Below are 144179 nucleotides of genomic sequence, written 5' to 3'. Positions count from 1 at the left end.
AAATTGAGCCGCCTAAAGCTGCTGTTGTGGAAAGTCACATCAGTGCTCCCGCCAACCTTGGAAAATACCTGGAATTGTGTTTTGGGCTTCATGTCCTCAGCAGTTTCCAAATTTTAAGTTCCAGGAAATCGTACCCAATATAGGAGAATGGAGGAGTTCTAATATTCATTTTATTTATAATTGAGTTTGTATTAGCAACACGACACAGCGGAAGCCAGTAGAGCTCATCATCGCCACACTTTCAACTGATCATTCCAGTGAATCAACAACTACCTAGCAGATTCGATACAGACGAACATAAATATCAAGATGGATGATTTATTGCTGGGGGTTTTATAGCCCCTCCTCTGGCACCTCAAATCAAGCGCTCCCTATTCACCGGTTACCAAACCAATCACAGCCATTTGTGGCTGCTTGCTCTTAATTTACTGTTTTGTAGCCATGCAGCTGCAAGCACAGATGTAGTTTCACTATGAATACAACTTGCAAGAGAAACTGATGTACATGTACAGAGAACGGGAGTTTGAGATCATGATGTGTTCATGTGTGATTTGGGGGATTTACTATAATTTTCTGTAACAAAAGAGTAGTTTATAGAAGTTTATAGAAAAATGAAAAAATAAAATAAAATTCAAGCAGAGGCCCACAACTGTAATGTCATCAGCAAACTTAAAGATGGAATCAGAGGTGTGCATGAATGTACAGTTATGGGTAGGCAGGGAGTATAGGAGGGGGTTGAGGACACAGCCCCGTGGTGTTCTTGTGTTTAGGACCAACTTGGAGAAGATGTGCCTGCCAATTCTCACCACCTGTGACTTGTTGGTCAGGATGTCAAATATCCAACTCCAGATGGAGTTGTCCAAACCCAGATTAGTGAGCTTCAAGACCAGCTTGGAGGGAATAATGTTGTTGAAGGCCAAGCTGCAGTCAATAAGTCAGTCAAGCCAGGGATTAAAACACACTTGATGTATTACGAAAACAAATGGGTTGCTTAAAATAAAGAATTTGAATTGGGTTTGCTAACGGAATAATGCTAGTATAAGTTCAAACTATTTTTAAAAGATTTACGATTCGTTTCAGTGTGCAATAATAGCAAGGAGAGTGTCAGATTTTCAAATGGGCTGACTTGTTTTCTAATGGTATCTTAATAAATAATTAACTGCAAAATATGGCTATTCTCAGGGATGTATAGGAAACCAGGGGTCTAGAAAAAAGGCAAGACCGTTCTAGTCCCATGTGATTCTTTTCATCAACAACATTTCCCACAAGATGATGATTGTGTTGGTGTGTGGTGCTAAGTGTGATGTCATGTGACAGGAGCACATTCTGACCTTTCTGGAGCCTGTGGCATGCTGATCAGCATCTCTTCCACTTAAGTAGTGTAACATTCTCGGTGGAAACTCCTCAAAAATCTGAAATAAATACAGACATATCAAGTGGAGGCCAACCATTTTGGGGCCCCAGATCAAGTACTTATGCTAGTAAATCGAGGATTTTGGCAGATTATATTCCCAGCCCATTTTCTAATGTAGTTGTAGCTGTGCCAAAGTCATCAGCAGTAAAATCATCAATACAAGCTTGCTTTCAAATACATGTTTAAAAGATTGTCTAAGTATGTTGGACAGAAGACAGACCCAACTCTGGAAAGACTTCTAAATAACTTCCAACAATTAATAAATATCGTGGTCATCTTTAGATTTAACTTATTTTAAACAGAATTCAAGTGATCCCGAAGGTCAAGAGGAGAAACTCCTATTTCCTCACTGGTCTGCCAGTGAACACTTGCTAATCCAGAAAAATGGTAAATAACTAAATTGCTAAATTGACTATTGGCTATTTTCCAAACTCACATGACACAATTTTTATTTGAACATCAACACAGCTCTGCACGTGCGCGCTCTGCCTGCCTTTTCTTCAGCAAATCTGAGGTTTTACTCATGTTTTCACTTGGTGGCCCATGAACTAGCAAAATAAGGATCTCTTTTGCCTCGATTGTTTTATCAGGACCCACACTGTCAGGCATTAAACAGCATGCCAAGAGATGAAACCGCTAATGTAGAGAATCCCTGTGAGCATTAGTCATGGGGAATTATGGGAAACGTTTACAATCAGACTGAGTTTTACCAAAACTGTCTATCCTCCTTTCTGCCGTAATCAATCCTTTCTCTTTCTTGTTTTTTTTTTTTTTTTTTTTTTTTGTTTCTTCAAATGGATTTTTTTCCAGACCACATTGTAGCACTGCCATGGCTATGTGTGCATGCATACCTGTTTTGCTGTGCATAAGAGTTATCAGAAAGGGGTTAGGTTTGGCTTTAAGAAACAATTGTAGCAATGTTTTTTAACAGAAATTACTACAACCCACTTAGAAACCATCAGTCAATCCACCACAAAATGCTGCTGTTTATTTCTCCTATTATCAGTCAAGTTCTCAAATTTAGCAAACCACAATCACACCCTCAGATTTGACATCAAATACCATCTTGGTTAATTTATTAAACCCATGATTGCAGATTCATTGTTAAAGTTCTCTGGATAGCCTCACTTCAATTTTCTTGTCACTGTAAAGTCTTAAAGGGATCGTGGTCCTACTTTTAAAAAAATGTAGTTTTTCTATGGTTAACTGGAACATAAATTACTAGATGGCGGTAGTAATGCACACAATGTGTGAATCAGTGACAGAAAAGGTTCCTAAATTGCTTTTGCATGGAAATGATTAAAGTTCTTACACTATTGTGGCAACTCAATTTGGACCTTATGCCTTAAGTAACACAGAGGTGTTAGAATTTATACTTCGGTGATGATCTTTCAATGACGTGCTGCAATTACACTGTTGAAATACCAGTTGGTTCTTAAATTCCTCTGTGATAGGGTTCCTTTCATGACTTGGAAAAAAAAAAACACCCAACAAATTATATATATGTATGATATTTTTTTTGGAAGTTACTTAAGCATAGGCAAGAGCTCATCAGGGATCAATATGGCTCTGCATACCTCCATCAAAGAAAAATAATATAGATTTGACGAAGAAGTGTAATTTTAAAGCACTAAAAAATGAGATGGAAAACCACAACAATTTTTAGACTAAATGGGAGAGGTTATTATTATTAGCGTAAGGGACTCGTGTTTGCATGGAAATATTACAGACTAGATCAGTTCCACTCCCTGACATCCATGCTTTTCATATAGACTCAAAAGGAGCATCAACACAAATCTTGCCTTTAATGGATTAAAAACAGTATATTTAAGAACTATCCATTTTTACTTGACTTAACATTGTTTTTTCTGCAGGACTAGTAACATGGCTGATGTGGTGCGAGGTCCGATGGTTGGCCGTCCATTGGTGTTCGCCAATGAGGAACGAAGGGCAGTTCATTCCTGGTCAAGGATCTCCTCTGCAGGTCACAATGTCCTCCTGGATGCTCTAAAGATCCTCAGCCCAATGTCCCACGACCTCTCGAGCACAGACGAGCTGGTAACCTTCCTACAGGAGCTGAGTGAGGAGGGTCACAAGCCCACCGTGTTGCGAAGCAAGGATGTGTATGGCTATCGCTCTTCCACAAATCAACCCCTGACAGAAGACATGTTGAAACAACCCAACAGGAATATCCGACCCACTGCAAAAAGGAGGAGAAGGGTAAGGGTTAAGAAGAGGGAGGTGCACCCATCTTGGAATACACCTGAAAGGAGCAACCCCAGGATACATGGTGTTCGGCCCCCCGAGCTGTTGGTGGACCACAGTGCACTTATCTGCAGCAGAACCCCTGGTCGGACTATGGAAATCACACAGGCGCAGCCGTACCTCAGACTGACAAACATCAAAGGTCTGTCAGGCTGCCACACTGCCAAACTTCAAATTCACACATCCTGGGAATCCTCCTGTGAGGCACCATCTTTTATCTCTCCGAAGCATTTCCCCCAGTCACTGTCAGGGATTCCTTTACAGCCTTCCCAGAATGGTGGTGGGGCACCCACCAAAGCTGTGGCCTTGTTCAGCCAGAAGAGCCTGTCATGCCCTGTCCGACTGGATGGTGCCCTCATTGGAGATTCCGCGCCGGTTTTCAATGCAAATGGCCGGGCTTTCCCACAGACTCACACAGAACTGACTAGCAACGGCTGGAGGAGTAATGGCCCCCACCAAGAAGGACGGAGCCCCAAAGAGCCGAGCAGCCCGAACAGGCAGAAAAACAGCTGGAAACACAAGAACGGTTTTAAATGGAAAGTAGTAAAAGTGGATGACTCGCGCTCAGTGGACGAAGCGCGCCGGAAAGCGCAGAAAATCCTACAAGTTAATCTTTCCCCAGTGATCCAGATCCAACCTCTCAACCATGTGCTGAGGGACTTCAGATACCAGAACAAGTGACTACTCTCCATCCCCACTCACCATTACACATACTGTCCTTTAGATATTAGTGCTCTACAATTGTTAGACTCAATCTGGATGCTGATGTTCAGATGACTCCTTCGCTCCAGCTTGGGTGTTGAGGCCAAGCAGGTTCTGTTGGCAAATTGTGACGGACACTTAGGATCGAATGGCATTAAAAGTTAGTATTTGCTTTTCCTAGCCGGCTGGGAAATAACTATCAGCCAAATGCTGGTACATTTTCACTGTCTTTCTTTCGGTTTATAATTAATGATCTGCCAACCAACCACCATTGCACTCCAAATTAAATGGCAGTAACCTTGGGTTGCCACGCAGCAACCCAAAATAGGTCAAAGGGTAAAATTAACCTTCCTCAACATCAGCCTGAAAATTGTAGCAAGCAGTGCTGGTATGCTGCCAATAGGAGGTCACTGGTTGTTACTAGCTGTTGGAAAAAAATAAAAACTGGGTTAAGTGCCATGTTTATTTTCCTTGCAGCAAGTTGTTTAGTTTTAAACAGCAGTGTGTGTTACAAATTGATCCAACTGTTTGTTTTCTTGTTGTCAGAGGAGCTAGTTAGGTGGTTGGTTGGTTCAAGCAAAACAAATATCCCAAACTAAGGGGAGACGTGTTTCGTTTGTCTTCCTGTTTTGTATTTTTGTTGTTTCCACTGGAAAATGAGGCTTTGAGAGTGAAAGAGTACCTGGCTGATGTGTTTTGACGCCCAGCCCTTCACAAAGTGTTCCTTTATTTTGGTCAATCCAAACATGGAGACAACAGGCTGACTTATTTAGTAATTCAAACTGCTGCTGATGTTTGTCTTACATTGAATTGAATGAGTTGGGTCAAGTAAAAATGGAAGAAACTTTGCTCAAACAGTGTGACTATTGAGATTAAAAATTAGTTTGAGAAATCAGTCTGAAATTTGTCTTAAATTGTGCTTTGTCTCAGATATCTGTTTAACTAGAGTTTATTCTCAGAAATCTGCCCCCCCTCCATCTTCTTCCTTTGCTGTTGGTCTACACCCAGTTCCAAAAACAGTGAGAATGTTCTGCACCTGTTCAGAAATGCTAAGATGTGCTCTTGGATCCGTGGGAAACAACCATCAGTTACTGTCCTAAATTCTCCTGTGTTCCAGTAAGGTTCTGTATTGAACGACCACCAGATGTTAGAGGACAGAATAGATTTGTGTGGTTGGTTTTTAGACATTTTCGGGGTTTTCAAACTTGGCTTCTACAGCCTACCCAAACTTGTAACAGATATTAAGAGTATGCGGACTATCTTTCAATCCTCCAACATTTCTCATCTGCTTGTTGACTCACAACTGGCACTATTTTTTTGCGTCCCAATCAGATCAATGATGTACAGTGGAACCTTGACTTACGAGTAGAAAGACCTTTATTGTCACATTAGCACATCAGTGAAATTCAACCACTGCAATTAACCAAACATGGATGAACCATGAGCAGAAGGCAGCCACTGAGCATTGCAAGCAGTTAGCAGGTTTAGTATCTTGCTCAACAACACTTTGACAGGCTAGGAGGAGCACAGGGAATTGAACCAGGCATGTCTGGTTCCAAGGACGACCTCTCTCAACCGGTGAGCCACACCACCCCCGTTATGTACATCAACTTAAGAATTTTCTGAGATGAGCCGCCACTCAGTTTTTTCGCTTTAGGATGTAAGCAAAGATCTGTGTTAAAAATGAGCGTTTGACTCTGATATGGTGGCGCTGTCCATGTAGTGGTGCTAAGAAACTGTTGGAAGTGCCCCCTGCTCCTTGGTAGCCCAGCGAAAATAATCAAAAAACATGGAGGAAGATGTACATGTTGAAGGCTTGTCCATGAAGAGGTGGAGAAGTTGTTGGTGAGATACTGTGACAAAGTATAATTTGCGAGAAGGCAGGACTCATTTGTAGGGATTCAGTGCAGCAGACGGCATGAGTATCAATGGAAGAGGACTCATTAGTACAGTAATTTCCGGACGATAAGCTGCAACTTTTTTCACGTAAACAACGATGCCGCTAATATATGGACTATTTTGGGTGGGGGACGCTAACGAGCTTCACGCCTCTAAAACGTTTATCCTCGTCACATCGGACCATTGACTTGACCGGGAAATTCTGAGTCCATTCAACTCTGACACCGAAGAAGACGACTTTGACGGTTTTAGCGCGCAGGAGGAAGCCCGAGATAGCGATCGGCAAGCCGGTGCGGCTTATATTGAGATGTGCTCAATAGTCCGGAAATTACGGTAAATTCAAGGCAGTCAGGGATGGTTAGATAGTTTCAAAAAGCGGGCTGGCATTCACTCGTTGCTAAATTAAGTTTAGTGATAAAGTGTGCTAGTTAATATTTGCAATACATTGTAGCATTTAGCATGTAGTGAATAAATTAAGTTATAGTGCACAAAATAAAATATCCTCTGGCATCTTCGGTTGATATTCAAGATAAATATACTTAACAAAAACCAGGTAGGCTATGCCTATTTGCACCTTCCAAACCATCTGGAAAGATCCAGCACCAGAACCAGTCTGGTTACTACCACCTGAACCACAGTCCATGTGATCTAAGACGGTTGTCCCTTGTTACTTTGAGAATTATGGCGACACCCTTTCAAATGAAGTTGTACCTTTGTTTCCACCCAATGACACCCCATTAACACAACAACCCCCTGAGACCCAGTTTCTCCCAACAACTCCCGTTTACATAGCAAGCCATTGCAACTTAGACCAGCCCTCAACTCTGGTGCGTACATTCGGAAACTCCCCATAGTTCATTCAAACTGAAGACTCCTTTCAGATTATTGGTGAAACTTCCTCCAAGTGAAGAAAATCGAGTCCAGTTGCCCCCAGAAGTAGATTGACAAGAATTAACCATGACCTGGAAGACTGAGAACCGCCATAGACAAGACCAGTTTTTTTTCTTTACATTCTGTTATTTATTTTTTAAACTGCACATTTCAATTTATTGTAATTGGGAAATTGAATTTGATACCAGCGTATTGAGTTATGAGTTTGTTCGCAGAACGTAAGTCAAGGTATTCCTGTGTTTAGAGACCTGATACAGGGATGGTGGTGAATTAGTTGAAAAGGATGAAATTGATAAGTATGACAGTCTCCAAAAATGTTCCCATTGGCTCTGAAAAAACTGAAATGGTGGTTTATAATTTGATTCCATTGGCTTCATAATTTCAGTTTCCTTGCTATGTTAAAAACCAGCAAGGCAAGGGGAAAATTGTTTTTCATTGAAACTAAATTTTATCCAGGCATTTTTTTTTACATCTGCATCTCAGCTTGTAAATTTTTGTGCATTTAAATAAAGGCACTAATTTCCTGTCAGCTTTTGGGGGACTGGAAGTGCTGCTACCACCTGCAGGCTGTTACAAGCACGCCTTGCTGCCTTGTGTCCTTTCCAAAGGTTTTTACTGTTGTGAAGACACCTGAATCAGTTTTCAAATAATTTTCCATCTACTTTATCCGTTTTAGCATTCTCGGTTTTTTTTTGTTGCTTGGAGCACAACCACAGTCAATGGAGGCACATGGGCAATCACATAAATTAATCCATGAGCATTTATGGGATGCTGCTTACTCGAAACTCAATGTATGGATAATATTTTTGTTTGTGCTAATTTCAATCTACATTTTTCCAAATGAAAACTTAAGCACATTTTATAATTTTATAGAGCAGAGATAGAAAACCACTGGATGTTTTAAATGCTAAATGAAGTTGGTCTTCTGTTTCAGAAAATGGATGAAAAACAGAACTGGATTTCTGCGTAAATCTCTAAAGGTTTTCAAAGTCAGACCATTATTCCGAAGTTAGATCTAAGTTTTACTTCCCTGCTCAGCCTGAGATCACATCCCTGGTCACTGTTCTGATCTTCAGATCTCAGTTTTAGTGAGTTCTCTGTTCAGGAAGAGTGTGTGTTCGTGCCCCTACCGTGTTCATGGCCACAGGCTCCTCCGTTTTCTATATCTTCTGTTAGTCTTGTTTGTGCAAAACTTGTATAATATATTTCCTACAGGTTCTTTGAGACTTTTTTTGTTCATTAAAATCGATCTGCAAACTACTTCAGTTTCAACTTCTTGACTTCACCATATTAGTAATATTTGAAAAATACACCTGCAATCACAAAAAGTTCCATTCGAAATTATTGGTTATTTACAAAATCACCTGTAAGTTCGGCATTTAATATTCAAGTTTTATAATTATTAAGAGGCTGATGGTTTAAAATGTCATGCCTGGGATCAGAAAAAAAATGGGGTGGATTTTCTAGGGGCAACTTCACAATGTTTTTTTTTCTTTAAATTTTGGAAGTAATTTTCCAAAATCATGCATATGGACAATTGGACAATTTGCCCAGACATATGAATGACAGAGTGAATGATTTTATATCTGTATAGCCCTGCAGTTGGCTGGTGACCTCTTGCTCAGTGAAAGCTGGGTTAGGCCCCAGCATCCCTGTGATCCCGAGTGTAGAGTAAGTAGTAAATAATGTACGGCAAAAACCCCATACATCCCCATCTATCAAGAAGACCTCAAATGAGAACAGAATTATCAATGAAATCAAGGCTGAATCGAGTTTTTAAACAGTTTGTTGGGATGCTACCCAGAGGATTGAGTGTAAGGTTGGGCAATTTAATTTTGCTATGGGGCCACATGAGAAATTCTTCATAAAACAATTTCTTTATAAATGGCAGTAAATCACATTCTTTTGATAATCTGAAATGCAAATGTTATCATTTAGCAATAACAAAGCGATTAACTCACAAATGCCATTTATTCAAACAAATTTCCAAGAATTTCTTTCCTTGAAGACTCATTACCGCTTATCTGAGAGGCTTCTTTAGTTTGAAAGAGGTCCCTCAAACAAACAAACAAAGCCTTTCAAATGAGGTGAAACATCTTCAAAGGAATAAATTTAAGTCCAGATGCCATGAAAAGATTTTGAAAATTATTCACCATGACCTGGATGATTGAGAACCTCCATGAACAAAATGTTAATGTTTTCACAATTCATAAGTTGGTCTGTCATTTTCAGATACAATGACCCCCCCCCTCCAAAAAAAAAAACCCGAAACACCACATTGATTTTCATTTATTGTTGGAAAGAGGAGATTCTCAACCATAAAGACATAAATATTGTCTTTGTTCTCCAAATTTTAATCAAGATAGATATCATTTTATGTTCATCACGTACTTTGAGATATGGCCTCCATAGGAAGTGTCCCAGTTGACTCCCAGTTGGTATCATAGATTTGCATGCCTACATTTTTTTGTCTAACCACCTTGTTTGCCGGTTTTTTTCCCTTGTGTGGTGAGAGAAATCTAGTCTATATTGGGCTTTAAACAAGTTTTCCAAATTGAGGTTGAATGACATCTGCGCTCTAGTCCAATGTCCAAATTTGCTACCATACTTTGCAGCTTCAGCTTTCCTGCGACATCAACACTCCATCCTTCTCGTTACAATAAGCCTGGATGGCAGAACATTCTCAGAGTTCTTTTTTGTCAGGGCCTATTCGTGTTGGAGAGTCCACCAAGCATGGTTTGATCAATGAGAAAGACTATGTTTTAGTGATTTTGCAGGTTATCGTAAAGCCAGTCTTGCTTGCCGCAGCCCTCGATGTGTAAATTTAATTGCCCTCGTTACTTTTACAGCATAGCTAACAGAGCTTACGAAGTACTTGCCAGTTTAGCACTAGTCAGATTTCTGTGTTCTTCTAAAGCTGATTCAAATTGTCATCCTCAAACATGCCAATCTGATCAAACAAAATACACAGCTTTACCTTGGAATTCAGTTAATAGATAATCAATAGTCCATGTTTTGTCGAATACTCTGCATTCAGCATTTTCCCTTTTATTTTAGCTTGGGTGGACATTTTTGATAGCAACAAGTTGATTGACATTGTATTATTACTCACATGAATTTGAAAAAAAAGAAAAATCAAAGCAAAGCTGTTTTAGTCCACACCGGAGGTCTTTTCCTTTCAGTGGTTCGCTTTCACCCAAGCGAACCAACCTCCTCCCTCTAACCCTATTTTCTGTATCCTCTTCTCTCACACCATCTAACTTCATGTCTTCTTTCACCCCATTTGTAAATTCTCTTTGTGGTTCTCCTTTGGACCTCCCGCCTAGCAATCCTAACCTCAGCATCCTTGCACCAAGCCATCTCAGACTGGCTTCTCTGACCATATCTCCAAAACATCAAACCTGCTTTCCCTCAGCTGATCTCATTTCTGATCTTATCCATCCTTGTCACTCCCAAAGAGAACTTCAACATCATCTCTGCTACCTATCTTTTCTTCAATGCCACGGTCTCGAAAGAATTGTCGGAATTGTACGCCTTTCCGTCCATTCTGGCTGGATACTCTTACCACACACTACCCCTGGCACTTTGCCTGACCCATTCCAACATGCTAGAACTTGTTTCTTCAACCATCTTCCACACAGTACATTGCTTTGGACTGTAAATCCAAAGTAGTAGTTTAAGTCCTGCACCTTCTTTATCACCACTCCCTGTAGTCTCACCATTGAACTTGGATCTCTTTCATTCATATTCTGTCTTTTCAAGGGCAACTTCCATCTCTCTAGATCTTCCTCCACCTGCTCCCACTACAGATCACAAGATCATCTGCAAACATGGTCCATTAAGATTCCTATCTTACCTCATCTGTCAGGCTGTCCATCTCCACTGCAAACAAGAAGGGGCTCAGAGCAGATCCCTGATGAAGACCCACCTCCACCTTGAGCTTCTCTGTTACACCTACAGCAAACCTCACCTCTGTCTCACTGCCCACATACAGGTTCTGCATCAGTCTAATATACTTCTCTGCCACTCGAGATTTTCCCAGACAATACCATAGTTCATCTCTTGGCACCTTGTTGTATTCTTTTTGTAGGTCTACAAAGGCACAATTGTACTTCTCTACCAGCTTTCTTAAAGCAAATACTACATCTATAGTGCTCTTTCTTGGCATTAACTGAGTGGTCAGGAACCTGTTTCTTGCAAGCCATATACGGCTCTTTTGATGAGGCATATGGCTCCCAGACAATTTTGAGTTGGAAAAAAATAGTTGGGAACTGATTTTAAAATATTGTGTCATTTTAAAGTAAACAGAAATTAGATTTGAAAATAAATTTCACGGGTCACCCGTTGGTTGGGTTGGGAACCTATGGCCTCCGAGCATATCCGGGTCATTGTAAAGGTGAAGAAATCAATTTTATCAGATAGCCAACTAGTTTATCCTTGTACCGGAAAAGATGGTGAAAAGAAAAAAAAAAAAAAGACAATGATTACTGTGCATTCCAGGCTGCGTGGACAAAGGAATTTGCATTTGGATATGTGGTATGTCTAATATGCAATGATAAAATTGCGTCGATGAAAAGGTCAAATATAAAGCGGCACTTCTAACAAATCCACGCAGAGGTCATATTAAAAGACATAGCTAATCTATTATACATTAAAAATACTATATGGCTCTCAATGAAATATATTTAGAAATATTTGGCTTTTGTGGCTCTCCCAGTCGAAAAGGTTCCTGACCCCCGGATTAACCTATACTGCTGCTGCTCTCAGTCTAATGTCCACTACATTTTCCCATAACTTCACGGTCTAGCTAATCAACATTATTCCTCTATAGTTACTGCAATTCTGCACATCTTACTTTTTCTTACGAATAGGCACCATCACACTTCTTTGCTATTCCTTCGGCATCTTCTCCCCCTCTAAGATCTTGAAGGTTTTCCTTTCTTTTAAATTTGGTTGAATAATCTAACAAAAAAAAAAATCCCCCGCCACCTATCCAAGACATTTCCATACCTCCACAGGTAGATCATCAGGACCAACTGCCTTTCCAGTCATCATCCCAAACACCCTCCTTATTTTACCTTTAGTAATCTCTGCCGCTTCATGGTCCACAACAATCAACTCTTCTACCTTTTGCTCGCTTTTCATTTTCCACCATTAGCTCTTCAAAGTACTCTTTCCATCTTCCTATCACTCGCCTGGCACCTGTCAAAACACTTCCCTTTCTGTCATTAATCACTCAAATTGCTGGAGGTCCTTCCAACCTCTATTGTTCTGTTTTTCCAGCCTTTGCCAATCACGCTCTCTCCTTACTGTTCAACCTAGCATCCAAGTCATCATGCAGCCTTTGTTTGGCCTATGCTACCTTTACCTTGTGCTGCATCTCCCTGTATTCCTCTTTGGTCTCTTCAATCCCCTCAGTGTCCCACTTCTTTGCACTTTGTAATTCCACTATCAAGTCTCCCTATATGCTTTCCTTCCAGACAACACCAAGTAGTCTCCCGCCTCCCTCGCATTAGCTGTAGTTGTCCAGTCATCTGGAAGTCCTCCCAGACCATCCAGAGCCTCTCTGAACTAATTCCTGAAAGCCTTACAACACTCTTCCCTTTCCTGCTTCCACCACTTCATCCTCTGCTCTGTCTTTGTCCTTTTCGACTCTCCTGTCTGATCTGGTATAAGGGTCATTGGTATATTTGGTTTTTGCACAAGTTTAATGCCCGATGCAACCCTCTTCATTTATCTAGGTTTGGGACTGGCTCAAAAAGAAACTGGCTTGTGCCCCCCTGAAGCTGCATTAGTACAGGCAGGAGGTAAAAATAGAAAATATTATTCCAAAGTTAAAAGCCTTACTGTTTGCCAAAGGGCCATGTGTGGCCTGGGGGGGTATAGAACGCACAGGTCTGATCTAATGTATACAATATGAAGAACATGTTAACTAAAGTTTCCAGAGGTGGTTGATTAATTGGTTTCAAAGCATAAAAACCCAGTGAAGAAAACCACTCTGTGCTGAAGCCAGGCAGAAGGTCTCGAGGAAGACCAAAGAGAAGATTTATGGACATAATGAGAGAAGATATGATGGTAGTTGGTGTGAGAGAGGAGGATACAGAGAATAAGGCTGGATTGAGAAAGCTGATTCGCTGTGGAGACTCCTGAAGGGAAGAGCCGAAGAAGACTGAAGATTTCAAGGGCGTTTTTTAGCCCAGAGGGACAAAATAAAACTCTCTCAATGAATTTCTCTGATTTAGAGTCACACCAGCTCCAAAGAAACCAAAGGAAAAATAATGAATCAGACAAAATATAAATTAATTTGATCAAAAGGGTAGTACCACCTTCCTCCAAATTCTTGATATTGTCTTGCTAGAACACAGGACTTGAATCAGCATTCCAGCGTGAATATTGTTGTTGTTTTTTTCTTTTTATCAACATGAATAGGGAAGAACAATATCTGGTTAGTGTACATAGAGAAAGTCCTATGAACACATGAAGAATTGTGCAAAGTACCATAATAGTGTTTTATCCCTACTTAAATTCCAGTTTTCAAGTTTAGAGTCTTGATTTTACACATGATGGAAAGCTGATCATTGAAACAAAAACTAAACATTGTGGGGTATTTTCCCTCTCAATAAATCTCTTGATTTCATCATGTCAACCACAGGGGTCCTTTGACAGCCTCAACCCACACAATGGATCTGTGTTGAGTGACAGGATGTGATTATCCACACTCTATTTTCTTTTCCAATTATAGTGCAAAACTGGCCTTTAATGAATTTGGCAGATCCATAAAAGGTGCTTCTTGTCTTCGTAAACTCAGGAGGTTGCTAAGAAGACCAGATGTCATTTCATGTATCAATTTAACTGGACTCTGATCCAAGATCTACATTGTACAATATAAAATCTGTAATGCAAGTTCATAGAAATGAAACGGGTGTTACGGTTTACCAGGAAAACATAGTCACAGCCAGAGGTAAAATTAGGAGTTGGGAAATGTGAGAGGATTTTCAAAATAAATAATAGAATTAAATTTGAAGGTCTCTTTGTAAAATACATCTTCACAAGTATTTATTTTCTACAAATAGCTTTTTAAAGACAGACCTAGGTGAAACCACCGATTTAGCAGACAATCTCATGAAGCCAGTCAAAAAGGCTGCAAAGCTAAAGTTATGATTGACCAAATAATGGGTGTGTAAACGTATAGAGGACCTGGAAGGCAAATAAAACAAAATTCATACCAGAGAAAAGAAGAGAAGGAAGAGTAGGACTGCCGAACAACTGGATTGGATCGTCTGGAGGACGAGGCACAAAACTTGCTGTTCATCGCACGGGTGTTGCTGCAGGGGCTTTTCCCTCGCTCGTGTTTACAATGAAAGCTGGATGAGAATTAACATGTGTGAAATATTGCAAGAGTGTTAGAGCGCTTCCTCACCTGCGGCTGCCCTGACAGCAGCCCAATCAGCCTCATCAGAAGGATCAGAAGCAGCTGGGCTGGATCACGGGTTTGTTAAACAGGGAAGCCCAGCAGCACCTTCGCGTAGTCATTTTCGAAACCTCCAACACATCATATTCGCTAATTCATACTCACTCGTTCTCTGCTACTTCTTTATCTCTTGTTTAAAAGTTGTGGTCAATTATCCTACAGTCTAGATCCAGATAAGTGTTGCTTTAGCTTTCAAATAATTTTCATCTTCAGTAAAAAAGTAAGAATTCATCAGATAGTTTCTAATGCTGTGAGAAAATTCCATTTTAATAAACAAAGTCACATGACCACTGGAAACACGATTTCTATATTTCTGACAGATAATCAGCTGCACTGCATATCCGCTCCAACGTATAACTGCCACCTTTATCCACGTGGTGCAATGATATCCAGTCCTGACAGGGTCCATCGTGGTCCAGTGTTCCCCGACACGAAACCTCATACCTACCCTTTACCTTAAATCCCTGACTTAGACAAATATTCAAAACAGGACTCTGGGAACATCACCTTTGACACAGAGCTTCAAGCTGTGTTTTTTCTTAAATTTGCTATGACTACGAAGGAACAACATCTGGTCTTTTGCCAAATCTACTAGAGGCAGAAACGCTGACTTTCAAATGGAAATCTTTGGACAAAACTGTTCCGCACTTCTCTTTGGCTGCATTTACCCATTACACTCATTCTGGACTTCCAGAGCATTTTTAATCCACTTATCCCAGGTTTTCCCTCTCAGCTTTGACTGTAGACGACAATGTCTGCAGAGGCAACAGTTTGTGGCATATGGATGTAGATCTTCATTCCTGAAGCACTGGTGGGTCTTTGCTATCCAGCTCGTGAACCCTCTTCTTCAAACCCCGAAATTTCTCCATCCCAACTGAGCACACCGCTCCGGGGTTTGACTATCCTTGAAAGTGTCGATGGTCATGCGCTGGAGTCCATTATGATATTCCTCTGCACACCGAAGGTTAGGCTCAAAAGATTTCAAAAGGAAGCACAGAAATTTTTAATATGAAATTACTTTAACGATTCGATTCTTTTCATCCTTCAACTACTGCTCTGCAAACAATAATCAAATTCTAAGGAAGCTGGCGCACCACACAAATCATTATCTTTTTTTTGTTTAGACCTGCCACTCTGTAAAGGATGTACTTTAATAATGCTTTTACCAATAATTCCCAATTTGTTTCTCACTGAAACAAGGTGCCTGGGATATAGTTTAACATCCCAGCTTGAAATAGGGAGATGACCTGAAAAACAACAGTATTTGTCTTAATGGCGCACAGGGCCAAGGCTTCGGGGTGTCAAGTTGCAAAATCAAATTAGCTTGTGCAAAATCGACCAGAATTAGGGCAAAAGTGTCAGTCATTCAGTGACGTCAGTTAGTAGCCATGGGAGCAAAGGATGGCTACTTGGATTGGCATGTGGCACAAGCCCCCTCCATGCCAGGAGACTTTAGCCTTCATGCAGTTAAGTGTTCTGTCATATCTTAATTGCCCCTTGGGGATAAGTAAAGGATAAATAAAGTGATGGAACTGAATGGAACTTTTCATGAGGTGAACCAAAGATATTGAATGAGTCAGTTGGAAAAATTTACTGATGACTTTTCTGTGCCAACAGCTGGGTAATTTACTCACCTGTCTGGGTATCATGACTCACTGTGTCCAATCTGGACTCACTCCCCTGGGTGTGGGAACATCTGACTGCATCAGGCCTCCGAGCTATCAGCAACATACATCGCTCATCAGGATGTTAAGCCTGGAGTTATTTGAAGACTGAAAGACTGAAGGACTCTTCCAAGGAGAGAAACATTGGACCTTGGCTAAAGAAAAGCGCAGAATACTTGGAAGTTGTTGATTAATTCTCTACAAATCTGTGGAGACCTTAAAATGACTCACTGGCACAAGTTTTATGGCAAAACAAGAGGATGATGGCCTTTACAAATTATCTCATACTGTAGATTCTAAACCATCAGACATGAGAGTCACAGTGAAGATAAGACAAAACTTTATCCATTAAAAATATGGTCTCACAAGGATCATCACATAAAGGAAACGGCATCTAATCAGGATACTGCGTTTAAAGTCGAACATTGAATACTTGCCAGGGTCCCTCATGAAAACCACTTCCTGTGAGAATCTATAACGTGACACAACTGAATACATTCACACAGGCCTTGCTGGGTTGTGTGTGTCTAGTTCTTCTTTGCAAAATAAAATGGAAAGAAAACAGAAGAAATTTGGTGCACAAAACCTGAACATTTTACTCCGAAGCGATTCCATTCTGTTTTCCTGTGAATCTTATCTTTAAATTCATCGCCTATCATTTTCTGGGTCCAGACAAACAAAATAAAACTTGGGAATAAATAGTTTCAGCTATAAGTTGGATTTCTGCCTGCAGCTTTGTAACAGTTGAACGCATTTGAGTCAAACACAACTCTTCAACGATAGAACAAAAGAAATAACCGTTTCTTTTTTTATATTTTAAACCTGTCAAAAAGGTTGTTAGCTGTGTATGTGAACCTGAACCTGAACCTGTCATTTTTGGTGGGCTTTATGCATGTACATTATTACAACAACAACAACACTGATTCTGAATAACCAGATTTCAATTGTACTTTTTGGGCTATTCAAAGGTGCTTTACAAAGTAATACTGATAAACAGTATAAAATTGAATGATACTTCTAATAATAAGACAATTGATGCGCTCACCCATAATCAGTCTCAATATTTTCAACCTTCCAAGTGGTAAACCACATGACTTAATGTTCTCAATCTATTCTCAAAATGTGATGAAAGCAATGTGGAGTTTTAGCAAATGTCATAAAAGCTTTTGCATTTCAAAGAGATCTAAAATATTTCAAAATCAGAAATTGTGCAGAGAACTCCCCAAGCTGTATGACCCCAAGCTATTCTTCTAATAAGTTCATATTCATTCTTAACATTGGCAGGAGAATCAGAATTGGTGATAATGTAAAAACTTTCTGATAATGCCATTGATGGAACGGAGCAGAAACTGCAACGATGACAGTTAAAGACAAATCACATCTCATTTTACTCATTTTACTCTATCTATTCTTAATTTGGATGAAATCTTAGCTTTATGTCTCTGCTCAGTTTTGCTTAGTTTGTTCTTAACCGATAGAAGTTACCCAATCAAAACAGGGTGCCGTGCTGATTCCTCCGCCATTAAAGGATAAATCTATGGTTGGCCTACTTGTCACAGTACTGTTGTTGCGATGGGTCTCTTCAGCTTCATCCTTTCCACAGTTCCAACGTCAATATGCTCCAAACCGTGGCCGGTCGCTAGGAAACTGGGAGTTAGACGTCTCAGTTGACTGGTCAACATGCCGCTCCAAGAGCAGGAATTTGTTGGAGGAAATACAATCCCAGCTGGATCTCTGTCCATCCATGTTTAATCTGTTACACCCTTGTGTGTAAAGTCAAACTTTTTGGGGAGAAAAACTTTCTTTCTTTCTTTCTTTCTTTCTTTCTTTCTTTTTTTCTTTTTTTCTTTCTTTCTTTCTTTCTTTCTTTCTTTCTTTCTTTCTTTCTTTCTTTCTTTCTTTCTTTCTTTCTTTCTTCTCATTGATACAAAAATGAGTTCAAAGCAAGATTTGTGAATGTTAATATCTATTTTAATAGGCTGGTTTGAAATTTAGGTGTGTTCAATTTAAGAAAATTCAGTGCACCAAAATCTTAAGTGAGGATAGAAAGAAGATGAACAAACATGGAAATGCAGATGTTCTTGATGAGGATGAAAGGTTGAAAGTCTTGTTACAATGAGGGAAAATGTGTGTGTGTGTGTGTGTGTGTGTGTGTGTTCGTGTGTGAAATATAATTTACTGTAAAGCAGGAAACACCATGCAAAATATTTTTGAGGTTTGTACAGTCCTATATCGGAATCCAATCACATCATTGTTGTTCTTGCTTTGACAGCCCATAACATATTGTCTTATGTACAAATTAGAGCAGTTAGCAGCGTTAGCTTTCTCATGGAAATAAATGACCACTTGCCAAATGGTTTCAACAGCTTGGTCCTAGGATGCCACATCACATGTAGTTTCACAGCTCACCTGTTTATTGCGTAACCCCAAAAAAATTCCCAATAACTACATATTGCAGACTTTTCTTTGTGTTGGACTTTAAAGGGTTTCTTCTGGGTCTGAACTGAACCACTCTACTTTTTCTCTCTCCAGAATGGATGTGGTTCATTTAACCCTGTAATTTGCTGTTGACTCGTCCTCTGGTGAGTTCAAAGTCTGCTTTACATTTGAGATGGAGGGAATGGGCGATGGTCGCTTCCCAGCTGACGTCATGAATGAAATGGGAACTTCCCTCACGTGCAATCTAGTGTTAACCCCCCATCCCCCAAACACACACGATAAGAGACCCAATCAGTATGTCAAAGTGTAGGGTGCACAACTAAGTTGTGTACTTACAAAAAAAAAAAAAAAAACGCGGCGAAGAAGAGTCAGACGATACCTGCAACATAGAGAGCAAAGCTGCCATAGCATTCATGCTCTGCATCGCAGGAATAACAACTATGAACTGCCAAATGGGTTTGTTTTAATTTTCCCCCTGCACTGCTTTGTGGTGTGGAAAACCCCACCATTCGCGAACTCTGTACTTTGAGCGAAAACATTTCTTGTTTTGCTAAAAGTCCTCAAAACCCCTCTGCAGGCCTGAACAGCTTTGACCTTTTTGTAGGTCAATTTCTCCCTAGTTCTATCAATTTTTTCATAAGTCGCAAGAAAGCAGCTCTCCAGTGACCGCATTGGTTTTTTTTTTTGTTAAATGGCTGGCCGCAAGTAGTACCTCATAATGAAAATGGTTTTTTGAGTTCACCAAGCTCCTACGTCACACAGGACCCATAAAAAGACCCTGCCACGGAGTAAGAAAACAAAATTGGAGATCCTAGTTCTTATGCTGTCTCAATGCAGAAAAAATAACCTAGTTCCTGTGAAGGTTCTGGTAATTTCGAAAAATTATAATGGTGCCAAAGCAGCGAACAAGAAGTACCTACAAATCACAACTCTACATTTCGGAGGACAACCAAACTATGGCAAGGAGCGGGGAGGAAGGAACAAGACAAACATGTACAGGAGAAAGGGAAACTATTCAGACATGAACACTTAATTGCATGCTGGTAAACACAACCAAGACCAGATTGGGGAGGAGGAATAAATGTGGACAATTCACAGCTTCATGATCTTGGCACTTCAATATTGGTGTAAAGTCTTTTTTATTCAAATGTTATTACTTATAATTACCAGCTTTGAGTGTTTTGAGCCACTATGAAGCTATTAGCCACCTATTGTGAGGTGTTAACGAACAGCTAGATCAAGGTGTTTCTTTCTTGTAAAGCCATTTCTTTGAAATCGCAGCTCTAAAAATCACAGTTTAAGGAGTGTGATACCTCTTTAAGCGCCTCGCTACCCTCAGCTCAGAGGCAGCGGTGCTGAAACTTTTCAGTGTTCATCCTGACAGCTTTATGGTCTGGTCGAAGAGGAGGTGCCGCCTGTGACAAAGACAATAAACCTCACTGGATTTCTCTTTTTAAGGCTATGTTTGTGTGTACTCTCACACTTAAGTTCAAAATCTAGAAAGAATCGAGGAATAAACACTAACAAAAAAATTAATTATCCACAATTCCTAGTTTAAATCCACCTCTAGTCAAATAAAATGTTGTTATTCTCACACCTACAATATATTTGAATGTTTTGAGCTTCACTATGTATCAGGATATGAATACACACACACACCCACACACACACACACACACACGCACACACACACAAACAGTATTTGGATCTTTCTTACTGTCAACTTCTTACCTGTCAACTTCTTTTGAACTTAGAATTTTATTCCCTTTTGTTAAATATATGAAGTGGTTTAATGGTCAATAGATTCACCTCAAACAAAATAGTGATGCAAACTCTATCTTTGACCTTAATAAACAAACCGAACATAAACATTGGCCAGGTTTTCTATTGTTTCTCACCATGTTACTGATCGTGCAGACCATTGTTTGGACTCCAGATACTGATTTGGTCTTTCAAAATTTTGTCAAATTATATATCACAACCTGTACACTAGAATATAGTCCCTGGTTGACTGTACTAGATTTCAGTCTGAATAACTTAACTGGTTAGTTTTACTGACAGATTGATGCTAGAGTAATGTGTGTAATTCTTACAGGAACTTATTTATTGAGTCATAGTGCATATATTTCAAGTGAAGGGAAACCTGTTGGTGTTTTTGAATAAAATAATTCAAATAACTTAATTTTTTAATTTTGGATCTTAGATCAACATCCATAACTATGAGAATGTGATTCATTAAAGTACACAGTTTAACACCTGCTTCCCTTCAGGGACACTTCAGGGGACTTTCTAGTGCAAAAACAACGAGCATCTGTCGTCATGTATATACCTTAAAGGGTATTAACACATGTCAAACATAATTTATTCAGCTGGCATTATTTGTGTAATGCAACTTGAAGTGCTTTGCATTTTAAACAGTGACCTGTATGGTGTAAACTGGTAACGCAAATGGACAAAGTTGGATAAAATTTCTCCCCCAAAACTATGAATAATTGTAACTAGTACAACGCACACAACTCATTTCTAGAGAAGGTTTTATCTGTTTTTGTTGTTCATCTCTTCAAGTTTTTTTTTTACTGTTTATACAATTTCCTACTATTATTTATTATTGTTATGTTTTACTTGAAACTCTGGCACCACAATTTCCTTCGGGATGAATAAAGTTGTTCTTATTCTTATTATTCTTATTCTTAAAGTACCAGGAAAGTTGCGCATTGATACTGAACTCAGGAGGTTTCCATAACAGCAATATCAGTCCATAACACAGTGTTAGGTATTTCTAATTGTCTGTTTGCCCTTGAATCAAACAAACAAACAAACAAGTTTGACACAGAACTGCTCTGTAAATTATTTGGAGTTAATGGGCAAGGAGGGAGGTCATTGGAAAAAAAAAAAAAAAAAGCGGCAAAAATAAAAAACAAAATACAAGAGACCCGAGAAACAAGAGGAAGCATGTCACACCAAAGCCAAGCAGTGTTTGTTACAAAATCATCATCTTCTAGATGTTTGTATTGTGGCTACGACTGCGTGAATTCAGTGAGATTCTTTTTTTCTTTGTTTATTTAATTTAGGTTGTAAGGTATCAGATACAGTCTCTATTGGGTTTTAGAAGGGTAATAGTGATGACGGAAGTTTTGCAAAATGAGAGCAGCCACAACTTTGTCTTCTATTTTCAAATCATGTTTGGCCAGGGATCTCTTGTAAAGTCTCATTTCCAAGAAGTGTGATTTGTAGTGTGCACTTTTCTAAACAGACCCCACTAATCCCATCAATAATCCTGCTTTTGGAGCATCAACCCAATGGCCAGCTCCTAAACGAAATGGATGTAGTCTTTGACTTTTGAGAAACAAGTAGAAACGTCATAATGGGCCCACCATTGGATATCACTCCATGCATGAAACAAATGAGATCATATGTGGTGGACAAGTTTGTTTCCAAGTACCAAATTGGGTTCAGGGAATGTCCTTGTTTCCTTACTGTGGGCAATCACAAGCACCAAGCAATTACTGATTCAAACTAATTAGCTAATGTAAAATCTAATTACCAGGTAACAAATGAGCAGCACGGCCATGTCCCTTTATTGTCATGGCAAGAAAAGGTGAGCGCGGTTAGATGGGGGCACCGGGCTTTCTTGTTTTTAAAAGCTGTTGTTGTCCAAGAGCTCCAAGTTGTGCATAAGCAGAGTTGTGAGTTTCCTGGCATCACTGTCCACTGTGGGAGGTGGAAGGAGGGGGGATGTGAAAAACAGACCAAAAGAATACCCTTTGGTCAAACCCAATAATACTTCTGGACCCAAGTTCAAGCTGCCATTTCGAAAATATTAGTACAAGATGTGGAGTTCAACTATTTCTCTCTGCCTGCTAAACCTTATCAAAGTGAGATTTTTGTGGAGTTTGGTATTCCTTTCCTGTTTTTTTGTATTCTACCTACCCCTGGTAGGTACTGGTTGTGATTGGCTTTCTTATCACCAGGGAAACAGGACAGAGTGGGAGGAGGCCTAATGGCCATGGAGAGTGAAATAACACTTCTGCTCAGCAAGTCTATAATTTTGAAGGTCCAAATATGGAGATTAACTTAGCTAAAGACCTTGGGCTACATTGTAGCAAAAAGGTTCATCTCAGTATTCTTGCTCCTCGTACGTTATACTAGATGTCACCAAAAATACAGAAAAAGAACAAGTTAGTAAACGGAAAAAGAATGTGCAGTAGAGTTGTAGAAGTTACAGAAATATTGACTCTGGGAGTTTTGTCTCCTTTAATTACTGTGGGTGGCACCGATATATACATACGGTGACTTGGGGCCCAGCTGAAACTGGTGTGAACGATAATAGATCACGTTTCACTTGTAAAACTTGAGTTTAGTAGTCAACTAAGTTTCACGGTATGATTGGTTTTCCTTCCGTTTAATGAAGAAAAACAAAAATTTGAAACTGCTTTTTCCCCACTATTATCCCACAGACTATTGTAGTAGTGTTTCCTTTTCTCCAAAAAAGGGTTTAGTGCCTTTTAGCAAGGCCAAAATATTCACTTTGTCCTGTTACTGCGACATTTTGTTCCCAGATTTTTTTCCCCTAAATCTTCAATTTTCATCACACGGTTTGGTTAATTTTAAAACAAATCTTAATAATAAGCCTCTTTCAGATGGTTTACATAGGCAAAGTGTCAGACATAAGCCTGGATGCAAACCAAAGTGATCAGTTTCAAATGAGGCTTGCAGGCACTGCAGACAGCTAGCCAATGCGATATAGTGGAGGTCAGGGTCTCTGGTCTTCACTTCCCCCTCTTTTCCCTCCGCAGCGTCGCTTCCTAGGCAAAACCATTTCCAAGCTGCTCTGCAGTCAACGCTGCAGCTCAGTTCTTTGTAAGATGGGGGAAGGGAACTCAGGCAGACAGGCGGCCAGAAGACGAGCTTCCTCTACAGCACGTTCACCATTTTGAAATGGCCACCTTGCTACGGACACCCCGATCTGAAAAAAATATCTCAAGACTTCATAAAGGCTGTTTCTCGTACCTTTGGGTTTGTTGTCTCCTCAGAACTGGCAGGCCAATAAACTGTCACAGCCAGACAGCAAAGGGAGGAGGTCAGGCTTGTTTTTTTTTTTTTTTTTTTTCCCATGTCTTGAATGTCAGCAGTGGAGAAGGAAAGCTATTTAAAGTGTAAGTCCACAGAGAGGAAGCATTTGGGGTTTTTCAGCGCAAGCCAGCAGTAGACGGCAGAATAACGACGACCTCTTCTTCTGCCCGGAAGGAGAGGAAGCAAACCGGCTCCATCATAAACAACATGGCTGCTTTCAAACAGAAAACCAGAGTGCAGAAAAAAAAAAAATCTTCAGGCTGTGTAAACAAAACACACTTCTTCTGTTTAGAAAGTCATGAGGAATAACAGACACGGCGGAAAAATCGAATGCAGGAGCCAATAAGAGACAAAGAAACATCAAACATGATCAGGCTACAGTCTGAGTCTTTTGTCTTTTAGGATTCTCGGTCATCCAGGTCATGGAATTTGCCGATAAATCTTGTCGTGTCAAAAAGATTTGCCAAATTTCTCCATTTCCTCAAACTGTTCTCCTACAGCCAAGAAAAGCTGTTGAGGGTAGTTTCACTTGTAAATAAGTCTATGAATAGATTTGGTCTCTGGACATTAAAAAAAAAAAAAAAAAAATCACAAGAGGTGTCTTTATGCATCACATTTGGTAACAGTATAAAAAAAGCACTTGTAAATTATGGAAGAAATATAACTTGTCATATTGGAGTTTATGTCAATAAAATATCTTCAAAATGTGTTTGCCTCTAAAAAAAAAAGCTGTTTAAAGCAATTTCACCAATGAGCAAGGCTGTGTTAATATTTTATGTTTCAGCCACATAAGAGCCCACATCAGCAAGACAACATGGCATGTAAGCTAACAAAAAGTACCACAATAGCATTTTATCAATGGACAATGAACACAGAAAATGTTTGACTGGCTGCTTATATCAACTTTCATACAATTAACTCAATGAATTCTATGCAGTGGAAACTTGGCGTACAAGTGCATCATCTTACAAGTTTTCCGAGATACGAACCGTCACTCAATTTTTTACGTAGACTTTGCAGCCCGGCCAAAATAATTGAAAAACATGTGCACGTTGCTGACTTGTCAATGAAAAAATTGAGAAGTTGGTGAGATACCATGACCGAGAGCATCATCGTTATTATGTATTATTATATTTATACATTATTTGTTGATATAAAGTACAACAGTAATAATCACACACACACACACACACACACACACACACACACACACACACACACACACACACACACACACACATATATATATATAAAATAGTAAATATATATATATACATACATATATATAACATATTATACATAATAATATTAAATACACAACAAAAACGTGGGCTCTAACAAATTAATAGCATTTAAATTCATTTTAAAGGGGAAATTTAATTTGATATATGGGTAAATTGAGTTACGAGCTCGGTACAGAATGAATTAAACTCAAGGTACAGTAAGTACTTGTCATGGTACTACTGTATTCAAGGTATTATTGTATTTTAATTCATTTCGTGTTAGCTCATGTGCTAATTATTATTGCTCATAATGTGTATGTTCTTTTAATTACCTCAGTTTATTTTCGGGGGAATCTTCAAATGAATGAATAGCAAAACCTCTTTGTGTTTGTTTGCACTTTGTGAGCAATACAGCAAAAAGACACGTTTATCGACACGGGTGAGCAGCACAAAGGATTTAGCAAGATCAATGAACCATTGGACAACTGCAGGCATAACTGCAGTATAGGGCTGCCAGTAGGGAAAAGATAAGCCCAAAAGGATGCACATTTTAAAACTTTTTGAGTTCATTCATGGATTGGCCAGAATTAACAACATGTTCATGCTTCAATGTTGCATCAAGTTAATATGAACAGCCAATGGCTAAAAGATGAATGATTCACTTTTTAGATAGATCATTGGAACTGCGGTTGTATGTCTCATGCAGTACACAGGTGAAAAGAGGGAGCAGAGCAAGAGGGATCTGCTGGCAGCGCAGTGTGCTGGGTAGACCCAAATGCAAAAGGTGAATTCAGGGGAACTGAGAATGGTAGGTGGAGGACAATGTCTTCAAATCGTGACTTCAGGCCCACCATTGTGGAACTGTTTTCCTGGAGCTGTGGATAAAAGGTCAACACTGCCTGTTGTGATGGCAGAGCTTGGTGGACAGTGGTTATGAAGAAGGCCATCAACCAGTAGAAAAAGGTCTTTTAAAGCACAGTTGGGTGACTAGTATTGGAGGGCTTAACAGCTTCAGTGGTCACAGAAATGTGTAAGGATATCCCATAGGCCATGAAAAACAATGTCTATTTGTTGCACAGTGGACCAAATCTTATTTCTTGGAGATATCCTTAAGCTTTTTTGGCAATACACTCTTCTTCCCAGGTCTTCATATGCTTTGTACAACTGGGGATTCTGTGGGGATGGGGTGGGGGTTGGTGGGCTGCCAGAGAAATGAGTAATGGGGTTATTGTGTAGAGCCATCAGGTGACTGTACGGACATTGTGAGAGCTGTGACCGCATTCTGACATAGGAACACACATTTCAGGTGGATTTTGGTCTCTACAATGGCTGATTCTGTTTGTGATCCTCCTGAACAGGATTACTAGTCATAGTCGTTGGGAGAGTGTTCAGTACAGGATTTTCCTATCTAATCACATGAAGGCACAGGGGCCAGTGAGTGTGATGCAATTGGGACGGGGTCAGAGTTCGAGACTATGATTCTGTCAAGGAAATTGGTGGCTTGTTCCTTACTGGTTGAGAAAAATACTGTCTCAAGTGTAAGTATCTTGGATTCTTGTTCACGATGAGAGTACAAGGGAGAGTGAACTTGACAAACTGATCAGTGTGGTGCCTGCAGTCATGGAGGCAGTGCATTGTTCAGTTGTGGTAAAGAAGGAGCTGAGATGTCTATTTGTATTCCAGTGGTCACAAACTTTGGGTATGACCAAAAGAACGAGGGCTCAGATACTCGTGGCTGAAATGAGCCTCCCCGACTGAGAAGCAGGGCTTGGGCGAGGAGACAGAGTCAGGAACACATACTTAGGAAATGCTCAGAGAAATTAGGGTTCTTTTTTGTTGGGACAAAAGAGCAACTTTTCTGGGATTGCCTGGATTGGAATGTGAAAAAGTTAAGCTAAACAAAGGAGTGAAACCTGTTGGATCAGATGAATTGAGGCTCATGTGGAAGTTACGGGTGGCTGGTTCTAGTGGTGAATCTTTCCTGGTTTTTTGGAGGGTGCAGATGGACTTGGTCTGTGTGTACAAATCTGTCTTGATATTGATCCCAGTAAGGTATTATACATTTGTGAAAAGTTGTATTTGAGGCCCCCTCCTCTGTTCAGAGATGGTTTTCTGTTTTGACAAAGATGGCTTCATCGACTCCTCTCTCGAACCATTCTCTGGCCAGACTATGGACATTTCTGTTCTGAAGATTGACCTTTGTCCTTCGGTTGTAGGTGGACCAGGGAGTCCTGTCCTAAATTGGTGGCTCTTTGGTGTTGGGCCATTTGTTTGTAAAGAGGTTGTTTGCTCTCTCCACTGTATCAATCATCAGAACACTTACGCCTGGGTGTTTTGTCCTTGGGGTTGACCAGTTTGTATCTCAGGGTGTTGTGGGTTTTAAAATTTACCGGTATATGGTGTTTGTTGAACACCCTTTGGCATTTCCCAGAAACACCAGCGACATATGGTATGATAACATTCTTCCGTTTGTTGTTGCCTTCCTCTTGTTCTATTTTTCCCAATATTTGGTGGTTTCTGATTTGGCGAAGGCCCAATTGAGGTAGCCACAGGATCTCAGGGCTTTCCTGATGTGCTGTGCCTTGTTCTTGCTGCCTGGCGGTTCATTGGATGTTCTTGGTGTGGGGGTGTAGAGTTCTGATTACCCCCAGTTTGTGCTCAAGGGGGGGGGGGGGGGTCAAAAAGTAAATACTGGTTGGTGTGTATTGGTTTCCTGTAAATCCTGATGTCACGTATAATGCCCTAGTATCCGCTATATGCCATACTGGGATCAATACCAAAATAGATTTGCACACACTGGTACCAGTCACCCATAACTTCAAGATGAGCCTCAGTTCATGTGATCCAACAGGTTTCACTCCTTGGTTTGGCTTTTCCTTTTCTCATTCCAATCCCGGCAATCCCTGAAAAGTTGCTCTTTTGTTCCAACAAACAAGATCAGCATTAGCTTAGCAACCACCTTGGACCGGGTTTCTGCTGATCAACCCCTACATTTACATAACAAGTAACCATAACCTAGACCCGCCCTAAACCCTGGCAGTTATATTCGGAAACTCCCCGGGTCATTAGAATGGAAGAAGTCAAGTCCAGTTGTCACAATGAGAAGATTTAGAGGAGATGTAAAGGCCATTACATGTTTTCATTGAACTGCAGAGAGGTGAGGTGATCAGTTTTGACTGTCACAGCAGTTACTCACAAAAATCTTATTAAACCCACAGTCTTTCTTTCAATTTGCCATTGGTGCGTCCTGTCACCAACATGTCAGAGCAGTTGACTTTTGACCTAATTTTTTTTTCTGAAAAAATGTAAACTTTTCATTAATTTTGTGAAAAACATTTGCACATGTTGGCAAACCCCCCCCCCCCCCCGCCCCCAACGGCAAAGATCTCAATTATGTTGAAAGCCAAAGTATGTTTCATAGAACTCTGTGATGCAAACACATCACACTGCTCTACCTATAATTTCAGTTTACAATGTAGAAAAAAGACCTACTAACACCAGGAGCTGTATGGAAATCACTCCATGCAGGAGAAGCAGAACCAACCCAAAGAACACCTGTGTAAATGGGAAGCTGTGCTCATACTTCTACCCATAAAGTGAATATTTATAGCCATTCTTAGATTATTCCATCAGGGTGTTTCGAGGCTCATAAAGCCGAGGAGGAAGCAAATTACAGTGTGATGTCAAGTGTCTACTGTGAAAAGTCCGTTCTAAGTGTTTTTGCACTCAATTAGGAAACAGCATTTGACAAACAGTTTTGAGGCAAACGGCATACACTTTATTTTATAGATTTTTTTTTTAAAAAAGAGGAGAAAAGTGGCCAGATAATTGATTTATTCAATTGTGGAAAATTAAGCATAGGATGCATTTTTATTGCACTTTTCTCATCAGCCAACTGCTCAAAGTGTTTTACAACATTCACAAACACAAAACACATCCCTTCACTGACAGCCTAGAGGATTAGTGAGGCATCTTGCTCAAGGACACTCGGATGTTTTGGCCCCTGAACAAGGTGGAGCCTTGGAACCAAGAACTAGGGCTGCGAGATATGGAAAAACTGATAACCATGGTATTAAGAAACCCTTCTTTGAAACTGATATGCATCATGATGATCTACTTTGTTATCTTTCCGATAATCTAATCTGTGTTCATTGTATTGGTCCTGCATGATGATGAGAAGAGGTTTGATGTCCCTTTTCCCTTGTATTTTTTCAGTGCAGCTCAGAAGAGTTGTGGCCAAATCTATTATCATTACACTAAGGATTCTAAGGGTTGTTTGTCTTTCTGTCAGATAATCACAAATGTCTTGGGTGAGCAGAATCCAAGATACAGCAACGGTGGCCTTGCAAAATAATACCACATGGTGAGACCAGTTGAAATTGCTCATAACAAGTCACCCAAAGATTTGAGGGTGCCTTGCGTACTGCCTATTCCAAATCTCTATTAAAACTTCTCATTCTCAGAATGTTATTTCTAGGTTTACAAATAGCCAGTTCTTTTTTTTTTTTTACACTGTGGTGGCACCTTTAAAACCAGGGGGAAATGGCCAATTTTGCCCTTTTGCAGGTTTCACAGAGAGTCCAGAGGAGAACGGTGCGTCGCAGATGTGCAAAATACCAACTTAAATGTGACTTTCCAGCTACAGCGATTCTATCACTTGATTTAACTCCCAAAGTAATTTTATAAAAGTGGTCTAGAAGGCATCTTTATCCAAAGACAATCATCATTCAATTGGCAATTCTTTCTTGGACTGAGTCATATGACTGTCCCAGCTCAAACAGAGAGGACTGACATTGATGACATGTCGGCAGTTGCCTCTCCATCCCGTGGCGCCTGGGTGGATGTGAAATGATACAAAAATTGTGTACTTATTTGATGCATTGGATGTGTGCAGTTTCGCGCAGGCCCTCGCTGTGCAGGTGTAAACCCGATGAACGAAAAAAGTCAAAAACGTGCCACAGAGACTATGAAAGTTGGTATCCGCACCATGGGATGCCAGAAACATCTTGGGAGTAAGATCGTGAGTTGGAGTTATAAGCTGGAGGCTGTTTTTTGATTTTCTGCCCCCATTTTAGAAAAAAATTGCCATGGTAAGTCAATGCTGCACCAAGACCTGCTCTAATGGGTCATCCTGTCGCCTGGAGACTAAACCAGACAATAGCAAACTTTTTATAGCAAAACAGCCAGAAGCTTATGGTTTAACATAGACAGATGCTTTGGGAGGTGCCCAAGATCAAAAAATCGGAGACGTACCATGATATTCTCTGTAAGAGATGCGTGCCCTGGAATACAAAGAAGGCGAGAATATTATAAATATGTGAAACACATACTGGTGGAGGTTTTAAGCCGAACAAGCTGGCAATAGAAAGATGCAGCAACCGCAGCGGTAGCTCACCAATGACCCTCACAGGCCCTCAGTCTTTCTTCCTCTCTTCTTCCCTCTGCAGCTGAAGCTGTCAGGGCAGTTTATCATGGCACGTCCCACAACACACGTCTCGTCTGTTAAACCATGACTAAATTCGGTGCAGCTGGGAGCAGTAATTTCCTGGGGTCTCCGCTGTTTCCCTGGCTCTGTGACAATGTTGGAGTCACGGGCTAGCCCCACTCCAAAAAAAAAAATTTAAATCCCTGAATTTTACAAAAGAATACTTTCCTCCCACAGCAGTTCATGTATGAGGCAAAAATAATGACATCACACTTCGAAAGGAGGAATGTTATTACTGAATGTTAAACCTTTCGAGAGTTTTTCCTCCCAGAATATACATAATTTACCCCTCTGTAATTCTTATCTCAAAAATTCTAACGTGGGCTTTGTGGAATTCATGGAACATATCATGTTAGTGCTTCATGTGATTCATAATGCCGATAATTTGCCAGTTTCTGTCCTTTGCTGTTTTACTCACCTCAGGTTCAAGGCACCTGAGGCGAGTTGTCGCACCACTTCCTTTTTATGTGACGTTCAATATATACAGCAACCCTTTTTTTTCCTTTATTAGAATTAAATAACCCAGATACTTTCCTACTGTGTATTTCACTATCAATGCAACATTGATTCAGAAATGAGTATAACACAACACCTCCTAAGAAAAAGGTCAGTGAACACCAATCAAAGGCAAAGATTCAACTTGAAAACCTGGAGAAAAAAAAAAAAATTATCACCTGCCTGACTGTAACTGAAAAATATAATGGGAGCATCCATGGAGGCTAAAGGGCAATTTAACATATATTCATTGATTCATTACCTATACTGCTTATCCTACACACATAGGGTCACTGGGGGATGGAGCCAATGCCACCTGTCTCTGGGCAAGAACATCCAGCTCCATACAGAAAGGCCCCTTGACCGAATTGAACCACTTCCTGTGGTGAAGGCAGAAGTGCCAACCACTGCACCACCCATGTAAAGTAGATCTGAATTTTATCAAATCTATCTAATGCTGCTACTATATATGGAAAATTTTTGCATAATTTTTCAGGACTTACGAACAATGATGTTACGATAGACAAATGACAAACAAATACACAAGAATCATTACTGCTAAGTACATATGAACGCCAATTATACATTGTTTTTTTTGTGACATCTTAAAAAATTGACGGAGGCAAGTGACCAGCGTGCATTTGGTGGTCTACCGTCAAGAAGAGGAAACGACTTTTACACGGTCTGGAACGAGAGGCCCATTCTTACAGTGACAGAAGGTGTGGCCGACTGTTGAATGGAAAGGCAAGAGCCCTTCATTTATAATTCAACCCATGTGCTCCCTTTTTCTTGTGCCAGATATCTTGACTCATTAGTCCAAAGTATCCTGGCTACTTAAGTAGTTTGACTTCATAGAACAGTTTAGAATTTCCTGACTTTCGGCTACTGAGTTTGACTAATTTCGACCAAATGTTTCTTTTGTAATTAGCTGTTTTAGCTGTTTCGGCTCGGTGTCCCAACCTTTGGCCTGCCATGCACCGATAAAACATGCAGGCAAGCCTGTTGCTCTATACGTTTTCACAGTGGCATGTGTGCAACAGTGTAGTTGCTTATCAAAGTGGACCGTTCTTGGTTGACATTGGTTCATTGCAGATTTTACCTCATGCCCCTTCAACAAACTTAAAAGAAATTTTGCTTGTCCTTTCTATCATTTGTCCCCCAAGAGAACGTCAGTTCAGGACACATCTGAGTCAACTCTGTTGCTAATGTCAATTAATCAATCTGCTTCCACAATGCGTGAAGGAGATTGAGGTTTTCTCCGTTTGTGTCAAATGCTGGACTATCACTTAGTGTTCCTGCAGAGACCACCAACAATGGATTCTGACACACACACACACACGTGTGTGTGAATTACATGATTTGGATGTCTTTCTGAAGTATGTTGCTTATGAATAAAAATGTTGGATTGTTTGAGGAAATGCGTCAGGTCCAAAATCCAATTAAATCGACTTTTTTCAAGGATGTTCCTCTTTCTTTTTTTCTCTCGAGTTATGCAGAAAATAAAATTCAGAATTTCAGAATATTATATAACTGATAAGAAGAAAGTTGCAGAAGCCCAGTGGGGCTGTATGCAACTATAGTGGTTATAGTGGTTTCTGGAAACAATAGTGTTTTTGTTTGGAAACAAACTATAGCAAGTGCCTAGTGGGGTATACTAAATGAACTTATTCATTTATCACGTTAAGATTCAGTCATGTTTTTTTTTTTTTTTTTGCATTGAGTGCTCCTCTGGAAACAATGGAGACAACAGGAGGCAGCACAGCCACACCAATAAAATAAAATAAAAGACCCACTAGGTCAAAGTAAGATCGGGGCATGGTAGGGAATATAGAAACCCTGTGGGAAGTTGCCATGTAGGTAAAAAGAGAAGAATTGCTGACTACATTACTTCCAAGATAATTTAAATGCACTTAGATGACATTTTTTAGTCTTTCAAAAACCATATTGCGAAAACCCCATTCCCAGTTTGCAAATAGAGGTCAATCACCACAGTTGGGGCCTCAGCGATGGTTGGCAGCTCAAATGGATTTATTTCAAAATTCGGGAGGATGGTGAGTTTCCGAACTTGCTTAATTTCCACTGCACAGTAGACTTATAAGAGTTATGTGCAAAAATGCTGAACAAGAAAGATGTAATGGATGCGGCAACAAAGATTGCCTGTTCTATTCGAGATCACTTCAGAAGTGAATGTAACATGCGCATCTGGAGAAGGATGATTGCAACCCCTCTGAGCTCTTGCTATGCACCAACGTGAGATGGCTTAATAGGGGGAAAATTCATGCAGACATTTTGAGTGTTCCATCCCCAGATAAGGCATTTTTGTTGCAAAACATGCTGAAAACAACTCTGCAAGATTTGTCATTTTTAAACGATTTGACCACATTGCTGAATGTGCTTAATTTGAAAGTGCAAGGAAAAAAAATAACCATGGACGATATGATTAGTTCAGTTGATTAACAACCTCTCCTCAAACCTGAAATGCCACGATTTGAGTAACTTCCGAAACATCTTTTCAGCACTGAAGGTGCTACAGAAGACTTATTTGCACCTTAACGTTGCATGTTGCACCAAGCAGATTGACAGTGGTTGGTTAGAGTTTGACAAACGCTTTCAAGACTTGCTCGACCACCTATCTAGGGAAGATATTGTGGTTGAGTCACTGGCATCAAAAATTACAACACTTGTTTTCCTGAATTCATCTGGAGTGGAGGATGAGATATTGGCACTACAGGCTGACATCCAGGGGTCATGGACAGTTTTGGAAGAAGTTCCCAAAGACAAGAAAAACTGCAACCTCTTAGACCGCATTATTTGGCTCTACTTATTCATGAGTCAGCCTTTTCCCCACATGAAGATTTTGAAGTCCAAACACTGTTCAACCATGACTGATGATCATTTGGAAGTCTGCTTGATACAGGCTACCAGCAGCTACTGTCTGGACTTTGCACCCAGAAGTGCATTGTCCGGATCAAAAAAGGTCAACCTGTGATTATCACCCCATGATTACTGTCCCTGCAAACCACTTTGTCTGCTGAAACTGTCAAGGTCGACACATGGAGTGATTGCGGTTTCTTTGAACATGAACCAACATGAACAGTGATTCATCCAAGAGTTATAAGCAGTGAAACAAGATTTCCAAAAAATAAAACAACTTTCCAAACCCATATACTTTGTCTCCAATGGTTTTCAATTCAAAGGCCTTTCCGGTTGTACATGTGTTCTTGGGCAGCTTCCCTGGATGAGTAGGCAAACTCATAACTCATGGTAAAGTAACAACTAAATGATCTTTAAATAAGTAAGTGAAATTTTGCCAACCATAGAAATTGAAAGAAACTGAACTCGAGGCAAAATAATTAAGCAACAACTTCTAAAGAAAAAGTGGAAAGGAAATGACAATAAGAATATTGATAGGAATCACATATCCAAATGTAAGAAAAAAAAAAACCCTGACTCTGGCAGTTAGATAGGAAGAAGATGAACGCAGACCATATATACATGCATGCTTAAATGGAAACAGGTGGACACGATCAAGAACTGGGGAAGGGGAACAGGTGTGGACAAGTCACAGGTTTTTTGGGCTTGACAACAGCTAGTTCTGGTTGTACTGTACTTTTATCAGACTATTTCAATGGTACTGAGAATCACCAACCATCTACTATGAGACACTGTGACAACACCTTAAGTACCCCCAAATAACAGCAGGCATTGCTCCTTTGCAGTAAATCAACAATCTCATGGTGCCCCATTTTAGGACAATGTATAGCTGACAAAATCTCTCTCTCAATGCACTTCAACACAGAAAGCCATGAGGCCAGCCTCTCCAACCTCCATCAGTTTCAATTGTGACGTTCTTAGGACATGTCATCACATGTTAAACAGATGCAGACTTTTCTTGGCACCTGCTCATGCCACAGAATGTTTGTTTCAAATTTCACAATCTTATAAGCACCATTCGATACTTCAGTCCACAGACACTCGAGTTGAATCTCGACACAGAAAGGGCCTTGTACTGAAAAAACACCAATGCTTGGACTCCTGCCCCTAAGTAGACCGTATACTTAGTCTTTGTGACTCTAATCCCTTATAGGACCATGGCGAGAGAATGGTGCCAGTGGACCACTTCTCCAAATAGTTTGACCAAGTCATTGGATGCTTGCCGGGAGTGCAATGCAGTAGAGGCTGCTGAAAAGTCTGTGACATCCTACAGAGATAGCGTTGGTGACAGTCTAGGCTTTCTAGTCAAGCATGAAGTCTCTTTGATTCTACGATAATCAGAATACATTTTATCTTTGTGGTATGCCGGCTTGGATAAGAATCTTTCTTGCCAAAGATGCTTAACGCAATGGTCAAATATTGCACCATCCTCCATTCTGACACACCTTTCCCTACGCAGGATGATGGCAAATACCACGATTGCATTACTGCCCTCGAGGAAATGCACACACTGAGACCTGATTTGCAAGAAACCCCTCTCATTAACCCCGACCTCATTCTCTTTGTAGACAGGTTTCTTTCCTGTTACTGGGTACGTTCAAATAGGATATGCTGTTGTCTTGTCTCGCTCTCTTTTGTGTTCCGCTCTACTTCCATCTCATTACTCAGCATATGTTGCTGAGCTCATTGCACAGGCCAGAATGTGCATACTGGCTAAAGGCTGAACCGTCACTATTTAAACTGACTCTTGATATGGCTTTGGCATGGTGTATGATTAACGGGCCCTTTGAGAACATGGAAAATCGCAAAAAAATATTATCACAAGCTTCTTGTCGAAATTATCTTGTCATGGCCACTGGACTGGAATTTCTTCACTTGAAGACATTTCACCCATCATTTGAGAGGTTCTTCAGATCTGAACTGAATTTCGACAAGAATTCATCATGACCTGGATGACTGAGAACCTCCACAGACTTATCACAAGCTTATTTTGCATCTTGGTATAGCTGCAGCTCTCATTGATGCCATCGTCTTCCCTCAATGTTAGTGCTAATTTCAACTTCACTCAAATAAAAGTGACTTTGACTGGGCAGATTAACCCATTTAAGCAGGCGAAACTCTAGAGTGCACAGACATACACAGGTTTCACATCCTGTTTCTCGGCCTGTTACACTACAGTCTTAATCTTTTCCTACACAGGAAAAGCAGTCACTTGGCAGTGTTCTGGTGTCCATCATGGCAGAGATTGGTGAGGTTCAAATAACATGTTCCTCAGAACACCACTGGATGGGTCCAGTCAACCATGAAAAAGATGGTGTTCACATGTGGGGCATTATCTGATAGCATCCACTTATACCACACCAATTCATGGTGCCTGATTAGAACTTCGTCACATGATTAAAAAACTGTTAGATTTGGTCCCTAATCCCTGCCTCCATCATTCCACTGTTTCTGTAAAACCGGTCGAAGAGAGACGACATTTGTCTGGTTCAGGTAAAGGCAAAGAGGCAAATTACATAATCTCACCAGAAATTTTAAATTATATGCAACAGTTCTACCTGGAATTCAATGAACAACCATATCAAAGACTGGTCAAAAAAAAGGAAAACAACTTCTTGGCGAATAGTTCTCTTGGTGAATATGCCTTGTTGATTGACACCAGAGGTTAGAGGAAAAAGGACAGAATGGTCTCGGATGACTGGAGGGCGAAACCAATAACCACTGATACACATATCATTCCTTGAAGCAGGGAGGCAACAACAGGAAACAACCGCATTGGGTGCCACACCTGTCAGCTCAAAATAGGAAACTGAGACTACAGTTCATTTGGACTCGAGAAAATTGTACAACTGAAGAATCGAAAACATTGCCTGGTCTTCAACCGTGAAGATGGTACCATGAATGGCTTCCTCGGTTTGTTGCTCCCTTGCACATTTTTGTTTTTGTGTATTTTTTCATCTCTGCCGGTCCCTCCCTCATCCAGCACACCCGAGATGGAAAGCAAGTCAGTGCGCTCACTGAGCTGCAGTAGCAGGGTCTCTGCACTGATGAATACTTCTGACAAGTGTTCGTTCTCTTCCCAATAGAATGGTCGAACCTTCTCCTCCTTAATAGAGGCAATGTGGACTCTAGCAGATATGCCGCCATTTGCTGAGCAGATTTCAACACAGACCTGATGGGGAGGAGAAAGGGCAGTTTGTTTAAAAGGGTGATCTGGGTGACGCACCACAAAGTGCAAAAAAGGATGGGATATTTAAAATCATATTGCTCTGCTGTTACAGCAGATCTGTACATTTCAGCTGCCTCCGAATGTCGAGTCAGCATGCAACGCTGCTCCATATTTCGGGCGACTTTCAGTCAGGTTGAAATCGCCCTCAGTTCTAATAAACTCATGTGAAATACTTTTCTTTTTTTCCCTACAAAAAACAGGCACTTCAAAGAGTTCCCTATGGGTCCCAGGAGGGCTTGCATATACGTGCCTTTGTCAATTCTGAAACCTGCTCAGGGTTACACGACATACATGCAATGGTCGACAGGCTTCTTTCTTCATATGCAGAGATATCTGAAAGTATATGAATGAGTGGTCAATCAACTATGGTCAATGTAGATAATTTCACTCGTGAAAAATCTTTGATGTACCTTCATGGTAGCTTATGTAGCTAGAGGGAATATCGTTGTGTTTATCTCACCACCTATTGTTACAAGTCGTAGTGCTATGTAATTTTGACAAGACAAACATAAAGTGCGACAATTGTTGAGTCACCGGTTAATGGGTCAGCTTAGTCCTCATTGCAAAAGTTTTCCCCCCTAATAATTTTGTCAGGAACTGTCGCTGAGGAGTTGGTATCTTTTTTTTTTTTCATGAACAAATGTTGGCAGACAGATGTCCCAGTGGGGAAGAAAGCAGTGGTCACTTTGAGTCCATATTCATTAACGGATAGATGTTTTACTCATTGCAGAAGTTCTCCTAGTTTATCCTGGTGTTTACATCCCACCTCGGTTGGTACTAGTGAGGCTTTACAACAGCCAGCTGACTCAATAACTCACATGGAGAGGACACATCCAGACTCCCTTCTTATTATCCTTGGGGACCTCAACAGAGCAAACCTCAGCCACAACTTCTCAAAAGCACAGAAAGCATGTTAAGTGTCCAACAAGGGACATGAACACCCTGGACCATTGCTGCACAATTTTAAAGGATGCCTTATGATCTGTCTCCCCGTGCAGCCTTGGGGCTCTCTGGTCACAGCATGGTTCATCTTCTAACTAACTAATTGGGAGAAATTAAAATCTGCTAAGCCTGTGGTGAAGACCATGACGGGAAGAACCACAGAAGCAAAGCAAGAAATAAAGACAGTTTTTTTCTGGACTGGCTGGAGTGTTTTCTTGAAGGTGCTGCTTCAGACTTGGACGTACACAACAATACTGTGACTTCTTACATCAGCTTTTTTGAGGCTATGTATGTGTGCAGACTAAGACCTTGTGCACATAAAACAATAACCCCTAGTTGACCTCTAAATTCCAACAGCTTTTCCAGAGCAAGAAGAAGGCACATAGAAGTGGGGTCAGAGTCCTGTAAAACCAGGCTATAAAGGAGATCAAAGTAGCAAAGAAGTGCGACACTGAAATGCTGAAAAACCCGTTCTTCAGTCAACGATCCTGCGTCAGCATGGAGAGGTCTGCAAGGTATCACCAGCAAAAGGATAAGTGTCCCCACTGCTCTTCCCCCACAAGCAAAACATTACCTGTTTTGGCTGAAGAGCTGAATTAATTCTGTTATTGTTTCGAGAACACATTTAAACCTGTCACCCACTCCATCTCTGACTGTCCAGCTTTAGACACCCACTCCTTCCCCACCCGCCACCCCACCATCATTCAGGATCTGTAAGGGGGATGTGTGCTAGATCTTATCAAGACAGAACACCAGGATGGCTCCAGGTCCAAATGGGTCGTCACCTTCCTGTCTGAAGGTCTGTAATGACCAGTTGGCCCTCTATCATTACATGGATTTAAAAAAAATCACTGTAACTGTGTGAAGTTCTCTCCTGCTTCGAAAGCTCTAAAATAAACCTGGTTTCGAAGAAATCGTCTATATCTGGACTAAATGACCATAGTCTCACCCTGTCAGTGGTTCACTAACTTCCTGACAAACAGGAGGCAGCAAGTGATGCTGGAGAAGTTCACATCAAACACCCCGACAATCAGCATCGTTTCCCCCCCAGGGTGTGCTCTCTCCACCACGCTTCATTCTTTACAACAGGGGTCAGGAATCTTTTTGACTGGGAGAGCCATAAAAGCCAAATATTTCCAAATATATTTCATTGAGAGCCATATAGTATTTTTAACGTATAATAAATTAAATATGTCTTACTTTTAATGTGACCTCTGGTGCTGCATGGATTTGTTGAAAGCACTGTTTTAGATTTGACTGTTTCACCGATGCAATTTTATCATCGCATATTAGTAGACATTCTCCTGATCCAAATGCAAATTCCTCTGTCCACGCAGCCTGGAATGCACGGTAATCACTGTCTTTTTTTTTCTTTTCGCCATCTTTTTCGTTACAAGAGTTGAAGCGGATAAACTAGTTGGCTATCTGATAAAACTGATTTCTTCACCTTTACAGTGATCCGGACGTGCTACGGAGCCATTGGTTCCCAACCCGACCAATGGGTGACCCGTAAAATTTATCTTCAAAACTAATTTCTGTTTACTTTAAAATGACACAGTGTTGTGAAGAAATATCACAAGCATTTTAAAATCAGTTCAAAACTGATTTTTTTTTTTTTCAACTCAAAATTGTCTCGCAAGCCACTGGTTCCTAACCGCTGTGTTACACCAATGAATTCACCTCAAGGGAAACATCTGTCAAACGCCTGAAGTTTACAAAGGACACAACAATCATCAGCTCATCTGAGACAGTGAAAAGTCTGTGAACACATGGCAGGTTGAAGATATGGTCCTCTGGTGCAGTAAGAACAACGCTGAGCTGAATCCACTCAAAACAGATGAAACAACAGTGGACTTGAGTAGAAACCCCTATCTTCATATTAAACAGCTCTGTGGTTACTGCAGAAATCTGCTGGTTTCAACGATTCATCATTTCCCTGGATCTTGAGTAAATCATCCAACATAGATGGTGTGATCAAAAAGCACACTTGAGGGATAAACTTTCTTTCAGCTCAGGAAGTTAGACTTACTTCAGAACCTGCTGATTAAGTTTTACCCCACACAGTCTTCTAGCCTGTACTATGCAGCCCCATGATCTTCTGGTGTGGTTCGTCCACCAAACAGGACAAGAAAGGATTTGAACTGACAACCAGGACAGCAGAAGAATCAAATGTGCACAAACCTTTCATGATCTATGCTCTTCCAGAGTTAGGAACATCATTGATGACCCATCACATCCTGGGCACAACCTATTCTAACTTCTCTCTGGAAGAACAGAACAGAACTGCCAGCAGTATCTGGCAGTAGAACACACCACTATTGTGCTAAATTCGTGAATCCCCATATCCTCTTGGTTACCATGTCATGCACAAAAACATTTTTACCAGATCATCACTTTATTTGAAAAATCAAATTCCCTCATCTTTTTACTGCCTCACTGAACACATAACTCTTATGGATAATTACCTTATTACTTAGACATTGCACTCTGCACTTTGTATTCCGTACAAGATTCTTTGTCCAGTCGTATTTACCTCCATGTCAGTCCAATATGTAATAGTCAACCGGAATCCAACGATTGTTTTTTGAAAATGCACATTTTTGAATGTTTGTTGTTGTGGTTGTGACTTGTGACGATGCTAAACCCCTGACGAGATCACTGAAATCAACTGAAATCTAGAGTCAATAATAAAATTGTTCTTCAATTGCTATTTTATGAACTCATTGACTGAATTTTTTTCCAGGAAGTTTGAAAAAAAAATCTTCAAGTATATGTAACCTCTGTAAACAGGAACACTCAGAGTTTACTGAATGATTGCTCAAGTTTTACTGCATATTTCAACATTCAGCTAATTGACAGCTGCTAAAAACAAAACAAAAAGTTACAGCACCTTTAATTTCAAACAGTTGGCAATTTCCTAGAGTTGTTTTTTTTTATCCCTCCTTGAGCTGTCACCTTATTGTGGTGGAGGGGTTTATGCATCCCAGTGATCCTAGGGGCTAAGTTGTCTGGGACTTCATGCCCTTGATAAGGTCACATTGGGCAAACAGGTACCAGGTGAGGGACCAGACAAAGCATGGCTCAGAAGACAAAGACGACAAATGGACCTAGTTTTCCCTTGCCTGAAGGTGGGTCACTGGGGTCCCTCCCTGGAACCAGGGCATGATAGCGAATGCCTGGTGGCCGGGCCTACACACATAGTGCGCCGCTCGAAAGGGCAACACGAGTCCCCCTTTCCTTGGGCTTGCCACCCGTTGGAGGGGCCAAGGGGGTTGAGTGCAATGTGAGCTGGTTGGTAGCTGAAGTAGGGGACCTTGGGGGTCTGAGCCACAGAACCTGGCTCTAGGAATACTCCCTCATGTGGGAAGGAGCCTGAGCTGGTGCACAAGGCACCCCCTCTGCACCCAACAGCAGTTCAGACAACCCATCCAGTTTGGAGTCCTTGAAGGGGCACTCCTGTTGGGCCTCCCTTATCTTACGGGGGGACTTCAGCGATCATGTGGGCAGCAACCACGATACTTGGAAAGGCCTGATTGGGAGGAACAGTAGCCCTGATCTGAATCGGAGTTGTGTTTTGTTTCTGGAATTCTGGGTTTACACAAAGGTGTACACATGTGCACCTCAGGCCACAGTTTGATGATCACCCTGGTGATCGTGTCAGATTTTCTGCATGTTCTGGACATTCGGGTGAAAAGACTGGCAGAGTTGTCAGCTGATCACCACATGATAGTGAGCTGGCTCCGATGCTGAGGGAGGATACCAGTCAGACCTGGCAGGCCCAACTACAGAGGCAGCTGACAGGCACAGGCAAGCCAAGTGGCACGTGGCTTGGTGACTGCCAAGGTAAAAAACCATGGAAGGAGTGGTGCAAGCCGATAAGCGGAAGAAGGGGGATGGATGGATAGATGGATTGAGTTTTTTCCAGTAAACAAAGCTGTAAAATAGTTAAGTTGGACACAGATGAACTAATTAAAAGATGAAACATGAGAATTTCATCAGTTTATTGCTGGTTTGAATGACATGGCTCCAGTTTTACTGGTTAGATCATTTGTATTACTCCTGGTCCCGAGTCTTTGGAGGGTCCTCTTGTTCTGCTAGCTCCGCTCCCTGACTGACATCCTGTAAAAAGTAGAGAGCAGTAGCTGTCAAGTCCATTTTAATTACAAGTTAGAAAAAAAATGGAAGTTTGTGACTGGGCTGCCAGATTGGATCCACCTCTACACAATGACCTGCGCTACGTCATCATAGCTACAATGGACATCATAACTACAATGGACAACTACAGCTGTCCATTGTATCCCACTCAATGTGTTCAAAAAGACATATCCAAGTCAATCAACTTAAAATAAGCCATCCTGTCTTTGCTGGCAAATCTTTAAAAGATAATAAATGAGGAATGTGGATTATCTGTATTTCTGTATGAATTGTAATTCGATGTGCCGATGTAGCACATCTTTACAAGTGCTGTAGACAAGTAATGACTATTGAGTACTAAGGAAATTGGTGCAATATAGTTTAGAAAGAAGTGATATTCATAAATTATTTGAAATACAGTTAACATAATATCCTGTTGGACCAGCCTCCTCCTCGAGCTTCATTTTTTTTAGCAGTTGTAAGAGCCAAGTTGGATGAATGAATGATTCTATTTGTACACATTTTCATTTAGAAAAGCCATCAAAAAAGTCAATGTAGAAACTGAGTGTTGGATCTTTGCTGGAACAATAGAGCGACAGAAGGGTTTCCATGGTTACCAAATAACAAAGACCAAGCGTGCTTTCTGCCAGTATATCCACAGATAACAGAGCAGGCTGCAAGTGACGCGCAAACAACCAATTGCAGTGCCTATAAACGTTTGACTGCGCTATCGGCATGTGACACAGAAACTGATCATATTGAGGAAATGAGACCCGACAGGGAGGAAATGGTTGACAGGACAGATCAGTTCACCAGAATGGCAGGATCATTCTTTTCCAAGTTTACAAATACACTGTTTTGGACAAACAAAATGGAAATGCATTGAAGAGGAATTGCAATGCAGCCTCAGGGCGGCATGGGCCAGTGACTCCCTGAGCCAGCCCTGGAGGGGCACCGACCAGTGTCTGCCTGAGCTGGTCCCAAGCCTGGATGAATGCAGAGGGTTGGGAATCAAATCTAATCATCTCATACCAAATCGGTCGAGGACCGGGTTAACAACAACAACAACCAGCGGTAACAATGGCCTACAGGTACCTCCCAATGGAAATTGGGTTACTGTGAGTCAAAGAAGGAGAGGAGGAAGATATGTTTGGAAGCAGAGAGAGGAGAAAAGGAAAGACTCTGGGAGTCAGAGTATGACCTTGAATATTGGGACAATGACTGGAAAAGGTAGAATTGGTCGACATGATGCAGAGAAGGAAGGTGGATATATTGTGTGTCCAGCAGATCAGGTGGAAAAGTAGTAAGGTTAGAAGTTTAAGAGCAGGCTTTAAGCTGTACTATCATGGTATTGACAGGAAGAGAAATGGAGTAGGAGTTATCTTGAAGGAGGATTTTGTTAAGAATGTTCAGGAGGTGAAAAGAATGTCAGATAGACTTATGAGTCTGAAACTGGAAATTGAAGGTGTGATGCTCAATGTTATTAGAAGGTATGCCCTGCAGGTGGGATGTGTGTTAGAGGAGAAGGGGAAGTTCTGGAATAAGTTAGATGAAGTGATGGAGAATCCCCAGCGATGAGAGAGTGGTAATTGGTCAAGACTTCAATGGGCATGCTGGGCAGGCAATAGAGGGGATTAAGAGGTGATGGGCATATTTGGTATACAGGATAGGAACACAGAGGGACAGATGGAGGTACGTTTTGCAAAAAGGATGGAAATGGCTGTCGTGAACACTTATTTCCATAAGACACAGGAACATAGGGTAACTTGTAAGACTGGCGGTAGGCGCACCCAGTTAGACTACATCTTGTTGGTGAGTGTGTTGCCAGACAGCATAGGACTCTGGTGACAAGGAAGATCAAGAGGACAAAAGCAGAACATAGGACAAAGTTGTGGAAGTTGAAAAGGAGGAGTGTTGTATGGTTTTCAGGCAGGAGTTGAGAAAGGCTCTGGGTGGTCTGGGAGAGCTTCCAGATGACTGGACAACTACAACTAATGTTATCAGTGAGACAGGCAGAAGAGTACTTGGTGTATCATCTGGGGGGAAAATAGATATGGAGACTTGATGTTGGAATGAGGAAGTGCAGGTGTATATACAAAGAAAGCGATTAGCAAAGAAGAAGTGGGACACTGAGGGGACTGAAGACAACAGACAGGAGTACAGGGAAATACTGGGTAAGGTAAAGATAGAGGTGGCAAAGGCAAAAAAAGGGTCTTTGATGACTTGTATGCTCAGTTGGGCAGAAAGGAGGGAGAGAAGGATCTATACAGGTTGGGGAAATAGAGAGAGATGGAAAGGGTGTGCAGCACGTCTGGATGATTAAAGATTGAGGGAAATGTATTGACAGATGCTTGAAGAGTGATGGGAAGATGGAAAGAGTACTTTGAAGAGCTGATGAATGAGGAAAATGAAAGCGAGGCAAGGGTAGAAGAGGAGACTATTGCTTTCAGTTCACTGGTCGATCTATGTTCCCACCCTCACCTATGGTCACGAGCTGTGGGTAGTGACCGAAAATGAGATTGGGGATACAGGCTACCGAAAAGAGTTTCCTCCGCAGGGTGGCTGGACTCTCCCTTAGAGATAGCATGAGAAGGTTTGACGTCTGGGGTGAGCCAAGAGTAGTGCCGCTGCTCCTTCGCATAGAGAAGAGCCAGATGAGGTGGCTGGGGCATCTGGTCAGGATGCCTCCTGGATGCCTCCCGTGGGAGGTAGTCTGGGCCTGTCCATCTGGGAAGGAGACCACGATGAAGACCCAGAACACGCTGGAGAGACTATGTCACCAGGCTGGCCTGGGAACACCTTTGTGTATCCCCAGAGGAGCTGGACCGTGTGGCGGGGGGGGAGGTCTGGACCTCATTGCTGCCCCCGTTACCCGACTCCAGATAAGCAGGGGAAGATAGATGGATGGATGGTGTTTTTGTGAATACTCCAAACTTCACCAAAAGCCATTCCAATTTTTTGCCTTTGGAGCAGTAATAAGATCCCCCAAAACTTGGTGGATCTTGTCTTCATGGTTTCTCAAAACTTCTACAAATAGTCATTCATTCTGGCCCCAGTAAAGACATGTCTTGATTTATACAATGCTGTGAAATATATACACTCATTTAAGGGATAGTCTGTCCAAATACAAATTAATAAAAAAATGTATCTACCTTTTTTGTTTTCAGTCCTGCGCCCACAAATATAAAACTAAGGCAGGGTTATATTTGCCTACTTTTACCTGCACCTAGAAGGTCCATAATAATTTTTTTTTTCCATGCATGGAAGCTGAAAACTGCTTGTGCCAAAACAAATTAATTTTTTTAAACCCAAACTCATCTGCAGTGAATGTTCTCTTTATGAATCTCAGTCCAGCTGCGCAAAACACCTCATGAATGTTGTATATAAACATGAGCCTGCTGATCAATGTGGGTCTTTATGGAGGAACCCAGAAACAACCAAAATAAAGAGTGAGAAGAAGAATCCTGCCAGCCGTTTTTCACACCACAAAACCAGTATGCTTACTCTGCAAACATAGCTATACTGTAGGTTGTAAATTCTATATCATTCAGACTGAGCCTTCATATGTAAATACCTCAAAATTATTGCAGCAATCTGCACGGCTCTTACATAACTTTAAACAAAAGTTAGAGGGGTGTCCAAGTATTGAAAAATACAGCAAAATGCATGCAAATTGGCAGAGGATCTCGTGATCAGCCCATTTTTTTAAAATGAACAAAAACTTGCAGGAGCCATTCTAAAAACATCAATGAAATCTTCTGCAGCTAAGCATGTACAGGAAATTACCAGAAGACATTTTGGGGGGGGAGTATTTGAAAATAAGATTGAAAGAAGGAAACCATGATATCGACTCTATTGACTCTCTGGCCCAATCAGAAGATGATATTCAAATCTGTGAGACACTCAAGTGCTTCTATAACATTGTATGATAATCTTCACAGTGTGAACAAAATGCAAAAATACTGTACCTGCTCCTTTCTGTGCCAGTTTATGCATATGTGTGTTTGTGTTGTTTGTGACTGTGTGAATGCTTCTTTCCCATCGAGTTTAAGCATCTATCCACAATAATGGACCAACTACGTGTCTTTTTGACCACTGGCCAACTAAATGTGAGAAATGCAATCTAGACACCTAGATATACTAAACTCATCTTTTCTAATAGACAATATACCATGGTCATTTAAGGAAGCTATAATCAAACCCCTCCTAGAAAAGCCTGCTAGTAATCAAGAGGTTTTAGGCATCAATAGAACTTTTTTGAAATGCCCATTTCTTCATAATTTTCCTCCGAGAGTGATTCAAGTATGTGATTTTCCTCATAGAATTGGGCTATTTGCAGCTTTTAAATCAGGCTTTAGGATGTATTATAGCAGAGACGGCATTGTTTGAAGTTACAAATGACCTTTCACATGCATCAGATAAAGGACTTATCTCTGTAGTTTTTTTTTCTAGATCTCAGGGTCACACTCGATACCATTGATCATCAAATCTCATTAAAAAGGCTGATGTATTTGATTGCCATTGAAGGACCTGCACTGGACTGGATCAACACCTATCTATCTGAGAGATCTCAATTTGTACTTGTGAACATGTCCTTTGCATGAACAAAACTAAGCTTTAATGTTCTGAAAGGCTCTCTGCTTGAGCCACTAATTTTCACCCTGTATATGATTGTTTTAGGTAATATTATCCATAAATATCCACCGATATGCCGATGACACCCAGTTGTATCTATTACTGAAGCCAGATGACACCAGTGGGTTTATTAAGATCAACACATCTTAAAAAGATGAATATCTGGAGGACTACCAATGTTTTGTTGCCTAATTTTGAGGAGTCCTCATTCTGGCGTCAAAACATCATGGGAACATCTTATCTTAAATATGGCTACTCTGGATGGTCTCCAACACCACTGCTAGAAACTTTGGAGTTATATTTGGCCAGAATTTGTCATTAAACTCCCACATAAAAACATATTAGGCACTGCCTTCTCTCACTTAATGCCTAATATTGTGAAAATCAGGCATTTTCTGCCTCAGACAGATACAGCAAAACTAATTCATGCTTTTTGTTGTTTGTTGTAATAAGCCGTTGAAAATGACAGCGGATTCAACATGCTGCTACACATGTAATAACAAAATCTAGTATAACTTATCATAAATCTCCAGTTTTGGGCCTCTAGCAGTCTTTACAATTCATAATATAATTTAATACCCTTCCTCTTACCTATGAATCCCTAAATGGCCAGGTGCCATCATACAGTTTCTCAAAGAGCTCACCCAGTCAGATCTTTATTCTCCTGGGACACCAGGCTATTTGGGGTCCCTAGAGTTTCTAAGAGCTGAATTGGAGCCAGAGAATTCAGTTAACAAGCTTCTCTTCTTTGGAATCACAGGGCGGACATCCTCTTTTTGTTTAAGAATAGGCTTAAAACCTTCCTTTTGTGGCAAGCTTATAGTTAGGGTACTTTACACCAAGTAATACTTCCATTGGCATCGTGTGCCCTGGGATTTCCCATGAGGTCCCCCCCCCCGTTCCTTCCAGACTTCCTGTACTGTCTACACTAGTGTCCTATCATCGATGCATGATAGTAACCTCATATCTTGTCCCGAGGCCTTGGGTTATTTGTTGCAATGGTCTCACAAGGTGTCCATCACTACTATTTCTTTTATGAATATAAAACTTATTGTTTTTAATTTTAGCTGTTACCATAGAACTCTCAGCACTATTGGTATTAGTAGTACTAGAACATTTGTTCATGTTTCTCAACCTTCATACTCTTATCATGTCCCCATTACACTCATGATTTCTGTATCTTGGTCCTTCTCTTTTGCTCTTTTTTTGTTTTACCATGAATGGTCAAGACAGAAGACTGCCCACATTGAGCTAAGAACTGTCCAAGGTTTCTGCCCAGTAAAATGCAGTTTGCCTTGCGACTGTCACCAAGTTCTTCCTCATAGGGAAATGATGTGTTATTACAAATAATTTTCGAGAGTATGTTCTTGACCCAACATGTAAAGGCAAAGCAACTGTAATGTGATTTGGTGCCATGTAAATAAATTTCAACTTGACTCTACTTAAATATTTGATCAGATACAGTATTGAGCAGACATTGCATACGAGTAACTTCAGTAGGGGGTTCAACTGTCTGACACTGGCATTTTGTATCTTGTGCTGCTTTCATGCCATATTGAAAATATAACATACAGAGACAAGCCATTTCAATTTCAACAGATCTGACAGGTTTCTAATGATTTATCACACCTAAAATTGTCATCATGACATTAAAAGTATTGAGTGAATATTGGGGACTCTACAATTAAATTAAAACATTAAGATGTGAAATATCGTAATTTTGTGCGTCACATCAAATACAGTTGGAGCATATGAACCCCACTGGTACTTAATTTATGATAATGTTTATTGATACTATTTCTGCATTGTCCAACAGCTGACTACTTGTGAGTAATGGACAGCAGATAATAGTAGCGGCCTAAAATTAAGGAAAAAAGGAACAGGAGGGGGATAGGAGAGCCATCTTCGAATAAGATTTGTAAAGATGGTCTCTACAGAAAAAAATAGAGGTTTCATCCTGGATAGCCTGTATATTAACACATTATCAGGTGAGGTCAAGTGGAAATCCCTAAATAAAAGGAGTGGCTCTGACAAAGCAGACTTCACTAGGGGATCAAAAGTTCCAAAGAAAAAATGTTTTAATTGAATCCAGATGGGTAATTTCACTGGGATTTTTTCGTTCTCCCCACAACCTGTGTGGATATTTTTTTTTGTTCTCCCCTCTGTCTTCCTTTACAGGGAATGTCACATGATAAACAGCTAACTAAATAGAACTAGGAGCCAGTAATGCTTCCAATCCACTTTCAAAGCTTTTTTGTTTTCTATGCAAGAAGACTATGGTCCATCATAAACTAAACATGATAATAACAGTGAAGTGTTATAAAATGTATCCAAGGGGAGCATTTGAATTTCGGCAAATCTCATAAAAAAACATACCCGATCAATAGATTGGAATATATCAAGAAGTGAAAAGATTGAAAAATATATTCTCATTGAACTTGGGCTTAAAACCATAAAAAAATCATCTGTATTAATTAGAGCATGTTTCATGAATCTTCCCGATATACCAAATAACATTGTCCGAGCAAAAGAAAATGTTGTTGGCATGGCTTAGCTTAACATCATCTATTTCCTCTTTCATATCAAACCTCCACCCACCAACACAATCCCCTGATCAGACTGAAACCTGACACATTCCAGGTGTTGCTGTCTCACAGATGCTGCAGAGACGGGAATGTGATCTGATAAAGCTCCTTCATTTGGTATTGGGTTGTCCTCTTGTTTTGATTTAAAACAAACCTACCCTCCTAACACCGAGTCGGTCATGACACAAAGGGGAAACAAGGTGATCGGGGAGGACAAATCCAAGAAGAGATTCTGCAAAGGAGGCATAAAGCATATAGATTGTCTTCCTCGTCAGAGACCCACCCTTTGTGAATTGACTGAATAAAGTCCAAAACAATGTTTTTGGGAAAAAAAAATGGAAATCAGTTGGTGAAGGTGCAGATTTTAACTCCTTGCCTCAGCCCTCTATTTTCACTTAATGAAATCTAAGTGATCCCCACCTACCTGGCGGCACTTCTTCAATATTTTCCTCATAATTGCTCCATTTTTCATGCACCATGACTTACAGTACATCTTACAACTTCTTGTGACAAGATTGTGTCTTTGAATGGTTCAGGTTTGGCATCCATTAGACTGTGACCTATGGTTGGCACTTTACAGGTAAGATAATCTGGAAGACTCATTGCCATCACGGACAATCTGTTTTGTCATATCCCGTGCTAAGAGTAACAGGTCATGATGTAACTTCGGTATATTTTTGTTAATGCAGTAACTTAAATTATGATTAAGGTGGATTGTCCTTGCTCTATTTAAAAGGTTGTGAAAAGTAACTGACCAACAACGACAGAATTTTTCCTAAAAAAAAAAAAGGTAGCAGTTTGCTGAAATCATATTTTGAAGGAAAAAATGTTGACAATTCTAAGGGGTATGAACATGTGAAAGCAGACACAAGGTCTATCTGTTACAACTGTTACAAGCAAGTAAATAGTAAAGAAACACAGATGCAAATAAACAGAACGGCATCCTACTCACTTAGTTTTTTGTTAGCCAAAGCAAAAGACACTAAGGGGCATCAGGGATCTGAATGTGAAAGACAAATATAATTTTCCCATCCCTCACTACAATTTCGCCCCTGAGGCACAATGTCCTGATAACACATCGGACAGAGGTGGCCCTCACTGGCTGGCTTCAGAGTTTGAACCAACTGTGTTACTGTCTGAATGTAAGATTTAGTTTTTCTCTCAATGAACTGGTTCAGAATAAATAAATACAAAATGTATACAGTATTGATGAAAAATAAAAACTTGTGTGGAAATTAATCAAAAACCCTTCCATGAACAGAAGGGATTCTGATAGAGATTCCAATAGAGAAGGTTTCATGAAGCCATGAAAGCCAGGTTTCATGAAATCAAGGCTCGGATGATACTTTTCAAATCAACTAAGAATCGATAATCTGAAAAATAGCACCCAGATTTCAATTAATTAGTCTGATAAGCAATGCAAGTATTCTGTTGACTTTCCACGTAAAGTAAAAATGGGAAATTAAAAACAATCTAAATTTTTGGTATGTAACCATTTTTTCTGTTTCTTTGAGGTGTCTTTCTTTTTATATTTGCTTGAAATAATCACTAGAATCATAAAGGTGTATCTGACACACTGAGGAGAGTGTCAGATACAGTGATGAGTCTGAAGCTAGAAATTGAAGGTGTGATGCTCAGTGTTGATAGTGCTTATTCCCCGCAGGTCGGATGTGAATAAGAAGAATAGGGGAATTTCTACAGATGAAATAATGCATATTATCCCCAGAGGTGACAGAGTGGTAATTAGTGGATATTTTGGAACAGGCACCAGAGGTGATGAGGAAATTATGGGCAAGACTGGTATCCGGGATAGGACTGCAGAGGGACAGATGGCCGTGGACTTTACGAAACAGATGGAAATGGCTGTAGTGAAAACTTTCTGCCAGAACTGGCAGAAATATATGGTGACTTATTAGAGTGAAGGTAGGAGCTTGCAGGGAGACTACATCTGTATAAAGGATATAATCTGAGGTAACTCAGTGACTGCAAAATAGGGGTGGTGGGAATTTAACCAGACAGTATAGGATGGTGGTGTGTAGCGGGACTGTGGTGTCAAGGAAGAAAAGAGGACAAAGTCAGAGCAGAGGACAAAGTTGTGGAAGATGATAAAGGAAGTTGCGTGGTTTTCAGGGAGGGGTTGGGAGAGGCTCTCTGTGGAGATGAGTTGCTTCAAGATGACTGGAGAGAATTGGGACATAGCGGGGACTGAAGAGAGTAGACAGGAGTAGGAAGGAAGGATAGAGGGGGAAATGTATTGACAGGTCCCGGAAGTGGGAAGAGAAGATGGAAAGAGCACTTTGAGCGGTTGATAAATGTGGAAAATTAGAGTAGAAGCGATGACTGTCATGGACCACAAAGTAGCGAAGATTAGTAAAGGTGAAGTGAAGAGGATATTGAAATGGATGAGGAGTGGAAAGACAGTAAATTCTTATTATATAGCTATGGAGGTATGGAAGTGTCTAGGAAAGGTAGCAGTAGAGTTTTTGAGTGATTGTTAAACTTGGATTTGCAAAAATCTCTAAAATTGAAGAGTGAGAGGATGTCTGATGATTTGAGGTGAGTTGGTGAACAAGGGAGACATATAGTGAGTTATGGGCATTTGTGTTATTTAGTGTGGTTTCATGCAAAGAAAGAGCACTTCAGATGCAGTATTTTCTTTGAAAATGTTGATAGAGAAGGACAGAGAGGGTCAGAGCATTTTGTCTGTAGATCTAGGGAAAACATACACCAGGGTGCTGAAAGGGGAATTATTGTACTGCATGAGGATGTCTGGAGCGCTGAAGAAGTGTTAGACTGATGAGGGACCAGTGTGCGAGCTGTGAGACAGCAGCAAGTTGTGCTGCAGCAAAAGTTCATGGGTGAGGTAGGACTAAAACTACGTCAATGTTCAGCTTTGTGTCCCTTCTTGTTTGCTTTAGTGATTGACAGGCAGGTAGGTGAGGCTAGATAGGAATCAACATGGACTATGATGTTTGCAGATGACATTGTGATCTGTAGTGAGAGCAGGGTGCAGGTGGGGAAAATCAGGGATTTCAGGGAAAATCAGGGAAAATCACTATTTCAGATACAGCCCTGGAAAAGAGAAGATTTGCTGCAGCATGACAGAACAGAGCCAAGTGGAACGGTGTGGCCACAGGGAATACAGAAAAAGAGTTGGAGGAGTTTTAAGTACTCTTGATTAACAATCCAGAGGAACAGAGAGTGATCAAGGTGAAGAGACACGTGCGAGTAAATTGGAACAGGTGGTGAAAAGTGTAATGTGTGATAAAAGAGTATCAGCAGGAATGAAAATAAAAAGGTAAACAAGACGGTCTATCATACATACAGGTGGCTAAGAGACAGGTGTGTTGAGGAAATGACAGGAAGCAGAGCAGGAGGTAGCACAAATGAAGATGTTGAAGTTCTCTTTGGGCGTGAAGAATATCAGGATGGGATCAGGAATGGAGGGACAGCACATGTTAGATGTTTGAAAATAATGTCAGAGAGGCCAGACTGAGATGGTTTGGACATATACAGAGGCGGGATAGTGAATATATTAACAGAAAGATGCTGAGGTTGGAACTGCCTGGCAGGAGGCCTAGAGGAAGACCAAAGAGGAGATGTATGGATGGCGTGACAGAAGACATCTAGTTAGTTAATGTGAGAAAAAAGGATGCCGAGAATAGGGTTAGATGGAGGCAGGTGATTCCCTTTTGCAACCCCTGAAGGGAACAGTTGAAAGCAGAAGAGGAAGAGGATTTCGAAGGTCTACAGTTTTTTTTTAAATGGAAACTCATTGATTCTATGAAAACACTTACATAAAATGCATAAATTACACATAAACAATAACCAGTGACCATGTAATTCCCTTTCTTTCATACTGAATGGTTCGAAGCAGAGATCAACATATATATATATATATATATATAAACATATATATGTGTGTGTGTGTCTATGGTTATATATTTATGTGTATATATATATATATATATATATGTATATACACACACACACACACACACATATAAATATACATATTAATCGATCTAATGTATAAATATTTTGATTTGATACAAAAAATTAAAATTCAATAAAAGGAAGATTAGGCAATGGAGGTAAGAGAGAAAATATTTTTCCTTTTTTTTTTTTTAATTTTCAGTTTCACTTACCAAGGGCAGCCCTATTTTGTTCCCAATGAGAAGAACCTGTTTTTACAACTACAAGGGAGGACAGAAATTCTCCCCCTGAAAATATGAGCCTCCACATTACATCGATGCAGACAGGAAACTGCCTCAGTGACTAATTATCCACTTCTTTGTATGAACAGACTGATTACCCTTTATCTTTCCGGGGACCCTCCCCATTAAATGGAGCGGAGGTGGAGAGGGTCACATCCATATAACAAGCCACGACAAATTGTCCCTAAACACCTTCCACCTGGTGGGGAAAGTTTCCAAATATGATTTCAGGGCAAGACGGGGGTGGTACGGTGGGCAGGGGGTGTGGGGTTAATAACAACAGAGCAGAATGGCTTGCTTTCAGAGGGGAATATGCAGATTGCAGCTCTATCTGTGGTTTAGTCGAGCGATAAAAACAACAGCTGCCATGCACAAATTGTACGAAACCCCCCCCATCACCACCACAGACATTACTGTTTACCCCAAAGAACACGGTGAATATAATACATTTCATAATTCTACTGCCTACAAAACACAAAACAGCTAAAATTCTAAGACAAATTGCTCTGCGGCAGATCCTGACTGTCTATAATAACATTTGTACTTTGTTATACATTAACTCTTAAACAACATTTGCCTCAATAATAAGCTACAACCTTGATACTCACAAAACAAAATAGCAAATTGGGACATTTACGCTATGAATCTGTTGTCCCATACGACTTCATGTACGATTTAAATTTTTTCGATTTTATTCTTTTTAAATCCTCCTGCTCTCAAATAAGTGAAAAATAAAAGGAATAACAGACCAAAGCCTTGGTGTAACAGAAGTTTTGCAAAATAAAAAAGCTGGTTTGATATTTTCTGTAGGAACTCATGGAACATTTGCACATGTTGAAAATTTAAAAATTGGATTTTAGTGTTTAGGTTAAATTATCACTTTCGGTAACCCTTCTTTTTGGTGTTTTGACTTAGAATTTCAACTTCCGGACAGATTTCTTGGACTGCCGTGTCCTCTGTTAACCTTGCGTTTTTTTACAGACACGCATTTAACAACCCTGCTACTCTTCTTATCTTTAAACCACCTCCCTCTTGTTTGTTCGTTTGATTCGCTTCTTACCTCCTTTCTGTTTTCCCTCCATTTGTGAGATCACAAGCCTTGTCTTTAAATATTTTTTCAGTCTTTCATTTCACCCCATCAGCTTCCATCTGTTTCATTATGTTGCGAGTTCCGCACAATTTCAGATACAGATATTTGGTTGTGCTTTGCTTTCATTATCAATAAAATCATCTAAACAGGCTAATTCCTGTGCTTGGTTCCACCTTTATCCTTATGATTTTACAGTATAAATACGTCCGAGATTAAATAGGGAAACATTTTTTTGGTGAGGAGGCAGAATGATTGAAATGTAAATGTATATATTCAAGCACAAGTCGGATCAACTCACCCCAAAAGGCTCATTGAAGGCCCTGGAGCCACTGTATAAAGGGTTTGGGATGGACACCAGTGTGGGTTTGTTCCTGCCTTCCGCTGAGCCGTCCTCATCCTCATTCTGTCACACAGGAAACAACCGGAAGGACGGAAAGCTCTTAGTGGGCTGAGAGTGAACAACGACCAGCTGAATCACTGACGGCTGACAGATTCTGAGAAAATCAAACAACTAAAACAATGAAATCTGCTCTACTTCTTCAGAAGTTATATTTGTGATTTGAACTGATTGCATTTTCTCAAGCAGCATATGAAACTGAAATGTTTTTTTTCAGTTAGGGAATTTCATTTTTTGTATCTCCATTCTGGTACTCAGTTTGATATATTGTCTGGAAACATTCTGCACAGTCAGCATTGGAAAGAAAAAAAATCATCTTTAAGAGAGGATATGAAGGTAGTTGGTGTGAGAGAGGGGGATACAGAGAATAGGGTTAGATAGAGATGGTTGATTTGATATGGCGACTCCTGAAGGGAAAAGCCGAAAGGAATAGAAGAAAGAAGATGCTTCTATATCACCATCAAACTCTTAAAAATATAATAATGGCGGCAATTTTACCAAGATTTCCTTATAATTTTTAGAGGCTTTTGTTGTTGTTTCTTTAAACATAGCTGGTTTCTTTTTTTCAATCTATTTTTGACAGTTTTCTCTAGTCTAAACTAATTTAACAAGTTTAAACTATTTTATAATCAGTTTGCCTGACTGTGCTACTTGACACTTAGTTGGGTAGTCTGACACTCTGAAATTTGTTTGAAAGTTTTGTATGAGCCATTGAATTTTATTTTAATAATTCTATGTTTATTCTTCTGCTGAGCAGTTATTCTTCTTTCGCCTTTTCCCTTCAGGGGTCGCCACAGTGAATCAACCTTCTCCATCTAACCCTATTCTCTGCATCCTCCTCTCACACACCAACTACCTTCATATCCTCTCTCACTATGTCCATATACAGTATCTTCTCCTTGGTCTTCCTGTAGATCTCCTGCCTGGCAGCTCCTATTCCAGCATCCGTCTACCAATATATTCACCATCTCTCCTCTGTACATGACCGAACCATCTCAGTCTGGCTTCTCTGACGTTGTCTCCCAAAACATCTAACATGTGTTGTTCCAATGATGGACTCATTCCTGATCCTATCCATCTTGGTCACTCCCAATGAGAACCTCTTCATCTCTGCAACCTCTAGCTCTGCCTCCTGTCTTTTCCTCATTGTAACTGTTTCTAGTCCATACAGCATCTCTGGTCTCACCACTGTCTTGTACACCTTTCCTTTCATTCTGGCTGATGGTCTTCTACCGCATAGTACCCCTGACACTTTTCTCCACCCATTCCAACCTGCTTGGACCCATCTCTTCACCTCTTTTCCACACTCTCCGTTGCTCTGGACTGTTGACCCCAAGTACCTGAAATCCTCCAACTTCTTGATCTCCACTCCCTGAAGCCTCACCGTTCCACCTGAGTTCCTTTCATTCACACACATATACTCTGACTTGCTGCAACAAAATTTCGTTCCTCTCCTTTCCAGCGCATACCTCCACCCCTCCAGACTTTCCTCAGCCTGTTAACTTTCCTCAGCCTCCCTACAGATCACAATGTCATCTGCAAACATCATAGTCCACAGAGTTTCCTGTCTAACCTCATCTGAGAGCCTGTCCATCACCATTGCGAACAAGAAGAAGCTCAGAGCTGATCCCTGATGGAGTCCCACCTCCACCTTGAACTTCTCTGTTACCCCTACAGCACACCACACAACTGCCTCACAGCTAGCATACATGTTCTGCACCAGTCTAACACCACTCCAGATTTCCACATACAATACCAGAGCTCCTCTCTTGGAACCCTGTCCTATGCTTTTTCTAAGTCTACAAAAACACAATTCAGCTCCCTCTGGCCTTCTCTGTGCTTCCCTATGAGCATTTTCAAAGCAAATTCTGCATCTGTAGTACTCTTTCTAGCCATGAAACCATACTGCTCTCTGTCTAGTTTCCACTACTCTTGCCCATAACTTCATTGTGTGGCTCATCAAATTTATCCCTCTATAGTTGCCGCAATTCTGCACATCCCCCTTATTCTTAAAAATGGCCACCATCACACTTGTCTCCATTCTTCAGGCATCTTCTCTCTCTCTCTAAGATCCTGTTGAATAATCTAGTTAGAAACTCTACCGCTACCTCTCCTAGACACTTCCACACCTCCACATTTATATCATCAGGACCCACTGCCTTTCCATTCTTCATCCTCATCAATGCCTTCCTCACTTACCAATCTTTGCTACTTTGTGGTCTATAATAGTCATCTCTTCCTTGCCTCTCTTTCATTTCCCAAATTAATCAGCTCTTCAAAGTACTCTTTCTATCATCCCATCACTCTTCTAGCATCTGTCGATACATTCCTTTTCTATCCTTAATCACCCAGATCTGTTGTACATCCATTTATACCCCTGCACTTACTCATTCCACCACCAAGTCTCCTCATCTAATTCCCTTCCAAATAACACACCAAGTACTCTCCTACCTGTCTCCCTGATAACACTAGCTGTTACCCTATGTTCCTGTCTTTATTGGAAAAAGGTGTTCACCACAGCCATTTCCATCCTTTTTGCAAAATCTACCCATCTGTCCCTCTGTGTTCCTATTCTGTGTACCAAATCTGCCCATCACTTTTCATCCCCTTGATTGTCTTCACCAACATGTCCATTGAAGTCTGCTCCAATTACTACTCTCTCATTTCTGGGGATATTCTGTATCAATTCGTCCAGCTCATTCCAGAACTTCTCCTTTTCCTCAGACTCACATCCCACCTGCAGGGCATTGCCACTAATAACATTGAGCGTAACAACTCAATTTCCAGTTTCAGACTCATAAGTCTATCTGGCATTCTTTTGACCTCCAGAACGCTCCAAACAAACTCCTCCTTCAAGATAACTGCTACTCCACTTCTCCTCCTGTCAGTACCGTGGTAGTACAACTTAAAGCCTGCTCGTAAGCTTCTAGCCTTACTACCTTTCCACCTGGTCTCCTGGTCACACAGTATATCCACTTTCCTTGTCTGCACCATGTCGACCAATTCTCTACCTTTTCCTGTCATAGTCCCAATATTCAAAGTCTCTACTCTCAGTCCCAGACTCTTGCCTTTCCTCTTTTCTCTCTGTTTCTGAGTACGCCTTCCTCTTCTCCTTCTTTGACCTACAGTAGCCCAGTTTCCATCGGATCCCTGTAGGTCATCGGTACCAATGGCAGTCATTGTTAACCCGGGCCTCGACCGAGCCGGTTCGATCTGGTTATTATGACTGATTCGCATGTTAGGTTTTGGTAAAAGTTTTACACTGGATGCCCTTTCTGACGCAACCCTTTGCATTTATCTGGGCCTGGGGCCGGCTAAGGGAGACACTGGCCAATGCCCCTCCAAGGCTGGCTCAGGGAGACACCAGCCTGTTCCGTCCCGAGGCTGCATTTCATATCCTCCCTCACTACGTCCATAAATCTTCTCTTTGGTCTTCCTCGAGACCTCCTGCCTGGCAGCTCCAACTCCAGCATCCATCTACCAATATATTCTCTATCCCTCCTCTTTACATGACCGAAGCATCTCAGTCTGTGATCAGCAATTATTATATTCTCCAATAATTGGTTAGCAAGTTTGAACACACGTGCACATGCATGCTTGTGTGTGAATATGTCTCACCTTGAAGTAATGAAAGCGGAAGGCATTTGTTTTGTTTTTGAAGATGTGGTAGCCGATGGCAGCCAACACACAGGCCAGGATCAATGACACCAGGATGGCGGAAAGGGCGCCGCTCGAGTGGGTGCGGCGATGGGAATAGTGAGGGGAGATCTTGAAGAGGCAGATTTTACAGATTAAAACACTGGGACATGGCATTTATTCTTGTCATACTCACCAGAGTTACCTGATGCTCAGAACTTCTTAACCAAGGCATAAGCTACTCTGTGCTATTCAGATGTTAATCAGAGAAAGATTTGAAATAAAATTGAAATGAAAACATTTTGAGGATTCTGTTTCCATGAACACCTGTAACAAACAGTTTAACAAAAGTAACCACATGAATGAGTTCTAATCAGGCAGAAAATATTATAAACCCCTCATTTTCTCAAACGTGTTCCAAGAAGCTAAGCACAGCCACCTGTTCTCTGCTCGCAGCTGTAGCTGTTGCCTAGCAACGCTAGACCAAATATCCTATCAGAGAATTCTGCAGACCGAAGTAGAAAAGCTCTCAAAGAACTTCAGGCTACAGCAGCTATTTTGCCGCAATGTTTGGAAACTGGAAAATTGTGAAATGGTTATATAAAATTGAACATACCTAATATATAACAACTTCATGGTTGTATTGCATACTGTTCTTACAATTACCATAATTGTTTAGCTAGTTTTTTTCTGTCCAGATCCAATCATTGATCACTTCCTTGTCTGGCTCTTTGGCGTTCGACAGTTTTGTTAATTTACTTTCTAAGTTTGCTGATACACCAATCCCTTGAAATTTCCGTTCTACCCTTTTTATGCAAATGACTTATAGACTCAAGGCAAATACAAAATCCCAGACCATCAGCTTCACCCAGGTTAAAAAGACAAAGTTTTAGATGAAAAATGGCTCCAGAGGCTCACTCATTTAAAATTAGACATAATATTAAAAAATAAAACCAGTAAAAAAATCAAAATGTGTCTTTGAATTTTATCTTTTCTTCTGTTTCATTCATCCCGTTGAAATTCATTTCTCAATTTTTCATTTTTCTCTTCCATAATCACCTCGGTCTTGTTTAGTGGCATTATTTTAAACAAGAGGATTACATGGAAAACCTATCAGGATGATATTCATAAATCACAGGGCCTCTAACAACACCTTACACTTTAGACCATTTAAATTCAGGTCATATTTTTCCTGACATTTTCAACGGGGCTGGGCGGGGATATGACCATATACACTGAGTATGTTTCTATACTGTTTCTATCGGTATAGGGTCTCAACTTATATAGCATTTTCACACAATGCAGTTTCTAACTGATTTACATTATATTGCATTTACCAATTCACACACGCAAAAATAACAAACAAATACGCATGCACACAAACAAACAATTGCACGGAGAACGATAACAGCAGAGCTGCATGACACTAACCAAGCCGTTGGGAACAGCATAGCATTCTAACATAGCATTCTTTGCCTGCATATGTTCGTGATTCAAATCTTGAATCCGTAAATAAACGGCAAAGCCGTCAAGACTTACTAGAGGGGGCGGTGCTGTCAGCGGGGACTCAATCACATGGATGATTCCATTTACAGCAAGAATATCCCAGTCCAGCAGCATGTGCTTGTTCACCAGTTTACAGCTCTGCAGTACCATTTGAAAATAAAGAAAAACTTGAAATCATTAGATTTTTTTGAATACTTTTCAAATACCACTGTATGAACATGTGTGTTTGTGGTCCTGACCTGGTTGTTTCCATGGGTAACAGTCAGGTCAAAGCCAAGCTTGGATCTGATAACTTCTTGGTGTTTAAGATCCTTGTATGCCCTGATGCTGTGATTGGTTGAGATGTGATACTCGAGATCTCTACCAGACAGAGTCTATACACACACACACACACACGCACACATGTACACACGTACATGCACACACGGACACACACACACACACACACACACACACACACACACACACACACACACACACACACACACACACACACAAACACACACACAGTTGGAGTCTTCAGGCATTGTAATTTAACTCTTTCAATTTCAAAGGTTAGAAACTTAATTGGGATCTGCTAAATGAAGGTTAATACATTTAGTGCAGGTTTTGGAGCAGCAAGCAGGCCCCCTGGGGGGGGGTGCAGTTTTAAGGGAGAGATAATTAGATTACTCTGACAATCAAGAAGACTTGATAGATCTGTTTGGATTTTTTAGCTTCACTTATTGATACTATAAAATGAGAGAATTTTATGGCTTTTTTTGCCACCTTTTTTCAGCATCACAAAATAATATCTAGGAGCCCTTGTATTTTGTCTGATGTTATTCAAGATCACTTTGATAAATGTCTATTTTCTTCTGAGGAATTCACAAAATGATACAAAATGTATGTTCTGTATGGCTTTGTTGGAAGGGTCATAATGATACATCACCTGGTTTTTGCTGAAGCCAGAGTCGTGAGGGACAAACAGAGTGACCTCCGTTGTTCTGTGAGATAAAAACTCAACCAGCTCTCTGCCCTCCAAGGAAGAGACACTGTAGTCCAACAACAACTACACACAGAGACAGTGTATTATTTCATTTCAAGCTGAATCTTGATAAGAAATTGCTCAATAACAGCTAAGGGCAATCATTTCATTTCGAGATTTTTTTTTCTGTTAATTCAGGGGTACCATATGCAAAGGGGAAACTAGAAATGCTGGAGGAGCTCCATGGTGCTGGCTTTATGATATAATGCACCAAGTTATTTGCAGATACTCACTATATAATACATTATACTGATTTATGTTGACAGAGGAAAAACTTACTAACTCTGTATAAATATGGAACTTATGAACCATCCATCCACTCAGATGAATACAGTTGCATACAGCTATATTTGAACTATATGAGACATAATAATGCACATGCAATGCATGCTGAAGCTCATCGATGAAGCAATCCATGTATACAATGCATGTTGAGATTTCACCATATTAAACTACATTACATAATGTTGGGGGGAAAAACAAGGCAACAAAAGGGGTTTACACCCAAAGATCTGTGACACCAATACAACAAAAGACCCCTGAGGTAGCAATAAGGCCAGGGGGCTAGTAGAGTATTTCCAGACCCCATTAGAATTTGCTTTGTAGGGAAAAAAAAAAAGGGTTACAAAGGATATGAACTGTTGACTCCATCTTTCCGAAGAAATGTTCATTTGGGAATACCAAGAAAGATGAGATGTTCTTTAAAATAGGGCAGGCTAAATGTAACATTTGTGAAAAAGAATGGGGAAGGGCTTTATGGTATAGCAGAGTATGCAAACCAGTTTCAAAATCATATCATCTAGAACAGGTCCGGGTTAATGTCATATGTGCTAGAATTAACTCTCCTGCATTAAACTCTGGCCATCAGCCCTTCTTTGAGTGACTCCAAGTATCTCTGAGAAGATGCTTCATTATGTTGATGTAAGTAGCCCAGAGTCACATTTGGATTCTGTCCTGGTCTTCACTTGATTTCACTTTAGACTAGGTAGCCGCTTCCCACTGGTAAGCTTGTTACAATGAGAGCTCACTGATACATGGATCTTTTCACACCGGTAATTTGTTTGGTTAATGTCTTAACTACAGAGAATCTCAATGGAGGAATTCATAAAGAATCTGTATTACAATCCTTTTATTTCAGTTTAATTCTGAGGTGATGTGTTCTTCAGCAGTTTTATCAGGGAACTAGTTGAGACTATGTTTTCACCTATTGAGGATTGCAGCGTCCTAATATCACATTATTTCATTATATGTTTAAATTACAACATACAAACACACACTAATGCCTTGTGACGTTGTAATGTTAATGTAATTCATTTGTCAAAGTGGGCTTAAGATACCACAAACTACCATTCATCGGTCTAAAGTAGCTTGTAGAGTGATTGACTTTAGCACAGCACTCTAATGAATTAACATACCATTGTTTATTATACACAGTTATTCAGTTATGTGAGTGAGACTGTGAGTTGTGAATATACAAGCGTATGTATGTAAGGTGTTCACTTTTTGTACATGAGTTTGGATTAATGATATTCTATGGATGCATGATTGTATCCCAGTTCTGTGTACTGTCCCTCGTAACTCCTTTTGAAAAATGTCTCCACTGTGGTTCCATTATTTTTATCCAGCAGTCACACTCACTTTGTAAAAGATGGAGAAGTTTCTGGAGGCTGCAAGTACACTGGTCAGAACGCCGTTGCAGAAGTCTCCATTTCCAATGTAGCTCGCGGGACATTCACATGAAACATCTACATACAGACACACACATGCACATACAAATTCATATGTGTTCACTGTATCAATGAATGATAATCAATTCATCAAGTGTAATTTGACATCATAACCTGGCATACACTCGATTCTGACTGGCTGATGCACAATGCTAATTTGGCAATGCCGAATAGTGCTGCACACTCTGCGGGGGAAATTAAACTCAAATTCATTCAAGAACTTTGTTAAAAATAGCAATAAATGAAATTGTCCTTGACTCCATATTTGTTCTGTCATTTATAGGGTCGATGACAAACTGAGGTTGCGTTGCAGACTCCGTCTGTTGTGTGTTGTTTTACCTTGTTGCCTGTAACAGTAGGCATCGTACAAGCTGCTCTGGTCAACAGGTTCTCTATAGAGAACCACTCCAACATGGTTGTCCCCGCATCTGACGGAGGGGAAGCGGGTTGGATATCCCACCTTTCCGCCATCCATCCATCCAGCCACGCACAGATGCATTCCCAGCTGTCCGAATCACAAAAGAAACATGACTGAACACGGGTCCCTGCGCTCACCACAGGGGTCCGAGAGGTGAAAGATAAATCAATAATTCACAAGGGGAAGTTGTGTCTGACAGAATCAAGATCTAGTACGCCGTATGCTAAAACCCCTGTAAGAGGTTTATTGAATCCTGAGAAACTACTAATGATTAAGGTCTTTAGTACATCCATTATTTAAAGTTTGCAAATGTATAAAAATGAATGCTAACTTTATGACATAAATGTTGGCTACTCAAAGCAGATATTGTGTCATATAATCCTCAACATAAAGCGTTCTAATCGTATCATCTGTCTAGACAGTAAATTTAATGGTCAACCCTCTTTGAGATTTTAATCATTTAGTTTATTGTTGCACAGAAAGTGTCTGTTTGCCCAAATTTCTGAGATATTTGTGTGAGTAAACCAAGATGTGTTGCAAATTATTCAGAAATTTTCCTTAAAATTCAGAAGTTGGACAAAGAACACTTGAATTATAGTCTCAGAGAAATACTGCAGGGGCCTAATATAAAAGGCAAGTTGGTAAACATCTTCTGAATACTTCCGACAGCAGGAAGAGGAAAATATATGTGTATTTGTGTCGGTGAAGGATCATGTCACTCTGTGCTCATAGTTTGGCTCGATGTTTTTTAAATGTTTTGTGTTTTTTTGGGGGGACCAATAGTGGAGGTTTACAGCATAGAAAGTGAAGGATGCCAGGGTTTAGATACTGACTATCGTCTGTAGAATCAAGTCATTGTAGAAATGAGGGTTGATTGATGAGCAACATGTAGACTTGAAGAAAAATCCAAAAGTAAATACACTAAGCTATGGTTGAGGAATGTAAAACCATGTAAAAACCGTGGCAAATCTGGCACTATTTTCTCTCCTGGAATTATGGTCCATCTCTTGAACTTCACAATGTTACGCTCATGTTTCAAATATCCGGCTCAATAATTTTCATAATTATGATACAAAAAACAAGTAAACAGGGTAACTTATAAGAGCGGAGGTAGGAGCATGCAGGTAGACTACATCATGGATAGACAAGGTAACCTGAAAGAGATCAGTTACTTAAAAATAGTTGTAGGTGAGAGTGTATCCAGACAACATAGGATGGTGGTTTGTAGATGACTCTGGTGCCAAGGAAGATCAAGAGGATAAAGGCAGAGCAGAGGACAAAGTGATGGAAGCTGAAAAGGGAGGAGTGTTGTATGGTTTTCAGGGAGGCGTTGAGAAAGGCTCTCGGTGGTCAGGGAAAACGTCCAGATCATTGGACAGCAACAGGTAGTGTTATCATGGAGACGGGTAGGAGAGTACTTGGTGTGTCATCTGGAAGGAAAGTAGATAAGGAGACTTGGTTGTGGAATGTGGAAGTGCAGGAGTATATACAGAGAAAGCAGTTAGCAAAGAAGAAGTGGGAGACTGAAAGAGCTTAAGAGACAGGAGACAGGAGTACAGGGAGATACAGCGTAAGGTAAAGATAAAGGTAACAAAGGCCAAACAAAGGGCGTACGATGATTCGTATGCTTGGTTGGACAATAAGGAGGGAGAGAATGATCTATACAGGTCGGCAAAACAGAGAGATAAAGATGGAAAGGATGGACAGCAGGTCTGGGTGATAGAGAGGGGAATCTATTGACAGATGCTAGAAGAGTGATGGGAAGATGGAAAGAATACTTTGAATAACTGATGAATGTGGAAAATAAAAGTGAGGCAAGGGTAGATGAGTTGACTATTGTGGGCAACAAAGTAGCAAAAATTAGTAAAAGTGAAGTGAGGAAGGCACTGAAGAGGATGAAAAGTGGAAAGGCAGTTGGTCCTGATAGCCTGTGGAGGTGTGGAAGTGTCTAGGAGAGGCAGCGGTAGAGTTTCTGACTATTGTTCAACAGGATCTTAGAGAGAGAGAGAAGATGACAGAAGAATGGAGACAAAGTGTGATGGTGCCTATTCTTAAGAATAAGGGGGATATGCAGAATTACGGCAACATTGAAGGATGAAGTGTATGAGCCATACAATGAAGTTATGGGAAAGAGTACTGGAAACTAGACTGAGAGCAGAAGTCAGCATTTGTGTACAGCAGTATGGCTTCATGCCTAGAAAGAGTACTTCAGATGCAGTATTTGCTTTGAGGATGCTAATAGAGAAGTACAGAGAAGGCCAGAGGGAGTTGCATTGTGTTTTTGTAGACCTAGAAAAAGCATATGAAAGGGTGCCAAGAGAGGAGCTCTGGTATTGTATGAGGAAATCTGGAGTGGCAGAGAAGTATGTTAGACTGGTGCATGACATATATGCCAGCTGTGAGTCAGTGGTATGGTATGCTGTAAGGGTAACAGAGAAATTCAAGGTGGAGGTGGGACTCCATCAGGGATCAGCTCTGAGCTTCTTGTTTGCAGTGGTGATGGACAGGCTGACAGAAGAGGTTAGACAGGAAACTCCATGGACCATGATGTTTGCAGATGATATTGTGATCTGTCGTGAGAGCAGAGAACAGGCTGAGGTATGCGCTGGAAAGGGGAAGAATGAAAGTTAGTCGCAGCAAGAGAGAATATATGTGTGTGAATGAGAGGAACTCAGGTGGAACAGTGAGGCTTCAGGGAGTGGAGATCAGGAAGTTGGAGGATTTAAGGTACTTGGGGTCAACAGTCCAGAGCAACGGAGAGTGTGGAAAAGAGGTGAAGAGTCGGGTTCAAGCAGGTTGGAATGGGTGAAGAAAAGTGTCAGGGGTACTATGCGATTGAAGACTATCAGCCAGAATGAAAGGAAAGGTGTACAAGACAGCGGTGATACCAGCAATGCTGTATGGCCCACAAACATTTACAATGACGATGTTGATTTTCTCTTTGGGAGTGACCAAGATGGACAGGTTCAGGAATGAGTCTATCAGAGGAACATTACATGTTAGATGTTTTGGAGAGAAGGTCAGATAAGCCAGGCTGAGATGGTTTGGTCATGTACAGAGAGGAGATAGTGAATATATTGGTAGACGGATGCTAGAATTGGAGCTACCAGGCAGGAGATCTAGAGGAAGACCAAAGAGAAGATATATGGACATAGTGAGAGAAGATATGAAGTTGTTTGGTGTGAGAGAGGAGGATGCTGAGAATAGGGTTAGATGGAGAAAGGCATTTCGCTGTGGTGACCCCTGAAGGGAAAAGTGGAAAGGAGAAGAAGAAGAAGAATACACTGTCTTTCTAAATTGGTACTTCCTGTGCCTCCCTTTTTGTTATTCAACCGGGTGCTACTTCTCTACATATTACACATTAAGCACTCAAGTGGTCTGTGTTTACAGTTCGCCCTTTTTTTTTTTTCTACCACAGGATGAGTAAAGTTACATTGTGGAATAAGAAGGAAGGATTGCAGAGACACTCACACACTATCGACACCTCACACAGTGAACTGCCGGGGGCAAATATATCCCCGGGGTAAACCACGCCCCCAGCCCGTAGTCCCATGGGGTGAGAGTCCACGCCCCATAGTGTCCACCACAACATCATATTTTATGTAATTTTCATAAATCTACCACTTGTATAAATATGAGCTTTGAATATTGATCTGAATGGGCTCTCTATGGAAACCTCTGCTGTAGGTGGATACCTGCTGTGCATCTCCCAGTTGTTTGAGGTTGGCCAGCATGGCGCCCTCCGCCTGGCAGGCAGCATCAGCCCGGCTGAAATTCATCTTGTACTTCCCCTCTGGAGAGCGCAGGTGGAACACTCCAGCTGTGTTGGCTGAAGCACAATAATCATGTTACCTCCAGCAAAATATGAAATAAACATCTTCCTGTCTTCCTCAGTAGAACTAGTACCCGTCCTGGGCTGTGGAAAAATGCAAAATGCTTAACTGATGTTGAAATCTACGTGCCTTCATGAAAACTTAACCGATAAAATCTTGCGGGAAGAAACATAAATACTTTATTCACGTAGGGCCAAACAATTTCTAGCACAGAAATAGGTATTTCCATAAAAACTGGGGTACTTCCGTGTCCGCTTCACAACAAGACTACTCATGACCTTGTTTGGACTCCTCATTTTAATGCCTTCAATTTTGTTCTTCTGAACTATGTTTTGTCTTATTTGGGATTTGGGATTAGTTGTGATACTTCCTGCTTCTTTGTCTTGTATCACTTTCCCAGCTTGTTTTCCTTTGTCACTTGTTCAAATCGTTGTGTGTGAGATATTGATAATTACTTCCTGTGTTACTTTGTGTCCTGCCCCAGCCCCATTAAGCTTACCTGCCACATGCTGTGTAATTGACCCTTTATTTTTTGTTCCCTTTTCTCTCAAGTTTATTGAGTTTGGTGTTTGCTATCCACTCCTGTGCCCTGCAGTTTCTGCTCCTGCTGTCTTTGGGACAACATCCTTCCTGATGTTATTATAAGACACCTTACTTCATGAGTCTTGGCGCAGGCATTGTAGTGTCTAAATTTTATATAATACGTGAACACTTTATGGAAAATGGCTGTAATCTGAAAAGGCCACAATATAACTACATGATGCTATCAGCTGACCAAAGGCACAAGCTTGAGAAAGTATAGATGCAGGGAAAGTCCAAATCCTGAAAAAACATCTAATAAAGAAAAAATGATAAAGGTACATCTGTCGTCGGGGCCTCAATCGACTATATATGAAAAATACTGATACGGGCCTCTGTGTAAAAATATGGAGACCCTATGATGCCACCGTGTGAAGAGCTTATACTAATCTATGTCTTCCCACGATAAATACCAACCCATGGGCGTAATCACAAGGCCGACACATTCCAAAACGTCTTGAAAAAAAACAATGATTCCTGGGGCTTAGGGTTCAAAATCGGCGCAGGGGTCTTGGTTCGACAATCAGGTTTGACCAAACGAACATGTCATGTGAAGAAGGCGTGACTAGCCATGCCCTTTACCCTTTAGAGACCGAAACGGAGCGAAACGCAGCAGTTAGGGAGCGAAACGCTGCAGCAGATTACCTGCAATCAGTAAGGACTTAAAAGTGAGAGACTCAGACCCAGTAGTGGTTGCTGGGTCATCTCCTAATGCATCTGTATTTATAACCTCGATCGCCCGCGGCACACTTGGTCTCCCCTCTCTGTCTTGTGCTCTACCATGCCTTTTTTCCCTTCTCCGAGTTTGTTTAAGGGCGAGATTGTTTTCTCCCTTGAGTCTTTACGGGGGCACATTATCATGGTCTGTCTCCTTGTACTCCCTTTGCTGTCTTCTGCCCTGAGCCTGTATGGGAGCTGCATCTCCAATTCAGCTCTCCTTCCCTCCCCAAGGCAAGTGACAGGATTCCCTCTGTGCTCAGCAAGATCTTATAGGGGTTTGTGGGCCGGACCCTCAGAACCTCAGCGTTCTCCTGGCCACACGGTACTTGCCGTTCCCCCTTCCTGAATCGCCTTCCCTATCAATGGATAGAAGCGCTGTCCAGCTGGCCTGCCATTACCGAGCTTGTCTCTTCGAGTGACCTGCCCCGTCAGAGGATACCAATGGCCTCCCTCCACCTGTCCTACTTTTCCTGCTGTCACCTGTTACCATGTAACTTTTCATCTGCTGTTGGACCCTAAAGAAACTTTTGTTTTTCCCAGTCAGTTTTGGTGAAGAGTCTTGTTTGTTTGACCTCGGAATCATGAGTCTTTTGTAACATAAAAGGTAATTTCTGTTGACACTTTCTAGTGAAACGCCTCAGGCTTGTACTCATTCATAAAGAATAACTGGTACACTGCACAGCTGAAAGATGCTCAAAAGGCAGAACAACTCAGGCAGGATACCATCAATGGCTTCAAGATCACTGCTCTGCCGGGAAAGTTGAAGCCTTAGGCTCATCCCACCCTGATGCAGAACTGAACGCTTCAGACGCTCCTTTGTGCCCATGGCCATCACAATGTACGACAGCAGTCTGGACGGCACACAGCTCTGACCGGCCTGAGAGCATCTGTGCTGTTTCCACAATTCCACAATCTCACTCCCCTTCTCCATTCACTACCTCATCCATTCACATCATGTCTCACTCTGTTGTCTCTCTTATCCTTATTTGTCCCAGCTCGCACACATCCTGCCTATTTTAATTTTTTTCATTGCTATTTATTTTTGTCACTCTATTTGTTTAGTTCTAGTTGTGTATTTTTCACCCTCACTGTTCCTTGATGTTGTCATCCCTGATGTTGTTGCTGTTGTCTGCCGTCTATTTATCTGCTGTCTATTTATTTGTGGATTTTTTTTTTTGTCTTGCTATCTCCTGCAATGCTATTTATATTCATATTCATTTCCTTTTTTTTTGACATAACTGTTACACTACTGTGACATAGGAATTTCCCTAATAGGTATCAACAAAGTTTATCTTATCTTATTTGTGAGAAGTAATATGGTTTCATGCCTAGAAAGAGTATGTACAATGCAGTATTTGCATTAAGAATGCTAGTAGAGAAGTACAGAGATGTCCAGAGGGGGCTGCATTATGCATTTGTAGATCTAGAAAAAACATGACTGCGTACCAAGAGATGAACTATGGTATTGTATGTGTGACAGAATTGGCTAGTGGACACTGCCAGGGGATGGTGCATCAGGCCAAAAATGCAGAAGCAGAGGAAAGATTCCTGTAAAATGTTTACTAGAAAACCCAGATCAAACTGTCACCATATCCCAAAAACAAAACTTGCTAAGTCTCCAATATAGACAGAAAACAACCAGGCAGCAAGGGTAAACACACCAGGCAAAATCAAATACCAGACTCAAGAATAACTTGCTAAGTCTCTAATGAAAGTGAAGAGCAAATAGCAGCAAGGACACGTAATCAACAAGATCAAACCAACCGTCTCACAGACATACGACTAGACAGACCTACATATAGGAGGCAGCCAGCACCATTACCACATGAGAGGGGTAGGCACATAATCACCAAAAACAAACAATGAGATAAAAGGCTATGAAGTATTAAATGGATATTTCAACAATACTTAAACAGCAGCCTACCACCAAGGATATTAAAAGTTAACACATTTCAAGGATGTTTCAAATGATTGAATGGGGTGGCTTATTCAGGGCCATCTCTGACATCCCCATGATGTGCAACACGTTAGACACAAAGCCGAAACACAACAAGTGGTGTCTTTTTCCTTGACAGCAACCTTTTACCACAAAGTGACCTGTCAACAGCAAGGAACATTACAAAAAGCCAAGCACCTCCATCTCGTCTGCCCAGTTCCACAGTCCGCATGCAAAACAAACTGTTTCCCTAGCAGGCCGGCGCATGGACACAGGTGTGAGAGCGACCAACACAGAAGCCACCCCGCAGCTGCAAATGTATGGAACATGTGCGGCCCGTCCATGACCATCACAATACGAAGAAGTCAGGAGTGGTAGAGAAATATGTTAGACTGGTGCAGGACATGTAGGCTAGTTGTGAGGTATGTTTTAGGTGTAACAAAGAAGTTCAAGGTGGAGGTGGGACTGCATCAGGGGTCAGTTCTGAGCCCCTTTTTGTTTGCCGTAGTGATGGACAGGCTGACAGATGAGGTTTGCAAGGAATCTCCATGGACCATGATGTTTGCATACCATTGTACTCTGCAGTGAGATTAGGGAACAAGTGGAGGAAAGTCGAGAGAGGGGGAGGTATGCCCTTGAAAGGGGAGGAAAGAAATCTAGCTGAATGTTAGCAAGACAAAATGTGTGTGAATGAGAGGGACCCAAGTGGAACATTGGGGCTACTAGGAGTGGAGATAAAGAAGATGGAGGATTTTGAGTACTTGAGGAAGATTGGGGATTTTAAGTACTTGGGGTCAACAGCCTAGAACAATGGAAAAAAGGTGAAAAAATATGTTTAAGCAGGTTGAAGTGGTCAGAAAAAAAAGTGTCAGGAGTAATTTGTGATAAAAGAGAATCACCCAGAATGAAAGGAAAGGTGCTATACGGTTTGGTGACAGCGAAATTGAAGAAAAGATAGGAAGCAGAGCTTGAGGTAGCAGAGATGAAGAGGCAGTAGGTCGAGAGGTAGACCAAAGAGAAGAATTATGGATGTTGTGAGAACGAGCGTGAAGTTAGTTGGTGTGAGAAAAGAGGCAAAGTGAAGGGAGTAGCCGAAAGGAAAAGAAGCAGAAGATCATAATCGTGTCTGGTAGATTATCTCTTATATCTAATTAAGATGCATCGGACCAGCCCTGTCAGCCAAACTAGTTTTAAGTAAGAATTAACTGACATGTTTTAACTGCATTGCACACCTAGTTAAGTATAACAAAAAAGGAAGGTCGTGGTCTCTAGATTTCGTTAATTTTGTGATTGGATGGAAAACACAGATAAGGTACAAATCCATATATTCTTTAGGTCCCGTGTTTTTCCATGACCCCGAAAAAGCGAAAGAGAGAGCGCACTCCGTTTCGGGTGGAGATGAAAGCTACAAGGATGATTTATAAACTCGGACATATTTTGGCATCGACACACATCAGCTTCAGTAACGTGTCTATTGCAAACATATGGTTTTTAAAACAAAGTGCAATAAGTGGGGTAGAACAACCTTATGCCTTAAATTTTTGCATCTTCATCCGAACCACCCCTGCAATGGTCAAAACAACTTTCTTTGTCCTTGCTGGAAAAGTGGTATAGCAAGGCAATAAATTTGAAACTTATTCTGAGCATTCATTTTGCAACATTATCAAACAAAGTGAGGAAATTCCCCATGTGCTGTCAAGGTACTAATAAACGTCACAGTGTAAAACACGATATCTGGTGCCACTGACTTTTTCTTCTTTTTTAGATTAAAGTTTTAGAATGATAATATAATATTGTATTGTGGAGTTGTTTTTTTCAGATACACAGAATTGATCATGTGACTAAACGTGTCACTTATTATTTTTTTTCTTTTATAATAATTATTCTTAATTAGGCATCTTGATTTCTCACTCGCTCACCTCTTTTGATTCCTGATGAATTCCTTTGATTTTTTTTTTCAAAGGAAAAACGTTGTAACATTGTAAAATGAGAATGAAATGCAAATAAAAAAAAATGTGAAACACCAACAATTTAAATCAGCACAATGCAAAAAGTTAATAAATTAAGTTAATAAAAAAAAAATCCCACTGCTAAACATCTTATCCTTTTCATTTCCATGTCCAAGCAATGATTGACCAGGAACAGTAATTCATGGGGAAATTAGCCCTTTGAGTCACCATCTTTGTGACTGCGGAATTCAGGCTAGTGCGAATACTGATCGTGACTGAGTTTTACAAGACAGAAACACACATATATATGGCTTTATAAATGCTATAAAGACTGCTTATCCATATTTATGTCTTTGTGCTGTCTCCATACTGCACTGCAGCTAACCGCAAAACATACAGCACGCCTCTTACTGACCACCTAAGGCAACTGTTGTAAGTTCAGGGTTCGTTCACTCGTGCCAAAATATGGCATTGCTCTGAACTGTTGCGTTAATCTGTGGTCTTAATTGGCACCATAACAAGCTTCATGTTTGATAAGCTTCTACGAACTCCAGCTGGATACTGGTGAGTATTCACCAACATCTGTTTACCAATCCTGGACCTAAAAAGGTCAGCTGCTACAGAATCGACTGTTACCATAGCAACAGTGAAGGCGTAACACTGATGTGTCAGTGTGGCTCCTGCTCAGCAAAGGCAATACAACGAATGATAAAGCAGACACTTACCTTTTAGCAGTATTACCATGGTAACGATAGATAACACTATATGTATTGGTTACAAACATTAGAACACATGTTGTATTGGATGGTTTGTAACCACGGTAACAGATCAGTTAGGATGTGTTACCAGGACAACAGAAACACACATTATTCAGACAGCATAGTCAATATAGATGGGTTACCATGGTGCAAGAAACCTCGCGATTTCTTTTGTGTCCATGGCAACAAACATTATACGATGGAAAGAGGGGAGGAAAGGGAAATCCTAAAGCCATAAGATCAGCGACTGTGGTCACGAAACATTAGGGATATGTTAAAGATACAACAGAAGGGATGTGTTACCGTGGTAATGAAGGTCCTTGCAGATGGCAACGGCATCACAGCCTCCATTCTCTTCCAGGCAGCGATCGACAGGGGGCACAATTTTTTCGAGACACTGGATCCCATTACCCACGTATCCCGGGAGGCACTCGCACTGACGTTCGTTCTGAACCAGATTGGTTAAATCAGTTATGAAGCAGCTCATCAGTAACAACTATCTCCCCTTTGTCCTGCCACATGATTTACAATCAATAGTGATTTATGAAGCCCAAGTATAATTCACCTTGACAGTGGAGAATTTGAATATAGCTTTAGAACTTCTATTGTTTCCATTAATCCTCAAGTTAGTCCAAATTGCCCAAAGTCCTCATTAGCAAAAACTAGATTCAAGATTTTTAATTATCATTGTGCTGGAACAGTGAAATTTTTCAGTGAGAGCTCCTGGCTCAAAGTATGTAAAAGGATAATAAATAGACAAAAAATGTATTAAATAAAGCAGCCGTCCTCTAAAAAAAAAAAACCCTGTTCACAAACCTTGTCTAACCCAAAACAACCTCAGTGACATTTACATCATAAGAGAAAAGCTTCACTTAATTGATATACATTTTTCTAATTATACATTATCTTACATTCTTTCAGTTAAAGGTCACATTTGCATTCAGCATTTGCACTGATTATATATTCAGTGCACTAAATTTTGTGCTGGAATTTACATGCATGAGAAGAATGAAAACTGCAGGATCCTGTTTCATCTGAAGAAGTGCCAGTCGGAATCTTAGTTAGAACAGGGCCTCGGAAAAAAGTACAGCTATATAAAGTGATTAGTCTGCATTGATAGGAACAGTGGCTGTTAGTCAGTTACAAAAATGACACCAGTTCATTAGGACACAGACGCTCTGCGAGGCAGGAATGGACTTTCTGCAACATTTCTACTCACCGGTCCTGTGAACTTGCATGAGGCAAAGTCACTGCAGCCTCCATTTTCCATTTCGACGCATCTGGATTACAGACAGACACAAACAGCCGCCTAATGATGTCATAACTCTGACTGAAAAACCACTCGGCAATGACGACAACGGGAAAGCCACAGGTCATCAACCAGGAGTCTATGACAGAGAGAGAACAGAACTGCAAGCTGTGTTCACCTGTTAATGGGCTCGCAGGAGTAGCCATCTCCTTGGTAACCATTCTGACAGGTGCAGTTGACAAGCAGCCCCGTCTGGTTACAGTCTGCATTCTGGTGACAGCCGCCATTGTACTCCGAACAGAGATCTGGAGCTTAAGTGTGTTAAACAAACCAGTCGGTTATTCTCTACAGCTGTGGGTAAGAACGGCATATTTTCTTTATGCGTGTCAGAATATTCATCGATTCTTTTTCCCAACATGCATTAAAATGGACTTTTATATCAATACACACTTACATACCTATCATTCCAAAAAACGATAAGTATCCTTCTTAGTAGCCATTTAATGGAACATTTTATGCTTTTAATGCATTTAACATTATGGGTCTTCCATACATTTCCATATATACTTCCATATTCTTTATATTTTAAAATGAAAAATGTATTAGGGCAGCGTGGCTCCAAGGGTTAGAACGGCTATCCTTGAAACCAAACATTCCCAGTTACATTCCCGTGCTCCCCCAAGCCTAACTATCTAGACTAACCCAAACCGCTCCCCTGGCATTGCCAAGTGGCTGGCGTCTGCTAATAGCTCATGATTGGTTAAACCCAGTATGTATAACTGAATGTGACGAATAAAGTTTCCATTTTTGTTGAACAAACTCCTCTTCATTCCCAAGATATAATATAATTGTCATACATTCCCTAAAAACCTGCAAAACATGGCATGTTAAGAATGAATGTGAAAATCAATTAGATGTTTGTTTGGTTTTTTTTATGTAGGTCTGATTGGTCTCACAGTTTTTCTTTCAGTTAAATATTTAGAAGGTGTCTTCCTTGGGAACTTTGATCTCATGACTGTATAGAATATAATTCTATTTCCCCAAATCACAGGCAGTAAAGTGATTCTACGTGATGTACTGTTGTTTCGCTCTCAATCATTGTTATTCCCCTGAAAAAAGCTGGGGCACCCCAAGGGGAACACCCGCCTCGCACTTTCTGACAAAACACCCAAACTCATCTTTTCATCCTGGTGCAGAGGGACAATATTTTACTCAGCTGCATCTCATATGGAAGGACAAGTAAATAATACAGAAAAGAAATTTGAAATGACTTCCAGTTGAATAATCCAATAATGAGTCAGTCACATGTCCTCAAACCTCTAGATAGAAACCAGACTGAAGGCAAGAAAAACAGAGCGGTGTTGCTCTGGGTCGCGGCAGGGTCACAGTGATCTAACATCCTGCAGCAGGCCTTCATTTAGGACTTTGAGTTAGAGTGTGGAACCGTGTGGGTGCTCGCGTATGTGTGCATGTGTGTGCTAGACATCTGTCAGATTAATTCATACTTCAGACAAAAGCACATTGAAATTTTACTGAATTATTTTTTTCTGGTGTTTGATATTTGTTGCTGTTGTTTTGTTTTTTTTTTGTTTTGTTTTTTTTTTTCAAAATTGCACTGTGGCTATTTGCTGGCTGGCTCTGTGCTTCAAAGGACTATGCAGACTTTTTGAAAAAAAAACAAAAAGAAAAAACCTTCATGGTTGAACAATAATTTGAAAAGCAAATAGATGCAATGTCCTTATACTGATGGACAGGCTGACAGGTGAGGTTAGACAGGAATCTCCATGGTCTGTGAGTATTTGCAGATGACATAGTGATTTGTTGCAAGAGATGGGAGCAGGTGGAGGAAAATCTAGAGTTGGAGGAAAAATATGCCCTGGAGAGAAGAGGAATTAAGGTTTGCTGCTGCAAGACAGAACAGAACCAAGTGGAACAGGGAGGCAAGATGGAGCACAGATAAAGAGGCGGAGGATTTTCGATACCTTGGATCAACTGTCCAGAGCAATGGAGAGTGTGGAAAAGAGTTAAAAGAACATGTGCAAGCCAGTTAGAACAGGTGGAGAAAAAAAAGTCTAGGCTAATGCATGATTAAAGAGTAACGGCAAGAATGAAAGGTGTGATGTACAAGATGTTGATGAGACCAACGATGTTTGGTTCAGAGACAGCGGCAGAGAGGAAAAGACAGGAGGCAGAGCTGGAGGTAGCAGAGTTGAACAGTTGAGGTTCTTTTTGGGAGCGACAAGGATCCAGAACAAGTCCATCAGAGGGACAGTACATGTTAGTTGTTGTCGAGATCAAGTCAAAGAGGCCAAACTGAGATGGTTTGGACATGCACAGAGGAGGGATCAGGATTAGATTTGTAGAAGGATTGAAATGTTTAAAGCACCAGGCAGGAGGTCTAGAGGAAGACCAAAGAGGAGTTTTACGGACAGAGTGAAAGAAGACACGAAGTGGATTGGTGTAAGCGGATGATTCACTGTGGTGACCCTGGAGGGAAACAGCCGAAAGAAAAAGAGGAATAGACGCATTGTGTATTACTACTTTGCAAATGTCAGTCATTCAAAATAGTATGGAATCATGTTACATACAATATATGACTACCCAACTAAATGTAACTAAATGTAAAGTAGCACAATCAGGCGAACTGATTATAAAGTTGCTCAAACTTGTTAAATTAGTTGAGACCAGAGAAAACTGTCAGAAATAGATTGGAAAAGAGAAATCGGCTAGGGTTGAATAAACAACAGCAAAAGGCTTTAAAAATTACAAGGAAGGCTTGGTAAAATTGAAGCCATTATTATATTTTTAAAAGTTTGCACATGCACCATCTCAGTCTGGTCAGATAACCCAGAAGCCAGACTGAGATGGTTTGGTCATGTACAGAGGAGGGATAGTGAATATATTGGAAGATGGATGCTGGAATTGGAGCTGCCAGGCAAGAGGTCTCGAGGGAGATCAAAGAGAAGATTTATAGATGTAGTGAGAGACGATATGAAGTTTGTTGGTGTGAGAAAGGAGGATACAGAGAATAGTGTTCGATGGTAAAAAGGTTGATTCGCTGTGGCGACTCCAGAAGGGAAAAGCCGCATCTGATCACACTGATCTCTTTCAGGTTACCTCGTCTATACAAGATGTAGTCTACCTGCGTGCTCCTACCTCCGCTCTTATAAGTTACCGTTTGTAGCTGTTTTTTCTGGAAAAAGGTGTTCACTACAGCAATTTCCATGCTTTTTGCAAAATCTACCACCATCTGTCCCACTGCATTCCTATCCTATGTACCAAATCTGCCCATCACTTCTTCATCCCCTCTATTGTCTTCACCAACATGTCCATTTCAAGTCTGCACCAATTACTACCCTCTCATCTCTGGGGATATTCTGCATCACTTTATGTAAATCATTCCAGAACTTCTCCTTCTCCTCAAATTCACATCCCAACTGCAGGGCATAGCCACAAACAACATTGTGCATCACACCTTCAATTTCCAGTTTCAGACTCATTAGTCTATCTGACATTCTTTTCACCTTCCTGATCATTCCTCCTTCAAGATAACTCCTGTTCAATTTCTCTTCTTGTCAGTACCATGATAGTACAACTTCAAGCCTGCTCCTATGCTTCTAGCCTTACTTCCTTCCCATCTGGTCTCCTGGACACACAGTATATCCACTTTCCTTCTCTGCATCATGTCCACCAACTCTCTACCTTTTCCTGTCATAGTCCTAATATTCAAAGTCCCTACTTTCAGTCCCAGACTCTTGCCTTTCCTCTTCTCTCTCTGTTTCCAAACACGCCTTCCTCCCCTCCTTCGTTGACCTACCCTAGCCCAGTTTCCATTGGTTCCCTGTAGGTCATCGGTACCAATAGCGGGCCTCGACCGATCCGGTATGATCTGATTATTACGATTAATTCGCACGTTTGGTTTTGGCAAAAGTTTTACGCCGGACGCAACGCTCCGCATTTATCTGGGCTTAGGGCCAGCTCAGGGAGCCACCACCCCATGCCCTCCCGAGGCTGGCTCATGGAGACACCGGCCAGTACCGCCCTGAGGCTGCATTTGAAAACATTTATCTTACTACTGCACATTATTATATCTTACATTATTATCAACTAACCCTACTGCATTATCCACTTTCTGCTGTGTGTGAAATTGAAATTTCTCCACTGTGGGATGATTAAAGGAATATATATTCTATTATTCCCTCTAAAAGAAGAAAAGAAAAAAAAACATGCCTCCTCTGCAGGAAAAAACATATTCTGCTGAGAATTTGGTTGCAGAATGTCATCAAGACCGAGCCATAACTTCATCGACATTTCATTATCCCGATTGTTTTGTTTCATCAACCATTGTGTCTCAGAATAGACGTTGCATTCAGTGTTTGTTTACTATCAACTGTTTAAAAGTCCAGCCTGCTATGTCTACAGTGATGTTTGGTCAGCAGACACCATTAGCAGGGCAAGTCAATGAATTCCTGCCTTATAATGACAACAAACAAGCACTTGTCTTTTTTTTTTTTAACAGATCGACAAATTGGTCTTTCTTCTCTCACTGCAGGGGCCTTTGCATCCGAAGACGCTAAACTGAGCATGCTCAGTATCATGGGTTTGGGAAACTGTGTTCCAAAGCTGCTTTGGACTCACGTGGTTCTTGTTCGCAGAAGGTGCCATTCCCCTGATATCCCGTTTTGCACTGACAGCCAGTCCCTTCCACGCAGATGGCCTGGTCATGGCATTGCCGGCACTCCTCTGGAAGGGAGCCTGAACGCAAAGACAGATGTTGAAAAGTGCGTGTTTCCTGCATTTCTACCTTTAACAACATTTAACTTAAATAAAAGAATTGAAATAACCAATGGGTAACATTGAGACATCGCTCATAAAACTTGTGCAGTTTCCTGGCATTACATATTTGGACATATAGTTATAATTTTAAAGAATAAGAATAGGAACAACTTTATTTATCCTGAAGGAAATTGTTGTGCCAGAGTTTCAAGTAAAACATAACAATAATAAATAATAGTAGGAAGGAGGGAGAATAAGAAATACAAATAAAACTATAAAGTGTCAAAGTCAAGGCTATAAAGTGTTTTAAGGTCTTAAAAAGTACAAAGATTTGAATATTCTTTGTAGAATATATAATATATATAATATATATATATTACCACCCTGGCCCATGTGAGATAGCAGAAGTTGCACGGGGGAAATTTGAATCCATTCATTTTTGGTTCTAAGAGAACAACAACTAACTCATCCTTTAAACATCCTGGATTCATGTTACACTGAGGACAGCGTTACTTTTGCCAAGAAGTTCTGGCAAACCTTGACATCAGCAGACAATCAGCTGTTCCAAGTATCATCTGCTCTTCCACGATTCAGCTGATTCCCCTCCCAACCCTCTGTTGGTAAATCAAGGGCCCCCTTGTGTAAACCACTTTAATCTAATTGAACTTCCTCCCAACTCTTAACTCTTCCCTCCGAAATTCACTTCATTCAACCCTCCACCCTCACAGACTCCGGTGGAGTTACCTCGACCTGTTTTTATGCACGTCAGATGTATGCATTTTGCAACGTAAATGGCGCCTATGATGGCTTGCAGGTGTAATTTTAATGTAACATCTGAGATAGATAAATAGGAACAGATGTAAATATTAGATAATATGCCGACCGGCGAAGAGATCTTGGCTGTCCGAATATCAATCAAAGAAAAAAAATGAAAATGCTATATTGGAAGAGGAACTGTAGTGAAATGCTGCCATATTAATTCAGTCACTCCAACAACATGCATTTGCATACCTTCCCCTTTCATTTGTAATGGATTAAAACAGACAAAGTTATGTTTCATGTCACAGATTTTCTGGATGTTTGGTTAAGATTTGTGATAAATTCGGTTGGAATTCCATCTGGTGTCGACATAGTTATTCCCGCTGTCAGTATTGCAAACTCTGATTTATACCGGGGAGATTACTGCCGCTCTCCCTGCTTCCAGCTTTCTGTGTTTTCTCGTCCAAGGGCAGGGAGGGTCCCAGATCAAGGCTGCGCTCCAAAATAAAACACCGCCAATGCCGATTAACTTTTCTTTTGACTCGAGTGGTCACAACAGAAATATATTCACGTCCTTGTGTTCAGGGAAACTCACCTATTTCGATCTCACACCGTTTGCCCTTCCAGCCCAGCTTGCAGACACATTCACCAGAGCCTTCAATCCCATCATCACACTTCCCCTGCTCTCCACAGCTACATGCTGAGAGGCAGAGAAAGAAGTCCAGATCAAAAGCTTGCACGAGACTGCTCTGTGTTGTTCACAGTGGTGGATAAGACAGGTCTGAATTCCTGGATATCAAATGCTAATCGATGAATTTCTTTAATCACCATAGTGATGGTGGTAGTGGCTACTACATGAAACGTACCAACTATGATGGTAATTTGTAAAACTACAGTGTCCACTGCCATAGCCACAAGCTGTGGTGGCAACGGTTAGCTCACCAAAAACAAACCCAAATCCAGCTTTGATGTTGCATACAAGCTCCACCCAAGTTGTTGAAGCCCTTTTTGTATTTATTTTTTTAGTACTGTAAAAGGTTCTGTCTGGGGCTGTAGGACCTGGAGCTCCCCGCATGCCTCCTGGAGGCCAGTCTGCTGGATGGAGGAGAGCTCCAGCGCCAGGTCTGCGCGCCAACAAAATCAGTGATTTTCTCAAGGGGAGTCTGGACCAAAACTATGTGCAAAGAATATTTGTGTTTAATGTCACGTAGAGATCGGCTGAACGGCATTCATGCTGAGGTTCTTTTACTGTTTTTCATCATTCTAAACTCCCAAAAAGTCTCCAAAAAGTGTCTTGACGTCCTCCTGTGAGGGGTGGTGAATCCCTGATCAACATTGAAACTAATTACAATGAGTAATGATACAAAGATTTTCTATAAGTTGATGGTAAGACTATAAAAATTTTTTACAATTACCTTGAGTCCTTTAAAGATGGACAAAACAATATATTAAGCAGAGATAGAAGAATCACATCTCCAAACTGACAATCACAAATTGTTGGAACAATTAGATTTTTGAGAATATGAAGCTCCAAATCAAAACTTGACGCTGATCATTAGGTGGTGGAGTTTGCAATTCAAGCAAAATATGCAAGATAGTTGGTTTTTTTTCTTTTTTATTTGTTTCATCTTTGACTCATTCTTTCTGCTTTGTCTGTACTTGGGGTCATGACAGAAAGCCACTGGAACCTAAACCGATGATGCTCAGTAGTAAAGGTTTGGACCTCATCGGCAGGGTGACTGAGTGAAGACAGCTGGCAGGTTCATCTGGGGCGGGAAGTGCACCCAGCTGTGTGATGGTGAGTGTGTAGCGTTGCTATAGTGACAGACGGCCGTCAAGCCGATAGCAGTGAGCCCAGTTGAGATTTCTAGATATATTTTAAGGGATAGTCAGCAGGAATAAATTCAAGTTCTTGTGTCGACCGCACCTCATGGCTTCCGCTTTAGCAGTTATTGGCTGATCGTTCACGCAGTTGCATTCGTACGCTTCTTCGGAAACGTACATACCTGACCTGCTGAGGCCAGACCAATTCCACGTGTAAGTAACAAACTGAATTCAGAGTCAGCGTGTTTACTCCTACAACCCTTTTTGATCCTGTTGAACATGTTTGAGGCTGAAACCATATGAGGCACGTTGGAGAAAAACTTTCTTCTCTGTTCAGCGATACTGTAAATCTCTCCCGCAAACCGTTCTCAGCTATTACGTCTCAGATGCCGAGATTTTTCCTGCATGCTGGCAAAAAAAGGTCAGCAAAGTGCCTTTACAAAACCTGTGAGTCCACCTGGTCACAAGTGAGCTGTGAACTTGTACATGTTATGTGTGAGTTACAAATGCGCCTGATAACAAACCTGTGCAGTTGGAGCCATAATATTTGCTCCTACATAGCTGGCAGGCAGTTCCTGTGAAGCCTTTACGACATGCGCAGCCTCCAGAACCATTTAGACCATCATTGCAGTAACCGTGGTTACTACAGGGGGCCTCAACACCACCTGGGCAAACTAAAGACACAAAAAAAAAGAATTGCAGTTCAATGAATTATCATTAGTACCTTTTAAAAGTCACACCATAGTAAGACACTTGTGATCATTCTAATGTAATGCTATCATTTATGGGACTTAAGTCTGAATTTCTGCTAAACTGAGCCAATGTGTTACTTCAATGCTTCATCACGTGACTCCTTCTGTGCCATCTGACAGTGACTGAGATATAAAATAGTGATATATATATATATATATACATACATATGTATGTATACACACATATATATACTGCTCAAAAAAATAAAGGGAACACTTGAACAACACAATGTAACTCCAAGTCAATCACACTTCTGTGAAATCATAGTGTCCACTCAGGAAGCAACACAGATTCATTTTGACTTGTTTTAAGGACATTACATCAAAGTTGGATCAGCCTGGAGTTTGTTTTTACACTTTAATTTTGAGTGTGATTCCTAATCCAGACCTCCAGGGGTTGATACAATTGATTTCCATTGATCATTTTTGTTTGATTTTGTTGTCAGCACATTCAACTGTGTAAAGAGCAAAGTATTTCATAAGAATATTTCATTCATTTACACACACACACACACACACACACACACGACTGCCCCCTAATACCCAGACAGTCACTACGAGCCTTTCCCAAGCAGGATCCATACCTTGACAGTCTCGACCATAGTGATTTTTGCAGCACTTTTGAGTCCAGCTGAAATACTGACAGACTCTCCTACAGCCGTCGGTGCTCAAATGGTCCACCCTCGAAAGCAATGGCAAGCGTCTGCTTGAAATCAGGCTGGGAAAGTTCAAACAAGTCTCTACCCTTCCCTGGAAGGAAAAGTGAGTAGCGTTTATCATCACACCCATATTGACGGAACCTGTTTTTTTTTTTTTTTTGTTTGTTTTTTTTTTTCATTTTGCTGCATGGAAGAGCTTACTGTATCTTTGTATCGGTAAAGACATCTTGGAGGGAGAGAACATCGTCCACAGCGTCCCTGAGATAGAGCAGGATTGCAGTTTAGTGTTAAACAGAGGCTGGATGGTTTAGATCTACTGACAAACTCACAGCATTGTGGAGGCCATTATCCCATCACATTAAGGTCAGTCAACCCTGTTAATTTACCCGCTATTTTAAGACTAGGTGGAAAAGAGAGAAACCGAAAGAAATGCGATATCTTTTGCTGTGGAGAAACCTCACACACCTCCCTGAAATATACCTTGCCTTCTCTGGATTGCATTTAAGACATGCATGTGAAAACTCAGTTAGCTGTTGTTTTTTTTTCATGTAATTCCCTCTTTACGCTCCTCTGCATTTAATTCCAAAATAGTGTCTGGTACCTGACACAAGCACTGGAGGTATTTACGGTTTCCAAACACATTTACACTGAATTTTTGTCAAAATCGTCTAGTGGCAACTGGACTTGAATTTCTTCACTTTCTTCAAGTGAAGAAATTCAAGTCCAGTTTTTGATTTTGACAAGATTTTGACAAGAATTCACCATAACCTGGGTGATTGAGAACTCCACAGACACATCTACACAGAACTAAGAAACTGAAATTCAAACTTCTAGAAGTAAAGATAAGAACAGTAGTGCTACTGACGTAGACGGTTCGGTTGTCAATGTTGTCACAGTGCGCTCCTAAGCCAGGAGTCTCAAGTAACTGGTCGATGCCGAAGCCGATCCCTTCTCTGAAGTCCAGGAAGCGCTCCACTACTTTGGCAGCGTTATCGTTGACTAATACAGCTCCCTTGGTGAACACACAAATACACATACAACATGGATGACTCTTAAAACTGTCAGAAACATTTAGCATCCTTGCATTAAAAACACAGTAAAGAGCAGGCTCACTATTTTAGCAGATCATAGATAACAAGTCTAGTTGAAAAGTACACACCATTATTTATGTGTTACGTCATGTAGTTTTTTTTTTTTTAAGTTTTTTTTTTCCCCATTGTCCATTTCCTAACATGCATCATTTGAAGCTGGAATGTCACACTGAATACAATTGTAAATGAATGAGAAAAGCAAAATCAAATTGTACATTATTCTTAATGAAGTACTTATTGATGCAGCGTACATTTTTCATGTAAACTTCAGTAAACACAAGTTTGTATTATTTTGTCTATGGCTGTGTTAGCTTCTGTATGTATGAAATTCTTGCAAGCCCCCTATAAAAGAATGAAAAAAAACTTTAAGTTTAAAAAAATTTGAAATGTTTACATAGTTTGCGTAACCCATATATCATCCTCAATATATCAGATGATGAACATGCGCATGACTGGCTGAAACGAGGGCTCTTCTGCAGGAGCTCAGATTCTTAAAGGAACAAGTCCGATGTTTATCAGGGCTGTCCCTCACCTGACGTCTCCACGTGGTGCTAGTAAAGGTCAGAGCTGATTCTGGAAAAAAGAAAAAAAATCTTCCCGCTGATCTAGACAGCCTTAATAACACCAGCCCCCCTGCCATATCTAGTCTGATCACGTCCTCAATATTCTCTGCATTTGAAGGTTTCCTCAAGGTTCCCAGACACAGAACAATCCCCTCAGGAGTGGAAGTGGCTGAATAAACAGTAATATCAGCTCTGTGGAGATTTTCCACTACAGGCTTAAAACTAGTTTGCCATCGGTTCTTTCTGGAGTCAAAATTTGGAGGAATGTTCTAGTAAACCCTAATGATGAGTGGCTGTAAGATCCTCATCATTGAGTTCAGTCAGTGTGTTTCTGTCTTCCCAAAGACTTGTCTGTTGTTCAGATTACATTGTTGGGCTTTTGTTTGTCATTTATTAACAGCAGAGTGATAACAAGACGGTGGTTAATTGAGCTTTGTGACACTTGTGTCCATAAATCAACTCTTAGGTTCAGAGATGTGCAAGGTGATGGGTGTAAGATGACATCATTAATCATTGACTCCCAATCAGGATTAGTAACTCAACTTTCACTGTTTCAGTGAATTTAAACATTTAAACCTGAAAAGCAATAGATCAGCATTTGGTCTTTCAACAAAACAACATGACTGCATGTTGCCATTGTGGCAAAGATGGTGTGTATACAAGTATGAAATACGGTCACACTGCACCATGGTGATGTGAACAAACACCAGTTACCATAGCAACGTGTAGCTACCAGTGCAGAAGTCAACACAGCACCATTTTTTGTACGTATGAGTGTTTTCTCACCACCAGGGTCTTGTCACAGCTGAACCTTATGGTAGATCCATGCATGGTGCGGAATTTTGTGTATTTAGAAGGTTGACTGACAGTCATTACCTAAAACACACAAAAAACACAAGCACATCAGAGGGTATTCTTCAGGAACTATGATCAGTACATTCATTTAGTTGTTCAGTTTCCATGGAAGAAGAAGAACCGGGACTGACACGAATCTATAGCGAAACACAGTCAAGGATGGCCAATAAACTGAAGATGATGAGAGATCCATTATCATTATTTGAAAGAAATAGACCGCATTCTAGAGTATTTCTCCCCAACTTTTTAGCATTCCACATTATTGTAGAATCTAGAATCTTTACAAAACACAACGAAATAAGAGGAAGAAAGAAATAAGGACTATCTGGATAACATAAACCAAACAATTTCACATGAATTACTAGAGGCGCATGATCAACATGTCGATTACTTTTCACTCTTCAAGAATTCCTGAAACACTAATCCCGTTTTATTAATTTGCCACAGTGTGATGGATGAGCAGCCTGGAAACCCTCTACAAGTGTGACACAATATCAGTGCTCTGCAGAGAACAAAAATTGATGCATTTTTCAAGAAGGAAAACTTGATTCTGCCATCGGTTTTTATCAGTTTATACATTTGTTTGTTCTTTTGTTTTTTCATTCATTCAGGGCCACACAGAGATATACAACCATTCCCGCTCTCATTCACACAGCTGCGCAATTTAAACTCTACAATCAATCTACTACATGTTTTTGGACTGCGGGATGAAACAGTGGAACTGGGAGCAAACCTACACAGACGCAGCAAGAACAAGTAAACACTAACCACTGCACCACTGTGCTGCTATTGCATTACACATAAGCCATATTTAACAGACACAAATTAATTTTCTTCAACTTTGAAATCAATTATAAGTATTTGTAGGAACATTGGGATCATTTGTGGTCATTTTTCAGCTTTGTAGGTCTATTAAAGGTATTTCATCTGGTGTTTATGTAGTTCTTACATAGTTTATGGGGTATTCACTAGTCCTTCAAAATCCAAAAAACAGTTGCCCTCAATATCAGTCTTAATTGAAAGAGAAACTCATCAAACTACCATAAAACTTGGAAGTTTAAGAAAAACAGTGACATATCAATCAATGTGAGGTTTCCCTGTGGGTTGAGCTTTACGTACACATTTAGCCTCAACCAGTCATGACAGTGAAATCTCTTCGGTATCGAAGTATTGAATTTCACATTATAGATCTGGACCATCTGCTTCAACCTACCCGGGAGCTCCGTATGATGTGTGCTTTCACAATAGCAGCCATCTCGTCCTGGTGATCCGGGCTGGAGAGCCAGCGCTGCCTTTCCACCGGTAGGGAGTTTAGAGCCTCGTCCGTGGGCCAGAAGATGGTGAAGGGCTGGTGGATGGGCGTCTGAAGAATTGGGATCATCCCGGCATTCTGCACAAGACCAGATGGTCAGGAGTTAATGTGCAATACATACATGTATGTTCATCATCGTCTCAACACGGACATGACCAAGGAGATGATAGTGGACATCGGGGAAGGAGAGAAGACCTCATCAGCCACTGTTCCTCCAAGGTCTTGAGGTTGAGCGGGTGAGCAGCTTCGAATACCTGGGTGTCCACATAAGCGAGGACCTCACATGGTCCCTCAACACCACACAGATGGTCAAGAGGGCTCAACAGCGGCTGTACTTCCTGAGGAGGCTGAGGAGATTTGGCATGTCGCCTAAGATCCTCAGCAACTTCTACAGCTGCATTGTTGAGAGCCTCCTAACCAGCTGCATCACCGTGTGGTACGGCAGTACCGCTGCTCTGGACCGCAGACGCCTGCAGCGAGTGGTAAAGACTGCAGAGAGGATCACCAGAACCCCACTGCAGAGACTCCACAGAGCCTCTGCACACTCCTACCCTCCGGCTGGAGGTACAGGAGTGTGAAATGTAGAACGACACGGCTGAAGAATTCGTTCTGCCCGACTGCCATCAGACTCCTGAACAGCTGACACTCTTTCTTTTTTGCACTTTACATGAAGCACAGCCAACGCTGTGTTCATTTCGCACATGCAATCACTGAACTCAACTTTGCACCTGCACTTTATGAGTTGCACACCAAACTGCACTCAAATGTCTTATTGCACTGCCACACTGTTCATACTTATAATATTTATAAAATATTTACTATCATTATTTCTCATAAATTCATAACCAAATGCAATACGGTAAGCAAAGTAGAAATTTCACTGTATTTCTACACTGTGCATGTGACAATAAACACTTAAATAAATCTTAAATCTTATGATAAAGAAAAACACTAACACCAAGAGATAAAAATATCTTGAGCATCATTTACTGGAATTTTTTTTAACAGCTGTGGAGAGAACGGAAAGCTAGCATGAAGTACTTTTCAATGGAAATATCATTTTGGTTGCAGTAATGTCTTCATTGGTTTCCATTTCTTTATGTTTTTTTGTTGAGGGGCGATGTTGCATAGAATAAAAAGGAAAAAACAAAAAAGCACGAAGACTTATTTCCAACACAACAAGGACTCAACAAAGAATATGCTTGATAGATATATTTTAAACCAAAACTCCTGACGTTATTGTCCTCAACCAGCAAGGATTACCAGACACAAGACTTAAATTGCCTTATCCTTCAGACATGGTTGCATTCATTTAAAAAAAAATTCGTATTTTGTTGTCATTTTCATTCTTTTTCCCTTATTTTTGAAAACTTGAACTCACGCTTATATCTAGTGGTTGTTATGCATCATTTTATCTAATCTTGGTTGTCCTTTGGTTTTTAATATAAATTAAACCTTTTATTCTCCCCTTTGTTTTATATTATATACTTGAGATGCGTATTTTTTAAGAGCCATGAGAATAAATGCTTAAACTAAAAAAAAAATTTTTACAACAACACTGGCGTTGCTGTGTTTTTCAGACACATTCCATCTGAATAATAGACAAGAAGTTGTGTTCCACAACATTTTTTGTTCAATTTAGAGTTTTTTTAAAATGTCCTTCTAACCTGTAAGATTATCTAACATAAGAAGGTTGGGTCAGACCAGGGCAATGGACACTCCTCTCAGAACTCGTCACACATTGGGAATGGGACTTGAATAAGACAAGATACGGGGGTTCTACAGCAACACGGCAGACGACGACAACAACGAAGAGCAAAGGACAAAGGGTTTTTACCTCGATCAGTTTGTAGAAGCGAGTGTAGCCATAAACGGCTGCTGCAGTTGAGAAGTTGATCTAAAGAGAGAAACAGAAGTTGCCCATTTTCAGTCAGCTTTGTTTGATTGGCTTCTGGCTCCCTGTAGTCTATTGATCAATGAATTCACTACACTGAAAAAGATTTTTTCAATAATTTGTCATTTGTCCACTTTCTGGGCATATTGGCAGACCACGTGTTCTCTAAATCATGCTGTAAATGCATGACTTAAAATACTGTATATCCAATTAAAATATTTAACCAACTGTTAGCTGTTAGTAAGTTACTGTTATAACTGTTGGTAAGTTAACAATAAGAAAATTTGATCTGAAAAGTAAACAAAATATTTGCAAATTTCCTCCCAGCCAATTCTGCCTTTTTTCATTATCACAAATTGACAATAATGATCTATGACAATGCTACTAATTAATTAAAAATATAAATTCCAGCATTGTCACATCTGAAGACAATAAACATGTTGCTTGTTTATAATAATAAACTTTATAATGATAATAATAATAATACAATAATAATAATGCTTGTTTTCTAGATAGATCAGTTGGCAGGTTCTCTTGACCTCTTGGTATTTTTCTCGACACTCCCAAAACAATTTGGCTATATGTTCACTTTTCCTATATAATTCTAGACCTTTTAAAACTACAACATTTCCATTTTTAAAGTCTGACGTCTCCAGGTTTTCAACATCTATACAAGCCCGGTGACTAAATAAGAAGCACACCTTGTCAAGATTTGGTTTGTCCGTCAGCGTGTAGGGTATTAGCAGGGTGTCGATGTGATGAATGATTCCATTGGATGTGGTGTAATCACTCTTTATGATCCTTGACCTGTTGTTGACCCAGACTGAACCCTGCAGTGGGAAGCAATGACAAGGTGAGCTGAAAGGTGAAACCAGACAGAAATACCACATATAAAGCATTTTGAAGATGAATCAAGTCTAATTATCATCAAAATTTTCTTCATGAAGATCAGGCCACAATTGCTGAGAGGTCACTGTTTACATGGAAATATGTTACTTTGATTTCTTTTACTGCTAGATCAACCCCTTTGGGTGGATCACCTTCCTTTCACGGGGTTTACCTTCCCAAAAGGCATCAACAACTAAATGATCACTCATCACACTGCTAAAAATGTACTAAATTCATGAGTACATGGTAAAAATTACCATTAACATGCTTTCATTAACACATAGTAATCATTCATAATTAACTTTTATTATTTTAATTGAACTTTAATCTCTTGTTAACTATTTATTAGTACCCCAGTAGTAAACAGACTTTAAGACATGGACTTTCGGACATGTATAAGTATTAGAATCCTTCAATGGCAATATTTCAGAGTTGAATTGGCTGCCTTCTGTCTCTTAGTGTCCAAACTTGCTATCATTAGAGACCAACAAGACCCCAGGCAGACATTTTTGGCAAAGAAACAAGGAAAGCTTTGCATGCTTCAAACACAGGCTAGGCAACTTTAACCTCTTCAGATTTTTTTTCCTCCCTATCCCCCAACCCCCCAAAAAACAATGGAATGCTCGCAGATAGGCAATTGATTCCATGAGAGTGATTTTGAATCACTGAATGAAATATATAGAATGTAGCCTCAAGGCAGCACAGGCCAGTGCGTCCCTGAGCCAATCCCAAGTCTGGATAAATGCAGAGGGTTGCATCAGGAAGAGCATCAAGCATAAAACTGTTGCCATAACCAAACATGCGAATCAAACCTAATAATCTCATACCAGATTGGTCAAGGCCCAGGTTAACAACAACTGACATTGGTACCAATGACCTACTGGGTACCAGTGGAAAATGGTCTACTGTGGGTCGAAGAAGGAGGGAAGGAGCGCGTGTTCGGAAGCAGAGAGTAAAGGAAAGGCAAGAGTCTAGGACTGAGAGAAGGGACTTTGAATATTGGGACTACAACAGGAAAAAGTAGAGAGTTGGTGATGCAGAAAAGGAAAGTGGATATACTGCGTGTCCAGGAGTCCTGTACTATTATGGTACTGACAGGAAGAGAAATGGAGTAGGAGTTATCTTGAAGGATGAGTTTGTTAGGAATGTTCTGGAGGTGAAAAGACGGCCAGATTGACTGATGAGTCTGAAATTGGAAATTGAAGGTGTGATGCTCAATGTTGTTAGTGGCTATGCCCCACAGATTGGATGTAAGTTAGAGGAGAAGAAGTTCTGGAATGAGTTAGACCAAGTGACGCAGGATTTCCCCAGAGATGAGAGTCGTAATTGGTACAGGCCATAGAGGGGATGAAGAAGTGATTGGCAGATTTGGTATACAGGATATCAACGCACCGACACATGGTGGTACACCTTGCAAAGGATGGAAATGGCTTTGGTGAACACTTTTTTCCAGAAAAGACAGGAACATATGGTAACTTATAAGAGTGGAGGTAGGAGCAAGCAGATAGACAACATCTTTTATACACGAGGTAACCTGGAAGAGATCAGTGACTGCAAAGTAGTTGTAGGTGAGAGTGTAGCCAGACACCATAGGATGGTGGTTTGCAGAGTGACTCTGATGGCAAGGGAGATCAAGAGGGCAAAGGTAATGCAAAGGACAAAGTGGTGAAAGCTGACAAGGGAGGAGTGTTGTATGGTTTTCAGGGAGGAGTCTAGAAAGGCTCTGGGTGGTCAGGGAGAGCTTTCAGATGACTGGGCAACTACAGCTAATCTTATCAGGGGGACAAGTAGGAGAGTGCTTGGTGTATCATTTGGAAGGAAAATAGATAAGGAGATTTGGTGGTGGAATGAGGAAGTGCAGGCGCATATACAGAGAAAGCAGTTAGCAAAGAAGAAGTGGGACACTGTAGGGACTGAAAAGAACAGAGAGGACCACAGGGAGACAGAGTGTACGGTAAAGATAGAGGTAGCAAAGGCAAAACAAAGGGTGTACAATGACTTGTATGCCCGGTTGGACAGTAAGGAGAGAGATAATGATCTATACATCTTGGCAAGATGGAAATGATGTGCGGAAGGTCCGGGAGATTAAGGATAGACAGGGATATGTGTTGACAGATGCTACAAGTGTGATGGGAAGATGGAAAGAGTACTTTGAAGAGCTGATGAATGAGAAAAATGAAAGACTGGCAATGGTAGAGGAGGTGACTATTGTAGACCACAAAGTAGCAGAGCTTAGTAAAAGAGAAGTGATGAAAGCATTGAAGAGGATGAAAAGTTGAAAAGCAGTTGGTCCTGATGGTACACCTGTGGAGGTATGGAAGTGTCTAGGAGAGGCAGCTAGAATATCTGGCTAGATTATTCAACAAGATCTTAGAGTGTGAGAAGATGCCTGAGGAGTGGAGAAGTAGTGTGATGGTGCCCATTTTTAAGAATAACTGGGATGTACAGAATTGCTGCAACTATAGAGGGATAAAGTTGATGAGCCATACAATGAAGTTATGGGAAAGTGTAGTGGAAACTAGACTGACAGCAGAAGTCAGCATTTGTGAACAGCAGTATGGCTTCATGCCTAGAAAGAGTACTACAGATGCAGTATTTGCTTTGAGAATGCTAAAAGTACAGAGAAGGTATGACAGGGTGCCAAGAGAGGAACTCTGGTATTGTATGAGGAAGTCTGGAGTGGCAGAGTAGTATGTTAGACCAGTGAACCGCCATGAGGGACCAGCTCTGAGCCCCTTCTTGTTTGCCGTGGTGATGGACAGACAGATGAGATTAGACAGGAATCTCCAGGGACCATGAGGTTTGCAGATGACATTGTGATCTGTGGTGAGTGCAGAAAACAGGTTGAGAAAAATCTAGAGAGGTGGATGTATGCAAAGAGAGGAATGAACGTCACAACATGACAGAATATATGTGTTTGAATGAGAGGCACCCAGGTGGAACAGTGAGGCTATGGCAGAGGTGTGCAAACCGCAGCCCGCGGGCCACATCCGGCCCGTTGGTCTTTTTAATCAGGCCCGCCAAAGACTGGTACAGAATTCATACTTGAAGTGAATGATTGAATGATTGGATCATTGAATGTAGGAGCTCAAACAGGACACAATTTCATTTTTGGAGCTACTTGAGAATTTTCCTGAGCTGAATGACACAAATTGGCTTTGTGATTAACCTTTACTGTGAACATACTGACACACATGAATGAGCTGGATGTGAAGCTACAAGGGAAAAAACGGTTTGTGCATGAAATGTAAGCAAATGTCAGAGCCTTCAAAACTAAGCTACTTTTATTTACAAAGCAAATGTCAAACAATGTTCAGAAAAATGTCAGACGAGTCTGATATGTACTGTTAACAAATGAGTTCTTTTTACTTTTTTTTTTTTTTTATATGTATCGTATGTTGTGCCGACCTGGCCCCTCTGTCAAATTTAGAAAGTCAATGCGGCCCCTGAGCCAAAAAGTTTGCCCACCCCTAGGCTACGGAGAGTGGAGATAAAGAAGTTGGAGGATTTCAGGTATTTGGGATCAACAGTCAAGAGCAGAGCAGAGTGTGGAAAAGAGGAGAAGAAATGGGTTCCAGCAGGTTGGAATGGGTCGAGAAAAGTGTCAGGGGTACTATGCGATACAAGACTATTAACCAGAATGAAAAGAACGGTGTACAAGACAGTAGTGGAACCAACAATGCTGTATGGCCTAGAAACAGTGACAATGATGAAAAGACAGGAGGAGGTGGAGGTCGCAGAGATGAAGATACTAAGGTTCTCTTTGGGAGTGACAAGGATGGATAGGATCAGGAATGAGTCTATCAGAGGAACAGCACGTTAGATGTTTTGGAGAGAAGCCAGACTGAGATGGTTCGGTCATGTACAGAGGAGGGATAGTGGATATATTCGTAGATGAATGCTGGAATTGGAGCCTCCAGGCAGGAGGTCTAGAGGAAGACTAAAGAGAAGATTTATGGATGTAGTGTGAGAGGATATGAAGGTCATTGATGTGAGAGAGGGGGATACAGAGAATAGGGTTAGATGGAAAAGGTTTATTTGTTGTGGCAACCCCTGAGGGGAAAAGCCGAAAGGTGAAGAAGAAGAATGAAATATATGGAAAATGAAAGGATGAAAAGGAAAAACAAATTACAATTTGATCAACACCATCGTCCCACCAAAAACACCACTAGTATGGGAGCATATAGGTATCACCATTCTTAATCAGAATGTTGTCGCACATTTTGACTGATAACTAAAATGAGTAATAAGCAGCAGCAGCTGCATCTTCATTTCAGTCTTCCAGACTGCTCATTCTGTAACATAATCCAAATTAAAAAGCAAAATACATGAAAGCTTTAATTTTTAAAACATATCCATATCAAATTTCGATTTGAAAATCATAATGGATTACCAGAAATGCCTTTTCGTATTCAGAATGTAACAGCATATTTTGACTCATAACTAAAATGAGTAAAGAATGGGTAAAAAGAGAAAGGAATACTGCCTTCTCCTTTTCATGTTCCATCGCGCAATAAAGGTATCCAACTCGGATCTGCGATCCCAAGGGGCACGGGAGAATGACATTAGTGGCCAATCTTATTTGCAGCTTGTTTGAACCTGCTTGTTCATCGTTGATACCTGATGGCACTCCCTAACTTTGTCACGCAAATCTCACAATACTCCACCCTAACGGACACCATAATCAACAACATTGCCCTGGTTAACATCTTCTCAGTACTTCCACAACCTGATGCAGTGGTGCCTGGATGGAGATGCCCAGCCAACAGCATCCCATTATCACATACCGTGATAATGGGATGCTGTTGGGCAGAGGGTATGCTTCCATAAAAGAGAACAAGAGGAGAAATATAAGAATACTGAGGTATATTATCAATCTGTCTGTTGTCAGCATGCTAATGATTGCAGTTACCAGTATACTCTTCTATACTTCCTGCAGTTGACACTGGTTTGTGGTCTGATTAATTTTAAGATTGACATGTTTGTAGACAACCACACAAAAAAGGCGTGTTTGTGTATGTTTGACCTCCTTCAGGCTGAAGTGCAGTGTGTATCCAGATGTTGAGACAACACGCTCGGTGGATTTGAGGTCACTCAAGGTCAAAGTCTCGCACGACACAATGTGGTAACGAACCAGATCCCTGACACGGCCAGCCTTGATCCATTTGTCAACCTGTGAACGTGCACACATACAGACAGAGTCAGATGACTGTAAATGATTATACATAAAATAAAAATATTTCAACTTGAAAATTGAAGATAGCTTTGGCAGAATTGTTGTTGCTATTATTAATATTGGTCAATAAAAAAGAAACCCTGTTTCACATACAGTAGTGAAATTGTTGGTCTCCTCCACTGGAACGAAGACAGTAAACGGCCCATCACCTGATAGGCCATAATTACCTGATGCCTACGGAAAACAGAGACAACAAACTGAGCTTTGGTTACTGATCAAGAAACTTTGTTATGGAACCAGGAGAAGATCCCTTGTTGCAGATGGAATTTAAGTGATGGTCATTTTTACAGTGTCTTGCTTTTGCTAGTTCTTACAGCAGGCAGCATGTTCACAATTGTGATGCTTTTCAAAAAAAGTCCTATCACTCATTCCAAGCCTGGCCTCACTATCCAGCCACTGCCAAGGCAAATTGTTTTGGTCTCTTTCACTTTACATAAAGTGTCAGGAAGGTATTAAAAACAGCTGCACACCGATCAGTGCTGTATTCCACCAGCGAGACCAACAACAATCGCACAACCTGAAAAAAAAGGAAAATTTGAAGATGCTCCATGCTGCCACTGAATGCACCTTTCCAAAAGAAATTACAACTGGCTATTTTGATTCATCTCTTGAATCAAGTAAATCCTTGTCCATACCACTTTGGGTGCAGCAGAGACTGTTCAGAAAAGAGCCTCAGTGGCTCTGGACCTTCCTGTTTTTGAAGCAATTAGCAAAAACAAGCAGTTTTAGCTGAAATCCTGATGCTGATGAATATAACCAGTGGGATGTTTTTGCCGATGGGGTGATTTTAAGGAAATGTACATTTACTCAGAATTAGGAGATTTCCCATGTTTATACATTTGCCATCTTAAAGATAACCCTTTCAGTACCCTTTCATTAGTTTTATTGTCATTAAAACTGCAAGCAAAGAGTTTTTAACCTTCAAGCTTTTTACACTTCACATTTACATTTCAACTAAAAAAAGAAAGTGGGTAAAGTGTTTTACTCTTAAGACTCACAGACAACATTTGGTAGAACATGGAGTTCTCTGGATTCCGTGCCACCTCCTGCAAGACAGATAATACAGCATTCTGTCGTAGGGAAGGTCATGGCAGCCGGAGGTCAGAGATTAGTTGGAAAGCAGAGATCATATGCCTCACAGTCTTGGCGGTTCCCCGGCAGTTGAAGCCGTCTCCTATGTAGTTTCCCCGGCAGGTGCAGTTCCTTCGGCCCTGACCGTAGTAATGGCAGACAGCAAACTCACTGCACCCGCCATTTTGCTGCAGACAAAGAGATTCACACACAATGTTACTCATATCCGATGGGAGGACAGGCAACGACAGAAATAAGTCTAACAGTCTAACCAAATACGGCCCTAAAACACCATATATCGGTACATTTCAAACCCCACAACACCGTGAGGCAAAGACTGGTGCACCCCAGGGACAAAACACCCCGACATAAGATGGAAAGTGTGGTGTATGCTGTCACCTGCACTGAGAATTATGATGATGACTACATTGAGGAGACTAAAGAACCTCTACACAAAGAGATGGCCCAGCGCTGGAGAGCCACCACTTCAGGACAGGATTCCATGGTCTACCTACACCTGAAGGATAAGAGCCTTTACAATAATTTGAAGACAGAATTGTCATGTTCTGGCCAGGGAAGTACGATGGTTTTGAGAGAGCAGTCAAAGAATCCATCTTTGTCAAAACAGAAAAAAAAAAACATCTCTCAACAGAGGATGGTGTCTTAGGCACAACCTTTCACCCACATACAACGCTGTGTTGGGATCAATCCCAAGACGGATGAATTGATACGGATCAGGCGCACTTTCAAACCAGAACCAGTCCCAGGTAATTTCCACCTGAGCCTCAACCTATGTGATCCAACCGGTTTCACTCCTTTGTTGAGAAGAAGACTTTGACAAGAACCAAAAAAAAAGACTCAGCAGAAACACCAGATATTCGAATGTTTGAGTAATGCTACTCTGCTCTGGCATGCTCTTTACTACAAATGACAGATGTCAAACCAAAAGACCCTGCAATCATACATTGACTTTTCCAGTAACACTGCCAAAGAGTTCCATGCATGAAAGAATGTCCCAACGCCCATCCTCTCAATATCAACACCGGCCACCATCAGATATTGATCTGCTTCAAGCCATGAATCACTAGTGAGTTGTAGTTTTTGCACTTTTATCTCTGTGTGTCCTGAAGGTGAATCCCAACATTCAAATATTCTGCTTCTACATTGTAAAAACATTTGGTTACGGTCTCAAAATGTGTTTATTTCTGCAAGCCCTATAAGGGCACAGCACAAATAAGCCAGTTGTCTTATATTCTTAAAATGTCATTACAATATTAATAGAGACACAGGGAATCATTTTAGTTCAACATTGTTAATACTTCTATTTTAAGAATACCCACGTTGTACAGTAAATTAATTTGAGAGAACAACCAGAGACTTCTAATTAGAAAATAAAAATATTAATTTTCAATAATCAAATTCAAACGGTATGGAGGTATGAAGTCAACTCCTGCATGAATTGTAGAAACTTGTCAGAATCATAGTTCAAGGCAGCAGTTTTTTAATTTTCAACATTCAAAATTAGGCCATGAAATCAATTTGCCCTTAGTTGTCTTGTCGCATCACACTCATGGACTCACAACCTTGATCAAACAATGGGCAGACACAGTGTGTGCTTTCTACAGGGTTAAAATACAATGACAGTATACTTTGTTTTCTGTTATATTTAATTATATGCGTCTGATTTGCAAGTTTGAGTTTCTTGTTTCAGCACCTGCTGTTTTGTCCGATTATTTCTGTTGTACTGTTTCCTTCTTTTGTGAGATCCTCAGTTCTGTTCACTCCTGTGCACTGAGATACAGTCGAATGTTTAGTAATCCAGTTTTGTCTTATTTCTTAACTTGAGTGTTTAGCCTTTAATTTGCTAACAACCTACATCTACTATATTGTTTATTTCTGCTGATTCCAACAGTCCTGTCCATCTGTTGCTACATGTCACACAAAGATGTGACAGTTGATGTGAACAGAGACTGATGCACTAAATACTGTCAGATTTGGCCCTGCTGTCTGCGAATATTACCAAGATGTAAAGATGAACAATGCCACACATCATGCAGCTTAAAAACAAAGTCAGCAGGGGTAGGGAAAGAGGAACACAGAACTACAAAAATAATTTGAGCGTCTCAGGCAACATTTGCTTGCAATGGAACATCTTCATTTTAGTACACAGAAAAGACTGTCTTATTTATATTTTTCTCCTGTTTATCTATTTACTTTGTTGCCACAATTTTCCTCGATGGGAAGTTGTTTGTTAATTAATGAACTGGTTTATGAATAGTGTATTTGTTGGGATTGCATTTGTTTGTTAATAATTTTTTAATTCATCTATTTCCCTTTTGTTAACGACCACTGGTGGATAAAATGACATGCTATGACTTAAAAAAAATAAAAAAACACAGCAAAAACATGAGTGTTAAAAATTGATGTATTCCTGCATGGACAAAAAAATGTGAATACACACACACACACACACACACACACACATATATATATACATACAGACATTCATGATCTCCAAAACACCAAAATACAAGAGGACAGACCAGGTTTTCTTAGTTTTGCTCAACTGACTAATCGTCTGCATTACAACCTAAATCAATGACAAGTAAGAACAGCATTATATGTTGTGTCTCAGCTGTAGCTCAGTTGCCTGAGCCAATTTTACCAACATTAATTCAGGAAGGTATAAAAAAAAAAAAAGCAAATGAATTTGGCTTTGGGATTAGCAGGTGAAGCAGGGATAGTGCTTCCGCCTAAAAGCAAGAGGTACCTTAATTTGATTCGGGGGGGGGATTTCTCAGTTTGCATGTTTTCCCTGTGTCTGCGTAAGTTTCGTGCTTTCTCTAGTTTCCTCTCAAATCAAAAAAAAAAAAAAAAGACAGGAGGTTAATTTAAGTACCTAAATTGCTCAGACATGTGAATGGGGGAGTGAATGGTTGTATGTCTCTACATCAGGCCCTGTAGTCGGCTGGCAACCAGGCCAGGGTGTACCAGCTCCTCCCCTAATGAAAGCTGGGATAGACTCTGGCCCAGACGCAACCAAGGGTGCAGGATAAGCGGTACAGGTAATAAATGAATTCATTAATTCTGCTTTTGTTTCAGGCTTTTTCTGAAAGTAAATATATGATATCTTACTTGTTAATAGATCTGACACAGCGCAACACCACAGTAACAGATGTGACAGACCTACCTTTCTGCAGGGGTTGGCTGGGGTACAATACCTCCCACTTCCCTGAAAGCCCATACGACAATGGCAGGCCACCTTGACAAAACAGAGGACAGAAAGAAGACAATCATTCACTTCACCCCTCTCTGCCCTGAACCCCATCCTCCTCCATCCACCCCCCCATGGCAAGCAAATCAACAAATCAAATAATCAATTTTATGCTGATCCTGTTTTCCAGGGGAATGAAGACCTGATCCTGTGAGCACAGAGCTGCTGTTTGTGTCGAGGGGAGAATCAAAGGAAATGTTTCCTTAACCACCTCCCAATGTGTCACAGGGCATCTCACCAGGGCACTGCCGAGAAAATCCCCTCAATTTCTAGTCATGAGTTGTGAGATAGGAGGAGGGCTGTGGGAAAACGTCGGCTAATTTGGCTAAATTGTATTATATTGTACAAAGATGACTTAATTAGCTGCTCCATCACTTAGAAAAACAACAGTTTTGGATTTGGTAAAAAAAAAAGTCTAAATTCTGCTTCCCTTGTGTTTGCGTGTCTTGACCGATGGCCCAACAACATTACTTTGCATGCAGTAACCAATATCAGCTTAAATTGAATTTAAAACAAAACTGCCACAATCAACAAGCTGTGGCTTAAAATTTAGGTAAAAGTATGAATTTAAAGTTTAGACCCTAATCACTTAATCGGATGTGCAGGGAAAAAATAATCAACCAATTATCAAAGATCCAAGATAAAGCAGCAAAGAAAAATAAATGTTACCAGGGTTATTGGATTCTTGGAGCCTTGGTGAAATTTTGTAGTCTGTGGTTGCATTGCATATTGCAATAATAACTAATCTAAATGATAATGTGGTTGTAAATGATATACTACAGGGACTAAAACTAAATATGTAGACGTAGGATAAACCTTTCACAGATATAAGAGATTTTTATTATTTTCCCGACAAAATAAACAGTGTCATGGGATTGACAATTTGGAAAGTTTACATGGTCAATGTTTGCATCAGCTAGAATTGTTACTCAGTAAAAACAATCAAGCTTCGGAAGGTGTGATCAGGCTTCACCTTGATATGTGATTGGCAGAAATCAGAAAAATGTCACAAATGGGTTAGCAAGGTGTCTCACAGTGTTTGGGCCGGTTCGAATGCAGTCTGCTGACTTGTGGCAGCCTCCGTTGTCGACCAAACAGCCGTCAATCTCTGTGATCAGACAACAAATTGAAAATCATTTTCTGTTACTAAAACATGTGAGACAGGTTTGGAGCTGTTTGCTACTGTTAATCAGTGTACAATGTTTTCGCTGATCCAGCTTATCTGTATATAGCAGTTATTAAATGTTGATTTACACTTCATACTTTAATTTATGCACTCTTACATGGTCTGAATGAAACAAGCCTTTTCCAGGAATTGACGAGACATGAACTTTATGCGTCTTCAACAATTTTTTTTTTGTGTCATCAGTGTTTCAATGTTGTGAAATTCCAGGTATTTATTGGATCTTTAAAGAAGAAAGCAACTTAACCTACTATCATGTTCTTATTGCTTTGTAATTTTGCACCATTTTCCTCCAGTCATACATAATACTCATTTTGCCATTCAAAAAAAATATCAGTGTGAGTATTTATATACTGCTCAAAAAAATAAAGGGAACACTTGAACAACACGATGTAACTCCAAGTCAATCACACTTCTGTGAAATCATAGTGTCCACTCAGGAAGCAACACAGATTCATTTTGACTTGTTTTAAGCACATTACATCAAAGTTGGATCAGCCTGGAGTTTGTTTTTACACTTTAATTTTGAGTGTGATTCCTAATCCAGACCTCCATGGGTTGATACAATTGATTTCCATTGATCATTTTTGTTTGATTTTGTTGTCAGCACATTCAACTGTGTAAAGAGCAAAGTATTTCATAAGCATATTTCATTCATTTAGATCTAGGATGTGTTTTTAAGTGTTCCCTTTATTTTTTTTAACAGTGTATATTTATCTATACTTTGCCGTACATGCCTCACAAAGGACCTGCAGCCAACAACTGCCAGCCAATAACCAAGCACAACATGGAAGCTCCTGTCAGTCATCATGGCAGCAAAGGTGAGTAGTCACATGGATTAATACATGAGCAGGATACAGAAAGGAATTGGCAAAAATACCATCCACTATTCGGGACTGCATGACCAGAAGTACGAAACTGTCCAATGGCTGGATTGATTATAAGAAGACACACATGGATATTGGAGTGCCTAAAGCCTTCATCAAGAACTTGATGGGACCTTGGAAACCAACTCAAAGGCAATTGCAAATTTGAGCATAAGATGTGGTTGAGAGCGGCTTTGGCTATAAAAGAATAGGATTAATCTTTATTGTCCAATAGAAGGATTTTTTTTTTCCATTTTTATCTTTCGTTCACCAGTTGTAAAAAGAAAGCAAAGCCTAAAAAAAACACATTGAATAGAAATAATCTATAATGACGGTGACATTAAAAACAAACCGCTGGAAAGGTTGGTTCAAATGTCTAAAGTTTGACCAGTTTGTTGCATGAATGATATTTATGGCGTTTGGGACAAAGGATTTCTTGAAACTGCCTTTGGCCAAAGGGACATATTAGTGTCTCCCAGAGTGCAAGTGCTCAAACTGATCAGAAAGGGGTTGTGAACCATCAGCCAGGATTTTCCTGGCTTTACTTGTTCTTTCTGTATATAAATCACTCAGAGGCTTTAGTGTTTTCACCATAATATTTAGCCATGGAAAAAAAGATCATAGTTTTGATTTCCTTTTACAACTTACATGACTGAACCAAGCGGATAAGTGGAATGTGAGGACACTCTCAATGTGTCCTCTAAGAAGATGGGGTCGTTGTGAACATCTCTTGAAAATATGCTCTGTGTATTCAGGAAAGCTCATTTGGCCAAAGGACTGTGCCAAGACATTCAAAAATTGTTCCAGTTTCAACGCGCTGGTTGTCAGATTTAGGTTTCAGCTAAAAGAAAATATTTCCTTTGTTTTTGACACATAAATATCTCGCCGGCTGGACTGACATCATGGATCCAGGCCTAAGTGCGGGCAAAGTAGGAGGTTTCACCAGAGGTCATTTTCCTATAACAGGCCAACTAAGGCCATGTCAGCTGTATATCGTATCAATTCAAAATAATGATTATTGAGTGAAAATTCACTGGCGAATAACAATAAGAGCAGGAGTGAGTGTACTCTTCCTTCTGGGCAGCCTGCAGTATGTGCTTCGAATAGGATTCCATTTACATAGACCCTATGTGGGTGGCAAGAGAGAAAACCTCTGATCCAGGGAATTAAAACCTTGCCGTAAAGGAGATCTGCCAGGCTTTTAAAAAAAAAATGTTATTTCATGGATTTAAAAGCCACACTGAAAACAGTAATAGAATACCAATTGGGAAGTGGGACAACAACCATGGCTGACTATATGTCATCCTTGACATGGATGACATACAATTGCATCCTAAAAATGATGTTGACACACCACCAGGATGTGCAGCCATGACATTGGGATGTCATTCAGACTACATATGTGTGGACGGCTGTGTGTTGTGCAGAAGAGGGAAAATGATCACCATTGAAAGGGTCAAACTATCTGAAGGCAGCATAACAGATGCTCAAGACAGCTGCAACTACCTGGGGATCCCACAGGCAAATGGCGAGCATGAGGAGGCAGCACAGAGGTCAGTAAAACCCAAATATCTTCAGAGGGTGAGGTAGGTCCTGAAAAGTCAGCTGAATGGCAAGAACAAGACCTGGGCTATTAAACACCTATATCCTGCCAGTGATCAGACACCCAGCTGGTGTCGTATCCATGCCCCTGGAAGAAATGGAAGCCACTGATAAAGACAAGGAAACTCCATACAATACATAGAGGACTTCATCTAAGTCCAGCGTCATAAGACAATCATGTAAGCACACCAGTGGCAGAAAAAGACATGCCTCTCACGGCCTCAATAAAGGTTGGGGTCTACTACACCTGACAAGATTCCAGGTGTTGTTTGTGCAAAAGTGGCCCTGAGAAAACCCTGTACAAAGCAGCGATGCTGGCTGGAAAAGCATGCATGGAGCATTATAACCAGGTGGCTAGCAATGTACATAGGACCATCTGTATCAAGTATGGGGTGGAAGTCCAACAATCAAGGTGGAGGATACCTCCAAGGTTGATCCAGAACAACCAAGGCAAGATCTTGTTGGACTTTCAGTTCCAGACTGACAAGCAAGGGATGGCATTCCAACAAGATACAGTGGTGTTGGACATTAAGCAGAGGACAGCAATAGTGGTGGATGCAGCTATCCCAGGTGAAAACAATATCAGGAATGAAACAGCACAAGAAGCTTCAGAAATACCAGGGTCTCAAAATGAAGAGGTAGGGCATGAAGGCAAACATATTCTCAGTCATGATTAGGTCAGTTGGAGCATTAAACCCCTTAGCAGAGAGAAAGGCGCAATCCAGAGAATAACAAGAACTTTAAGAACCCTGCATAGAACCCTCAAGCTCCCAGGCGTCTGGTAGAGGACCTGAGCCTCAAAGGAATGCAATACCATGGAAATGGGGGCCTCTTCAATAACCATTTTAAAGGACAACTTTCAACTACCACCACCAAAAATTAGACAAAGTGTTAACTAAGTTTTGGAGGAGCTTTTATGTGTAAAGTCTTACTGGAAACAGGGACGTTCGTCTCTACCAAACCAACCCTATTAAAAGTCTGGTCACCTCTGAACCACCTGAAGGGTCCATTTGTTGTTTTTTAACATATGCTTTTTCGGGTACTCTATTTTACATTAATGCCCTGCTATTATTTGAGCATCTCTGTACTTGGGCCTTAGGTACATCTACCGTAAGACAGAAAAAAAATTCATCTTTTACTAAATTGTGACAAACTAAAAAAAAAAGGAGCATTCAATTTTATTTTGGAAAATATTAAATAACAAAATGATCAATAAAAGTAAAAAAAAAACAAAACACAAATCACAATTCACCTTCAATCATTTGAACCTAAAATTGGCAAAATGTTGAAAGTATGTTTACATCTTCAAAAAATAAACTGTTCATAAAATGCTCATAATATGACTGGCAGGATGTTATATCCACGTAACATGAGCCCACGCTTTAACAGTTGACACTCATATACAGATTAGTTTTTACTTGCGTCAGAACTATTATGAAACACTGATTGTTTTTGCCTGGTTAAATGGTTTGCAAAAGCTCTAAGCCCAAAGTGATCGACAAATGACTGTCTATGGTTTTAAAACGCAACCAAACATACTTCCCGAGCCGCAGAGCACTGCAGGGTAATAGGCTTTTCAGTTAGAAATGTCACTATTAATAACAGGTCCCTTGATTTTCAATTGAATTTTTTTTTTCCGAAGCAACGTGATTTATACAAAATTCATTTGGATGGTTGTGCCCCAGTTCTATGTCATAGAAAATTCTGTCAATGACAGCAGACCAACACATGTGTGTATGCGCATCCAATAGGAAGTGAGAGGGTTTACCAAGACAGACAACTCCGTCTCCGGTGTAACCCTCCTTACAGACGCAGGTCCTCTCTCCTCCAGAGACGGCAGTGCAGTTGGCAAACTTTGAACAACCACCATTAGACGTGCTGCACAAATCCACAGCTGAGAAGAAAGAGAATGATCAGATCACCTCTGCAAAGCTGCCGTGCATTGTAGTGTGTGTATGGGTGCATGAGAGTTAGTTTACCTTTACAGAAAGTGCCATTGCCTTCGTAACCAGGCACACACACACAAGCAGCAGCTGATCCCTTTGGCCCTGTGATGCAGCTGTTGTGGAGAAGAAATGTTCAATATTTATGCCAGACGCGTCCACATGCCGCTGACTAATCACTCCTGCCATCTCTGACCTTTTCACTGCATTTAAGCGGAGGTTTTTTTTTTCATTGGGGTGGGGTGAAATTATAACTCAATAATTAATTTTACTCACTTTTAAACATTTCTGTTTTTAAAAGTCTTTTGAAGTCTACACACACACACACATACATATATATGTATACACACATATACATATATACACACACATAAGGAAATATATGTATACTATATGTTACTTTAATTTATTTTATACTTAAATACATTTAACCCCTCTGCACATGTGTTTTGGTAATATATAGAAATATAGAATTAAAAAAGAGAAATGAAAGTAACGCTAGTCTTGAGTAAATTTGTTAAAACACATGTAAAAGTCATTTGAAATGTTTGTCAAAAAAAAAGTTTTTTAAAAAAGTTACATGTATTTACATATGTATATATATATATATATATATATATATATATATATATATATATATTTTTTTTTTTTTTTTTTTTTTTTTTAATGTTCACATATATACATATTAATGAAGTAGTAGCAATACAATTTGCAAAATTTAAAAAACACACACACAACCTCACACACAATGCCTGGTCTGTTAGCGGAGGAGGGGTCACATGTCTGTTGTTCATTTCAGGTATCAGAGCTGGTAGTTTTAACACCTCCTAATGTCAGTAAATCCCACCTGTAAATCTAAAATAAAGCAACCAATATCCAACCTAACTGCTTTAATATGTAGTAAAACCCGGTAATAAACGTTCTGATCCTGCTGCCTGCTGGCTTAAAAAGTAGAAAGAGTTTTTAATATGAATATCACACCAAATAACATCTGGGATTTCTGCAGGGGGTTGAACTTTGTATTAATTCATCACATGTATAAGGGGCGAAACAGGAAGTCAGTCAGCTGAGCCAGTGGAAGTCTGGGATGTCCTTGAAGAAGACTTTAATGAGCTAGCCTGGTCATTAAGGTCCCCTGCGCGGCTGCTGGAGCAAATTAGACACCCCAGACGATTATTGTACTTCCACCAGAAACTGCTTTGGCAAATCACTATGCTCCCACTAGAGGTTCCCCACTCTGCCCAGAAATAGAGCCCGGTCTATTTTTGAGTCTTATTTGAAGTCATAGTTTGCATTGGTTCAAGAAGCTCCTGGTGACCATAAGCAGAGAAAAATCTTTGAGAATTTTCTTCTGAAGACATTGAATTTGGAGAAACAAAAGTAAATGTGAGCCATTGCTTTGTGATGAAAGTTGGTCAGGAGTTTCAGTTTAGAAGCAGAGAAGACATAACTCCAATACTGTTAATCCCTCTAAAATTATGAGAATAACCAGACAGTTGGTTGGGGAAAAGAAAATCATGAAAAAACTGAAAAGAGAAGAAACCACTTGTAAAGTCAATGTCAAAATGTGAACATTTTAAAAATAGTGTTTGAATAAAGGAAACTTTGTTTTCGAATCTAAATGTTTAATCCTTGTGTGGTGTTTGGGTCTGTGGGCACACACACACACACACACACACACACACACACACAAAAGTGAAAGGTCCCACAGACCCGAACACCACAAAAGGGTTAAATGTAAGGCTCCTTGTATGAGGCTTTAAATGAAAGTAGGATCATTCTCCCTTTCAAAGTTGTTTTTTTTTTTTTTTTTTTTTCTGTAAAACAACAACCTTAAAGTTCATATAGCTCTCAACCATAAAAATCCCTATCCTTGATAAAAAGCTCTAACCCCAGGGAAATGAGCATATCGGAAAATTTGGGTTGGTGTGTATTGTAGCGAGTCATGAATGTTAGGGGTTTATGTTGATGCTTGTTTTCTGTGTGATTTTCAGGTTCCTGGGAATTTTGTGGGTGTCGGTTTGGGATGCAAGGAATTCTGTTTTGTTTTTTTTTTTACCTGGAATTGAGCGGGAACGGTTAGTTGTATTGCAGGCTTGTGTGGCGTGGCTGTGGCACAACAGCAGCTATTGCTTATCAAACAGACCTTTTACCGTCAACCAGGTGTTTTCCCTGACTAAAACACCACAGTATTCTTCCAGTTGGAGGAATGTGACGCCAGGATGATGATGGAATAAAAGCACGTCACAGCAGGGCCACGACCCCAGTGCTACGTCAGTAGAAAACCATGATCTGCATTCAGGGTAATTGCATAGTGCCTTTATGGTAGGATCGCCCCCTCACACACACACACACGGACACACATATGCCCCAACGTACACATTACTTAAGACTTCCATATTAATAGTTAACTGCCTGCTGACCACACCTGGGACTAATACAAATCAAAACTCTGGTGACCTGGGTCCCATTTGTGACCAAAAAACTGTAAAACTGGAGGAATCCAGTGTGTTCTCCCTGAGGTAAAAGAAGTTATCACTCATGTAACACGCATGCACACAAATGCACACACACTCACATGGAGGCTGTTGGTACTTAAAACAATGAAGACTTACTTCGCGTTCTCATCACATACACCTCCACAGGCATCGTCCTTGATCTCTGAGGCGCGCGCGCACACACACACACACACACACACACACACACACAAAGATTGTTGGTGATAACAGGGTGGAGAAAACATGTGGGGTTTCCATTTAACTGGGGGCATTTTTTTGTGTGTGCTTGTGTGTCTCACCAAGAGAACATGAAGCTCCTTTCCAGCCCTTGTAGCACACGCACTTTCCGCTTCCTGTCAGACCATCATCACACTTCCCGTGAGCGCACACACACTCTACAGACATGCACAGAAGAAATATATTTGTTAGCATAATGTGTTCAATTGTTGCCTTGTAACCTTCTTGTTACTAAGACACTTATAGTTTTATCGCTTGTTTACTAAGACACTTTATAGTTTCACTGAGACACTTTATAGTTTATAGTTTATTTTATTTCTAATTTTGCCTTTTCTTTTTATTATCTATTACTGTTATATTTTCTGTAACTCTGGCACAACAATTTCCTTCGGGATTAATAAAGTTGTTTTTATCTTATCTTATCTTGACAGTGTGTTTATCGGTTTGGAATAAGGTCTGCTATCTTTGTCGCTATGTTAGCATGGAGCAGGTTCTGCTCGCCTCTGATTTTTGGCTTGTGCGGGTTGAGATGTGCATGCATTCGTTTTGTCAAATCTAAATATTTTCAATGTTTGGAGCCAGACTACTGACAACAGAAGCTTGTTAAGCACGCTCTAACCAACGTTATTTTTTGAGCCTGCAAAATTTGAGAGCTTCTGTCCCTAGCGAACCTTTTTAAAACGTGCCACATTCCAGCCTTCTCTCCAAGACTTTTGACTGCTTTCAGCACCAGCTCTTGAAATATTACGACATAACCAGTGGTGCAGCTAAGATTTGTCTTTTTTTTTGGGCCTTCAAAAAACTAAATCTTCCAATGTACATTACCTAACAGGACTTTGAAGCCCCCTAGTGGCAGACAAACATTACAACACTGCTATATGTGTCCCTCACTGGAGGAGCAGTTGACTCCATATCGTCCTGGTTCGCAGTCTTCGCATGCGGTGCCATGGAAACCCTCGTAGCAGCGGCACTCCCCGTTGCCCAGGTTACCGTCCTGACACTCCCCATGATTAGAGCACCAGCTGCCAATGTCTCCGGGGCATTTGAAGCACTCATGGCCATAGTAACCAGGGCAACAGGATTGGTCCTGCAGGACAGACCATTTTAGTGGGGAAAAAGTAGAACAGAGCAGTTGTTTGACTGTTAATTTGCCTATTGTAATGATGATTATATTTCACATGGACCAAAAATTTCCCGATGAATGAAGTCTATGAATCATGTTGATATTTTTCATCATGACACTATTTAATTTGGTTGAATTAATGCATGAATGTTAAAGTCACTCTCTTAATACATTTTCATTTTCTTCATTTTTCTTTTTAAGAGTTCTCAAACATGATAAGGAAAAGCTCCTCAGCCAACTCCTTCAAAATGTCTCAGCATCAAGTCCACTTTAAAGAATAAAATAATAATAACAGAATGATAACCAAACAACTAAAAATATCAGTGTGAAAATGTAATTAATACCAGAATAATGTAACTGTGCTAGGTAAAAGAAAGGGGGCATTATTTTTCAGCACATTTTGAAGCCTTTTATGTTGATGGGCATGTAACTGCAGTAGTTCCATATTTATGAAACATTGACTGAGGTAGCTCTTTTTCTTAAATATTGGAGTGTTTTCACCAAGAAAATTTCACCTATACCCAACTGAGATGGGATAGTAGCAGAAGTAGGTATCACATATACTATTAGCAGTGGTTACCGTGGTGACAAAGAGACATTTGATGTAACAGCCTTGCTTGAATTTCCTCTTGCTTCCAATCCGCTTCCTATATTGACAGTTTGGCTTCATGTTGACAGGAAACTGACTTCTGACCTGAAAAGTTAGAACATATGAAAAAGTAGAATCCCAAACACATCACAAATAAAATAAAAAAACATTGAATGAAATCAATTTAAATATAGCTATAAAAATTCTAGATAACTAGTAACAGTGCACTCATGCAGTTGAAAAAAATTGGAAAATTCATAAAATAATCTGAATGTGCCTGTTACTTGGTGCAGATGATCAGCCTATTTCAAAAGTGTGTTTGATCACTCTCTAATCCATTCCTCCTCGATTTGCATGGTTTTTAGTGATTTCTGTCGCCATGGTTACAAGTCATGGCGTATTTGTCTTGATAAAGATGTATGTTTTGATGGATATGTTAAAGCTGCAGGAGGAGTCATGTGCTGAAACAAACAGAGAGCAACCCTATAAACCTGCTCCTTTTATTCAAAGTAGGTTTACATATCGGTGTGAGGAGTTCATGGTTCAGCAGACACTACTGGATTAAATGCAGAAAAATTGAATAATCTCATATCAACTGTGAATTGAAAAAGGTTATTGGTTAGTTGAATTGTTTTTTTATTAGTTTGCCCGCCCTCAACGACTTACTGGTTTCTGATTTAAATGGCACTGAGGAGGTCCTGCACAGTCTGAACACTTTCCCTAAAGGTATGGAAAGAAAAATGGCATTATAATTTTCTTCCGCTTCCAATATCGAGTGATTACCTGCATTTCTTTTTCTGAAGCTAACACACACACAGTCTATGATTCTCTGATTCCTCCCATCCCCCAAACCTCACATTGACTTGCAAAGTGATCTTTTGACCACATCTGTTGCGTTGGACTTCCAGGACCCGAGGGATGACGATGATGACTCCATTTTCTGTCTCCGTGAAAGTCCCATTCAGGGGGACATCATTGACCATTGTCTGAAAACAGAACATTTTTTTTTTTGGTAACTACATTTGCTGTGCCAGTTTGCCATTTTCCTCACGCATTCACTGGACCGGTGAGTTCAGTGAGTTTCATTGAGGTTTCAAAGTCGGAAAAGGAAATTTACAGACAAAAATTAAACCCAGACGAACAGAGTTAAATGTGGATGACACCATTTATGAAAAAGACTCCGCAATCACATGGGATACTGTGAAAATCAGTCACACAGACTTAACTCCCCATTGCTCTGTTGCTTACTCGTTGCTTTTACCTGGTTGTTGCTGTCAATGTGGAACTGAACCTGGTACTCTCTGCCGAGTAAAGTGCTTTTCAGCAAGCCGTCATACAGTTGGTCAGGGAAGAGCAGGTCATCCAGGATCACATGGTACTTAAACACATCAGCGCTCTGTGCATACAGAAAGGTAACAGGAAGTACTTTAAAATAAAAGTACCAGAGACTTGTGTCTGCAACCATTAACTGCTGATCTGAATGCCTGTACCGGTAATTTCTCCTTGTCGTCGGCTGCAACTTACAAATTCTCAAGTTTTACATTGCCAGAGAAGTAATCTTTCATTACTTTGAGATAAAAAAAAAAAAAAAACAGTTGGATGCGGGACAATTGAACGTCAAATTGGACGTCAAGGACATTGTTTTGGACCAGAGAACCATTAAGCTCAAAAATCACCCAATAGTTAATTGATTATGCATGTGTAAGATGAACCCCCGAGAATACAGCAGATCGATGGATGCCAGGTTTCTCGTGGTGTTTCTTTGAAGAAGAGATTTTTTTTTTTGTTTTGAACAACAACAATAAAAAAAACAAAAGATTCTGACAGGCGATTGTGTGGAATATTACTGTTTATTTTCTCTCTACTGTTAATTATTATGTGCGGACTGACAAGTCCAGAGACATTCAGTTAAGCATAGGAACCAGTGTCATTAACTTAAATTTCTCTTTGTACATTTCTTTTTTTTAAACAATATATTCTGCTTGCTTGTAACGTGCTCTGAGAGAGGTCTAGTCTATCTAAGAAGTTATTTAGTGAGTTTAGACCCTCGCCAAGAAACACAACTCAAACCAGAGGTGAAACATTAACTAAAAGTATCAAAATTGTACAACTGCAGAAAATTACAGAAGTTTTATGGAAGAAAATAAACTGCTAGATTAGTCCAGTTTATCATATGGAAGTCTTGTAGTAGTCACAGAAAAATCATTCCAAATAAAAAGCCCAAATTACCAACAGGCATCAGTAACATTGGTTACATGTTTGAATTTATTTAGATATTTAGAATATCCATCAATGTGTAGCTTTGCACTTGTACAGCTGATACAGCTTACTTTTGTACTGCATTGTAACCGCAGTGATGTTTGCCGTTTTCTGTGAGGGATGAGAAATCATCAAATCATGGGCACGTACCAGGCGACTGGAGTTAGTCCTCTTGAGGTAATCTTTGATGGCCTCGTCCGTTGGCACCAACAAGGTGTAATCGTGCATTTTGACTTCCTCAGTCAAGTTGTACAGCTGTGAAGAAACACAGTGAGCCACATAAAACATAAACAGACAGTTTGACAGGTAGATAGAGACATGGGTGCATTGTAGTACCAATCTTTGTCTCCTGTAGTTAAAGGTATAAAAGGAGGGTGCTGAAGAGGAAATGGTTCATAATTATAACTTGGAAGAAGAAAAAGTGTAAAGGTTGCCTTAGGTTGGGTTGGAACAAAGAAATAGGTGATTTTGCATGATGCTTTCTTACCAGGCCATACAGATTGTACTGGTTGTAATCGGAGGCGTCCAGGAAGGTCAGTAGGCTCGGGGGCGAGGGTAAGATATCTGACTGGGGTGGAATCAGAACCTGATCATACCCACAAAAAATGAGATTCAAATGATCAAATGGGGTCCTCAGATGAATGAATGAAAGTGAGACAACAAAAATTCAACGTGTATCTAGAATGAATCATTTTATTTCCTCATATAAAGATCTTTTGTTTGGTCTCATGAAATTGTTTTTAGAATTGTGGAACATTTGATGATCTCTTTCTCGCCATCCCATTTTCATCACAACCCGACCCGACCTTAACACTTTTCTTTTGGACGTAGTTGAAAGTTTTCACAAATACTAGGCCACAGAATTAACTGCACAGAATAAGACATTCTTGCCAGAGGAGTCAGTTGACTCCTTTTCAGACGGGCACCAACAGGGATCAAATATCTCAAGTTAAAACTATTTGTAATTACTGCAGTCATATCTAGCGAGACAATGAGACGATATACAACGATTTGCAAAACATAAGAAGCCTTGGATTAGTACGCGCAACCATCACCACCCACCGCTAGGTCTAATTCAAAGTGGAACTTTACAATATTGCATTCTAAATCACACACTAGACAATCATTTGGTCCACTTTGCCTAACATTTGGGATGGACATAAAAAAGAAGCCACTTAGAGCCCCAATATGGCAAATTAAAACTCTGTCATAGATGAGCAGCCCGGATGATGGAGCAAGCAATGTGATTTGCCTGAAAAAAAGTTACATCTATAACTCTAAATAGGGTACTCCCCAATTGGGACTGCATGCTATGCATGCATCTAAAAATTAGTTGATAGAAAAAATCCATTCCCATCAAATCTTTGTACATTTTGGGCCCAGAAAAGAGCCTGAAGTCCCTCTTTACAATCAGAGCTAATCAGCTTGACTCCCACCTTGTCGACGATGTGGATGTAGCCATTGATTGCAGGTAAGTTGTGATCCAGGATTGAGGCATTTCCAATAAGGATCCCCTTCAATAGAAAATCAGATAAATTGCTGATTTTACACAATCAGTTCAAAGTCAGAGCAGAAAACGCAATACTCAAAATTATATATAAAAATATGAGATGGATGGATGGATGGATGGATGGATGGATGGATGGATGGATGGATGGATGGATGGATGGATGGATGGATGGATGGATGGATGGATATCAAAATATCAAAACCATAAGCTATTCTCCTTTTGATTCAAAATGACTTCATGAAAGAGAACCCCCCCATCCTCACTTTGCTGCTGTTGCAGATTTCCCACTGGGTCACTGGGTGTAGGGTGGGAAGCCTTTTGCCCACCAGTCTATCCAAATCCTCCCGGGAGTAGATTCCTCGCAGGATATGAGCCCTGCAATCAAGATGGAGCCAGTCAAAGGTGACTCAAATAGTCAAGAGGCCACCACATGGAACCCAGTTCTAATACTATTACTACCCGTGAGCTACCCGTGATCCATGGTGAACAACTGAAATAAAACTGCATACCAAAAACTTAAATATGTACAGAAATCCTGATTTCCATCCATTCAAGTCATTTAAGCATCAGATGGGACTGAAGAGAACATCCCGACGCATCTCACCATAACTTTACAAAGATGGCTCATCAATCTTCAAAACTATCAAACACAACTCAGGGGTCAAATATGAACAAAACAAGAGCCAGTAGACATTCAAATCATGACACAGGATTTTGATTGGATAATAATGCAAACTGAACGCAAAAATGTGTCAACAATTCAGTACTCCACATGTTCATGTCAGTATACAATGAACTACCAAAGCAGCTTTAAGTAATCCTGATTAACTGTGTTCTATTTGGGCTCCAATATTGAATATATATGAATATATAAGGGTATATAGATACCTTTTTCTTTTGGTATTTTATACTAAAGCAGTCAAATGTTGAATAGTTGGACATAAACAGTATAAATATTGGATCTGTGATGGGGCGGCACAGTGGGGCAGTGGTTAGCTGCCGCCTCACTGCCGAGGGTTCATGGATGGATTGTGACAGGTGCCTTTTCTGTGTTTCAGTCATTTCCGACAGTTTCAATGTTCCCTTTCTGTGTTTGTATGTTCTCCATGTCTGGGTTGGTGTCTTCCCTCCAAAAGTCCATAATCGTGCAGTAGGTTGGAGACACTCAACTTCCCAGAGTTGTATGTCTTTAGATTTGGACAAATGATCGACTGCCAACTGGTCCACGGTGAACCCCACCACTTGCCAATTGACAGTTGGGATGGACTCCATCCACATTGTGGCCCTGATTACAGGATAAGTGATAAGGTCATTTTTGCTACTGACTGTTATGTTTGCATTGCAACGCTAAAAAAGTGACAGATGTGTTAATGCAAACCATAATGTTGTATAGAATCATAAACTAGACTCTGCTGTGAACTACCTTAAGCGAGATATTGCACAGTTACTGGGTCCCTTGATCAATGCAGGACAATTGCCCGGACTGATCGGATTATCGATTTGAAAAATATCTGACAATGTGACGCACACACACAAATGCCACTGACCCCAGGAAGTGAGGCAGTCGATGTTTTCTGGTCCAGAACCGGGTCTGATTTGTGCTCATGTTCTTGAAAGCTTCTCTGGATGGAACTAACACTGTTAGGTTATCACTCAGGTCCTGAGAAAGATGACTATATTTCTGGTGACATATATAATCACAAATTAAGAAATGAAAGAAAATTTATATCCAACCTTTGTAGATGACTGGATTAACACCAGCTGCAAACTGCACTTATGAATTCATTACAAACCTGGGCCAAACGGAAGAAACTATAGAACTTCATATTGGGGTTCAACTCCTACACACACACATATGGACACGGACAAGGACACACACACACGCACAATGTAGTTTCCATTTCTTGAGAGCACATAACATTGTTTTGAAATTATTTATTATTTCCCAAGACTAAACTACACACTTTGCTCCAAGATGGAGAAAGTAAAAAAAACAAGTTGGCCTACAAGACATTTCATTCATAACCCCACATTTTGTCAAAATACAGTTCATATGGTTATATTTCATTTAACAATTTGAATTGATCATTTCATCTGAAGGTGATTATGGTAAAGCTTATGTAATTGCTTTGGGTGACGGTTTTATATAAATCTGAATTTTCACCTCTATCAAATTTCCATAGCAGATGATTCCATCTCCAGCGAAGCCATCCGGACAGATACACGTGTGAGATCCATTAACATGTAATGTACATTTTGCCTAAAACAGAAAAACGTTCATGAGAAGTTTGCTTGGCAAAAGTAAAGAGAACCGTTGTGTTTGCCTCTTTGCTGCTTTATCACTGATTCATTTTATCCAGTTCAATCAATTAAACCCAGTTCAGAGCTTTGACTTGTGCTTAATCTTTTATTCTGCATTGGAGTCTCTCTGCCCCCATGCTGCCAACAACACAAATGTTTAGCAATTATGCAATTAATTTCAATGCTAGTTAGATGTCCTCAAACAGAGATAATACTAGGCGGTAATTCTGCACAATCAAAACAAACAAACCCAAGGGCATATACCAGCAGGGAAGTGAAACTAATTTATATCGTACAAATCTGAAAATCTACAGGTTGTAATACTGACTGCAGAAGTCATTACTTCAATTCTCACATCGAAGTCTTTCCTTAAATAGGCTGAAGGTTCTGGGAATCTATGTTCTGACTGTTCTTTACTTGTTGGTTATCAATGCACTGTAATTAATAGGTTGCTAAAACTGGGAGTAAACTGAAGGTACAGTATGTAGTGGACATTTACTGGATGACTGTGCCTTTTATCATCCTGTTGATAAACATGTTGGCAAAAAAAAGTTTACTTTTTGCCTTTGTTTTTTGTCTCAAGACGAAATGAAAAGCCATTGTTCCGATTTTAGGCACTTCCCAACATGTTTTAGTGTTTAGAACCCCCTCTACACATACACGCAACTTCTTGTTTTTTGGGTGTCATTGCTTTTGACCTACGTTACTGACACCGCAACGTGATTGGGCACTTTGAGATTTCTATTTTTTATGGATTGAGTGTACTTAATCCACTGTCATCCCCAGACACAAGTTAACCAATGTTATCAGCTACAAACGGCACGTGTGTCCACCATCACTTGATCAAACCAGGATACATCCATGGCTCATTGAAGACATTTTTGGAAATACATGATTTTCAAAAAACAGCTATTACACACGGATTAGCTTGCTCCGGGTTCTCCATTTTCCTGCCACAGGCCAAAAACATGCAGTAGGACTGCCTTTCTAGGATCGCTGTCATGCAGATCATGGTTAATTCTTGTTGAAATCTTTTTGTGGTAACCGGACTTGAATTGCTTTCCTCGAGAGGCTTCCCTCAGAACTGAAGAAGCCTCTCAGATGAAAGGTGAAGCATCTTCAAGGGAAGAAATTCAAATTCAACCAAGTCATGAAAAGATTGTAACAAGAATACAGTAGGCTTATCGGCGCCTATTGAGTAATACATCAATTGAATGGGTGATGTTTATTTCATCTGTACCTTGGCCTTGTCCTTTCTCGATTGGATAGCACTTTGTAGGAAAGTGCTGTGTATACATATTATTAGCTCACATGAGAGGAACAAGTTGAGTTGTTTTAATGCTGCATCAGCGAGCATGCTGTTTCAGTCATTTCAGACAGTTTCAATGTTTCTTGTGTTTGTGTGTGTGTGTGTGTGTGTGTGTGTGTGTGTGTGTGTGTGTGTGTGTGTGTACCATGTCATGGCAGCCTCCGTTGTTTTTTTGACATGGATTGACAGGAAGGCAGGTGATCCCATTTCCCCTGTATCCTTTCTTGCAGGTACACTCGCTCTGCAGAAACATACAGGGTTGAGTTAAAGGAGTTTTCTTCTTCACAGTTTAAGGATTTTTTTCATTAACTGTTGCAATCAGACCTGTCCTGGGCCAATGTCTTTACAGTCAGCGTTGGGACTGCAGCCTCCTCGACTCTCCAGTTGGCAGTTATTGATTGCCAAGCAAACTTTGCCATTACCTGTCCAACCCTCAATACATGTGCATGTCACAATACCTGGACCAGCATACACACAGTCAGCCTGGAGCAAGAAGGAGCAGATAAGACAAAGGGTTATGTGATGATGGCCAATTCATGCTTAATATTTGCATTTCAAATGAATTCTGAATATGCCCGTATTCCACAAAATATATAGTTCATGTCAGAATCAGAAACAGAAATACTTAATTGATCCTAACCAGACCAAACAGCCTGATTGAAACAAATGCTGCAAAGCTGACCAACAGTATAGTTATTTTAACATGTTTGAATGAATTACTGGTATGTTTTAGAATAAATTTCCTTTGAGTTACTATAGTCATGTACAGTTAGTCAGGATTGACTGATAAGGTCACCCAAGTCAAACAGGTCTCGAATGAGGGACCAGACAAAGCGTGACACAAGAAGAAACCCCCAAATGATGGAAAAGACAAATGGACATGGTTTTTCCTTGCCTGGACATGGGTCACAGGGGACTCTCCCTGGAGCCAGGCCAGGGGACAGGGCTCAGTGGTGAGCGCCTGGTGGCCTTCACCAATGGGGCCTGGCAGACTCAGCCCCAAAGGGCTGTGAGGGTCTGCTAGGAACGGCTGGCAGAGTACTCTGTCATTTATAACTTCCACCTCAGGCAGAGTTTAAACCAAGACCAGGGGAAGGCAGGGGACGTTGAGTCCGAGTGGGCCATGTTCCATCCCTCCATTGTCAAGATGGCAGACTGGAGCTGTGGGTGTAAGGTGGTCGATGCCTGTCAAGGCGGTAGCCCCCAAACCTGTTGGTGGACCCCAGTGGTGAGGGATGCCGTAAATCTGTAGGAGTCCTACTTAGCCATTCTGGCCTGTGGGGCTCCAAAGGTATCCTGCCAGTACCTTTACTGCCAAGCAAAGTGGCACACAGCTATGTTGGTTCCTGAAGCAAAACTTAGGCTTTGGAGGACTCTGGTGAGGCCATGCAGAACGACTTTTGGAGGGTGCCAAGGAGACTGTGATCTGCCATCTGGTGGCTTCAGTGGGGGAAGCATTGCGCTGCCAATACTGTGTAGAGTGGAGATGCTGGGCTACTGACCTCGACTCGGTAGGTTGTGGATCGGTAGAAGGACTACTTCCAAGGCCTCCTAAATCCTGAAGATAGACCTTCCAATGAGGGGGCAGAGTTGGAGGACTCTTGGGTGGACTCTCCTATTTTTGGGGCTGAAGTTGCTGAGGCAGTCCAAAAGCTCCTCTGTGGCAAGGCCCCAGGGAGTGGATGAGCTCTGTCTTGGATTCCTTAAGGCTCTGGATGTTATGGGGCTGTTCTGGCTGACATGCCTCCACCTTATCACGTGGAAGGCGCAGGGAGTGCAGCTGGATTGGCAGACTGGGGATGTGAGCTCTCTCTTTAAAAAGGGGGATCGGAGGGTGTGCTCAAACCACAGGGAGATCACATTCCTCCCTGGAAAAGTCTACTCAGGGGTACTGAAGAGGAGGGTCCGACGGGTTGTTCAACCCCGGATCCGGTAGGAACAATGAGGTTTTCTTCCTGGTCAGGAAACAGTAGACGAGCTCTATACCCTCATTAGGGTTCTTGAGGGTGCATGGGAGTTTACCCAACCAGTCTACATGTGTTTTGTGGACCTGGAGAAGGCATTCAACCGTGTCCTGCAAGGAATCCTGTGGGGTTGCTCCGAGAATAGGGGTTACCAAACCCTGATTGTTGCCAGACCATTGTCCGCATTGTAAGTCGGGCTGGTTTCCAGTGACGGTTTTATTTTACTGAAATAAAAGTTGAAATGTTGTAGTCTAAATATACTCAGTTCTAAATGGAAATTTACTGAAGCAAAAGTACGTAATATTGATCATCTAAAGTAAAAGTAATCCTATCAAATGATTATAATCTGTATCTGTATTGTGTTTTTTTATCCACTAACTATATCATGCATTATGGATTCTGAAATTGTGGAGTAGAAGTATCAAGTAGCATCAAACAGAAACCTTGAGCAAAGTATAAATAATTCAAAGTTCTGTGTATGCAATGACTTACAATGCTTGAGCAAACATACTGTGCTATTTTCCTTCTTGACTGCTCACCTTGGATGATGTGAAACAATGACATTTAAAATCACAACAAGGTCCAGCTCTAAAAACAGTTATGGCCAATGGCAACGTCCTGTCACTGTGTTTGAGTGAGGACTGATTTCCTGTATTTATAAATACTCAGAGATAACAGCGGAGGAAATACCCTCATAGCTGTGACCAGAATGGTTACACCCATTTTCCTTTTCAGCGATGTGTATATTTTGCGTTTGCCAAAATCCTTTTATTTTAGTTTTCGTGTCTGATCCTATCAGTTTTGTCACTTTTGTGTCAAATAAAGAGTTTGGTCATTTTCATACTTGTGAGTTTGCCTCTGGGCCTTGTCACACTGTCAACCTCCACCCTGACATGAACACACTTCCGGCCTTTCATTCCTCGAGTTTGCCTTTCCAATCCCTGACCCTGCCTGGACGTCCGTTCTTCAGATTTGACAACCCTCTTCAACTAACTGGCATTCAGTTAAAGAATTCTATTATTCCAACTGCTTCCTGTAACCTGAGATGTAGTCGCTTGCCAAGCTGCTATGAAAATACAGTACAGTGTATTTGGAGGTACAGTGTTGTAATAAAAACCATAAGATGATTTACAAGACATGAAAACACACATCTTAAAACTGAAAAAGTAATGAAAGTTTCCAGTCATTCAAGTTTTGTCAAATAATGATCATGGAAAGGGAGAAAAGTACAAATTAGAATTAACGAGAACTGGTTATGACCTAAAAATCCCCAGTGATCTGAAAATTGACGAAATTTACTGAAACTCACCAAGAGATTAGTCCAATACGTCTAGAGCATTTACAAAAAAAAAAAAAATGGCCTAAAGACCAAGAAAAGGATTTGGAAAATTGCTCTGAAATAACTGAATTGGTCTTTCCTCTTTTTTAACATGGTTGAATAATTCCCAATCTTTTATAATATGGGTGCAAATGCTGAGTGTGGGAGAATGAGCATATATTCCATTAGAAGGATTTAAGCTAGAAATCAAAGGAGACATGTGGCAAAATAACATGCGAGATGATGACAGACACCATCACAAAGACAAGGCTTCACAAAATAGTCCAAAGACTAAACCAGTTTCTTGGAATTGTTTCAACGTTTTGTTTTTTTTCTTTCAGGGAAATGATTTTCAGAATACTAATAAATGGTTTGAAGAAATTGATTTCTGGGAGACAGGTCAAAGTTACATGCACAATTAAACTGGATTATCATGCTTGGGGAGATATAAAAAAAAAAAAAAAAAAAAAAGAAAAAAGAAAAACAAGCAACAAACATTTTCCTTCCAACAGAAATACAAAGTAAATGTCCTACGTTGGTGTCACAGCCACCTCTGCTGCTCTTCTGACAAAGGTTGATGGGTGAACAGGAGTGGCCATCGCCATCATATCCATCCCGACACACACACCTGCTGAGACAAATGAGAGACATGAAGATGCTGGCAGCTGCAGTAAACAAGTAACGGACTTTTTCACGTGTCAATAGTTTCATGGCAGAAGGAGTTACTGTCCAAAGTTAAAACATTGGAACTTTCTGCCATGTAGTGTATCAGAATAACAGTTGCAGAATTAACAGTTAAAATATTAAGTTGTTTCCAGAAAGTTGCAGTTTAGAACGACATCAACGGGAAGATCAAAAACATACAATTAGAAAACAATTATGTATTAGCTCATTCTCTCTGGCATCCCTTTTTCTTCATGCATTTTGCCATGATGCTCCTACATAGAATTAAAATGTATTTAAATATGAAGCACACGTGCAAAATGTATCATTTCACTGTAAACCCATGTATCCTGATGGATGTCATATTGTATTGAAGCCGAAGTCTCTATTCCATTCATTTTCCCAATGAACGTGCCAACATTTTCAGTCTTTGAACACTGCCATCATCACCAACAATAACAACCAACAACAAAATTACATCCTAGCTTACAAAATGTGAAATTATGAAAGGGTCTATTGCATAAAAGCAGAAATAGTGACCGGTGGGCCGATCAGTCACCGGCAGGTTTGCGTGATCGAGCCAATATAAAGCCTTCATTCACACCACTAATCGTGCAACAACCCAGAACAACACCTGCTGACACGGTGACACAGTCATCAATAATAGTGATGGCTTCAGCATCAGAGCACAAGAACACGTATGGGCAGGCCAGATAAAATGAAAAATATATTCACAGGTTTAATCCTGTGTCAAATGGTCATATACCTCATGTTTTTATGTCAAATATAGTCTGAAAACAATGTCTTTTTGAGTATATTGTGAAGTCCCAGTTTTGCCTCTTCCTGAAAGAAATGGTTTAAAATGTTTTACAACATTTCTTGCAATGATCAATGATTACCAATTTTAGTGTTCTTTTATTCCCCTCATGGCTGATGTCAGATACTGAGACCAGAAGTCCCCACCAGACAGGAGTTCTGGTTTGCAATTGGCTGCTTTAAATTAAAGTGTTCATTTTGTAGATGCTTAATTGTACGTTCCCTTAACAAATGACTATCGATTGGTCCTGACAATTTGCCTGTCAGTGATTGGAAAAATGTATGTGAATCCCTTGCTATGTTATCGGCATGTGTCAAACAAACCAAGTTACCTGGCGATAATAAAATGGGACTAAGATATCTTTCTTCTTCTTCTTCTTCTTTCGGCTTTTCCCTTCGGGGGTCGACACAGCGGGTCAACTTTCTCCATCTAACCCTATTCTCTGTATCCTTCTCTCTCACACCAACTACCTTCATATCCTCTCTCACTATGTCCATAAATCTTCTCTTTGGTCTTCCTCCAGACCTCCTGCCTGGCAGCTCCAATTCCAGCATCCGTCTACCAATATATTCATTATCCCCCCTCTGTACATGACCCAACCATCTCAGTCTGGCTTCTGACCTTCTCTCCAAAACATCTAATATGTACTGTTCCTCTGATAGACTCATTCCTGATCCTATCCATCCTGGTCACTTCCAAAGAGAACCTCAACATCTTCACCTCTGCAACCTCCAGTTCTGCCTGCTGTCTTTTGGTCATTGTAACAGTTTCTAGTCCATACATCATCGCTCGTCTCACCACTGTCTTGTACACCTTGGGACTAAGATGTCTTTATGTTAGTTAATTAGTGATGATATGAATGGAGAAAAAGTCCTCTGAAAGCAGCCATAACTCACGTGGTACGCAGTCCGCTGTCCGAGCAGTAGGCGTTGATGTGACAGTGTTCCCTCAGGCCATCGGAGTTGCACAGTGTGGCCTTCTGGTCACACTTCTCACCAGAGTAACTCTCCAAACAGGATCCTCTCCGACACACACCACGACTTCCGGGACGGTTGTCACAGACACCGTGGACGCAATGACAGTCTAATAAACACATGCACAGCACGGGACTCTTCCAGGTCAATTTGTGGGGATCAGACACACAGGACCAGACATAAACAATTCATTCAAAGGAAATTCAAAGGAATTTATAATATACAGGATTTAAGCAGCTTAGATTACTGACATTGTGATTAAAGGATTAACATGTAAAGGTATAAAAATGATTCTGCTAAAATTCAAACCTCTGCAAAAGATTTGAAAAGACTGAAAGAAATGTATTGTGATGGAAAAATACATGTGCTGTGTGACTTTACTATGTCAGACACTATTTTTCAATTGTATTTGCAACTTAAGAAGTGTGCCCCAAAATGCATAAACACACGAATGACAAATTGAAGCATATGAATTCCAAGTGGAATCAGGATATAAATATATATATATTCATATATATACATATACGTGTGTGTGTGTGTGTGTGTGTGAAGAGTGAGAAGAGTTGCACCAAAGCAAATGAAATTATATTGAAGCCGAGAAATCCAGAGCCTGCAATAATGCAGAATGAGGACCAGCCTTAACGGAAAAAAATTGAACAGAGGAAGAGTTTGAGCTTTGCCTGCCCCCCTCCCCCCCCAGGTCTCCAGGAAGGCTCTTCAAGAAAGTTTTTTAATTAGAAGTGATACAGTGAAGTTTTAAAAGATCTAGAGAAATAATCAAAAGACCTCCTCCATGAGAGGAAATAAACTGGAGAGGAGATATTACCCATCAGTGACAAGCGTTAACCGTTACCTTCGTCACAGTTGTCTCCATGCTTGGATGGATCGGAACAGATGTGGCAGGCGACACCCTGGAAGCCTGACTGACAGATGCATGAGCCGTTGCTATGGATACCATCTGCACACTGCGTAGGGGGTTAAAAAAAAAAATTGGTGACTTCCGATAAAACCCTTGACTTGATAAATGAAGCCTTTGGCAGGTGAAAAGATAGTTTCTCACCGTTCCTCTGCCATAGCAGGGAGTCTGGAATCCTCCGATGCATGGTTTGCAGTCAGGACCAAAGAAACCTCTGCAGCACTCCTCTATCTGTAAAACAGACACCCAATATTTCAAAACTTCTATAAAGAAGTAAACCAACTTGCAATCTCAAGAACCAACTCCTTTCCCTCCATGACGCAGATTTACAGCCCAGGGTCTCCAAAGAGACTTAGGGGCCTCTCCTTGATTTAAGAAAGTGACAGTTTGCAAACCTTTTAAAAATCCTCTGTGATTTCTGGGAAAAAGAGGTTATTTGCAGTACGCAAGTGTTACTGCTGATGCATTTTTTTCTGAAGTATAGAATACTTGATTTCGTTTTTGACATGAAAATTCAGACATGGTTTAGACATTTATGAAACAGTATTATTTTGAATCATTCTGACAGTAACTAATATATCTGAAAACCTAACTCGTTCACCACCAGTGAAAGAAATTCATCTAAATCTTTATCATGCGATAACACCCTTGCTGATGATTGGCTGAAGTCCACAACCAGCAATTTTTTTAGAAGAAGAAGAAGAAGAAGAAGAAGAAGAAGAAGAAGAAGAAGAAGAAGAAGAAGAAGAAGAAGAAGAAGAAGAAGAAGAAGAAGAAGAAGAAGAAGAAGAAGAAGAAGAAGAAGAAGAAGAAGAAGAAGAAGAAGAAGAAGAAGAAGAAGAAGAAGAAGAAGAAGAAGAAGAAGAAGAAGAAGAAGAAGAAGAAGAAGAAGAAGAAGAAGAAGAAGAAGAAGAAGAAGAAGAAGAAGAAGAAGACGACCTTGGGTGATTTTATGTTCTTTATAAAGTCATGTCGAAATCTTCTCATTGTGGCTACTGGACTAGAATTTCTTCACTTGAAGACGTTTCACCCCTCATCCAGGTCAGAGGCGTCTTCAGTTCTGCCAGAACTGCAGAAGCCTCTAAACTGGATGACTGAGAACCAGCACAGTCCAATATAAATATTAAACCTAAAGCCAACCACAGTACCAGAATACCATACTTGAGACCTTGAATCCTTTACTATTGAAGTAAATTTGTCTGAAACACAAAGGAATCTTTAAAATGAATGTCCCAAATATCATGCGTCCTAAAGTCACCAGCAGCAGCTGAGTTAGTTGGAAGTTATTCCATCCGAGTTCTCATACTCTCACCCTTGTGGTGACGTTGCAGCGTTTGGCACAGCCTTTACTTTGTGTCGGATTGAGGGGAGATGTGACATAGTTGCAGCCAGACTCAAAAGAATCCTAGGGAAAAACACAGATTAATTTGAAGGGAAACCTACAAAGGAAATTTTCATCAAATTAGACATACAGAAATCTAAGCGTTTCGCATAGTTTCCTTCCAAGCGAACATCTTGGGTCCACTTTACCATCAAATTCAAATCTTGCAGTGATTGAGAAACAATTTACCATTTCAGAGCTGCCATCTGGACACTGAATTTCATGGAGGTAATCGCAGTGAACACACTGACTCTGAAACCAACACAAACAGAGAAATTGAGAAAAAAAAGATTGAGGATGTATGCCAAATACAGACCAAGATATGTTTCCGTCAAATATTCTTACAAAATACAGTTTAATACTATTGTGGGGAAAAAACAACAACATGAATAATGAATAGAAATATGAATAAGTGACATGAATCATATCACTTATTAAAAAAAAGGGGTCATATGATTTAAAGTGTTCAAAGTAACTGAGCTCATGAACTCAAGTGACCAACCGCTATTTTATGTTGGACAAGAAATAGGCATGTTTTTCAAGCCTCCACCACTGAAATTCTGCAAAAAGTAAACGTCTGATCAGAAATTAGTCTTCTATTAATCAATTGGCAGAGCAAAAATGAAGTCACGATTCAGCTTCATATCCAAAATTCGAGGGCCAAAACAAAATTGTAGGACTGAATCAGTAGGATGCGATCTGTTTGTTGATTGCTTTTTGTTGTTTAATTTTTCTTTAATTTTTCTATACTTTGATTGGTTTATGTTCTCGTCAATCACCAACAGAGGCAGAGCGATGCCAAAATAACTCAGATAGCTTGTCTTTTACGATTAGCGTCTGCTGAAAACAGTTAGTCACTTATTCATTATGTCCATCTGCTCACCAAAGTGATCTTGCTCTCAATTTTATCACAGCGGTGAGGCAGGATAGGAAGGATGGAGGGGGGATACAGCAACCCGTCAATCATGTGGATAATCCCGTTGGACGCCACAATATTTGTACTGGCCAGGTGGATGCCCTTGTCACCCAGCAGGACGTCCCCCTGGAGGGATATGCGTAACACTGTTAGAACAAAGCCTATCATGCGGGCTGAGCAGTCAAGTGAGGAACCAATCAGAGACTCTGACCTGACTGGACACAGTAATGGTGATGATCTGATTGGCCATGGTTTGGATTCGAGGGAGTATGGCCAAATCATCAGCTGTCAGCTACAAAAAAATAACATAATCAAGTTAGCCGAGCATATGACAATTTCAGTGTATTAAGTCTCAAAAAAAAAAAAAAAAAATATGGACAAAATTCAGATGGTTTTGCTATTTTAATAGCACAAGCTAGCCCTGGTAGGAATAAGAATAACAGCTTTGCTTGCTGCAGAAAAGGTGAAGGGATCATAATATCAACTCCAGTCAGTACATACTTTCTGCAAGAAGCAGGAATTACAGTACATCAGGAATTGTCTCATGTTGCTTGTCGAACTCATATGTGCATTCAATGATGTGTACATTGGTAAAAGAAATCATATATATCTATCACTCTACACCAACATTTGCCACTTTACCAAAACAATAATGTGTCTCAGAAGGTAGCCAGACACTCCCGTCTTTTCTACCTCCCTCTATTTTCTAGGAAAATAATAGCCTATAACTATCAAAAGTTAGCATATATGCATTCGAAAAACACCAGAATTATGTTATGTACATAGCTTGATCGAAGCAATTGCCACATTATACAATAATTTAAATACAAAAAAAGAACATTACTACACAGGAAGGCTTGGAGAGAGACAAAGATACAGTAGACATTGATGGAATAAAAAAAAAAAAAGAGTCTTCTTCTTTATGCTTTTCCCTTCAGGGGTCACCACAGCGAATCAACTTTCTCCATCTAACCCTATTCTCTGTATCCTCCTCTCTCACACCAACTACCTTCATATCCTCTCTCACTATGTCCATAAATCTTCTCTTTGGTCTTCCTCTAGACCTCCTGCCTGGCAGCTCCAATTCCAGCATCCGTCAACCAATATGTTCTCATCCCTCCTCTGTACATGACCGAACCATCTCAGTCTGGCTTCTCTGACCTTCTCTCCAAAACATCTAACATGTGCTGTTCGTCTGATAGACTCATTCCTGATCCTATCCATCCTTGTCACTCCCAAAGAGAACTTAAACATCTTCATCTCTACTACCTCTAGTTCTGCCTCCTGTCTTTTCGTCATTGTCACCATACACCCCATACAACATCGATGGTCTCATCACTGTCTTGTACACCTTTCCTTTCATTCTGGCTGATAGTCTTTTGTTGCATAGTACCCCTGACACTTTTCTCCCCCCATTCCAGCCTGTTTGGACCAGACTCTTCACCTCTTTTCAACACTCTCCATTGCTCTGGACTGTTGACCCCAAGTATCTGAAATCCTCCAGCTTCTTGATCTCCACTTCCTGTAGCCTCACCGTTCCACCCGAGTTCCTCTCATTCACACACATATATGTCTTGCTGCGACTAACTTTCATTCCTCTCCTTTCCAGAGCTTACCTACACCTCTCTGGATTTTCCTCTACCTGTTTTCTGCTCTCACTACAGATCACAATGTCATCTGCAAACATCATGGCCCATGGATATTCCTGTCTAAACCTCATCTGTCAGCCTGCCCATCACCATTGGGAACAAGAAGGGGCTCAGAGCTGATCCCTGATGGAGTCCCACCTCCACCTTTAACTTCTCTGTTACCCTTACAGCACACCGTACCAGGGTCTCACAGCTAGCATACATGTCCTGCACCAGTTTAACATACTTCTCTGCCTCTCCAGACTTCCTCATACAATAGCAAAGCTCCTCTCTTGGCACCCTGTCATACGCTTTTTCTAGGTCTACAAAAACACAATGCAGCTCCCTCTGGCCTTCTCTGTACCTCTCTATTAGCATTCTCACCACAAATACTGCATCTGTAGCACTCTTTCTAGGCGTGAGGCCATACTGCTGTTCACAAATGCTGACTTCTGCTCTCAGTCTAGTTTTCACTACTCTTTCCAATAACTTCATGGTATGGCTCATCAACTTCATCCCTCTATAGTTGCTGCAATTCTGCACATCCCCTTTATTCTTAAAAATAGGCACCATCACACTTTGTCTCCATTCTTAAGGCATCTTCTCACTCTTCTAAGATCCTGTTGAATAATCGAATCAGAAAATCCACCCTTCATCCTCTTCAATGCCTTCCTCACTTCACTTCTACTCATCTCCGCTACTTTGTGGTCTACAGCAGTCACCTCTTCTAGCCTTGCCTCTCTTTCATTTTCCTCATCCATCAGCTCTTCAAAGTACTCTTTCCATCTGCCCATCACTCTTCTAGCATCCGTCAATACATTTCCCTCAATCCATAATCCAGACCTGCTGTACCTCCTTTCCATCTCTCCCTCAGTTTCGCCAACCTGTATAGATCCTTCTCTCCCTCTTTACTATCCAACTAGGTATACAAGTCATCATACGCCCTTTTTTTGCCTTTGCTACCCCTATCTTTACCTTACGCTGTATCTCCCTGTATTCCTGTCTGTTCTCTTCAGTCTCCTACAGTCTCACCTACAACTACAACTAAAATAAAAATGGAAATGACAAAAGCACCTTGTTTTGTAACTCAACCTGCCTGAAAAGCTGGATTCGCCTCTCTCTTTCAGCTCAGACCTCATGTAACTTGAATAGGGATAAAAATCATCTTACCACATGGATATTTAAGTTTTTTTTTGACCCTATTAAACTTTATATCACTTTAAATTAGTCATTTTTCCGAGGTCATGACACTCCAGCAACAGTAGGAAAAATGCCCCCTTTCTTAATAGAATCTTACAATATTGAGTATTTTTGGGCCATGGTGGCTTACAGCAAAGTGTTATTATACAGGTTTACCACCATCTAAAAATGGTTATAAAAACCTGTTTTCCTGCTTGGGGCTGGGTAAAATTAAAGAATAATAAGTGTGTTAGTTTAGAGGGTACACTTACCACAGCCTGGGAGAAAATGTGGTGCTTGAGAAGTTCCTGGAGTTTATACTTCGCCTGGAAGAATGGAGCAGATTTTCATTAAATATGGCGCACAAGCAAAATGAAAGCTAAAAAGCTAATTATTGTGGGTGTAAGCTTAAATCTGCTAGATTATAATATATGGCTTGTAATATTTTAAATAATGTATCATCAACATCCAACTGCTGCTTGCAACATTGAACCACAGCAGTAAAGGTACAACAGCACGAAACCCTGGAGCTAGAATCGTCATCTGTTTAAGAAAGCGGCATTTTTGTTTGTTAAATTTAATTGAGGGTACAGTATCTTTTTTTTTTTTTCCAAACCAAACTCTACATTCGGTTGATTCTTGAATGAATTTTCAGCTTATCTGACTCGTTCCTTCTTCCACAGTCACCCCATGGGTTCTTACATCGTTCAGCATGTACAGGATGCTGCCGTCTCTGGCCCGATCCACGGCCTCATTAGTCGGGATGAACACTGTCAATGGTCCTGGGCCGTGCAGAGGGAGACGGGTTCCACAGTTCTGAAGCCAATGACAAATACATATCAGATTAATGGTTCCTGTTTACTCCTGTTTTCAGGATTGTTTCTATCCCTGTGTGACTCGGTGGTCCTTCCTCTCCGCACACAAAACACGGCAGATTGACCATCAATGATTTCTGTGATGTCCTATTTTGTGACACACTGACAGAAATAAATGTAAGCAGCTTATTGGTTATAGTCTTAAGCTGGTAAACTCCCTACAAAATCTTGTGGAGTGTGTGTTGAAAACAATGTCTACATGGGTCTTTGTTTATGAAATTGAGTAAAAATATTCAAAATTGTCACCAAACATGTACATGAACCCCATCCAGATGGCCGGGCTTCTCACCCTGTCACTAAGGGAGAGCCCAGACACCCTGTGGAGGAAACTTATTTGGGCTGCTTATATCTGTGATCTTGTTCTTTCGGTCACTGCACACAGCTTGTGACCAAAGGTGAAGGTTGGGGATGTAGATCAACCGGTAAATTGAGAGCTTTGCCTTTTGACTCCTTTTGGCTCCTTCTCAACTACACCCAGATCTCATCCAGACTCAGAGCCCTCCCTTTTGGAGCTTTTTAACCACTTCAGCAACTTCAGCCCCAGATAGGAGAGCTCATCCCCAGGTTCTCAGACTCTGCTTCGACATTGTGTTGTGGGATTGAAAAGGTCTTCAAAGTATTCCCTCCACCAACCTATGATACTTGAAATCAAGGTCAGCAGCACACCAGCCCCTTTCCCTTTCCTGAGTTTCCCAATGGGGGACCAGAATCTCTTTAAAGCCGTCTGAAAGTCATCCTTCATGGCCTCACTGAACTTTTTCCACGCCAGAGTTGTTGCCTCAGCGACCGCCGAAGATGCATTCTATTTGGCCGACCCATCACCTCCAGAGCCCCACATACCAGGAAGGCCTGGTAGGACGTCTTCAGCTTGACAGCATCCCTCATTACCAGTGGGTTCGGACTGCTGCAACAGGCTCTGCTGTCTCATTAATGGAGGCAGGGAACATGACCAACTCGGTCATTGTCACCCACATCCCCCCTCCTCAAGACATGTTCGAAGTTCTGCTGTAGGTAGGCATTTAAGCTCTTTCTGACTAGGGACTCTGTCAAATGTTCTCAAAAGACCTCCACAATATGCTTAGGTCTGAAAGGTCTGGCCAACATGTTAGCCTAGCATTGGGGCCAACTCCCCAACCGGTGGTGATTGGTTAACAATTCCAGAGGGACCAAGACATATGGCTACAAATCCAATGACACTACCACAAGGTCAATCATTGAACAGCACCCTTGGGTTTCCCAGTGCCAAATGCAGATAAGCACATCCTTATGATTGAATGTCCTGTTTCTTATGGACAGTCAGTGACACGCACATCCAGTTACAAAACACTGCTCAGGATCAGATCGAGGGGGACGTTCCTCCCAATGATGCCCTTCAAACGTCGTTGCCCACATGAGCATTGAATTCCCCCAGCAGAAAGAAGGAGAGCCCAGCAGAGTGCACTCAAATAAACCCTTTAGGACTGTACAGAGAAGTGTTTTTTGTAACTCATCACATTGAGCATTTAAGGGGTCAGATAAGAGATACTGTTGTTGAAGGATCTCAGGACTTAACCCTTGAGCAAAAAGACCACAGGAATCAGCCACATCAGTCCGTGCTTCAATCAAAACTTCCTTTTTACAGAGTGATTGAGTTCCACTTGCTCCTTGGGGAAAAAAAAAAAACAGGCACTCACATCAACTAGTGACAGGAAACGGTTGAATCGTCCATCCTTCCTCAGAATCTCTCCAATCGTTTTATCTGCAAACTGGGCACAAGAAGAAATCGAAATTATTGATATTTGCTACATAGCCTATTTCTCAAAAAAGCAAAATCAATTACCATAGTTCAACCAACGTTACATTTTTCATGGAGGTTACCTAAGCTCTCATTATCAACCATGAAAGTATGAAATAAGAGAGAGATGTTAATTCAAGGATAAAAACATCTGCTATATTTGAAACCACTGACCTTGAAAAAAATACAGTACAAAAAGGGGCCACTTTTTAAAACCTTAAGTTATTTATTAGTTAGAGCCACAAGCAAACTCACCTGTTCATCTCGAGAGGGCTTGACAGGAAGTGTGTTTATGATTGGCTGGTCTATAATATGGATGATTCCATTGGACGCAGGCAGGTCTTCCTGGACGACGGTGTAATATTTCATAGGATTGTCCTTCACAATGAATTTCTACACCATGCAGAGAGGGAGACAAGCCACAGAGGAGAGCATCAGCCTGTTCATCTGATACATACATAATCTTGCTACATCTGTGCAAGAAATTCACAGTATCTTTTTTTTTTTCTCAAAAATCTCATTCAAAACTATCCAGGCAATAACAGGGAAAGCATTTGAGCACAGTAATTAATTAGCATCATCTCGCATGACTGATGTGACCCTCAATATATTTTTTTACAATTCTGTTCCGAATTCATAAAAAAAAAAAATTGTAATGGATTAATCCATCCATCCATCCTCTACCGCTTATCCTGCACTCAGGGGTTACTGGAGCCTATCCCAGCTATCATTGGGCGAGAGGCAGGGTGAATCCTGCACTGGTCGCCAGTCAATGGCAGGGCCGTAATGGATTAATACAAAAATGAATAAACTTGCTTGCAAAATTTTGATTATTTCATACATGTTTTAAATTTTTTCCAGTCTATTTTTTTCACAATGTAAAAGTAAATAAAAAATAGAATGAAAGCAGTCTTCATTCTGCAGCTAACTAAGTCACTCGATCCATTTGTAACACTGACATATGACGGAGAGGAGCCACAGCTGGGTGGATTGGGGCCCAGATGTTGGAGGCACTTGGGGACCAGCAAATTTGGCCTGGTGGTGAGTTCATCAATGTTTTAAACCTCCTTACATTCAATTTTCAAAACCAAAGTTTGTCTAAGATCCAAAAAAAAAAAAAAACTTCCACAAAGCACAATTTCAAGTGATATTTAATCATCAAGATGACGATTTGGACAAATGAGGAAACAGCACGTCCTTGCATCCCATACAGGCAGGTTGGTTTGCCAGCATCTGTTTTGTTAGCGCTCTCCAGTGGACAGAATACAGTAAATCATTGGATCATTGAGAAAACCATTTCCTTTTATAGTCTTGTTAAATAACATGGTCTAAAAGAAAAGAAAAGTGAGCGCTTAATATACTCTCTATGCTGTTTTCTGTCAAGTTCTGTTCTTATATGTCTCGTGACAGACCATAATTGGGGCTCACGACGGCCGATGTTAGTGGCGCCAGGGCATCAGAGGCAAAACACTTGAACTAATCTGCTGTTAGTCTCGAATCATTACAAAAATATACTGCTTGATCAGGATGGGGAGCCTGGAAGATGGGGTCAATTCTCATCTTGTTTGCTATGTAAATTTTGAATATCATGAGCATAATAATCTCATTTTCCACTCTTGGGATGAATAAGAACGTCCCATTTCATCTTGTGTCATTTTTACCCGTGTATGTACTCATATCAAAATAGATTTCATGACATCACTTCGTTTTGCTGATTGTGACCGGTTGTAAAAGAATAAAAGCTTGAGACAGAAATGATACATAGACACATATAACATGACATACCTTGTTGTCCTTGGTCTTCATCGTGATCCCTCCATATAGGTTAAATTCTTGGCCCTGCAGATCCTTGTACAGGTGCTGGCCCAGGATCAGGTGATTTTTACATATCTGTTCTTCATTGTAACCCTACAGCATGCAAGAATAGAAATGTGATTTGAAAGTATTGAAAATATATATTTTCCATTGTACTTAAACAGCATGTTAATAGCGCTTCACTCCAAATGGAACCTGAACTTTTTCAGAAGGTTGCACTTTCTCATCAACACAGTAAGACACGCCTGTCAGCCTCTATCACCATAGCAGGATGGAAAGACTGGTGACCCTTATTTTGACCTTTGACCTTCCCACAAACTCTGATCCAGTATGAATGTCTCTCTTTTTAGCTCCTGAGCGGCTGTACAGATGAGGTGCAGAGTAATTGTGTATTATACATAAACTCATTATGTTTAAGTTAATTATCGCTGAAATTTTTTCAACAAGATTTCGACAAGAATTCACCATGACCTGGATGACGGAGAACGTCCACAGAGATGTTTAAGTTACACAAACTGACAGAGGTGGCGTTGGGGGTTGGATTATTGAATTTGTTTTTTTTTTTTTTTTTTTTTCATTAAAATATGTGAAAAAGGAAAAACCTACCGTCAGAGGTGATTTCAACAGTGGGATAAATGCAGTGAAGGGTCCATTGTGACTCAGCAAGAGGCTGCAGCCTTTCTCTGAAAAACATAAATATAATAATGTTCAAAAATTACAGTACCATAATTTCTGGATTATAAGCCGCTACCTACACGCTTTGAACACTGAAGTTTAAACAATGATGCAACTAATTTATGATTTTTTTGGGGGGCTTCATGCCGCAAAAACATTTAGCCTCGTCACATCGGACTAATGAAATTACCATGAAATTCTGAGGCTGATGCCAAAAAAGACAACTTTAATGGTTTTAGCGCCAAGAAGAAGATGAAGATAGCGATCAGCTGGAGTAGGACAAAGCGGGAATAGAAAATGGACGGATGGATGGATATTTCCTTGTGTTATTTATTTTTAATCTTTTCCATCAGCCGTGTTACAGGCACAGTTAGGAAAAAAAAAATCCAGTACGTATTTATGGATATTGCCAGAACATATTTAATTAAAAGTAAAAAAAAAATGTTTCTGTGGAAAATCTCTGCGTAAGTATGTCATGGTACAACGTGGACACCTGCGGCATATAGACAATTGCGGCCTTTATACGTACACACATATTTATTTAGTTATTTTTAACCCCTGCGGCTTATACTCAGGTGCGCTCAATAGTCAGGAAGTTACAGAATATTATCCATCCTCGGTGTTGGTTATGAGTTATGGCTGGTAAAACCAACAAATATCCTTAATCATTATCTTCCAGTTTTGGTTAAAAAAAAAAAAAACTCAACAGTTCTAACAGGAAGAGGCAAATTTTTAGCATTTTAAAGCGAACTGATTAGCTGGAATTGAGAACATTTGCTTACAGCGGCATGAGAACTGATAACCAAATCCATTTTTACACAGGAGCCTAAGAATTCCAGTGGTTTTTTTTTTTACCGAACAGGGCCACTGCTCCAGTAAGACTTTCCTTTTGTCTTCCACTTCTGTCCAGTTCTATTATCTGTTCCATCAGGTTACCATAGCAACGCCGACCATCACCAATCTGACCTGCCATGCAAACACACCTGAAAGAGGAAGGCAACAATATGAGCATTTTTCTTGTTGTGTGACTTTTGCTGATGGCTGAAAAAGTAAAAAACATTCGAAACACAAAACAATGGTCTATTGCTGTGGTCTAAGTAATTGCAAGGGCGAAGATGTTGACAATGAGATGAAGTCTGTTATGGATAGATTTCAGATTCTAAAACCCAATTGCTTGGGTTTGGTTTTGGGAAAAGAGAGACAAATAAACAGGAGTTTACCGATTCTTATCCTTGTTTCGTACTTTTCACTTTTCTCTGACCGTGGACTGATCGCTGATTTTCACAGACAGAAGTGTGCATGTTAGCGTGACTACAAACGTGTGTGTGTGTGTGTGAGTGAGGGAGAGAGAGAGAGCGAGAGAGACCTTGGATGTCCATCCAGTTGAGTTTGACAGACAGCTGTAGGGTCACAGGTGTTGACCGAGCAGGCTGGCACCAACTGACAGCCCAACTCTGGATTACCATCTATAGGAGACATGCCGTACATGCACTCACAGCTGGACTGAGAGACAGGGAGGGGGAAAAGACAAGGACAGACAGAAGGATAAAGAGGGGTATGAAGAAAGAAAGACAGTGATTGACAGACAAAGAGAGGTGGAAAAAAGTGAGACAGAGACAGAAGGCAGGGATGAGGGAAGAGACGGACAAACACACAGAAAAACATGACAAATATAGCAACACAGAAGGAAGGAGGGAAGGGAAGGAAGGCCAGGCAGACACAAGGACAGATGGACAGATAGAAACAGTGGTCAAAAGTCACAATTTCAAGATTAATTATTTGTTTTGGTGTTGTTTTTGTCTTTGTTTTAATACAGACTTTGGTGTTCTCCCTCTCCCATCAGTTGTAGTTGGGTATGAATACATGTTCTTGTCCTAATTCAGTCCCTGGTTGCTCTTTACTCACCTTGTTAGGACCTTGGTAAACACAAATGGTGGAGTTGATTGGACAATCTCCATTGTTTACGGAGCAAGGATTTCTGGGTACACAGACCCTGCCATCTTCTTCATAGTCTGGTTTGCATGTACATGTGATTTTTGACCTCTGTAAGGAGCACTCGGCATTGGTATCACAGTCTGTTGGCAAGCAAAATCCTAGACAGGAAAACAAAAGACCTGAATAGTCTGTCAAAATAAAGCCTCCACAAGGCGGTTGTGCCTAAGTTGTGTGAGTAACTCCAATCAGAACAGTGGCGGTTCAATTCCAAGCTCCTGTCTGCAAAGTGTCCTTGAGCAAGGCACTGAGGCCCCAATTGCTCCCAACGGTATGGCTAGCGTCTTGCGTGGTGGCTCTGCTGCTACTGGTGGGTGAGTGACCTTAATCCCATGTAAATTGCTGCATTTAAGCTGCAATGTTATGAAAGAGCTATGTAATAATAATAATTTATCCTTTATTAATCTCTGTGGGGAAATTCACGCCAACCCCCAAATATAAGTGGAGACTCTTTACAAAAATATTTCAGACATTTTATATTAAGAAAATTCCTGTTTTCCTCCTTTTCTTTATAGGTTTTACACCCATGGTTCTGTTTTTTACTCCTACAATTGAATTTTGAATCCCTGCATTCTTTCCATGAATAAATGAAGACGATGTGCTGGTCTCTTATCTTCTTTAAGGTAGTACAAATAAAAAAACTGCTGCAATGAATCATTCCTTCCATCTTGAGGATTTATGCACCAAAGGAACGGACTGCACATACTTTTAGGTAAATGTGGAAATTCCACCAAAAACACATTATCAGTGTCCCAATTTTACCCAAACCAATACATTTACCGTGCCACTCAAACAAAGCTATACTTTCTTCTACACTTGGCGTGGAAACACACAGAGTGTATTGTCAGTACATTTGCAGCACAGAGTACCCCTGAAATATGTGCATTTCCATTTTGTCCTCATTCAAATTTGCATTTTTAGAGACAAAAAAATGTATGTCAGAGATTTTCTGTAGGTTTCATTCTTTAGTCATCCACATTCTAATCTTCTTTAATTTCATGGTTCCCGTTTTATTCTATCATTTCTTTCCATTTGTAAAGCTCCTAGCTCTTGGAAACTAATTCTTGTCCGGAATAAATACTAAAAAGTAAGAAGAAGCATCTCCATCCTGGCGTGCATTTTAAAACAGTATCCTATTTGAAAGAGGAGGCACTACTCTAAGGCCATAGAGCTTAACACAATCCAGGTGAGACTGGATGGAAGGACAGGAACGATGAGGATAACAAGAAAAACGTCCTCAGTGCTGAGCACCAGTGAGGTGAAGACTGAAAGGTCATGGATAGTCTTTGGTCAAATGGCTATCTTCTCTAACTTGGCCTTTTAGGAGGTTTTCAAGTCACAGCTTCTGTGAGAATTTGGTCGACTTGGGTTCTGTCTTTGAAATCGATCAAGAGATTTAATCCACAACAAAGTCATGCAGGGATGGTGAGTTTACTTTTGCATTTGTTCTGTTCTGTCAACTTGTGTCCTGGAAGACATTCACACTTTGCAGCAGCTCCCTCTCCTTTGCAGTACGAAAGGGGGTTGCAGTTGGTGCAGGTGGTACTCACTGATACAAACAACACAAACAACAGGAGCTCACTGAGAGCAATTATCAGAAAATAAACACATTAACTGTAAACAAACATGAGCTTCACAAACATGCAATCAGATAACAACAAAAAAAAAAACATCTGAGATTGATGTGCGCCTCTCTGTCACTGATTGAACTAATCACGGACAGATTTGTCAAATTCTTTTCATCAGATAAGTTCTGATTTGTTTGTAATTTTATCAAGGTAATAACATTTTATGCACAATAGGTTCCTTAATGATTGTTCATTCGGATACAATTCTATGAAGTACAATTACGGCACACACATATATTCCAATAAATACATGGTTTTACGGGATAAAATTAACATGATCACACTGAATTCCTTCAAGTTGTCTCAACTTCCTCTTTCTGCTTCAAAATCCAATAACATATTTGGTTTTTACGTCGCACTGCTAAATCAAGCGGCAATGGGCTTGGACTGGAGCCCAAGTAAACACATAATGTGTTTAATTCTTACATCACATAAAGTCCTGCTTTGTCACAACACTGCACAAGACAACACTAAAAACAACTTTTGAAATATTTGATTTATCTTTTGAATGACTTTACACTATTTTCTAATTTCTCAATATTGATTCATAAAGTGTAGTGTACTGAAGCTATATTACAGAACTTTATATTCTCTCATTATTACTTAATAAATGAATAAAATGCAGCCTAATATTCATTGAAATTCAACTACAATCTCTCATTTACATTTACAAAAGTAAAATCCAACTTTTCAATTTCTCACATTGGTCACAGCGTGTTCCAGTGTAGGGTGGATGGCACAAGCACGTCCCATCACCCTCCGGCCCTTGATCACACGACCCATGCACACAATCACACTCTGACACACACACAAACACACACACAAAACAAAGTTATTCTTGAGAGAAAAAAAAAATGTAAAAAGTTTTTTCTAATCCCTATGGGGATTTTTCAGAGGACAGTGTTTGTGTGCATGTGTTTGAGCAAGGCTACCTTTATCACAGTTTTTCCCGTATGCTTTTGGATTTTTACACTCATTGCAGGCAAAGCCAGAGAAGCCGTCCTGAATAATAAAAAAAAAAAAAAGAACTTTGTGAAATTTGTCTTTGCAAAGAAAGAAAAGTACCATTGCAGAAAAGAAAAATATGATTTTAAGCCCAGAAATATAAGCTCATTGAGACACCCGGTATCTGCCCATGTGTAAAGAGATGAAAAAGTTATTCATACTTGATTCAATAAATAAAGTTTACTTATTTAGAGAAATGGGTGGGTGGGAGGTGGTACTGACATCACAAACGCAGGTTCCATTCCCAAGGTTTCCATCCATACAGACTCCATGGAAGTTACAGGTCTTTCTGAACCAGCTGGGGCAAGCTATATGAGGAGGGATAATTGATATGATCGATAAAATGAGTCAAAGAGATATCTCACTAGTTTTTGTTTACTGCACAAAAATTCTGCCTAGTTTTTAAGAAAAGTTTCACTGCGCTCTGTGAGAGGAATCATCTGACAGCTTCACGTCAAATGATGAAACCTTCATCTCCAACTATGTGAAATATCTACGTTGTTCGTAGCAAGGCGGTCAGACTGAGGGGGGAATATCTAGAACATTGAACTTAGAGATTCTTCAGCTGATGGCGTTGAGAAAATAAAGACAACTTGCGCAATCCTTTTTGTAACGATAAAATGTCCAAAAATGTTTGAGTTCATGATCAAACTGTCTTGGGCGATGAGGAAGGATAACGGTTCATGGACATGCTCCGGTCATGTGCTGCGGTTCAGGTGAAGTCCACACACACACACACACACCTCTGCCACCGTGCTTACTTGGGATGTTTGTTGGTAATTTTAAAGTAGAAAAAAAAAAATCATATATTCTATTGGAAAGGGGTGTCTATTTTTGACAATTAGTTCCAAACTGTGTGCAGGATCATTACAACAGGAAATGGATAGGCTGATGATGCTGTGACTAATATGAAATACAATTGATTGGAAACATCCAAGTTAATACACAACCACTGGATTATTTCAGACTTTAAGCACCTCGACTGTAACTACCTTCCAGCCTTAGTGGAAGCGTGAAAAGCAACAAAATCCAGAAGGGAAAAGGGTTTAAGGGATTGATGGTAAAAGAAAGTCTGATGATAAAACTGACGCCCCCCTTCGAGACGTACTGCTTCTAGCAGCCCGGATGGCCTCTCATTAATCCCTTCAGGGGGGAACATCAGCTCTGGAGAGAGTCGTTCCACTTAAAGCCGGATGATAATTTGGTTACCTCGCAACGACAAAAACTGTCATTTTTGGGTAGAGAGGTGACACAACGTAATTTGAATTTCTCAACCTCCCTAGTTTTAGTTTGATGCATGTTTTTTATTTCCCCTCCTGGCAGTCTGAGGTTCCTTGGATGTAAATGAGAGCAAAATGAGTTTTTTTTTTTTTTAGCCTAAAGGTTTCTTCATTTCCTGACATTTTTTTCATGTTTCATTAGAACCCACATCTCCTTAGCGTCATGGTTGCTCTGCTGCAGGGTTTTCAATCGGTCATTTCCATAATAACATTGTCATAGGTTGTTATAATTGCCAATTTGGATTAAAAGTATTACAATTAAAACTTAAAAAAAGCAGAGCGATCTCCCTCAAAGCCAATTTGATGGATTTGATCACATTTCACCCTCTGTGTATTATGGGTTAATAAATACATTTAGAAAAAGTGTTTTCTCATATCATGTTTTCTTGTGAAATAATGAGCACAGATTCATTAGCTGCTGAAACACTTATATTAGACAGAACAACAATTCCCTGTGAACGCATATCTACTGTTTAAGTCATGTGACCGTGGTCATATAAATGTGTGTGTCAATTTCGAATTTTATCTCAGTACTGAACGTTTGCGATTCAGTTTGGGCGGGTTTCATTAAAGTAGCAGGATCTGTAGCAGGATCTGTAAAGTATTTTAAGTGTTCAGATGTTGTTGAACCATACAAAGTATTTTTTTTAAAACATATGTAACTAATATGGACGATATTAGGTGTTAATGAGGCTCTTAAAACAGAGCAAGTTAACGTTGGAAATATCAAAATACTCATAATCCTGCATCAGTGTAAACAGATAGAATGGGGCAAACTATACCAGGCCTTGGCATGCAGTGGAGGAGGTTATGTGTGTAAAGAGAGCGAGGGTTTGTTTGAATGAGCGAAGCGTCATAAAGATAAGTGGATTTCTGCAAAAGCACTGCAGACTCTCCGTGGCTCTAAAAGTGGTTTGTGTAGATGGTTTTACCCAGACAGAGCGGTCCCCAGTATCGTGCGCAACACTGCTGCTGCATGAAGTTCTTGAAACACACATGTTGACATCCGTCCAGCGTCACCTCCCTGCCACCGATTGCAACCGTGTAACTGCAACACACAGCATATAACATACACACATAGTGAAGTTTGGACTTCAGGTAAACACTGTATCACCATGTTTCAGCATCGAGCAAACCTGCAGTTGGTGGTAAAAGCTTTGCTGAAACCGTGGAGGCAGCTGCTGGAGGTGATGGCGGCGCAGGAGGTGCATTCTGTGTAAACTTCAACCCTCTGCTGGATTTCACAGCGACCAGGTGGAAGAGTCTGGAGGGGGGAGATGGACCAAAATGACGACCTGATACCACAGACAACAGCCTTTGTCCTAACAGTGAAGCATTTATCAAGTCCTCAGGAGGGATAGAAGCTGAACCTGAGCCAGTTACAGCAGCAGCAACAAGGATAATAGTAAAACAAGAAAGATCTAGAAGCAGATGAGGCTGTGGTTACCACCATCAGCAGTAACTAGCAGGACCAGCAGCAGTGCAAATAGTACAAATAGTCTCTGGACCAGTAAAATGTTTTTCATGGTAGTCTTCAAAGATTCTGAAGTGAATGCTACATATATGAGATATATGATAAACAATATATGAGACCCGGGGATATGGTTTGTAGTGTGTTTTAAGAAATCACAAGATACCCTGAGGACACAGGACACTCTACACCCAAGAGTGTTTTCTAATGGGCGATCAAAATATCACACAATTTGTTGACAATTTAGGTATCAGGTAGCACCTGTTGGCGTTCCGCGTCAGCCTGGAGTGACACGCTGTATTTTCTGAATGATAAAAATAATGATTTGATTGTTGAAGGTCTAAGTCAATACGATTATCAAGGTAATGATTTTTTTCAGCTCTGGAATACGCTACTTGAGTATTTAGAGGCTTTTTTCCAGAGCTCTCTATTGAATCGTTACATGAAGCTATCTTTGGTGGATGGATGCCCCAGAAATAATATTTCCAACAATATCAGATAATAAAACTAGAAATGTCACATTCTGCACACTGGTTGAACTTTAAATTCATGTGTGAATGAGTTTTGAAGCAAACGGACCTTCACTTTTCACCTTCAAGTCAAGCATTCCAAACCAATTATCTTTATGAAAATGAAAGATGATGGATGTGGTACATCAATATGTATTTTTAAAAATGTTTTAAAACTGACCATGTACAAAAAAAAAAAAAAAGAAATGTATGTTTGTTTGATGATGAATTCAAACTTGTATATCTTGTTCAGACTAACTGGATCTCAGTCGGTTTCTATTGAGCGTATGAGATCAGCCAGCAAAAAGACTTCCAGCTGCATGAGATAAGATAAAGCAGTGCTAGTTGCCAATTGGACTGCACCATGTTCCACTGGCATCACGGGGAAAAGTATGTTTTGTTTATGTTATATATTCTTAATATTTAGTTCATTTAGGGGCTGTTTTCCCCCAGAGATACTAAAAGGTAATACAAACTCTAAATGTGGTCATTTTAGTCCTTTCATTGAGTCTGGATGATCCGGTCTGCCATTAGATATATATATTACCCCATTGCAGGTGAGTTGGTTCATTCAGTTCATGCTGCTCATTTCTCTCCTGTCAGTGATTGAATTTTTTTAGCCTGACCCCTTTCATTTATACCATAAAGAATTTCATTTTTTTTTTCTTTTAGATCAAAAATCTTTTTCAAAAAATTCAGCTTGTAGCTTTCCTTTATCTTATTTTACATACTGTTGGAAATGCAAAACCTTTCTATTATTACCCATTAATTCAACTCTTTGGCATTGCACAACACCGTATGTGTTTGGCACCATATTGAAATCGTGTTTCCTGATTTTTCCAAGGGTGGTTCAGACAAGTCCTTCCCCTATCGTACTGTGATTGGTGGTTGCGAGTGTGGATGATTTTCCTAAAATGACTTTTTATTACAATGTAGTGATTAAAAAGGAATATCACAAAACATAACGAAATGTGCAAACACCTGCCGATCACCCATTGGCATTATCACACCGATGGACTGTTCACATTATCGTTCATAGCAGACCAAAGCAGTGCATGAACATAGCATCAGCATGCTAGTCATGTTGATATGAGTATCAATTTTAACAATGATTTCTCTTGATTGAATATCTTCTACACATTAAAAGTTAAGTGCTTAATCAAAAGTTGGTCTAGTTCTAAAATCAAAATTTTATATATGAAACTGAAGTCCATAGATAAAAAGCACAAAACATGTTCATATATTTAGTCTTTTCAGCAAGCTGACAGGAGATATTTCAAGTATCAAGAATCATAGAATTACTGTCAAGAATGCAGGTTAAACAGAAAAACATCTGCTTGGGCAATTTTTTTTTTTACAATTACATTTGTTCATCTTATTTCAATGTGGACCTAAGGATTAGAAGAAGTATTTATTTTTCATTCAGTCCTGCAATTTACCTACTAAATTTTCAGTTTATACCAAAAAAGCCTAACCCGAGAACAGATGTTCTGATAGATAACAGGCTCCGGGGAGGGAAAACTTTTAGTGTGAGTGAGCGAAGCAAAGAACAGAGAGAATCAACCGGTGTGAGTGAGGCTCGGTGGGACACGTGTGTGTTACCTGTTCTTGCAGCGAAGTCCTGAGACACAGTAGCAACGGTACTAGCAACAACATGGCTCGAAACGTCACATCCAGCGGGAAACCCAACGCCCTGCTCAGCAGAACAAGTGGAGACCCGGTCTGAGTCAAGCTCTGCCTCAGCCCCCTTTTCAGCCAGAACTTTAAATGCAACCTCAACTACCTACAGGAAAAAACACACAGATAACATCTCCTGTGCTGGGAAAAACAGTATAAAACAATAAGCTTTATCTTTGTCTTGAAAACTGAGAACAACCTGCAGCTGAACTACACAAAAACTGTGGAAAAATAAAAGATGTGTAAAACATAGATACATACATATATATATATGTATATATCATATAGATATATATTTATAAATATATATCAATATGAAAACAAGGCGTTTGGGGATTATTAACAATCTTGAGGAGGTTATCAAATTAAAAGTGACGAACTAACTCTCAGCTCAGTGTCCGACCAGGCAGAGGGAATCCAGAAAGGCTGGAGAGGCTGCTGCTGGCGTCATATCTTTTCCTCACTAATCTAGGAAGAGAAGGAGGAAAAAAAATGCAGAACAGAAACTGGTAGACAAGGAACCTCCCAGCAGTGATCATCTCCTCCTACTCCCCTTGTGGCTGCAGGAGAAGTCAGAGTACTTGTTCGAACATCACTTTTCGCTGAAACCTCTATGGATTAGCTGTTTATGGACCGTTTGTGTGTTCTTTAGTTGATACTGGTCCGGTCTCACTGTGGCTGCCAGGTTTCCTCCCAGTGGACCGCGGGCAAATGAATAAACAAGGAAAAAAAAACAAGACAGAGAGACCTACGCAGAAACAATCCACTGTGGGAGCCTGTGTTTAAGATTATAATCCATAATAATGGTTCTATGACAGAGGTTGAA

At 40.4% G+C, this 144179-nt stretch overlaps 2 protein-coding genes and 1 pseudogene across 4 annotated transcripts in view; 2 read left to right on the top strand and 1 right to left on the bottom strand.

Moving 5' to 3' along the window:
• Positions 1–8428, top strand: part of ccdc71 (coiled-coil domain containing 71) — a 19951-nt gene extending 11523 nt beyond the window's left edge. Inside the window, exon 2 of the mRNA XM_086150075.1 lies at positions 3289–8428. Within this exon, the coding sequence (XP_086006201.1) occupies positions 3299–4360 (1062 nt within the window). The 5' untranslated portion in view covers positions 3289–3298 and the 3' untranslated portion in view covers positions 4361–8428. The remainder of the gene's footprint in view (positions 1–3288) is intronic.
• A 33663-nt stretch (positions 8429–42091) lies between these two features.
• On the bottom strand, positions 42092–143817 carry stab1 (stabilin 1). 3 transcript variants are annotated; one of them, XM_086150060.1, is made up of 71 exons: positions 143738–143817; positions 143279–143369; positions 140833–140960; positions 140629–140744; positions 138639–138724; positions 138344–138413; positions 138114–138209; positions 137219–137332; positions 135697–135884; positions 135158–135294; positions 134647–134774; positions 133723–133799; positions 133087–133209; positions 131557–131694; positions 131201–131272; positions 129355–129468; positions 128925–128978; positions 126057–126137; positions 125813–125971; positions 125119–125181; positions 124861–124953; positions 123693–123779; positions 123486–123597; positions 122555–122741; positions 120713–120806; positions 117221–117379; positions 117042–117137; positions 115451–115546; positions 115080–115127; positions 114834–114967; positions 113550–113661; positions 113213–113290; positions 112264–112362; positions 111927–112031; positions 110779–110913; positions 110375–110503; positions 110184–110237; positions 109509–109622; positions 108697–108892; positions 107868–107963; positions 107686–107731; positions 105107–105186; positions 104896–105021; positions 100511–100584; positions 99393–99464; positions 96271–96390; positions 96130–96177; positions 95225–95305; positions 94922–95068; positions 89709–89837; positions 88951–89010; positions 87015–87191; positions 85733–85822; positions 84158–84304; positions 83494–83550; positions 83218–83383; positions 82406–82555; positions 80653–80757; positions 79161–79277; positions 74701–74833; positions 74493–74553; positions 73577–73721; positions 67194–67327; positions 63420–63585; positions 62992–63098; positions 61258–61377; positions 60566–60700; positions 60360–60464; positions 58803–58952; positions 55086–55190; positions 42092–42245 (listed from the first exon to the last, which is right to left on the bottom strand). In XM_086150060.1, exons 2-71 carry the CDS (start codon positions 143330–143332, stop codon positions 42180–42182), a joined length of 7641 nt encoding a protein of 2546 aa, XP_086006186.1. In that variant the 5' UTR covers positions 143333–143369; positions 143738–143817; the 3' UTR covers positions 42092–42179. The 3 variants fall into 3 exon arrangements, with proteins under 3 accessions (XP_086006186.1, XP_086006185.1, XP_086006187.1); XM_086150059.1 differs by having other exon boundaries at positions 143279–143459; positions 143738–143813; XM_086150061.1 differs by lacking the exons at positions 137219–137332; positions 138114–138209; positions 138344–138413; ... (3 more) ...; positions 143279–143369; positions 143738–143817 and having other exon boundaries at positions 135158–135289; positions 135697–135878.
• Positions 91490–92249, top strand: LOC147232912 (uncharacterized; annotated as a pseudogene).
• Positions 143818–144179: the final 362 nt, after the last annotated feature.

Source organism: Fistularia commersonii, chromosome 7, assembly GCF_037954325.1.
Source record: "Fistularia commersonii isolate RoL2024-O1a breed Wild chromosome 7, RoL_Fcom_v1.0, whole genome shotgun sequence".
NCBI lineage: Eukaryota > Metazoa > Chordata > Actinopteri > Syngnathiformes > Fistulariidae > Fistularia > Fistularia commersonii.
Note: the sequence above shows the minus strand (reverse complement) of the source record. Positions and strands in the feature narration are given on the sequence as shown.

Excerpts from the sequence above, each read along its gene's own strand:
- stab1 (XM_086150060.1), bottom strand. The coding sequence starts at position 143,332 with ATGTTGTTGCTAGTACCGTTGCTACTGTGTCTCAGGACTTCGCTGCAA. Across the intron at positions 112,032-112,263 it reads AGTACAATCTGTATGGCCTG|CTGTACAACTTGACTGAGGA; the intron begins GTAAGAAAGCAT and ends GTTTCTTCACAG. Across the intron at positions 108,893-109,508 it reads AATGTCTCTTTGTCACCACG|GACCAATCCTGTTGCCCTGG; the intron begins GTAACCACTGCT and ends TCTGTCCTGCAG.